This window comes from Hippocampus zosterae, chromosome 5 (genome assembly GCF_025434085.1).
Source record: "Hippocampus zosterae strain Florida chromosome 5, ASM2543408v3, whole genome shotgun sequence".
Classification (NCBI taxonomy): Eukaryota; Metazoa; Chordata; class Actinopteri; order Syngnathiformes; family Syngnathidae; genus Hippocampus; species Hippocampus zosterae.
Window position 1 is genome coordinate 20,088,410 of NC_067455.1, and position 137,559 is coordinate 20,225,968.

The 137,559-nt window shown below is 42.7% G+C and overlaps 1 protein-coding gene across 1 annotated transcript; it reads right to left on the bottom strand.

Annotated features, from left to right (window-relative positions):
* Nucleotides 1–46,741: 46,741 nt before the first annotated feature.
* me1 (malic enzyme 1, NADP(+)-dependent, cytosolic) lies at nucleotides 46,742–121,604 on the bottom strand. Its single transcript, XM_052064732.1, has 14 exons — nucleotides 121,359–121,604; nucleotides 93,564–93,697; nucleotides 90,802–90,951; nucleotides 76,701–76,776; nucleotides 72,177–72,338; nucleotides 64,459–64,562; nucleotides 53,211–53,320; nucleotides 51,935–52,032; nucleotides 51,530–51,643; nucleotides 50,834–50,939; nucleotides 49,447–49,589; nucleotides 49,174–49,347; nucleotides 47,401–47,499; nucleotides 46,742–47,321 (listed from the first exon to the last, which is right to left on the bottom strand). Exons 1-14 carry the CDS (start codon nucleotides 121,485–121,487, stop codon nucleotides 47,154–47,156), a joined length of 1,767 nt encoding a protein of 588 aa, XP_051920692.1. The 5' UTR covers nucleotides 121,488–121,604; the 3' UTR covers nucleotides 46,742–47,153.
* Between the last annotated feature and the right edge of the window lie 15,955 nt (nucleotides 121,605–137,559).

Consider the following 137,559-nt stretch of genomic DNA (forward strand, 5'->3'; position numbering starts at 1 on the left):
AGGGTGTCCCCCGCCTACTGCCCGAAGACGGCTGGGATAGGCTCCAGCAACCCCCGCGACCCTAGTGAGGATTAAGCGGTTCAGAAAATGGATGGATGGATTTAAAAGGCCAATACCCCAGAAGATTTTGACTGCTTGTTGTAAGGTGTCCTTGAGTTTCTAGAAAGGCGCCCACAAATAAAATGTATTATTATTATTATTATTAAGAGAAAGACACATTGCTTGAAACTAAATAATGCAGTCACCATCCTCAAAGTAGAACTTCCTATATATTGCAGATGTGCTGGAAAACCGACTTTGCGTGAAAGTTAAAATGACCCCTGGCCTGGTTGCAAATCAATTAAAGGAAACATATAGAGAAAAATAATTGTTCATCATCACATTCACATTGTCATTGAGTATTAGAATTTATCCTATGGTGTCTGAAAGCAAGTCAAGCCAGTGAACCACTACAACATCAGCAACTACTACATGTATTCAGTAAAAAGAGAGAAAATACTATTACTAACTACAGATTGTTGAGATTCAACAAGAGCTTCAACACTAACCTGGCTTTATACAACAGGTCAAACAGACTCTCTCTCTCTCTCTCTGTGTATATATATATATATGTATTGAGATGCGATATATATATATATATATCGCATCTCAATACATGGATCAATACATGAGCGAAGCACAGAAGGGCATTGGTAGAGATACCAGAGGAGCCAAACATCAGCTCCTGGTTGAAAGAACAGTCGAACAAGACTGCAGGTCCCGACGTACCAACCTGTGCACAGCCTGGATTGATTACAAGAAAGCCTATGACTCGATGCCGCATACATGGATCACTGAATGCTTGGAGTTGCATAAGGTGAAGAGGACCCTAAAAGCCTTCGTTGCAAACTCGATGAGGATGTGGAAAACCACACTTGGAGGCAATGGCAAGCCACTTACCCAAGTGTCCATCAAATGTGGCATATACCAAGGTGATGCACTCTCCCCACTGCTGTTCTGCATAGGACTGAACCCCCTAAGCCAAGTAATCACCAAGACAGGCTATGGATACCGCCTCAGAAATGGAGCTACAATCAGTCACCTCATCTACATGGATGACATAAAGCTGTATGCTAAGAGCGAAAGGGACATAGACTCCCTGATCCACACAACCAGGATCTACAGCAGCGACATCGGGATGTCATTCGGGCTTGAGAAATGTAGTCGGATGGTGACTAAGAGAGGAAAGGTAGTCCGCACTGAAGGGGTCTCACTCCCTCCCTGAAGGAACAATAGCAGACATTGAGGACAGTACTACAAGTACCTTGGTATACCACAAGCCAATGGCAACCTCAAACTGGCAACAAGGAAAGCGGCTACGGCCAAATACCTCCAGCGAGTGAGGCAAGTCCTAAGAAGCCAGCTCAATGGCAAGAATAAGATAAATAAATAGCTATGCCCCGCCAGTAATCAGATACCCTGCAGGAATAATAAGGTGGCCAAAGGAAGAGATTCAGACCACAGACATTAAAACCCGAAGGCTCCTAACCATGCATGGAGGGTTCCATCCCAAATCCAGCACCTTGAGACTGTACGCAAGCCGAAAGGAAGGAGGCCGGGGACTAGTGAGTGTGAGAGCCACTGTCCAGGATGAAACGTCCAAGCTCCATGAATACATCAAGGGAAAGGTTCCAACGGATGACATACTCAGAGAATGTCTCAGACAATGGGGAACAGAAGATGAGGCGCTGGAAGAGGGACCATCATGGGAGGACAAGCCCCTAAATGGGATGTACCACCGGACCATAACTGAAGTGGCCGATCTCAAGAAGTCCTATAAGTGGCTAGAGAGGGCTGGCCTGAAGGACAGCACAGAGGCACTCATCCTGGGTGCTCAGGAGCAGGCGCTGAGCACCAGAGCCATTGAGGCCCAGATATACCACACCAGACAAGACCCAAGGTGTAGGTTGTGCAAAGAGGCACCTGAGACGATCCAACACATAACTGCAGGGTGTAAGATGCCGGCAGGGAAAGCCTACATGGAACGCCATAACCAGGTGGCTGGCATAGTCTACCGAAACATCTGTGCGGAGTATGGACTGGAAACCCCAAGGTCAAAATGGGAAACACCTCCGAAGGTGGTGGAGAATGACAGAGCGAAGATCCTGTGGGACTTCCAGATCCAGACTGACAAGATGGTAATGGCGAACCAACCAGATATCGTGATCATAGATAAAGGGCAGAGGAAAGCCGTTGTAGTGGATGTAGCGGTCCCTAGTGATGGAAACATCAGGAAGAAGGAACATGAGAAACTCGAGAAATACCAAGGGCTCAGAGAGGAGCTGGAGAGAGCCTGGAAGGTAAAGGTGACAGTCGTGCCTGTGGTGGTCGGAGCACTCGGGGCAGTGACCCCCAAACTAGATGACTGGTTGCAACAGATCCCGGGAACAACATCGGACCAGAAATGTGCAGTTCTGGGAACAGCAAGAATACTGCGCAGAACTCTCAAGCTTCCTGGCCTCTGGTAGAGGACCCGAGCTGAATGAGGGACGGACACCACCCAAGGGAGGGTGAGTCGAGGAATTTTATATACAGTATATATATATATATATATATATATTAACTTGCCTTTTTTCCTAATAAACACCACAACTTCAAATTCTTATCACCAACACCTAAGAACAAATTCATACCCTTTAATGTAGCAAAGGAAAGTCTTAACTTAAACACTGTCATCGGTTCAAATAGGCCAGTCACTTTTCAAATAAGACTCGCAAATCTGAAATATTATTGCGGGATTCCGTTTATATATATATATATATATTTTTTTTTACAGCAAAAAATATATATACTGTATATCCTGGACAATATTCCAAATAGATTAACTCACGATCATTACTATGGTCGGCCAATGTTGTTTTGGCTGTGACATACCTGTACATGGCGGTGCGGGCACCCGCAGCGGCTCCTCTTGTTGTGAGAGGGAAGAAATTTAATCTGTGCTGTATGTTGTACAGCACATTTGACAATAAAGTTGTACTTGATACTTGATGCCTACACAAACATATAACATGCATGCGTATGTTTTCATTGAAAAGTGTTTCCATCTAGGTGGAAATAAAAATGTTTAGTGTGCTAAGTATTTTCCAATAGTTTGCATTTTTAAACTTAAAAGGAACATCCATCCATTTATTTTCTGAATCATTATAAGGGTTGCGGGTGTGCTGGAGCCGTACAATTTAGAAATTGGTCAAAACAAATGACTTTAATTGTCAATTTTAATGCATTTCTGGCCCCTCGGAGTAGTACTGTCATATGAAAAGAGTAAAGTAAATTAGAAAAGTTTCTTTCGAGTGCATTTCAAGGTTGAACACATCTGGCTATTCCACTGTGTGATGAAGTATCTCTGACAGCGAGACAGTGGCTGCCTCTCTCTTTACCGGGCCATTGATGCTGAGTGACTGCTCTGCTGCAGGTATTTCTGGACATAAACACAGGTAGAGTCATCACGCACAACTGGTCAGACAATTTTTGAGAGATATGGAACAAACGACATGACAACCACACAACATAAGAGCCGCCTGACAGATTAACGAGGATTGATGTTGCCACCGCTGGCATCCTGTTCTCCTGGAGCAGGTAAACCAGGTAGAGTAAACACAATGCTGGTTTTCCAAAGCTGAACAGGGCGAATGAAATACTCGCATATGTGGAGAGAAAAACACAGGAGGCACCATGAGGACAAAGTGATTAAAGTTGACATGCATGCACAACGAACTGGAGGGAGGCAAAGATAAGGACACAAGTAGACAGGAAAATAGACAGCTGTGCATTTGAATCAAAGCATCATTTAACATTTACTGCCTTTGGAATTGTCCATGCTCCGCTTCAAAGGTTTGGGAATTCATGTTGCTCTTGAGTTGACCTGAATGTTCTTTTTATTTTGATTTTTTTTCTGAAGGAGGAGCGCAGGAGTTAGGCAGCAGCAGGAGGAAACACGTTGACAAGTTAGGCTCGGATTGATAAGCGAGCGAGCAGAAGCAGTTGATAGACGCACCACAACTTCAACAGGATGAGTCCCCGATTTGGCCTCAGTGTGTCAGTTGTGATAGCGGCAGGTAGAAGGTTGGGACTGTGACACACCAGCTGTGGCCCACTGGTACCCACTCCTCCTCCATCCCTCCACCACCTCTGCAACACATACACATGCTAAACAGGCCACTGTCTCTGCAGCCTCCCCACATTCAGCTGCAAATGAGCCCGCTCGAGGCCTCAGCCCTGTCTGTTTGATGTCATGAATAATGAGGAATGAATTTTCATCTGCCCAGGTTTGTGTAAACCATAATACCCATTGTTCAGGTCCCTCACACAAAGCAGTCAGGTCTGAGTGCTCAGCGGTCCATTCATGTACAACTTACAAAACATCTACAATTCAAATCGAAACATTAGCAGACAGATCGGCGATGAAATAGACAATTTTAACATTGGGGCTATTAGAATGCACACACGCACGCACACATCTACAAAATAAACAGCAGCCATTTGAGCCACATTGTCTCATGTGTTCGACATGGAACCTAAAATCAACCATTTCCTTGTGATTCGAGCATTGTGTGTTCTGTTTCCTGTGATCATCGGGGTCATTGTCCACAATGAAAGCGTAACAATTAATTTATAGTTCGATACCAAGAGGATCACAAGAAGCATGGGTTTCAATATTTAAGAGTGGAACACAAAAATTGTCTTCAGCTATTGTGCATTAAAAAAAGGTAATCAATCAACATTATCATGATTACGGTTCTCTAGTTATAAGTGTATCTTCCTCTGTTTTTATTGAAATGTACTGCACTGTTTTGGACTGTGTTAATTGAAGTTCTGCAGTCATTGCTCATAACAAATAGGTACAAAATGCAACGTGAATCGAGGGCAGAGAACCATGTCAACATTCCACTTGAAACTGGGTGAGCTCTTAATTTAAGAAGAGGTGTTAATGTGTGAGTTCTTTAGGGGCTGGGGCCTAAATATATGATAGTAAGACAGCAACAACCGCAACGACTTCCACTACTACTACTACTGCTACTACTACTACTAAAAATAATAATGATTTGGTGACCTCGTTTAGCTACAAGTGAGTGGCGCAACATTTGTAATACCTGTCAGTGTGATCCACTTCTAAAGCACTCAAAACTGCAACCACAATTAAGAATAATAGCTTGATGCAGCAGTAGGTGAGTGTCTTTGGAAAATGCTAGTACTAATGTGGCTGGCGCGTGTGTTTGTGTGCACAATGTCAAACAGTTGTTTTTTAAATAGAGAAGTAAGAAAATGATCCTACGGTATTTCTTCAGCATTTAAATGAAGACGGCGTGGTCTTTATGTTACAGAATTGTGAAAGAGGAAGGTCTAGTAGCTGCCATTGACTAACTGGCATGCTCCTAGTTCGATGTAATTGAGGCCAACAGGCAGCTACAAGCTATTATTGAACCCTAAATGGAGAAACATTGAGCTGGTCAATTTGACATCTTGGTGACCTCGCTAAAGAATGTATTTTCTTAGATATTTAGATTCATTCTCTTGCATATGTTAGGCGACTGGAAAGATTATAATCACGCTCAAGTTAAACAAAGCTGTACTCATGGAAAATATTTTTATGGGCTGCGGCAGTTGCAAAAGTTGTGTATGCTGTGGTCCATTGATTTCCCTTTTCCATTCAGCCTACTAAACAACAAGGCGAATGACTACTAATGCACTTGTCATTATCATTCAGCTTGCTGAATAAGGTCTCTGATGGCCATCCTCACTCAACTATTCCCCAAGGACAAGCACTTCTGCATGATTGTATTCAATTTACCTTGTTTAAATAGAAGCATTAAGGTATAAATGAATTAAAACACGCGCGTGCGCGCACACACACACACACACACACACACACACATGCACACACACACACACTTGATCATTTCAATTAATCTGCTACTTCTCTATACAAATTAAACAGTTGTATATATGACATGCTTCATTCCACTTATACTACAGAAGTGAATAAACCACTTGTTATGAGATAATGCACGTTTATTGCAAGTTCAAGAATCTTTTAGAATTATAAAAGTTTTATTGTATGGGCAGGCTTTTTCAGTATTTTCTCAATGTATAAAACAAAAAATCTCTATCTATCTATCTATCTATCTATCTATCTATCTATCTATCTATCTATCTATCTATCTATCTATCTATCTATCTATCTATCTATCTATCTATCTATCTATCTATCTATCTATCTATCTATCTATCTATCTATCTATCTATCTATCTATCTATCTATCTATCTATCTATCTATCTATCTATCTATCTATCTATCTATCTATCTATCTATCTATCTGTTACTCACAAAATGTTAGAGATATTTGGCATTTCAGGACAAGCCTAAATTATATTCAAACCTTTACAGCTGAACTTCATGTGACCTTTTCTAAGCTTTTGAATGCACATGTTCAACTGTTAAATGTTTCAGTGCTTTTTGCACAAGTTGCTGTTCTCTAACGAGGAGTTTACCGGCAAAATTCACAACAGGTGTTTGATGCTTGAATCGAGCAATAAATGTCCCGATTCGATTAGAGCTTATCTTTAAACAGTCATCCTCATCATGCTGTTCACATTTTGACATCATGTGACCAGGTCGATACCTAACAATGGATAAACAGTACTTTGCTGTTGTGCACTTTAAAATATGGCAGGTCCGTACTTGCTACTATTTATGAGTCTGAATATGATTGGTCAGTTCTGTATACAGCCACACCACCATTGATCAGGAAGTACATTATTTTTGTGTCATCCCTAAACATTTCTGATTTGTTTTTCTATTAGATGCTTTTTATCAGCACTGTATATAAATGAATATAAGATCACACATCTATTTATCCTCCGTCGTAGCCATTTGGATGTTGGGAAGAGTGAATGTGCTTGCAGACACAACATATATTATATATATATATATATATATATATATATATATATATTTTTTAATCCTCAGGAGACAATCATTACTAAAGACTACAAAGGCTGACTATTTAAACCCTTGCTCATATTGAAGGCTGATTGATATTGACCAAAGATGAGAAGTCAAAAAAGAAAGAAAGATAGGCAGGAGAATAAAAGGAAACAAACCCCACGATAGACGCTGGGAGAAAAACGTGGAGAAGAATAAGAGGATGGATAGACAGAAAGAACAAGACATGTATTGAGAAAGATGGAGAAGAGGAGGTTCTTTTGGGGTGCACTGGGCTGTGAGACAGGCCCATTCACTCTGATCTAAACACCGCGTCCCACTGCGCATCGGCGCTCTCACCCAGGCAGCCAACACTGGTCACAGACTCAAAAGTTAACCAGTCAGCTCCATTACAGTGCAGGGGGCGTGTACAGACCTGCCACACCAAAGTGAGCATGCCAGCCAGCCAAGAATATTAATTGCTTTTAAATGAAGTGGAAGTCTCTTTATTGGGTGTCTGGTGTTGGTTTGTTATCTGTGGGGCTGCAAAGGTCCCATTGCGCTTTGGTCCTGCCGCCTTTGAAAGTGAGTCTGTCGCTTGATGAGGTCATTGATCAGCAGGGGCTGTATACTCCCAGTGGGTTTTTGTGTGTCCTACCCCTTTAACTACCCCTTTTGTATTCTGTCCATTGAATCTTCAATGCGTTCTGGTCAATAAACATATTTGTTAATGATGTTTCCTCCCAAGAGTCGATCTACTTCAAAGCATGCTTTTGCATGGTGCAAGACGATATGTAAGTGATCACGCAACTTAGAAGAGTTTGTGCACAAATTTAGTGCTCCAGAGGAATTTTGAGTAAAATCCAAATTGCACAACAGCCCGTCATCGATTCTAACCTGTTAGGACAGATACAAATGTTGCTTTTCTGATGCTCAAGGCGACTCGGACTTATAAGTTCAGCTCGCCTTTGACTGGAACGTTTCTCTTGACCAGTGCACTCTTGTGCAAAGTTTGCAACTTTGTCGGTTTCAGACACAGTTCAGCATGTTCATGGTATCTGCATACAACGAAGCGCCCAAAAGTCCGTGTTGTAACATTTGATCAGAAATGGGAAAAAAAAGAAAACGTTGACGTGTGCTATATGTCTGATTTACTCCTCATGACGATGTGTTGGTGTTGCAACTGAAAATCAAAAATGGTGTCCACCTTTGGGGCCTCCACTGAGCTCTGCACGTGTCTGGGCCCTTGCAGAGTGCCAGAAGGACATTTATAATCATTCTCCGAGGTGTCTCGTTGTAAGAAAGGGGTCTGGGTACCAAACAAAGCCAAAGCCTGCAGCATCTTTGGAGATGAAGCCTGAGATTTCACATCCGTGTGAATAAGGTTAGATATTAATCCAGCAAAAAGAAGAAAAAACATTCTACAGGTTGCTTTCTAAGCTTCTTTTGTGAGAGTATTTCTTTGTGTTGCGGTCTCTCTTGCTAGTGAATAGAGTCGTCTACCCCTTTTCCACTATGGCCATTGAAAAAAAATGGCTTCTAAATACAAGCTATTAGAATATTTGTGCAGATGAGTAATAAGTTATTAGTTGCAATTACTGGTCATCTATTAGCCTGGTATAATAGACTGATTAGGCAGTGGGCCTTTTAACTTCTAAAGAAGTAATTTGAAAGACGGCCTACCTTTGACAAGGCAAAGAAAGGCTGCCTTTATTCAGAACATATCTGGCTATTGTACTAAGAGACGTGTTGTAATGGGATTACTGCCGACTGCAGTGGACTGATAAAATAAATGGCGAACGCATCATTTTGTGTAATTCACAGGTACTGGAGATGAGAAGAATTCATAGCTAGTGAGAGGACACTTCAAACTGAATGAACAAGGAGCCATATATGCATTACACAACCTACATTTATTGTAATTTATCGTATGTGGAACATGGTGGGGAGCCACCCCTGGGTTATTGTGCAGTCATTCTTCATTATTTGACATATTGGAAATGTACAGTGTATGAAATGTGACATATTGTCCAATGTGCTGCTAAAAGAATCCTTGAATAATCTGTCAGGTGTGTTCCAGGGAACCCCTATTGTCAGTGAATGAATCTTGCCTCAAAGTTTCCGATATACAGTACCACGTTTCCATCCTCATAGTACTCAAAGCCTTCTATGATAATCTCCTCATTTCCCCTCCTGTTGACGCAGTATCAGGCTCCTATCTTAATGAAGGCTCCTGTTTCAACCGTCAACCCTTGGGTTGGAGTCAACCACTTGACCACCTGAGCCGTGTCCACAAAGTGCTTGTGTTCATGATGCTTAGTGTGCTATATTCGGTCCAGTTGGGCATCTGAACTTAGACTCAATCTAAGTATGAGTCGTAGGCCTACAACTTGTTTCCACCCAAAGGAAGTTATGCGTGTGTATAACGGGCAGTTTTTACCAACAGCCATGAGCTCGGACTTAATGTAATATAGTTTATAAACTGTGATTTTCTTGAATGGGTCCAAGTACTCCCACTCCACCAGGAGTTCATCATAACGGCTACATACAACAAAGAGGATGCAGAAAACTGGTTAAGATTGAATGACTGTCTGTGTCTTATGTGTTGTGTTGTATTATTTTGTTATTTTGACTTCAAGTGGCTGCCTTTACAGCAGCTCCTATATTTTGTTCTTCTACTTCTTCCTTTCATAACTTTGCTGCTGTGAATTGGGAATGTCTCCATTGTGAGACTAATGAAGGTTTTCTTATTTTATCTTATCTTATCTTATCTTATCTTATCTTATCTTATCTTATCTTATCTTATCTTATCTTATCTTATCTTATCTTATCTTATCTTATAAGCTTTCCACCCTACTTATTGGCTCAAGTTGTCCTGTTTCGCTTTGGCAGCAGACATGAGAGGTGTATCGCTTTCTTCTCGAGCCACTTATCTCCCCTCTTAATATCCCTGATCCTACCTAGCATGTTGTTTATTTTAATGTGGTTCTGATGGAGCAGCTGGTAGTGACATGGGGTTGATTATGCTGTCCCCACTGTGACATATTGAAAAGGGGCCAAGGAAGGCGCCTTTGTCCTTTCAGTCTGTGGATGTCAGCCCTGCCTGTTGCACCAGCTCCACACTGGCGAGCTCCTGTTGAGAAGAGAGAAGGGCAAGCGTGCACAGACGCATATTCTCGATAAGCGTGGACAAAATTGTTGGTGCTCCTCTTTGAAATGTAAATTAAATGTAAGTGATTCAAATTCACCAATCAAAATCAGACATGGCTTTTGAATTGCGGTTCAACAGAATTATTTGAAAAAACAAACTCCTGAAACAGGAGTGAACATGAACAAAAATGATCGTACCCATTACTTCATGTTTTATTGAACACCCTTGTGAGGCAATCACTGCAATCAAATGATCCTTGTAACTTTCAGAAAGCCGGAGTGGACCACCATCTCTCAGGGGTCGCTCCTTAAGACTTTCTATAACTCGGTGGTGGCCTCGGCCATCCATTATGGCATTGTCTGCTGGTCAGGCAGCATCTCAGCCCGGGACAGAAAGAGATTGGAGCGACTGGTCAGGAAGGCCAGTTCTGTCCTGGGTTGCTCCCTTGACACTCTGGAGGAGGCGGGCAACAGAAGGACGCTAACTAAGCTAAAAGCTATGATGGCCAGTCCCTCCCACCCCCTCCAGCCTGCCTTGACAGCACTAGGTAGCTCCTTCAGCCAGAGACTGTTACACCCGCGCTGCAAGAAGGAGAGATACCGACGCTCGTTCCTACCGACTGCTGTCAGCCTGCTGAATAAAAATAACAATAATAATAATAGTAATAATAATAATTAAATGATGTGAAAGACAATTATAAATAGCACTGCGATTTAACCATTTTGTATTTATATTGCACTTAATTGAACAGTGTTTGTTTTTTTTCCTTCTTTCTTCTTTCTACCTACATTCTTGCTGCTGCAGGCTGTAAATTTCCCCAGAGTGGAACAAATAAAGGATATCTTATCTTATCTGATCTATCTTATCTTATCTTTCAGTGAGACTTTGGTGTCTCTCAGCAGGTACAGTTTTCCACCTACTCTTCATGAGCAAAGTGCTCCAGTTGTCCCACATTTGAAGGGTGGAAAGGGATTTAGACGAGGGCTCAGAGAAGACCAGAAAAGACCCAGATTTTGCACTTTGCCATTCTTGGGGGGGGGTTTAGCTTCTGTGTTTCAGGTTATTATCCTTGTTGCAATGATGACTTATGCCTCCTGTGATGATAAGCGGATCGGAAAATGGATGGAAGGATTTGTTTGTAACGGCATGTTGAGCGACTGGTTAGCACATCCGCCTCACAATGCAGGTCGCCATGGGTTCGAACCCATACATGACATTTTAATGGAACACTCAATATTACCCCTGGCTTTGGCTGGAACTGTATATGACAGTACTATATCATCTTAATTGTGCATTTCTAGGCATAAACAAGACCGTGTATGTTTAATTACAAGGAGAAACATGATCAGAAATGAAGTGGATGCTTTCAAAAGATCTTCAATAGGTATCGAGCAAATAAATAATTTGATTTTATGGAAGAACATGTTATTAAATATATTAATGGCATTTCTTAATTTGCATTACAATGAAAAAGATTAATTTGTAATTTAGGTCCTTATTTCACACACCTTGATACTCAAATATATACAGTATTAGGAGCTAGCAGCCTTTCTGTTAATAGAATACTGGGTACACAATGAAAGATGAATAGAGGAGCTATAGTCACTCAGTCAGTCCAGCTCCCTCATCATAAGGCTCAGTTTGGATCATTTGGTCTGTAATTGCTTCCCACAAGTGAGCCACTCCACATGAATGGAAGTGGAGTAAAGTGTCAGCGGCCATGTTCAGTGTCAGTCCTCAGGTAATAGCCCCCTCCTCCTCCCCATTCCCAATTTTATCCCTGCTTCCCTCCTGTTGAATGAAGGGATAAAAGTAGACGGCGAGATGGGAGGGTGGGCTCAGGTCGGTAGTCCATAATTACATGTAATGAGACTTTTGTCTTGGAGCATTGTGAGGATGTTCTTGAAGTCACGCTGGAGGTGGTTTTCAGATGGACGAAGAGCCACGCGCACCCCAAGTCCTCTCATAGGCAATCTCATCCATATGTGCAGTAATAAGTAATTACTGAAGTCTCATTGAAGTCCATGTAGAGTATTCTGCTTTGCTCTCTCAGGCCAGATGAATACCCGCCACTCACCTATTACACAAAGTGACACTCCTAGAGAGCCAACGTGTCATCTCAATCTTCCTCTTCAGTCCACCTCCCTTACAAGCCCCTTATTTCCTCCGATTGAGAAAACAGCTGGCACACTTTGATGTGTGACTGGCCTGCATTGGGTCACCTCCATTGCATCTAAGAGAGTATCTATTCATGTTATTCTCTGAGCGTTGAATTCTTCTATATGGCACCATGCTCCAAAATACAACAACAACAAAAAGGTCTTCTGGCACATAAAAATGAGAGAGCCATCCTTCAGTTGGGTGACATGCAGAATATACTTATGATGTCTTGTAAATAAGAGTATTGTTAACAAGTCTCCTAAAATAAAAATTAAAAAAGTTAAACAAGGCTCCAAAATCATGAACTCTGGAGTCCACCTTCCAGCAGAATGGACTGAATACACGCCCTGCTCAACCTTCAACTCACTGTTTGTTTATAGAGTATGTCCTCAAGGATCTGTAGTCCTCAAGTATAATCTGTATCTTCACAACAAATCTGCTTTGGAGGTATTTATTCCTATTGAATAGAAAGCCCTGAACCTTCTGTCATGAAAACTTAAAGGCCTTCAAAATCCGTGGAGCCCTACTATGATTATTTTGTTTCAGGGAAAGGTGAACCAGTGTTGTCTCCCAAATACACAGCCTTGATCGTGCTCAAAGCCGAGGTCAGACCTAGCCAAGCAGAGTCACAGCGTGATTTGCTCCTGCCGTGGGTGCCAAAGAGAACGGTCAAAGCATCCCTGCATAGCCGACTGGAATCAGTCTTCGTTGATCTGTTTCCTTATTCTTTCTTTTTTCTTTTTGGAAATGTAATGACTACTGTACAGTGACAGTTTTCCCGTTCTGTCAGTATTTCAATGGCATCTAGTCTTTGGTGAAAAACTGAATATCATAGCTTACACATTTTTTCTTCCTTCAAATCCAGTCTGGGGAAAAAAGTAGAAACAGTTTGGATCGCGGTTTGGGACATCTGAATGAGACAGCGAAAACAATTTGACTCAGTTGATTTTATACTCCGCAAACTGCGCACATTAATTTTATACATAGTCATTAGGACTTAACAGGAACAAAGACAGCCTCCCAAACCCTGCCAGCATCAGCAGGAATTCAGGCTTTCTTTGGAGCCTCCCGGTTTCTACCCCCGATCGCTCACAGCCATTTATTTTCAGTGGGGAATATGACAAAACTTACTTTATCAGGACCGTAAACGCGTCATACAATCAAGCGCACAGCAATCGTGAATCATCTGCCTTGCTAAATCTTCCTCCAAACGTGAAAAACGTTCAAACTACACGGAAAATATGCAGTTTCTTGCCACATGCTTTGTCAATGCAACGTGCAAAACATAAACGATGATGTCGCAAAAGACCCTGCTTTCGGCAAGCAAAATCCTGCTCAGTGTGTTTGCCTCAGTTAACTTTTAAAAACACTGAAAAGTAAAGAAATAAGTGTAGGTTTCTAAAATAACTTAACAAAACGTAGATTTCTAAATGTTATGAAGACATTGGTCAAAGGTACGGGAAAAAAAGCAACGTTTTTAGCATGGATTTAAAAGCATATCCACTCCTAGCTGACTTCACTTCTGTGGGCAGCGTTTTCCACCTGTGTGCAGCGTAACAGTTAAATATAGCTTCACCATGTTTACTTTTAACCCTGGGCTCAATTAACTGAGCCAAATCTGCAGATCTCAGCGTCCCAATGAAATGTAAGCATTGAAGTTTCTCCTGGTCTACTTGGAGCATACAATCCTTCCGTCTGGACATGTTCTTGTATTTATCCATTATGAATACGAAAGAGAATTGACACAAGAGTGCCATGGTATGGATGTATATAATCCTGATACAAACCAAACGTTGTAAAAATATCATTGTTAAGGGTAAAGTATGAGCCTTAATGGAGACGTCTTTCTTCTTACTTTTTTTCTTTTCTGATTGATATAAAAATGATTTATTAGATATTAGCACATAACTACCCCGTTATGTGTATGTTTTTAGATTAGACTTGATACGTTTTTTACGTCTTCCTACTCCCTTGAACATAATAACTGTGTTGAATGAAGACTGATTTCTTTCTTTTTACTATTTTATCTACCTTATTTTCTGTCAAATTATTACTGTATATGTTTTATGTTCAATAAACAAACCAATAAACGGGTAGAAGGCTTTTTTAGTGATTGATTTGGTATGATTGCTGAAAGTCACGTTTTGGCCTCTCAGTACCCCAAAGATTTGTTTCTAAAGACAGTGACTGCAGGTGTTTTCTCAGATCAATCCTCTTTTCTTTCTTGCCAAAAAAAAATATTTTTTTGGTGTAGCCGAAGGAAATTGCTATACAGTAGTACTCAGGGAATAAGTGGTCCAATATAATGAATACCCTCTTAGTTACATTCATTTGTTACATATTTTTGTATGGATAGAATGCACTATTGCAGACTGGGGAATTCAACGAATGATTTCATCGTTTTCCTCCTAATAATCTTAAAATGCAGAGACACATACTGTATTCTCACAAGACCTCCTTTCCTCTCATTTGCAGAGCCAATGTTTGCATTCTATTGACCCGCCCAATCCATTCCATTCAAGAAAGTAATTTAAACAAACTATAATTTCACAGCATACAATTCAAAATAGGAATATAGCAACCTGTTTTATGCTGTACTAAACACCACGATTAACCTGCTATAAGATATGCTCTCTTAAAGAGTTGAATCTTCTGAGTGTCTTGTTTCTGTTTTTGGCACATGATCCTTGTGACTTTGTTTTGCGTTGCCAATCGGGAAATTGGCCTTGGTGAAAGTGCATGCTGAGACTCACACAACTAAGGACAAGTGCACGCGCACACACACACACACACACACACACGCACACACACACACACACACACGCACACACACACACACAGACACACACACACTCTTGTACACACAATAAACAGCTGTGCGGGTGGGTCACATCATTAGTGGGTATTGTTTTTCTTTTGATTGAAGGAAGTTGCATTGCGGTGCAACTCTCAATGTACGTTTCAGGGTGAATGTGTGCCATGTGGATCTGTTCTCAGTGTCCACTTGGCCTAGGGACTAATTTGCATTCCTTTGTGCATGAATAATGGACACCTATTCGGAGGACAGCTTTTACCAGCTGCCATCCAGGACTAGTCCTTATTAGAGCCCTGCTGTTCCTCTGAGAACGCCAGCACATGTTCAACACGTGCTGCGGCTCACACACAGACACACACACACAGACACTCAAGGACACGTGCTGCCCCATAGTCATGTCACAGTCATCTTTTCATACACAAATGAAAACACACTAACCCCACGCACAAAAAGAACTTTACATGGAAACACTTCCAGCGGGTCCAAACAGTGATTACCAGCTCTCGTGGTGGTAAACTACAAGTATCAATACAAGGGACAAAGTGCCTCCGCAAAACAACCAGCCCATGCATTAAACATGCACTCATGTTGGTTTTCATAATTGAGGAGAATAGTATAGACCTGTGGTTCTTAACCTGGGTTTGATCAAACCCCAGGGGTTCGGTGAATCTGTCTCAGGGGTTCGACAGAACCTCGGTCATGGAGAGTAAGACACACCTGACTCAACGTGTCAATTATTATGACTCGCCAGCTTGGCTATCACTGGATGGTTCATTTTGTGCACAATTAAAAAATGGATTCTTTGTACTTATATATACTAATTCTGTTGAATTTTTTTCAGTTTTTAATAAATGCGATTTCATATGTCATGACTGTAAAAAAAAATCAAGTTTTCTATTTTTCAGTAATGAAGGGTTCGGTGAGTGTGCATATGAACTGAGTGGGTTCGGTACCTCTAACAAGGTTAAGAACCACTGTAAAAGACTAACACACGTGAATTCCTGTTCTTTTAAAGTAGAATGAAGTCTGTATTCTGCTCATATTTGGTCATGCTGTGTGGCTTTCCCATGCCCGCAGTGTAGCTTGTTGTCCTTGTAACAATCATCACCTAGAATTGGAAACTCCCTGCTGAAGACACACAAACTTTGGAATGCGCCAAGCTGAGAATTGGTTTAAGAGAAACGAAAGTTATGATGTCACAATTTGTGCCTCGGTACCACCCTTCTGATAATATAAAAGTGATGTCAATCTCTCCTGCTTTGCACTCGTGATGCGCACCTATTGTCGGTAATCCGCGGGTGCCCGGAATATTCTGTCAATGGACTCTAGCCTTGATTTGAAGAACCAACATTCTTCTTTTCCGAAATTCAACGTACACGCGGAGGAAAGAAGGCCACTTTCCCCCAACAAGAAACAACCAGTTTCCATGGTCAAATGACAATCTCAAGAAGTTTCATATCTGAAAATAGTTGGTCCTGCACTGTGGAAGTTTGGAAATGCACTGGCCTGTCGTATTGTGGAGATATGCTCAATGATGAGATGAGGAGACAAAGGCGAGTCATGTGTCATTTACTCTCTGCACAAAAATGACTTTTTACACAGCAAGCTACTGTACTGTCTTTCAACCCTTTCATGTATTTCGTCCCTTTGAACCCAACAACGTGTCAAGTCCGTCCATGACCTGAAAGGTAGATGCTCCTGGTGAATGGGTCCCTTGTGGGTCACAACAATATCAGTGACTATGTTTACATGCAGTCAATATTCGGGTTAATGTCAAAATGATGGTTGGACGATTTTTAACATTCGTGTTAGAAAAACACAATTCTATTGTTCGTTATAAATGCCATCAGAGTGGTACAAAGTGCAAAATTACTTTCACATAGCTAAGAACAATTGAAAAGTAATTTGAGTAATTTCTCCAAGACTGTTAAAAAGTGGCATTTTTAATAAATAGGAATTTTGACATGTTGAAAAATTGTTGCTCATCTGAATCCGTGAAATTGAATGTGCCTTTGAGAATTAACCCTTTCATCCAGCAATAATGATAACCTGTAACCTGATAAGTTGGTAAACTGTCCGCTGTAGTGCCCGCTGTCCCTGAAACGGTTAATAGTGAACTTTGGATGGAAAGTTTTTGACTTTTGTGGAAAATGTGAATATTTGGAATGGGAAACATAGTAGCCTTGACTAACATGAATATTTATCATGTGTAGCAGATGTGTGACGTCATGCATGCTCTGACCATGACGTCTCTGAACCACCCACTGGTGAACGGAGACTTTGATTCTCTCCTTTTTCGTTGATCACTACGTCAAATGAGGCTTACGTAGGAATAGTTGTTACAATTGTATTATTGTTGATATTTTATTTTATGTCTTCAGTTGTATTATTGTTATTTTATGTGAAATGTTCTGTAAAATGCTTTGTTACAGCTGGAAGTGTTGTGAAAGCGCTACAAAGTTGTATTGTATTATTTTTTTAAAAATTCAGCCGAGGCCCTGTCACGTAGCAAGGTGGTGGTGGACCCCAAAAAGCAGGCAGGAGGGAAGAGCGGGGTGTATTTAAAGAATTGTATTTAAAACGAAGAAAACTAAATCCAAAACACACAAAGTCCAAAGTATCAAACAAAAACCATGACTAAATCTAAAACACATCAATGAACTAAACATGACAGAAAATAAGAGCAAACAGCAACACACATGACAGTAGTGAGAAGCAACAATGACCCGACCGAGTATTCGGGCAGGAGTCCTTTTATACAACTAATTACCAAATGACCAACAGGTGTGCAGCTGCGGGGAGGAGGGGGGGAGCCCTACAGTGCCACCTGTTGGTCCCTAAACCGAATCATGACAGGGCCAGGTACCAAGGCTCGGCACCCATTCCAAACACCACAGTGCAAAAGGTTTTTTAATATGTCTCAAAAGCAAGCATCTGTCCCATGTCCTTTCCACAAACTAATTCTTAAAGGTCTGGGGCCGTGAGTGATCCGAAAAAATAAAACAGTCAGGTAGCCCTGTGAATTAAATGGATATTAGCATAAAATTGCGGCTTAAGGCTCACAGCGATTGATTTAACAAAACAAACAAACAAAAAAAGCCAACATGAATCTAAAGTTGCTATTTACTCTCATTGTTGTCTAAAAACATCAAGACGTTGAATACAGGTGACTATGACATAACACGCCTTTTGAAGAAAGACGAGACTTCTTAGACATGAATTGTATTCAAGAGAGCCAAACTGCCAATATATTTGTTGTCAAGCTATTTTTAAAGCTTTAAATTGGTTTGTATTGTGTAAAAATATCAGATGAAGTGTGGAATATATACCATATTTGGACATAAGCAGTTTCCACCAATGGAGTGGATGATGGGGTTGCTGTTTAAATTTGCAATTTCATTTAAATGTGCTTGTATTATTCAGCAAATTGAAATATCTTCGCACTTACTGTCACTGGATGTAAATGATTGTTAGATTATGGGGATGGGGTTTTTTTTTTGCTTCAAAGTAAAAACTAAATGTTTCTTTGATGTTACAGTATTTACAAAGAAGACACAGACATTGACCATCTTGGCCTTGGCATGAATGCCTAATTAAAACATGGTGAAGTGATCAAGCTCCGCCCACAATTACAGAGAGCTTAAGACAGAACTCCCAACCTCATTTGCTATAGACAGAATATGCATTTGCATATTTTATGTTGATGATTTCAACCATTTTAATCCTGTGACCATGCTTCTGAAGAGGATATTCAGGGCTATCTAATGTGTTTTTCTTCCAATAACACTTCACTATTGTTCCCGTTTTCTTTACCTTGCTTTTCACCAGTTCTCTTTTTTTCATGAATTGCACAGCTCTTAATTGTTCATCTGTGAAATAGAGAGTTATCATGGTGCTCAACAAGTGGGCTGCGACAAAGGGACTTCAAAACTGTTGTGCATTATAGCAAACGCTCAAGTCCACTCCAGATGGGCGATAGAATTCAGATTTTAGAGCTTAATTAAAACTTTGTATGAAAAGGGATCCTATGCTTATTCTGCTTGCAACCCACTCAACTGATGGTACACTGTAATAGGGAACAGACTGAGCCACCGTTAGCGAAACCCGCAAAGAAGGTAGGAAAACGAATCAGTGGAAGACAGACAGTATTGACGGACAAATTGACATGTGTGTCATGATCTGCGTTTTTTTTTGTTTTTTTTTTTGCTTGGCTTTTTCATCATACCTTGAACAAATCATGTCTTTGTACTTATCTGGAGTTTAGTGGTCCCGTCTGCTCGGTATCTGTTCCGATTTAGCTGATCAGCCCTTCACCCCCTTAATGTCTGGACCGTCAGTTCAACTCAAAACCCGATTAGAAGTCACCGGAAGTGAGTTTTTCATGCATTTTAAGATGGCATCTATTCCATCCATCCATTTTCTGATCCGATTATCCCCACAAGGGTCACGGAGGGTCCTGGAGCCTATCCCAGCTGTCTTCGGACAGTAGGCGGGGGACACCCTTAACTGTCGCAGGGCACACGCAGACATACAACCACACTCACAGCGAGGTACAATGTATCCTCTTTGGACCCCAAACTCTTGCATGACTCTACTGTCCACGTACATTCAGCGAATGAGTTAAAATTGTTAAATGCTTTGCATAGCAATATCTCGAATAGCAACAGTAGAAGTCACTTCACCGTGCTTCCCTCAATTAAATTGTCATATTATTTGACAAAGAAAACAAAGAATTATTTTTTTACTTGATGAAACGTCCTCGTAAGTGGACGCCAGGCCCTTATAGTCCCAAATTTAACATTATAGTCTTGAAAGCCAAAGACGTCATGTCCACACACGTGGACGCACAGGTCCCAGGAGGTCCCTGCCATGGATGTTTTTGGAATGTGGGAGGAAAACGGAGTACCTTGAGAAAACCCACGCAGGCCCGGACATGCAAACTCCACACAGGAAGGCCGCAGCCAAAATTTAACCCTGCACCTTTGCACTGTGAGGCGGATGTGCTAACCAGTTGGGGCTCCCGCATATATTTATTACACATGACTCAAAATATTTTCTTTTGTCCTTTGAGAACAGGTGGCCCTTCAACATGAGCATTAATCTTTTATTGATTGGCAATATACGTGCACCTAATTACATTTACGTCAACGTGTGTGTGTGTGTGTGTGTGTGGATTCCTCCTCCCAACATAATGCCCCCCCTCCTCCACAGGTTGATGTCCTTGGCCCCACCCTATGCTCACCCCTGTCAGATTTTGAAATCGTAACTGATTGCATGTCAACCTAGTTGTTGTGGATAGAGGGCAGTGGCGTGTAAAGCACATGAGATGCCTGTGGCAAACGGGCCGATTTTCGATGTTTCGATGTTTCGACATTGAAACAGTTTCGATGTCCCCACCCACAAATTCTTTGGTTGCTCTGGATATTTCCGAACGTTTATGCCCCTTCAATCGCATACAGCCTTTTTCTACATGAGGTTTCGTCAATGCAGACAACGTAGACATGCTCCGAATTTTCATGAAAGAGGCGGGGTGGCTTCTGGGGCACATAATAGTAAAATGCAAGGGCATCCAAGCCGGACATGAATAGCATTCAAAACTACTCCTTGGGAAGACTTTGTGCCGTGTCTAAGAACATGCAAGACGCAATGAGTTTGTTTCTCTGTCGGGAAGATATGGAGGGGTTTGGAACAATGATTTGCACAGATGTTTCCCCTCATATATCCACAAGCGTGTGACCACAGTCGCTGGTTTGTCCTTCCCTGGCGCCCGCTTATGCAGCTTGCCCGATGGTCCCTGCGCATTACGCACAGCTCGGTTTGACTGTGATAGCTCCTGAAAGCCAGGAGACATACACGGCAGTAACAACATCAACGCGCTTCACCAGGTTTTCAAGTTAGGGATATGTCTTATGGAAAATTATTACCTATGTGTTACTTATTTGTTCCAAACAGACGCGTCCTTGTGGTGATTTATGGAGTTTTGCGCTTTCCTCTTTGCTTCCCCCACCGCCATCCTTTTTGTCCTCTTTTCCCATGTTTGGAGAAAAGACCGCAGTTCGGGAAAAAGGGACATGCTGAGGGTGGGGGAAATGGTGGGGGTAGCAGTGATCTTCAAATCATTTATTTACATTTGGCATCTGCATAATGAGACAGGGAGCCAATGGCAGCCCCGGCTGGCTGGAGACAGGGTGGCATGCCTTCAGTTTTAATGGGCACACGGAAGAAACTTCCAATCCTTCTTGACATTTCTCATAGCGAAATAAACGTGCTCTGGGTCAGAGTGTCTATTAGGAAGATAAGAGACGAACAAGTCAATTATACTTCAATGACTATATAGCCAGGGGACCTCATTAACATGATAAGGGAGGTCCTTGATGCAGCAGTCCTTTCTTGTGTGTAACTCCTGATTAAGTTACGGAGGAATGACATTTTTTTTCATGATTTATGTAGAAAAAGATGACAAAACCAGCAAGACAAATGTATTCAACGATAAAAAGCCAAAGCCGCACGTACATGCAAACACAGGAGTATAGCCAGAATGAAGTGTCGGCCCAACGAGCCAGAAATTGTTGACACATTCAAAAAAGTGAGAGGAGCCCTCCATCAGGGGTTGTGGGGAGCTTCTATCTACTGATAGGGTCACGGAAGTGGATGCTCGGGGAAAACATTTGTGGCAGGGGATGTTGCGAGCTGTCATGCACAGGCAGGGTGCATGGCCTTGGGTTGCAAGGGTGGCGGCGGCGGCGTGTATGCGTGTGTGTGTGTGTGTGTGTGTGTGTGTGGAGGGGGAAGTGAGCAGACGGGGCACAGGCAGAGGCGGAGGCGTGGGTTAAAAAAAGCAGAGCCTGGGGTTTGGTGGGCTTAGTGGTGCATGTTTTTCCCTCGTTTCCTCTCTGCTAACTCGTTTTCTCAGTGAGGATGCCGCGATCCGTTGACGTTGATGGGATGAGTGCAGACAGCGCGCAGGGACAACGGCTTGTCTTTTCTAGTGCTTGCATAGTGTGCATCATATCCAGCCACTGCTTGGATAAGGCTCTAATTAAATTGTTTGCACGCCTATCTGGATCAATGCGAATTGATCATCGTTCATTTTATCAGTGACAAAACTGCGAGCCACTCACTGAAGGGAAAATATTCTTTGAGTAGCCCTGAATGCTCACATGTACCTTTTGCATTGATTCTAGAACAAGAATAAAACACTTCAAGTGATCCATAGTGAAGCCAATGCACTACTTTCATCATCACATTCCTAAAATTATGGATTCAATCATGTTTTCATTTTTTAAAATCAAAAACTGAAGCAATGACTGAACCTTTTGTATTATAATCATTCATAATTGATAACAAGAGTAATTGATCGGTTCACTGAAGGATGTAGGCAAGTTTAGCAGTGATAGAAAAAGACACGGGCCGTTATTTTAGCACGTAATGGTATTTCGCATGTGTGCATGAGCTGCACATGTGAAAACCAAGGCAGCCTCATATGCCAAAACGCTGGCAACACACCCAAGAATCTACAACAAGGACATCCAGGCTTTTGCTGAGGATCAACCTCGATATGTTCAGGTACTCCTCACAGGGCATTGAAACACATGCATTTGGAGAGAACGATATGTTACTTTTCTCCTAAAATCCTGTTTCTTCGCAAAATTATCTGCAGGTTTTAGTCACTGTTATGAGACAGGCTTTTTCTGAATACATCCTACAGTTATTCCCCAAAGCCTTGTTGGCGAAGAATAGATATGTATGTTACATGACGTATAGACACTCAACTGAATTGAACGGGTCTGATATTTGTGATTATTATGGTGTTTGTTTTTAGATGCCTTGTGATGACTGATGATGAGCAGAGGAGCAGAGGCAGTCAAAAGCCTTTGTCTGCAGGCACACCCAGCCCGCACAAAGACATTCCACTCACAAGGGTTCCGGCCGCGTACCTCTGCTCACATTCCTCCATTATTGCTCCCTGAAACATGAATAATTTGATTATTTGATGACAGCTTATTTCTTATATCTGTTTCGGCACCATATGTGTCTAATATGCGCTTGGCCCGTTCCATGAATGTCTTGCCCCGGGGTCTAAGAGAGGCCCGAGCCATTTTCAAACCTGGAGGGAACATTTCGTTGGAAAGGCGTACCACTCGGCCAAAGTGCATCGGACTGGATTCAAGTGCATATTCAAAGAGTAATTCTGCTCCGTGCGTCTCTCATTGCGAATTTGTCACTCTTCTTCAGGATGTGTGCCGATTGGTTGTGAACATAAAAATAAAACTTTGAATTGACTCTTTTTATTTTCCATGGACGTGTACGCATTCTCATGAATGGTACTCCAGCAAATGGTTAAATGGTACTTTTACATTTACTCAGTGCACACTTTGGGACACAAAGGATACTTCAGACTTGAAGTGAAGTTCAGTGGTGTGACCTGTCTTTCTCATTAATTGCCACTTTAGTGGTCGTGATTGACAGTTGATGGCCAGTTGGTAAATCAGGGCAGAATGTCCATAACATGTTGACAAATTAAATTAGCTCATTCCTTACCCTTACAATGAGTAATAATTATCTTCAATCACTGTCATTTTCTTTTCACCTCCCATCGAGAGAGTAAATTTCGTGTCAGTGATTATTAGGTATTCATTTTTATAATGGTTTCATTATTTTATTATCTCTTACAGAGAATGGAGAAAAGAAAAAAAGTGACACATCAGTGGAATTTTTTTTTAACTACAGTATAGGGAAAAATCCACCATTTTTTTAAAGGGGCTGCTACATGTTTCGACACCACACGAGGTTCAGCATGTTTCCGTCTTTACAATTTCAATGAAAACTTCTCTGATTGTAACCGACACCCATTCGGCCACAGAATAACATTAAATGTAATTGAATTTCCCTCTGAATAAATGTGTTTTATTGAGCAATCCTGCACTGTACTAATACACTAGATGGTAAGATGCGTATTTGCGTTGTTTGTTTATTGCCTGGGGCTTCAGGAGACGTGCTTATGATTGCATGTGCGGGTCACAAAGATCACAGCATTGAGGCCCGTCTCCCATTCTAATGAGTACTGTACAGGAAGCACCCATCATGTGTCCCTCTCTCCTTCACACCTCATTTAAAAAAAAACAAACAAACAAAAACATGTCTTTCCATTGGAAATGAAGCAATTGTGAGGATAACAATGGTCCTGTCAAAAAAAAGCTACTTGTGAACTGCATGTTGAAAGGTTTGCCTTCATTGAATGTCCAGTGTGCGTCTTCAGGAGCAGCAAGGCTGCGTCATGACCATGAACACTTCGCTTGTTTATTTGGTTTCCTTTTTCCTGCCGTTGACGTGGATGCGACTGAAAACTGTCCATGCTGAGGTGAGTAACAGGTTAAAATGAAGAGAGTAAACATCCAGGCACGTGAAATAATTCTTCCCGTGGATGTTCTTGGTGCCCTGCAATGCGTAAATTTACTAAATGAAGAGGTTGTAAGACACATTTCACTTTGGAAATTCTTCCCTGACACCAACTGACAGATTGTAGCCTTTGTAATTAAACCCTTGCCCCCTGTTTTTATTTATTTCTGTATTAATGAAAACCACCTAAAAATGTTTCAAGGTCATAAATATGCTCGGGAAGAAATATTAGTTAATCGAAAACTAAAGTGCCTTGCTGTTTGGAGGTTTCTTCCAAAATACAAATCTTCACAGCAAATCATCAAGAAGCGTATGTACAATTTTTTTGAGCTCAACCAAAACATTTTCTATGAACCCGAACGTGTTTGTGTAATTGATCGAAATGTAATAAATAAAATACATTGTAATGTGTGAAATATGCAGCAACTGCCCAGGATGTCTTATTTCAGATCTTATCTTTTTCGTCAACATTTACCTCCTATCTGTAGATTTTTCTGATCATTTAACCAATCTGAATGGAATTTCAAATGATTCACTCCTCCAAATATTCAGATTCCCCTAGTCCCACGAGGGGAAAAAAAACATCTTCCTGATACAATGAAAAGCGTGTAGCTTTTGACAAATTCTGTAGACAGTAACTGAAAGTAGAACAGAACCTGCAGCAAAAAAAAAAAAAAAAGGATTGATCGTCTCTTACGTTGCTTAGCAGAAGTCCCGACTCTGGTCTTATTAAGAGGTAGTGCTGGTTGTGCTCTCGCAAGTCTTGCCCTACTGCTTGCATCCTTGTTCCATTTCTTCATCTATTGGCTTTTAAGAGTTCAATAGATAAATCAATGTTCAATGACTAAAATCATCAGCAAAAATTCTGCCTTTTTAGTCACAGGATTTAGTTGAGTTATTGACTTGTGTACGATAACATTGTATTGCTTATTACTGTGAGGAAGTGAGGCGTAAACATTCCTCCCTTCCATAACCTCTGAGCCATACGAAAGCTGTTATGTCTGGAACAGAGCGCAGCACGAGTGCCACAATGCGTTCTCACGGCAGGTTGTTTTGCTCTGCTGCTCAGGCGTAAACTTTCAAACTGCGGCAGATTTTGAAGCACGGAAATGTGTTGTTGAGCACATTGACAATGGTTTTGATGTTCGATAGCTCTCTTTGTCATAGAAAAAATTATGATCAACATAGCCGAGTTAGAATTAATACTGTGACTGCCTTTTGATTTTACAAGCAATATCCAATCATAAAATAAGGACGATATTTCGAACACTCCATGTTCAAGATCGTTTGTAATCCTTTGAGTTGTCATTGAGCTGGAGGCTTTTCCCATCTGACTTTGGGTCAAGGTGTGGTCCACCCTGGATTGGGCGTCAGTCATTTGCAGGGCAGCAATAGAATTTTAACCCATTCATGCACCCTGCAACTTGATAACTTGCCAAGCTGTCCACAGTAGTAACTGCTGTCCCTGAAAGGGTTAAATGAACCTAATATGCATGTTTTTGGAACGTGGGAGGTAGCTTGGGGACCTCGGGAAAACCGACGAAAGGGCCTGCAAATTCCACAACAAGGCTTGAGTCTGACAAGTGAGACACGGTAACCATTTTAGTGTAACACAAGCCATTATATTCCATCATAAAATTAAGTCCATTTGTTCATCTCTGTTCTTTGAAATGAATGAACATGCCATTGATCCGTTCCAGCCACCACCTGAAAAAAAAACCAACAAAAAATTTGTTTTTGAATAAGAAAAATAGTGCTCTGTAATATTATAGTTTCTAAAAACATGCTGTAATGACATACTTAAATACAATGTAAAATAATTGTATGGTTTTTGTCACAAATCTTGGCCACTTGGGGGTAGTATAAGACACACATAAAGCTATACTGTGCTAGAGACTCAGTCCCTCCCTCGGGCTTCTCATTACAGCAGTAATATTTGATGTTCTTCACAGAGGATAAAGTGAAGGATTGTTGTTATATTATCTGCATCTGTTGCTGCACCATTTTTGTTCAGATAACCATTGGTTATTGGGTAACAGCACTGCTAGACAGATGCTAATTGTTAGCCCATGTGCCTATGGTGTTTACCATTTTAAGATCGTAAGGATTATGTTGTTATTTTGAAAACGCATTTAATTTTCTAGATTTTCATTTTCACTTGACAGTAAACTGAGAGTGGTGGTAAACAGCTTGGAGCATTTTTTATTCAATAATAAAACCAGATCTGTTAAATTCCTGCTCGGAGGTAAGATATTGTTTGCGTTTGTGTTTGCCTTTAGACATTAACCCCTCTACAACCCTGGAAATGTGAAGAATAAAACTGCATTGTCTCTGTGTCTGTCGTACTAGCAAATGCATTGTGTTTGATGGAAATATGACCAAAAAAGTAATGCACACCTGAGCAATGCACTGCTACATAAATACATACACATAGAGTACTCGATCACTTACTGTATTTTCTTGACTGTTGTAACTGGGTTTGGGCATACAGATGCGATCCATTATTTTTGGGTTCTGTGAACATTATTATCTGCTATGTCAACTAGCATGACCGAAATTATTTTTAATACATAACAATGTTGTATAATAAGATAATTATGACTTCATAATTATGGTTCTTATACTTTGTATGAGAGGAGGTGCAAGATGGACAGTACAATAAGATGTTGAGTTGCGCCACCTTAATATTATTTTACCCCCTGAAGGCAAAAGCAGGTCACAGAGTCAAAATGCTCATTTTGAGGCTAAAGGCCTGCTACAATTATCACATTTTCTCCAGTCCGGGTTAATTGACCATAATTGCCACATTAACCGGTCAATAATTAATTTTTAATTATTCGTATTCTTTCTAATACCATGCTGTCACTCTCCTCCATATTGTCTGACATAAAGAGCAGGCCTGTTAGGTGTGTCATGTTTAATAAAGCGAACAGGGGTTGGATCCAATTAATATGATGAGCTGAACTCTCCAAGAAAAACTGGAGAAAAAAAAAGAAAAAGAATCTAACAAGGGCATTCCCTCTGGACATAATTGAATCTGATTGCATCGGCTTTAATTTGAGAAATGCTGCCTGCAGCCTCGATGTTTGTGTTGCATGTCCTAAATAAGTGATCACACTCTGATACGCTCTCTCGCACACCTGTGAATGTTTGCCATTCAGTCGTGGGATTCTTTATTGGCAGCTCCACAAGAATAATTTCGTGATCTTTTCCCACTCAGGATCCACATGCATGCCATAAAGTCACAAAAATGTTTTTCTTCTTTTTCTACTCTTTCATCATAAATTCTTGCCAAGTGGGCTACCTATCTCGCAGTGGACATTTAAAAAGGTAGAATGAATCAAGATGTACTGTGTAATTAATGCCAGAGAAATGTTAAAATATCAAGCGGTGTTGCTCAAAAAGCATAGTATCAAATTTTACAGTGTTTGCATGCGGCACCTCTGGTTAAAGACAATGTTAAAAAAAAAGGTTTGCTCACTAGTTCGGGGAGATCACATCTTTCCACTTTCTCTCTCGGCTTGATCCTCTGTCAGCCGAAAACACTTTTTCTGGTACGGTGGCCTACAAGGATGCCTGCATTGTGGACCTTCAGATTATATCGGCCATTACTTTTACAGACTCTTGAAATTGTAACCTTATGATCCTTGAGGCCAAACTCTAAGGGACACCAGAGTCACAACCCGCCCCAACCAGTTCTGTAGATTAGCGCCCTTCTGATTCGATTATATTCGGAGCCATTGCGGTGGCTCTTCAGACCAACTAACTGCAAATCTGATGCGGCACCTCAGGCCCAAGACCTGCCCGAGTTTATGCATAGCCCGGAGCCGCGCGACTTGACTGACCAGCCTTGATGCCCTCAAACCTCAAAAACTACACGAGCAGCAAGGAGAAGCGAGACTGACCGACCTAGAAAGACCAGCGTGGTCAGACACATGAGGGTCACATGATGATGCTTCCCTCCTTCCTGCTGATGGAGATCCCACATAATGAACATCTGTATGCCAGCTCAATACTCAGCAAGGGATGTGTCTTTGGCTGTGTTGGGCTGGCTCACGAAAGCCGAACACAAAATTGTTGGTGTGCCCCCTGTTAATGAAAGAAAATCCCACAGTGGTCACAGGAATAAACAGAAGCTGACAAAACAAAAACAAAAAAAGTTTTTAAAAAATCTGTTAATCTTTTGAACTTTTGAATTGTGGTTCGGCATAAGTATTAAAAACAAAGAAACAAATTCATGAAACAGGTCTTGACAAATATTACTGTACACTTCACTTAATATGTTGTTGCTCAACAGGACTTGCCTCATAAAAGGCCACTTCAGAATAGTCCAATTTGCTCTTGGACATTCTTTGGTGTTTTCAGCTGTGCATCCGGTGTCATTCTCCTGTTACAAGAACTTACTGACACAAAGCAGCCTCGGAATATAACAGCCTCATCCATGTTTCACAATAAGAACTTATTATTTATATACTTATATAATTAACTCCTTATCTTGGTATGCTTCATTTCTGCATCTGTCCTAACACCAAAAAGTTGCAGTTTTGTCTTGTTTGTCCATAGGAGATAATTCCAGGAGCTTGTTGGCTTCACAACAATTCCTCATCGCACCTTTTTTCAATGATTTCTTTTCAACATCGGTGTCCTGCTTGGTCGTCTCCCGTGACGTTTACTTCACTTTAGCTCAAGCAATCGCGGATGAAGCATGTTGGCACTGACAGGCTTGGGGAGTACACATACCAGCGTTACATAGTCAGAATACAAAATATGTTACAGGTAAAAAAAGTAATTGTAATCACATTACAGGTACATTTGTTACAAATGGGGATTATTTCGCAGAATTACATTTTCCATCTGTACAAAATGACAGCGTTGTTTGTTTGAGCACTACAAGTGGATAAAGTGTCTATGGTGGTCTATGATTCAGTGTTTTTATCTTAACCTGCATATAATGATGTTGTTGTTATTATGTACAATATTTTCCTTTGTTTTTGGTGTTTACCGTGAAGTGGGAAGTAGTGGGGTGGATATGAGATTAAAAGTTTAGCTGGGCCCTACGTCTGCTTTCAGGCAAATAAGACGGTGTCATTCCTATTTTAAAAAACGTGACCAACTTTATTAATGTGTAGCTACTGATACAGCTGAGAGCTTTTGAAGGTGTGCATCATCTAACCATCCAAGGTGACATCCATCCATCCATCCATCCATTCATCCATCCATCCATCATCTACCGCTTATCCGGGGCCGGGTCGCGGGGGCAACAGCTTTAGCAGGGAAGCCCAGACTTCCCTCTCCCTAGCTACTTCTTCCAGCTCTCCCCAGGGGATCCCGAGTCGTTCCCAGGCAAGCTGGGTGACATAGTCTCTCCAGCGTGTCCTGGGTCTTCCTCGGGGTCTCCTCCCGGTGGGACATGACCGGAACACCTCACCGGGGAGGCGCTCAGGAGGCATCCGAATCAGATGCCCAAGCCACCTCATCTGGCTCCTCTCGATGTGGAGGAGAAGCGGCTCGACTCTGAGCCCCTCCCGGATGACTGAGCTTCTCACCTTATCTCTAAGGGAGAGCCCGGACACCCTGCGGAGAAAACTCATTTTAGCCGCTTGCATCCGGGATCTCGTTCTTTCGGTCAGGACCCATAGCTCGTGACCATAGATGAGGGTTGGGACGGAGATCGACCGGTAAATTGAGAGCTTCGCCCTTTGGCTCAGCTCCTTCTTCACCACGACAGACCGATACAACGTCCGCATCACAGCAGACGCTGCACCGATCCGCCTGTCGATCTCCCGCTCCCTCCTACCCCCACTCGTGAACAAAACCCCAAGATACTTGAACTCCTCCACTTGGGGTAAGATCTCCTCCCCGACCCGGAGGGGGCACTCCACCCTTTTCCGACTGAGGACCATGGTTTCAAATTTGGAGATGCTGATCTTCATCCCAACCGCTTCACACTCGGCCGCGAAACGCTCCAGTGAGAGTTGGAGAGTCCCGCTTGAAGGAGCCAACAGCACCACATCATCTGCAAAAAGCAGGGATGCAATACTGAGGCCCCCAAAACGGACCCCCTCAACGCTTCGGCTGCGCCTAGAAATTCTGTCCATAAAGGTTATGAACAGAATCGGCGACAAAGGGCAGCCTTGGCGGAGTCCTACCTCCACTGGAAACGATTCCGACTTACTGCCGGCAATGCGAACCAAACTCTGACATCGGTGGTATAGTGACCGAACAGCCCGTATCAGGGGGTTCGGTACCCCATACCCACGAAGCACCCCCCACAGAACTCCCCGAGGGACACGGTCAAACGCCTTCTCCAAGTCCACAAAACACATGTAGACTGGTTGGGCGAATTCCCACATACCCTCAAGGACCCTGCTAAGGGTGTAGAGCTGGTCCACTGTTCCACGGCCGGGACAAAAGCCACACTGCTCCTACCCAATCTGAGGCTCGACTTCCTGACGGACCCTCCTCTCCAGCACCCCTGAATAGACCTTACCAGGGAGGCTGAGGAGTGTGATCCCTCTGTAGTTGGAACACACCCTCCGGTCCCCCTTTTTAAAAAGAGGGACTACCACCCCGGTCTGCCGATCCAGAGGCACTCTCCCTGTTGTCCATGCGATGTTGCAGAGGCGTGTCAACCAGGACAGCCCCACAACATCCAGAGCCTTGAGGAACTCCGGGCGGATATCATCCACCCCTGGGGTCTTGCCACCGAGGAGCTTTTTAACCACATCGGTGACTTCAACCACAGAGATAGGAGAGCCCACCTCAGAGTCCCCAGGCTCTGCTTCCTCCAAGGAAGGCGTGTTGGTGGAGTTGAGGAGGTCTTCGAAGTACTCTGCCCACCGGTTCACAACGTCCCGAGTCAAAGTCAGCAGCGCCCCATCCCCACTGTATACAGTGTTAGTGGTGCACTGCTTCCCCCTCCTGAGACGTCGGATGGTGGACCAGAATTTCCTCGAAGCCGTCCGGAAGTCGGCTTCCATGGCCTCACCGAACTCTTCCCACGCTCGGGTTTTTGCCTCGGCGACCACCGAAGCCGCGGCCCGCTTGGCCAATCGATACCCGTCAGCTGCCTCTGGGGTCCCACAGGCCATAAAGGCTCGATAGGACTCCTTCTTCAGCTTGATGGCATCCCTTACTGCTGGTGTCCACCAGCGAGTACGGGGGTTGCCGCCACGACAGGCACCAACCACCTTACGGCCACAACTCAGATTGGCCGCCTCAACAATAGAGGCACGGAACATGGTCCACTCTGGCTCAATGTCCCCCGCCTCTCCCGGAACATGGGAAAAGCTCTGTCGGAGGTGGGAGTTGAAACTCCTTCTGACAGGGGATTCCGCCAGACGCTCCCAACAAACCCTCACTATACGTTTGGGTCTGCCAGGACGGACCGGCATCTTCCCCCACCATCGGAGCCTACTCACCACCAGGTGGTGATCAGTTGACAGCTCCGCCCCTCTCTTACCCGAGTGTCCAGAACACGCGGCCGCAAATCCGATGATACAACTACAAAGTCGATCATCGAACTGCGGCCTAGGGTGTCCTGGTGCCAAGTGCACATATGGACACCCTTATGTTTGAACAAGGTGTTCGTTATGGACAATCCGTGACGAGCACAGAAGTCCAGTAACAAAACACCACTCGGGTTCTGATCGGGGGGGCCGTTCCTCCCAATCACGCCCCTCCAGGTCTCACTGTCATTGCCCACGTGAGCATTGAAGTCCCCCAGCAGAACAAGGGAGTCCCCAGCAGGAGTACTCTCCAGCACACCCTCCAGGGACTCCAAAAAGGGTGGGTATGCTGAGCTGCTGTTTGGTGCATATGCACAAACAACAGTCAGGACCCGTCCACCCACCCGAAGGCGGAGGGAGGCAACCCTCTCGTCTACCGGTGTGAACCCCAATGTACAGGCACTGAGCCGGGGGGCAATGAGTATGCCCACACCTGCTTTGCGCCTCTCACTGTGAGCAACTCCAGAGTGGAAGAGAGTCCAACCCCTCTCGAGAGAACTGGTACCAGAACCCAGGCTGTGTGTGGAGGCAAGTCCGACTATATCCAGTCGGAAATTCTCTGCCTCACACACCAGCTCGGGCTCCTTCCCTGCCAGAGAGGTGACATTCCATGTCCCAAGAGCTAGCTTCTGCAGCCGAGGATCGGACCGCCAGGGTCCCCGCCTTTGGCTGCCGCCCAGCTCACATTGCACCCGACCCCTTTGGCCCCTCTCATGGGTGGTGAGCCCATGGGAAGGGGGACCCACGTTGCCTCTTCGGGCTGTGCCCGGCCGGGCCCCATGGGTGTAGGCCCAGCCACCAGGCGCTTGCCAACGAGCCCCACCTCCAGGCCTGGCTCCAGAGTGGGGCCCCGGTGACCCGCGTCCGGGCAAGGGAAACCTAGATCCATTTATTGTAATCATCATTGGGTTCTTTGAGCCGTGCTTTGTCTGGCCTCTCACCTAGAACCTGTTTGCCATGGGTGACCCTGCCAGGGGCATAAAGCCCCAGGCAACTTAGCTTCTAGGATCATTGGGACACACAAACCCCTCCACCACGGTAAGGTGACGACTCACGGAGGTGACAGAAAGTAGCAGGTACAATTATATGTCATCGATGGCCACTTTTTGGTGTCATCCTAATTTGCTATGTTCGTATGGGAGGAGGTAGGATTGAAATGTTTTCTATTATAAGATGTGACAATGAGCATTTACACATTGTTTACAATTATCACTGTCATAGATAGTAGACTCACGCAACCAGGTACCATGTAAACAAAACGCCTGTTCCGGTTCATACCAGAAATTGTGCCCATAATTCATAAAGAGGGTCATGGGGCCTAGAAATCGGGTAGATAGCCTTTGTGAACCTTTGCTTCCTCTAGTCCATTTTTAAACTAGTATACACCATGTCATAAAAATGCGCAGTCACTACTTGTCTAAACCATCCAACTGACTGATTACAAGTTTGAAGTCTCCTGTGATGCAATTTGAGGATGAACGTTGCTTGAGCATTTCCCTTTGATGGCATTATTTTCAATCTTTTCTCGACGTACCATCATTTTTGTCCAAGCCTGTTTCATGAGTTTTTAAGATTATTTACCCTTTCGGCTCTCATTAGATTGTGGAATATTTTGGTTGGTCAGTGTATCCAGGCCTTATCACAAAACACACTTAAGGATAAGGATCCAAAGATTTCATTGAATACATCAAGCGCAGTATAATATGAACCAGCAAGTTGACAGCAGACTAGTCTACCTGTGGTCGCAACATTGCTTCTGCGATAGCATGCAAGACACGCATGTTGACTAGTCTTTTATCTACCGGTAATTGGATTACTGCAAACCCATACACATTTTCACTAAAGCATGACGAATACAAGAATGATTCTTCTTTTTTTCTCCCTTTGCTCTCTCCATGTCATTGTCATTTTGTTGGAGCTCCTGGTGGGTGGAAGTGATGCATCGATGTTGACTGAATGACCTATATGAAGAAAATGACCACAATTGTCATTCTGGTGCATATAGGCCTCATTTGGAATGTTCAAGCCAACTCGTATATTTGCAATTTCATTGCTTCCGGGCATACATATTGTACTGTATATGTGCCACATTACAATCATAATCAGGGACTAGTGGGATAAAACAATCACATTTTAAACACTATCAAAGTAATTGAGCTCATTCGGTGTGATGCATCCAAACATCTACTGAGAAGAACTCATGTTGCGAAGTCTACCGGTTTAAACACCAACAGAATGGAAAGAATAAATAGTTTTTGACATGATACGCTCAACACTGGAAACTTCCATTAGAACACACGCTCACCCTCTGCAGATGAAGCCTTTCTCCAAATGCAGTTTTCTCTTCATTATCATTGTCATTTTGAGACAGTATGAGATGTGAAGACAGACTGTGTTTTCAATTAGGTTGCTCACTGTTTACAGGTATTGTGCAGGGGGTTGTCAGGCCAGCGTGGGCTGGCCTCCAGGCCATTGTGCCTGCTCAAAATAATGAGCAATATGCAGACAGCAAAAACTGGGGACACTTACACAAGCACAAAATCACACGCAGTATAATTTTCCTATGACAGAGTGTCACGACTTCCATTTGTCGTTTTTTCTGTCATCTATGCGCCTGTCTATCAATGCTTTTCTGTCATTCATGATCCTGAATCTCACCCCTGCCTTTCAAGCAGCGTTGAACAAGTTATTAAAAAAAAGAAAAAGTGATTAGTTGGTCTGCAGATAACGTCGATAACTCGATAACATTTTATGCCCAGTAAGTATAAAATGTGAACATTGATAAATAATAAATACCACTTTTTAAAAACCTCCGTTAGGGTGCCTGCTGCTGTTACGATATATAAAGGTTGGAAATGTGGAAATCAGCAGTGTCTTACCCCTCCGTGAGCAGTCACCTTACCGTGGTGGAGGGGTTTGTGTGTCCCAATGATCCTAGGAGCTAAGTTGTCTGGGGCTTTATGCCTCTGGCAGGGTCACCCATGCCAAACAGGTTCTAGGTGAGGGACCAGACGAAGCACGGCTCAAAGACCCCTTATGACGAGTAAAATTAATGGATCTCAGTTTCCCTTGCCCGGACGCGGGTCACCGGGGCCCCCCTCTGGAGCCAGGCCTGGAGGTGGGGCTGGTTGGCGAGTACCTGGTGGCCGGGCCTACACACATGGGGCCCTGCCGGGTTTAGCCCGAAGAGGCAACGTGGGTCCCCCTTCTCATGGGCTCACCACCCATGGAAGGGGCAAAAGGGGTCGGGTGCAAAGTGAGCTGGGCAGCAGCCAAAGGCGGGGACCCTGGCGGTCTGATCCTCGGCTGCAGAAGCCAGCTCTACGGACGTGGAATGTCACCTCTCTGGCAGGGAAGGAGCCCGAGCTGTTGTGCGAGGTAGAGAAGTTCCGACTGGATATAGTCGGACTTGCCTCCACACATAACCTGGGTTCTGGCACCAGTTCTCTCGAGAGGGGTTGGACTCTCTTCCACTCTGGAGTTGCTCACAGTGAGAGGCGCAGAGCAGGTGTGGGCATACTCATTGCCCCCCGGCTCAGTGCCTGTACATTGGGGTTCACACCGGTAGACGAGAGGGTTGCCTCACTCCGCTTTTGGGTGGGGGGGATGGGTCCTGACCATTGTTTGTGCATATGCATCAAACAGCAGCTCAGCGTACCCACCCTTTTTGGAGTCCTTGGAGGGTGTGCTGGAGAGTACTCCTGCTGGGGACTCCCTTGTTCTGCTGGGGGACTTCAATGCTCACGTGGGCAATGACAGCGAGACCTGGAAGGGCATGATTGGGAGGAACGGCCCCCCCCTATCTGAACTCGAGTGGTGTTTTGTTATTTGACTTCTGTGCTCGTCACGTTTTGTCCATAACGAACACCTTGTTCAAAACATAAGGGTGTCCATATGTGCACTTGGCACCAGGACACCCTCGGCTGCAGTTCAATGATTGACTTTGTGGTTGTATCATCGCATTTGCAGACGCATGTTTTGGACACTCGGGTGAAGAGAGGGGCAGAGTTGTCAACTGATCACCACCTGGTGGTGAGTAGGCTCCGATGGTGGGGGCTGGTCCTGGCAGACCCAAACGTATCGTGAGGGTTTGTTGGGAGCGTCTGGCAGAATCCCCTGTCAGAAAGAGTTTCAACTCCCACCTCCGGCAGAGCTTTTCCCATGTCCCGGAGGAGGGGAGGGACATTGAGTCTGAATGGGCCATGTTCCGTGCCTCTATTGTTGAGGCGGCCAATCTGAGTTGTGTAAAGTGGTTGGTGCCTGTCGTGGTGGCAACCCCCGTACTCGCTGGTGGACACCAGCATGAAGGGATGCCGTCAAACTGAAGAAGGAGTCCTATCGAGCCGTTATGGCCTGTGGGACCCCAGAGGCAGCTGACGGGTATCGACTGGCCAAGTGGAACGCAGCTTCGGTGGTCGCCGAGGCAAAAACCCGAGCTTGGGAAGAGTTCGGTGAGGCCATGGAAGCCGACTTCTGGACGGCTTCGAGGAAATTCTGGTCCACCATCCGACGTCTCAGGAGGCTGAAGCAGTGCACCATTAACACTGTATACAGTGGGGATGGGGCACTGCTGACTTCGACTCGGGACGTTGTGAACCGGTGGGCAGAGTACTTCGAAGACCTCCTCAACTCCACCAACACGTCTTCCTTGGAGGAAGCAGAGTCTGAGGATCCTGAGGTGGGCTCCCCTATCTCTGTGGTTGAAGTCACTGATGTGGTTAAAAAGCTCCTCGGTGGCAAGGCCCCAGAGGTGGATGAGATCTGCCTGGAGTTCCTCAAGGCTCTGGATGCTGTGGGGCTGTCCTGGTTGACACGCCTCTGCAGCATCGCATGGTCATCGGGGAGAGTGCCTCTGGATTGGCAGACTGGGGTGGTGGTCCCTCTTTTTAAAAAGGGGGACCGGAGGGTGTGTTCCAACTACAGAGGGATCACACTCCTCAGCCTCCCTGGTAAGGTCTATTCAGGGGTGCTGGAGAGGAGGGTCCGTCAGGAAGTCAAGCCTCAGATTGAGGAGGAGCAGTGTGGTTTTCGTCCTGGCCGTGGAACTGTGGACCAGCTCTACACCCTTAGCAGGGTCCTCGAGGGGACGTGAGAACTTGCGCAACCGGTCTACATGTGTTTTGTGGACTTGGAGAAGGCATTTGACCATTTCCCTCGGGGGGGGTGGTGGGTGGTGGGGGGGGGGGGTGGGGGGGGGTTCTGAGGGGGGTGCTTCGGGAGTATGGGGTACCGAGCCCCCTGATACGGGCTGTTCGGTCCCTATACTGCCAATGTCAGAGTTTGGTTCGCATTGCCGGCAATAAGTCGGAATTGTTTCCACTGAGGATTGGACTCCGCCAAGGCTGCCCTTTGTCACCGATTCTGTTCATAACCTTCATGGACAGAATCTCTATGCGCAGCCGAAGCGTTGAGGGGGTCCGTTTTGGTGGCCTCAGTATTGCATCCCTGCTTTTTGCAGATGATGTGGTGCTGTTGGCTCCTTCAAACAGGGCTCTCCAACTCTCACTGGAGCGTTTCGCAGCCGAGTGTGAAGCGGTTGGGATGAAAATCAGCACCTCCAAATCTGAAACCATGGTCCTCAGTCGGAAAAGGGCGGAGTGCCCCCTCCGGTTCGGGGGGGAGATCTTGCCCCAAGTGGAGGAGTTTAAGTATCTTGGGGTCTTGTTCACGAGTGAGGGCTAGAGGGAGCGAGAGATCGACAGGCGGATCGGTGCAGCATCTGCTGTGATTCGGACGTTGTATCGGTCTGTCATGATAAAGAAGGAGCTGAGCAAAAGGGCGAAGCTCTCAATTTACCGGTCGATCTACGTCCCAACCCTCATCTAGGGTCACGAGCTATGGGTTGTGACCGAAAGAACGAGATCCCGGATACAAGCGGCCAAATTTGTTTTCTCCGCAGGGTGTCCGGGCTCTCCCTTAGATATAAAGTGAGAAGCTCGGTCATCCGGGAGGGGCTCAGAGTAGAGCCGCTTCTCTTCCACATCGAAAGGAGCCAGATGAGGTGGCTCGGGCATCTAATTAGGATGCCTCCTGGACGCCTCCCTGGTGAGGTGTTCCAGGCATGTCCCACTAGCAGGAGACCCAGAGGACCACCCAGGACACGCTGGAGAGACTATGTCACCCAGCTGGCATGGGAACGCCTCGGGATCCGCCAGGAAGAGCTCGAAGAAGTGGCTGGGGAGAGGGAAGTCTGGGCTTCCCTCCTAAAGCTGCTGCCCCCGCGACCTGACCCCGGATAAGCGGTGGAAAATGGATGGATGGATGGCAGTGTCTTAATTGTTTGACAGGAAGTCACAAATGCTTCTCTTTTAACTCTCAAGAAAAGCTTTCCTGTATTAACCTCATGCCTCAAAAAGAATGAACACATTCTGTAGATGGATTTCCTCTATTGTAGTCTCTTTATTCTTCTTTGTTGAATTCCTTAAAAGATACTGTGGGTGACTTGGTGGAACATGTAGTGTATGAGTCCGCATGGGTCCCCACTTACAATTCCTGTGTCAGGTTGCGGTGGGGAATGGTAAGAATGGGATCCCACAAACATACACAAGGGTGAGTGAAAAACAAGTGATATATAACAGAAAGGACAATCCCGACAAGGGACAATAAAAACTGTTGGCAATAAAGAGCCAGGATGAAACAAATTATACAGAAATCGTTGGCAAATGGCAAGGAGAATAGAGCATGCAAAATCTCTTGCAACAAAGTGGCAAGGAAGCCCAATTACGCGAAACAAAACGAGAATGAATCACAAAACAATGCAATCAATACTTAGAAGCGAGGTAGAGCACATAGACTGGAGAGCATTGAAAGATGGACGTCGAGAAAATCGAAGACTTGGGAGTAGGATAGTAAGCAAGGTTGACTAATCCAACAAAGGACTGCCATTGCCGGCATCCCCTGATTGCAATGCACCAAAAGGTGCGGCGCTCGAGGGAACACCCTCCACTCTCTGCAGGAACAGAAACAAGAAAAAAAATAATAATGACAACAGGATAGAGATCAAAACCATGACAAAGTGCATCAAACCAGTTCTTGGGGAGGGCAAATGCATACTCTATTGCCTTCAGGTCCAGTGGTTGACTTGGCCAGTCAAAGACCTTCCACTTTTCCCCCTTGATGAAGTCTTTTGTTGTATTGACAATGTGTTTTTGGGTCACCGTCTTATTGCATGATGAAGCTTCTCCTATAAATTGCAAGAGAAAATGGTTTTGTTCTGGGCCTCACATTTCATTCTGCTGCTTCCACCCTGAGTTACATCATCAATAAAGACTATTGGGCCCGTTCCAGAATCAGTTGTGACATTACCTCCACCATGCCTCACTGATGAGCTTCTGTTTTTTTGGATCATCAGCACAGCTTTTCTTTCTCCATGTTTTCGCCTTTCCATCACTTTGGTAGAAGTTCATTTTGGTCTCATTGTTCCATAAAACTTGGCTCAAAACCATTTGGGGCTCATCTTTACTTCTTTGCAAAATCTGACCTTCTGATTCTTTTTGCGGATGAGTGCTTTGCATCTTGTGCCATGGCCTGTATATTTTTTTCTCTGTTTAAAATTCTGCCTTTCCATCCATCCAATTTCCATCGCGCTTGTCCGCATTCGGTGCGATAGGCCTATCCGGCTGAATTTGGGAAAAAGGGAGGATAGCTACACTCTGGACAGGTCGCCAGGCAATTTTAGTGAAACTACAATGAATAATGTTTTTCTCTTTTTTTCTGAAGAAAAGCTTTTGTGTAAATCTTCCATTTTGGAGTCAAAGAATGTTTTTGGATTGACTTGTTTTCATGGAGGAGCAGAAGTGAAGGATTTAGGTCAGATGCAAATCTCTTCCTTGTAATAATTTCAGCATGTGTTGATCCATCTGGAGCCCACAGCAGAATAATAAGCACAAGCCTGGCTAGCATGTGCCGACATTCAAAAGGCGGCAAAGACATGCTCGGCAGCTGAAGGCGACGTAGTGTGCAGCTTAGCTTAACTAAAATAAAACATGTTAAAATTAAGCTCATGTGAATGATTTCAATGACAGGACCAGCAGAAGTTCTGCACGAAATATACATTTTAACCGGGATACATAAAACGTGATCAAATTGGACCTTTAATTGGAACGGGGAGCTGCAGGGAATCACGCCCAGCTCCCCGTGTTGGTGTAAAAATTAATTAAACGTGATTTTGGGTTGTATTCACACTTGTCATTTCAAATCTCAAGAAAACAACCCTCGATGGAGCGTAAGGCCTCATCTAATTATGGAAAAGTCGCTGAGGCGTCGGCTCTTTTTGCTTGCTCTCTGTGTGCGATACCCGCACCAGAAACAACAGGCTGTGTGAAACCTGCACTCATCCCTACCTCGGAGGTTAAAACCTGTGCAGTCGGTCCTGGAAAACTGTGAAGCAGGGCCGAATTACTCCAAATATCACTTACAGGGCAGCAGAATGGGAAGCAAGTCCATGCGAGGGGCTGTTCACGTCATATTCTTCTACTCTGATTTCCTAAATTGGATGATATCATAAAAGTTGTTGTGCACTTATTTTAGACACATTCATTCTGTGCGGAAAGGAGACTAGTAATATTTTGTCTTTGAACCCTAAACCTCAAAACTGTGAAGCAGATGTGCTGACCACTTGTTCTCCATCCTGCTGTGTACAGTTCCATTTTCTCAAATTAGATAAAGCTGTGATCCCAAAAGACACCTCACACCCTCCACCCTTTGGATTTAATGCCATTCAGAAGACAATTGACGGTTTTTGATTGACTATTATTGCAAGTTAACAGTTTACTCTACTTCTACCCTGCAGTATGAATTGCATGTTACTTGGTGGCAGTCGAAGGGCAATCACTCTACTTTGAGAGTGAATGAGTTTGACGATGTCTGTAGTTGTGTGATGTAAATTAATGGCCTGCTTTGGAGGAGAACATGGGAACAAAGCTTGCAAGTTCAGCACATCACCATAGAAAGACACCTTCTTCTTTCCTGTTGTTTTGTCAACACAAACTTCATGCTTTTCTAAGTAACGGTTGATAGGAAACCTTCAATGACTTCAACTCTGGGTCAAGTCAGCTTCAGCATCACATGAAGGCATGGGTTCATTTCCACCCCATTCAGGTATACACTATTGCCTAGGTCTAAAGAGTACATTATATGCATGGCTTATGTTCCATCGAGATTACCTTATGATAAATAAATGACAAAATAACCTGGAATTTTTAATTAAACCATTTCTGGACATGCCAGGAATTCATGTAACAAACCAATGAAGTGTGCTTTAGAGCGCCTTCTGCTGTTTCCTACCGGAAGCTGTGACATGTAAATTTAGCTCAAAGTCCATTTTATCGTTGTCTTCCTTGTTTTGTTTTGCTCTAATTCTCACCCCTCATGTCACCTAAACATAAATGGTCTCAATAGTACGATGTTTAAATCGTGTATGATTTATCAAGAGTCCACTATATTTTCACATCTCAAGGGTGGTTCACTTTTTAAAGTACTTGGCTGCTTCTCTTCAAGTATTAGTCGCGACTACAATGAGCGAAGTATTTTCCATATACAAACGTGCACGAAGACCTGAATGAGAAAGTAACTGCACCATGACAACAAACACTGTGGTGTGCGTGAGCAGCCAATGAGACGACAAACAAGGCTTGCTTGCTCCTGCAGGACAAGCCGTGCCAGAGTTGGTGGTAAAGCCAATATGAGCTGAGGGTCAGACAGACGACAGGGAGGATGGGCAGACAGACACAGGCGGCAATCCCTCAGGGTCTTTGCTGATTGGCACTGATCACAAGGTCCTTGCAAGGTGCAATTTAATGTGAGAGTGTAAACAAGGTCAAAAAGATGACGCTGCCGCCCAGGCTGTCTGTGACGGGAAAGGTGGCAGCAAGCGCTTCAAGGTGATACAGAGAGACATTGGGTCAACAGTCTGGCGTTTTTCTTATTGGCTATTACAGAAGCCTTTGCTGGAACTTGAAAACCAAACTAAAAGACTTTGCAATGCATTCTTTTAACTCATTCTGTAAAAAAAACGAGTTTACCGGTAGTTTGAATGTTGATTCATTTTGTGGAAAATAATGTGAAATGGAATTTGGTATTTTGTATGTGTAGTCCACTTGTAGTAAAGTCAAGGAGTAAACTATCCTCTTTTGACACGTCATAAAGGTATAAAGCAGACAACAGGAAACTTATTTCATCTTACATACTCACCATTACACACCAAATAAAAGTAGTGGTAGTTTGGGTAAATTTTACAATCCTTCTGAAGCATACCATCGTGTATCTATGAAATAGCTTCAATGTTATCTGTTTGTTTTTAATCATGATGCTGTCTATCAAGAACAGAGCTGATAACCTCATCGTAGATATATACAGTTTAAGTTTTTACCTAAAAAGGTCAAATGTGAGTGGAGTAGGACAGGAAGTTTTAATTTTGTGTATCTTCAATGTACCGTCATTTCAATCTCCCATCTAACGGAAGTTCCATGAGACAGGTGTAAACTTTTTGTATACAGTTCGTCAAATTTAAGATTAGTACCTTATTTTAGCATGCTCACTACATAAAGTTAACTGTCAAAGCAACTTTCAATTACTGGTAATTATATTGTCCCTGATAGGAAACCTGCACGTACAAATTTCCCGGGTATAAGCAATTCCAACTTTTTTTTTTTTAAGGGATGGTCAAATATGCCATTTACGACTGATGGTTCCAGACAGTTAATGTACAACGGATGGTGTTGACATCGAGACATATTGATCCACATGTGAGAGCAGTCGGTGCCCTGGGCCATTTCGGGCTATTTAAAAGGAGGGACAAGCAGGGAAAGTGAGAACGCAAAAGTTGATCTCACAATTTTGCCTGAGGTGGGACGCTGAACGCTGAATACTGACTGGTCCAGTTGCCTCCATATTGATTCCATACTGGAATGGCCAGGGGGCCAGCCAGTGCCTCTGGTACTGACTGTCTGACTGGCGATTGATTCATTAAAAAGTCAAATCATATTTAGTTGAATTCAAACCTGACAAACTAGAATTCCTTGGTGGCTGGCTGTCAACACAGATCATGTGAGCACCACTTTTGCACAGCATACTTGTTGACAAAACAGGATGTAACTAATACAACGCATCACCATAAATTACTGACTGAACTGGACCCCGTTTGGCATTTTTATTTTGTATCATTTTCAAACCTGGTGATTGTTTAAAAATGTGCTTCTTTTTGAGTCAACAGGTCGAGCGTTGATTTAGACGGAAAAAAAACCATACAAATATATCTCTATTAATATGTAATGTCTATTTCCGTGACCTTCAATGGTCGTGCACAGTCGGGGAGCATTTTGAATTTCATTGCAACTTCAAGCTTTGACCCCTAGAGGGGAGTAGATTACCATGAACAGAACTAAAAAGGCTTGCATGTTCAATGTAACTTCTGACTTCCCTGTTTATGTGCTTAAGTGAATAAGCAACAGTGTTGTGTCCAAGGACCGGCAACCCGAGGCCAAGGCCAAGGCCAAGGACTTGACTCCGAGGCCAAGGCCTAGGCCAAGGACTTGGAAATTTTTCCGAGGCCAAGGCCAAGGACCAAGGACTTGCATCCAAGGCCAGGGACCAAGGACTGATTTTGAAGGTGAGGCCTAGCCGAGGACATGTATAAAACAGTTCATGATTTGCAACACCCCTCCATCATAACCCCTTGCACTCCCTAACACTTGAATGAAGTGTTTTTATTAAAAGAGGAGAACAGTCAGGGTATGTGTTATTTATACTGAGAAAAACAAAAAAAGCATGTGATATACATTTATGAATTAATGTTTTAGTGCAGTAGTTTCTTAATGTGAAGTAAATCAACACTCAATAGGCATGACATGGCATGGATGACAAGTTGAGAAATGACTTTGCATAGAAGTCAATCACAGACTGCAGAAAAAGCTGTAATCTCTCAGTGATAATTTTACAGTTTACCGGCAGCGAGTCCCAGGGACTCGCTGATCAGAAAAGTAGGAGTGCCATTATGGATTTCGAATTCTGAAAGGGTCTACTTATTCAATTGCATATGATAATAACACAAACAACAACATATACTTACAATGATAAACAAATGGTGCAAAAAATGTAAATAATTCACGAGCAGGCCTGAGGATTTCGGAAATTCATGGTAACCGTTTTTCGGTTCCGTCGGATTACCCAGTGGGAAACCACGAAAACAAATGTTTGGTTCCGTAAACGTTCATCATGGAACCCATTTTTCTATTTTGACTGATATTGATAATCAAGAATTCCGAAACTCAAAAGTATAATGTTTCAAGGGTCAATGTTTGAAAACTATGCATTAACAATGAACATTACATCAGCAGCTGTGTACTCCAGGTTTATTACAAAAAATAAATGAATCAAAAACTGGTGTACTCAGGTGTCATCATCAGAGTATTTTTTCCAATCTCACACTGCAAAGATTAATTGACTGGTAATCATAATTACAGGTAAGTATTGATGTGGCTTGACATCCTCTTCCCAAGACGATGCATGTGTAATCTACGATCAATTTGATGAAAGAATTTAACACACGTCATCATGAGTTCGACCAACAGTTAACATTAGCATTACTACACTTTGTGACAAATGTTTTATTCATACAGTTACCATGCTACAACCAGTAAATTATACAATACCCAATACTGTTTCATAATATTTTTCACAGCGATTAGCCTACAAATCTAATGACCAATTTGCCTCGTAATCGTGCCTCGCGTCGTATTTCGCTCTCGCATTCTGTGCATACGTCACAGGTGAGTTTAGTGATACACCCTTTGTACGATTCATACAAAAAAATAATAGACAAGCATTCCCATTTCTTAAATATCGCAATTAGTAGACCTTGGCGAGTTTTTTTCGCCGCCATCTCAAACTTTCATCCGCGCGATTCCTCAGTTTGCGGACTAAAATAACAACCAGCATGCGTACATAACGTCATCTGTTGTGTCCCCCCAACACTGAAAACAAAACGAAAGTAAATTAGAAGAAACACACTCACACACCACACCACATCAAAAACACACATACAGGCGCAGTGAACTCGCGTGGATCACACAGTCATTCAAGTGCGGTCACTTTTATAATTAAACAATTTTCGGTACCGTGAAAAACACGGAAACGACACGCTACCGGTAACGATTGTTACTGTGAAATCCTCAGGCTTGCCGTAGTTTTTTGTTTGTTTATTTGTTTTGACTGAGAGATTTCCTTGCGTCCCAAAAACGCACATTGTTTGGAACTGTGCGTCCTGTGGGAAAATTATGCGTCTAGGACGCGGGACGCAGAGGTAACGAGATGGCTGATCTCTAAACATTCTATGAGTACTACTATTATTACCACTCCCGCTAATACTACATTAATTAATTTAATACCTTCAAATTAACAATAATCATACAAAATTAATTAAATCAACCACGATTTTAAACTATGTATTATCAATAGTCATTATTCCAAACATGAGAAAGCATTCAGCAAACATTACTGGAATCGAGCAAAAGGACTCCAAATCACAACGGCCAAACCCGGAAGTGAACTGCATACATTATTGACTCCAGCTGTAACGCAAAAAGACTTGGTTTAAACAAACATTCTAGTGCGACCGCTCAAACGTGACAATTGCGCAAAAATAACTAAATAAAAGACGCCACTGTTACAGAAAGGCTTTACACGCTATTTAAACTGCCGATCGCGAACGCAACAAACTGTGATTGAAACTAACTGTGATGCCGCTCTTTAAACGTTGCGCTAACTGTTACCTGTCAGTGGCAGACCCGCCCCTCTTAAAGCGGCAGAGTGAAACCATCAATATGGGTTTCTTTGGATGGAATTTATTCGATTCGTTCGTGATTTTTGCGGTCCTTATACAAGTGTTTCGAGGCTCTAATCCCTCATTGTGTCCGATGACCGGAAATCCGAGGCCAAGGCCAAGGACTTGACTCCCGAGGCCAAGGCCAAGGACCAAGGACTTGACTCCGAGGCCAAGGCCGAGGACCAAGGACCACCCCTCGGTCCTCGAGGCCAAGGACCGGCTCGAGGAACACATCTCTGATAAGCAATCAATTATACAGATACAAAAACAGCTCCACTGGCTCCCTGTTCAACATCGAATCGACTACAAACTGCTTCTACAGTATATACATATATGGCCATCCACAACCTGGCCCCTCCTTACCTATCTGACCTTCTCCAGGTGCATATCCCCTCTCGCTCCCTCAGATCCTCGTCCTCCCTCCGCCTGTCAGTGCCTCCTGCCCGACTGATCACCATGGGAGCCAGAGCCTTCAGTCACGCTGCTCCAAAGCTCTGGAACAACCTTCCTCCGGACCTCCAAAACTGCACACCTCTTTCCACTTTCAAGTCCCGACTAAAAACACACCTGTTCAGGATTGCCTACAACACATAGCTCTTCCATTTCCTATGTTTTTATGATTTTATGTCCTGTTTTTATATAACATCTCGTTTACAAATTTTTACATTGTATTTACATTTTGTATTGTTTGTACAGTGTCCTTGGGTGGCATGAAAGGCGCTTTTAAATAAAATGCATTATTATTATTATTAAAAAGTGTAACTCAACAGGTTATTTCAAGCAGGATTAAAATGCTTTTGAATCGCCATTTTTTGGATGTGTTTTTATTCATTTTCATTTGAAATCCACAGTTCGATACTCAGTTTTTTTTGTGTACTGTACTAATTGTACAAAAGTAAAGTCTGGACAAAGACAGCAAGATTCAATTTGATTTTTTATTCAAAACATTTTCACATACGACAGTACATGGTATCATCCAAATACAGTACTATCACAGTACAATTTCACAAAAGTGGTGGTTGCACACTGCAATGTGACAAGTCTATGATTCAGAATTAAGACATTCTTACGAAACAAAATCTGGTCCTACTACATGAGATTTTTAAAAAACTAAAATAATCTCAAATTACCAGAGTCTTAGTGGGGGGCAATGCCCAAACAATTGTGGAAACTTCGTACAGCAGCATCAAAAATTTCAACGGTGTTTTTATGCCAGTGCCGTTACCATAAGATTCACACTAGTACAGTATAGTAAAAATAAATTGGATACAGGTCCTCTGTCCTTATGTTTGGATGACGGTGGATTACTTGAACTCCTCTGTAGTTTGTTTTGTCAAAGTTTGCACGACTGGACTGTCATGCTGTCCTCTGGCCAGCGGTACGAGTCCGCAGTAAAATCATCATAGTCAGTGGTGAAAATTAGCGAGCGTATGTATGCTTCCTTGTCAGTGGGCTCTGGGTGAAGTGCGGCCATGTTGTGCTTGTAGGCATATTCTAGTATCTGCAAGACATTTGTTTCATATGGGAAGAATACATAAACATCCGGCACGAAAGAAAATGTCAATGTGCTCAACTCTCACCTTAACTGCCAGCACAAGGGAGACCTCCCTGATGGAGCTGAGCGGTGGATACAGTCTTCCCTCAAAAAGGTCCTTCTCTGTCACGAGGTCAGCAAGAGCCTTTTTTTAACAGGAAATGCAGAAATGATCACCAGACTCATAAATACATGTTTGGACTCAAACCAATGACAATCCTGCCAAGCGACATCCTGTATTATATATTATATATACATCCATCCATTTGACGTACCACTTATCCAATAGAGCTCTATCGCAGCTGCCCAACAGTTTGGTCCACCAAGTCACAACTCTACTGATGACAATAATTGGTATAGAAGACGGATGAATTCATAGAAACATTTGAATATTGATGTTGAAGTTAAATTTGCTTTTCAATGTGAATCTAAAGCTGTTGTTCATCAAACGGTGTTGAATATTGTAGTTTCTGAGTTCAATATAGTCCCACAAGAATTGTTCACAAATTGCTCTTATTTTATTCGCAGGTTCCCTGTCCACGAAATGTAAGGGAGAGTTAAAATACTGCAAAACTGTCTCATGCCGTTATTGTCTGTATTTATTTGATTACCATTCTTAGTGTAGATGGTATTTGTGTTTACAGAGGTCTATTTTTTTATTACTTTATTGTTCTTTTATCACCATTATTAAAACTCATTTTCCCTACCGCCTGTCCTTGTCTGGTAGCCATTCCCAGCTGACTTTGGGTGACAGTCATTTACAGAAAGTGTTTCGACAACTATTTATGCTCACATTTACAGCTATGTCCAAAATCTGGATCTCCAGTTAATCTGTCCGTGCAACTGCACGCCAGACTCAAGGGACATCTTGAGTCTGCGCAGACGTGCTAAACAGTACACTCATACTTGTATTCTCTTACTCATCATTATTTTGATTATTTTGAAGACCTTGTGAAGTCATATAATTGTTATTAAAATGCTGGCTATTATTTGAAAAGATTTAAAGAAAAGAAGTTGTACACAAAGAAAGCACAGCCATTATGAAAACACTGGCAATAGTGACAGGATCGAGTGGCCATGTCAAAGAACACGCACTGAATACAATAAGGTGAATAAATAGGAATGAAGGTCAACTGAAAATGACACTAGGGCAATTAGACTGTTGAATAAATATGATTACCATATTTTCTGCAAAAAGTCTTCCATTTTCTTAAAGGCTCACAGCGCTCCTTAAAATCTGATGCGCCTTGTGTATGGTCATTACGGTAATATTTCGACTCCAAAATGGTCCCCTGCTCGAGAAATGCTGACAATGCAGGGTTCAAATTTAAGGCGATCGGTTACGCAGTTGAACACGGAAATAGAGCAGCAACAAGAGAGTTCAACATGAACGAGTCAAAGTTATAACTCGCTGTTGGTTAAGTGAACTGTGTCGCTGCTTTATTAAATAACTTTTACTGACATCTGATTGTACTGTTGTCATTTCCTTTGCATTGCAGATTGCATCTTATAATGCGGTGAGCCCAATGTATGAGAAAAATTACAAAATAGGCCATTCATTGAAGGTGCGCCTCATAATCCAGTGCACCTTTTAGTGTGGAAAATACGGTAATCAATAAAAATATATGATTTAGGTTACCATAAATTGCTGCAAATGGAAATAATTTCCATATGAAAGGGTCCTATCAATTTTATCTGGGTGGATTTTTCTTTTTTAGACAGGTAGTGTATAAGAGGAGGCGCCATCTGTGTGCTTAGTATATACCTGAATGAAGCATCTATTTAATATATGTGTGCTAGGGCCAAATGTCAATGCTACCTCCGCGGCAGTAAGAAAAACATCTTCAGTGATGTGACGAATGGCACCGGCGGTGACACCAAGGCCCACACCAGGAAAGATGTACGCGTTGTTTCCTTGACCAGGGTACAATGTCCTCCCGTCATCGAAGGTGACAGGGTCAAATGGACTGCCGCTGGCAAAGATGCCCCGCCCCTACAGCACAAGGTCAATATTGTTATCTATTGAAGTGCAGTATATGCATTTTCAATGTAAAATGAATGCAAGCGTACTGTGGATACATTTCCACAGTACCTCTGTGAATGCGTAACATTGCTCCGCAGTGCATTCGGCTTTGCTAGTCGGGTTGCTGAGAGCAAAGATGATGGGGTGTTTGTTGAAAGACGCCATATCCCTGATAATCTGCTCGGAGAAAGCGCCAGCCACAGCTGCCACACCTGAAACAGAAAGGCAATGATGAACAACACAGTACCGACAAATTGTGAGGCTCCCCACGGCAGACTATAAACAAGTTTGCACAGTAGGGTACAAATGTGTTTTCAGCTGGCACATTCAGTTACTGCCATACCTACTATTCTTTGTTTGATTCTTTTATATTTACATTCTTGAAGTGTTTTTCCTGCCAATATCGACTGCAATCAGGACTAAACTACTGTGTTTGTGGCAGTGAAAGTCACTACTGGAGGCGCCGGCCTCCATTTACAAGTTATATTCTAACATTGCATGCATGAAATTTTATTATTTCATTCCCCACAAACTGATCTTGTTCATTTCATAGCATTTCTCTTGGCTGCACAGCTTCCAGCATGAGGAAAGGGATGATAGATTTTTTGTGTGTGTGTGTGTGTGGGGGGGGGGGGGCGGGGGGGGGGGCTAATCAGATTTCAGGCTGAGTTTGTTGCCACATCAATCTCATCTGCCCAATGCCCCCAGAAAAGTTTCTACAATTGCAAACTTAGAGTGACATCATGAAGCAGTGGATTAAGTTGGGCAAGTCAAATAGATGATGGCATGTTCCAACTTTTAAGTACAAATAACGAGGACCCCCATACATAAGCTTTTCAAAAATTCCACTCACTGAAAGAAGACACCATAGTCTACTTCCTTGGCAGCGATTGTGCCACATGTTTCCGGTGTTATCTGCGTAAATACGTACACAACTAAGACTCGACAGGAGGTGAGCCCAAAATCAAACTTTGGGTCTGCCATTAGGTTTGCAATGTCACTGGTTCAGCAATGTCACTGGCTGTAGCTTGTCATTTGTGGCCTAAGGTAAACACAACCACCTGTAAATTTAAGAAATAAAAACGGCGTATTCAATTAAAAAATGAAACCAATTGATTGCTTGTTACTTATGAAGTGAAATGTATTAATTAAAAATGTTCAATCAGCCTGTCATGCATGTTTTTGGAATGTGGGAGGAAACCAGAGTACCCGGAGAAAACCCACTCAGACACGGGGAGATCATGCTAACTCCACACATCGAACCACTCGACCACCGGGCCACCAATGCTCCTCCAAATTACTAAATTGTTGCTCTAATGATGTAAATGATTAGCAAAATTGCTTCTCATACAAACAATAAACAAAAACAAAAAAATGAAATAAAGAAACAAACAAACAAGTTATTTTAAGCCTTGCACAACTGTTAAAAAAAAAGAAAAAAGTAAGTGTGTTTTACCAATGAGGGCAGTGGGTTTCAGTTCCCGAACCACATCCTCCAGGGTCCTCATCTGTGGGTGCTCGTGAGCAAACCTCTGCTTCTCATGCGTCAGGTGATCTCGGCCCTTAGGAATGTGGACAATATAAAAGTACAGGACAAAGTGAAGTTGGGTCATCAACGCATGGATGTTATAAGCGCTATATAAATCAGCATGTATTGTATTGTATTGTATTGTATTGTATTGTATTGTATTGTATTGTATTGTATTGTATTGTATTGTATGGTTGTCTCAGTGCTTCAAACCAATCTAACTATAATGAATTTGAATGTTTTTGCCACCTATTTGTGAATTAACTTCAATTGAAGGAACACGCCACAAGTCAATCACGCATGAGGGATATCAAACTGTCAAATCCAGCCCTCCTATTTCTGTACTGCTTGTCCACATGAGTGACAACCGCCTATCCCATCCAACTGCGCGAGTATGCCCACTCGACTGGCTGCGAGTCCAACGCAGAGCAATTGGCAAATGAATGCTCCCACACTCACATTCAACTCTAGGAGAAATTATGGATGTTTATTTCATCTAACGTACATGTGTTAGGGATTTTGGAGGAAGCAGGTCGAAGAAAAAACGCCTGAGGGAGAAAATGCAAACTGTATTGAGGTTAATTAGGTGTACCTATGAAGGGAGAATTTGAAAGCAAAAGCCACCTTGACAATGAGGCCCTTGGAATCAACCATCCAGATCTTCTTCAAACCGTCTTCCTTTGCAAGCCCGTCTTTTTCCATGGCCATTGTTATCAGCTCAGCAATCCCCATCGCTGCCTGGTATAAACATGAGAGGGAGGAAAGACTTTTGCAGTGAAAGGATAAAGTTTTATATTATCATAAAGGTGTGGATGAACAAAAATGCTAACACTTATTTGGCCCAATTTTAACAGTCAATGAAATGGACATACTTAATTGCAAGACAAAATGTCTTTTTTTCCCACACTTTGCAAATCCTGCAAAATCCCAGTCCTTCGTTTCTGCCGTTATCATTTTAAGTGGCATGTGTGGGAGTTGAAAAAAATCGTAAAAGTAATGGTCTGGTCTCACTGTGCATGACCAACCCACCTCCCCTGCACCTTGGAACACAACAGTGTGGTCACTCATTTTGCTCCTGGTGATGCGGAGGGCGGCCAGAAGTCCAGCTACCGCTACTGCAGCAGTACCTGAGGGAAATTACACAGCAACAATTTGAACCAGCATTACCTACAAACCATCCAAACAAATACTGTACATGTGTCATATATATATTATCTGCATTTACACTGTATGTTACTGGTTACTAAACTAGTTATCTGCATCATTGAAAGAACTTTTCCTTCAAATGTTGGTCAAATGAACGTTTAACAGAAGGATTGCCTTGGACAAATGGGGGAGAAGCAATACTTCAGAGCCCAATCGATTACATTGGCTGATTATGGCCCTTCAAATATTGGCCAAAATAATTGGCAAATTGGCTGATGAACAATTTATTATTATTATTTTTGGCTTTATGTACTCGAACCGTTTACAGCAGTTGTACAAAACTCGATCCCAAAACCTTTTATCATCAATGACATCTGTTCCTAATGTATAGACCTGCCATTCAACACAAATCAAATCTTAATTTTTACAAGCTGAGGCAAGCAATGTAAGTTGCGCAAGGAATTGACCCGTGTGTCACCATTTTACATGCAACTTAAAGTCACAGTTTGTTGAAAAAAAAAATAAAACAAAAACATAGTGCAGCATAAATCGCACAGAAATGTGTCATATTTGACACATTCAACTACTGGAAACAAAAATGCAGGTATATATTATTAATGTCCTTGTAACTTCAATAATTAAATGTACTACACCACGCAATGCATTCTGGAAACCGAAAAGAAAATGGTGATCAAGTCGGCCTGCAAATAGCGAAACTCTACGTATACTCGCTGCCTATTGAAATGCATTGTGGGGATGGGAGGGATGGTATGTATTTTTTTCAATAGATCAGTTATCTGTATTTTTATTTCCTGCCAAAAATGTACATCTATAACCGTATCAGTCGGTTCCTCGTAATACCCCTCGACAGCAACCAAAAGAGCATCACAATTGATTGAAGGGGACATTTTATAAAGCTCTTATATTGAATAATTTAGTTGTAAATTTCCCCAGTGTGGGACAAATAAAGGATATCTTACAAGTGTATCTGAAATGTCCAGTGACTTTAGTTTCATGAGTGGATGACATTTGAGGAAATGTCAGAACATGAACCTAACACCATACTGTACAACTTAATAAGCGTACTAAGAGAAGTTCTATACACTTAAAAACAAAGATTCAGAGGCAAAAGGTAAGCAGTTTTTGTGTGTCCACCTACCTTGGATGTCATCGTTGAACGTGCAATACATGTTTCTGTACTTGCTGAGCAACCGGAAAGCGTTAACGTTTGCAAAATCTTCAAACTGAATCAGGCAGTCCATTCCATACCTGCAAACAGGAGGGATGCATTTAAGAACTTTGTGGAGATAATATTATTTTGGTTGACAAAACAAAGTGGGTAAAAAATCCACACGCCGCAAGTGCTGATTGAATGCAGTCCTGCGGAGGGCAGTCTGTACCACAGTTTTGAGTTCTAAATACAGGAGTTGACATGCATTAGGAGCTCAATTTTGTGCACGTCCAGAGCAAATGTAAAACATACCATCCTTGAAATGAGAGCAAATTAAGTCAAAACAAAATTCTTTAATGCATTACAAGGAATGAAGCCGCAAAACTAATGGACACCGTTTTGAATTACAAGCTGACACTGTTACCCTGATGATGAGTTTCAACAGAGAGCTCAAAGATGCACAAGAAAAAGAAGGCAAAAAAATCAATTAAAAAAAGGCACCCAGCTGTGCTCAACAGGTTGCTCCTCAGACAACCAATCAAGCGTCAAGAATAGCTCGTAAAAACGTTATCCAACAAAAACACGCTCAGAATTACGAGTCTTGAAATTAGCTGTTGAAGCGATATTTTGTTTGAGGAAGTTGGCATGCCTTTCACCGTTCACCAGATGGCCCTTCTTTTAAGGAATTTACAGAATGTTTGCACTCTTCAAGATTCAACGCCTGGTGGAAGAGGGGGAAAGCAGAGAATGACCGACATAACGGTGTCATTCTGATAACCTGCTGCAGGCAACTAAACTTAATTGAACGGTGTTTGTTTCTTTTTTCTTTCTACCCACATTCTTGCTGCTGGAAGCTGTAAATTTCCTCAGTGTGGGACAAAAAAGGATATCTTATGTTATCTTAAAGAGTTGCGGCCACTGGGTATTGTATGGCTTAAAAATGAAATGTTTGGGAGGGTTCTTTTGTAGTCTTTAGCATTCAAATCCAACCTGATGCTCAACTCCAGCATCAAAACGTTCTTCTTGTCAGTGGCTTAGAAAAGGGGACATTTGAAGGTCCAGCAAACATACCAGGTGGGCACCCCCCTCCACTCCCCACCAACGCGCCCCGATCAATGAGTAACTTTAAAGGGCCATTTAAACATCTTTGCCCAGGCAAGAATACACAAACGCATGCACGTACGTGTATGTGTGTGAGTGTGTGTGTGTAACACACACACACACACACACACACACGCACACATGCACGGGTGTTCATCAAAATATCATGCAAAAGTTGATTTCTAATTTGTAATATTTTTCAAAAAGTGAAATGTTTGTAATGCACACATTCATTCTGAACAGACACATACATTTGAAGTGTTAATTCATTTGAATTTAGATGATTATATCTGAAAAGTAATACAAATCCCAAATTCTCTATCTCAGAAAATTTTAATCTTGTGAAAACCGTATGTGAGATATGGGTTTCACCTGTCGCATTCCTTGTGTCAAGCTGTTGTGAAAGCGTTATATAAATCAGCATGTATTGTATTGTATTGTAACACACTCTTGAACAACAGCACGTCAGAAGCCTGGACGAAAGACAAAAAAAAAAAGACTAAACTGTTGCTGAGTGGTGCAAAATCATGTTCTCTGATGAAAGCAGATTTTTCATTTCCTTTGGAAAGCAGGCTCCCAGAGTTCGCAGGAAGCGAGGAGTGTCACACAATCTACAGTGCTTGAGGTTCAGTGTCAAATGTCCACAGTCAGTCATAGTTTTGGGTGCCATTTCATCTGCTGGTGTTGATCCTTTGTGTTTCCTCAAGTCCAAGGTTAACGCAGCCGTCTACCATGAAATTTTAGAGCGCTTCATGCTTCCTGATGCAGACCATTTTAATGGAGATGCAGATTTAATTTTCCAACATGACTTGGCACCTGCTCACAGTACCAAAGCGATCAGTCCCTGGTGTAAGGACCTTGGTATTCCTGTTCTTGACTGGCCAGCAAATCGTCTGACTGTAACCCCATAGAAAATCTGTGGAGTATTATGAAGATTAAGATGTGATACGCCAGACCGAGCAATGCAAAAGAGCTGAAGGCCACTCTCAGAGGAAGCTGGGATCTCATAACACCTGACCAGTGCCACACACTGATCGACTCCATACCACGTGGCATTGCTGCAATAAATTAGGCAAAAGGAGCCCCAAGTATTGCATGCTGTACATGCACATACCTATATTTTTCATTTTTATACTTTTCGGTTGGCGAACATCCTTAAAACTCCTTTGTTTGTATAGTCTAATGTATTTTTCTTATTTTCAGAGTTAGTGGATTTGTTTTAAAAAAAATAATTTTCAGATGTAATGATCTCAATAAAAATTAATAAACACTTGAAATGCATCAGTCTGTGTGGAATGAATGTATGCATTGCACAAGTTTCAATTTTTCTCATTTCTATTCTAATTTTTGTACATCTCTCCATTCATCCATCCATCCATTTTCTGATTGTCACAAGGTAGCCTATGCCATCTGTCTTTGAGCAGTCGGCAGAATAAACCCACTGAATTGGTTGCCAGCCAAACATAGACGGAAAACCTTTCACGTTCACACTGACACAATTTAGAGTGTTCCATTACCCTGCGATTCATGTTTTTGAAATGTGGGAGGAAATCGGAGTACCCGGAAAAAACCCACGCAGGCACGGGTAGAACATGCAAACTCCACACAAGAAGGCCGTAGCCGGAATCGAACCCTGCACCCCTGCACTGTGAGACCGACGCGCTAATCAGTCAACCACCAGCCCCCCCATAAATATCTATAAATGTGAACTTTGCAGCAACAATTATTTTCTTTTTTCACTGAAACCTGTGATGGCAAGATCAGACAAGACATCCCAGGCAGCAAAATACAGACAGAGTGAGTGATTCCTGCATTTGTTCTTTGTGTATTTTACACCAGGCACTTTATTGGGCAACAAGCGGTCTTTAGAAATATGTTTTCTCAGAAGCAGAATCAGAATCATCTTTATTGGCCAAGTATGTAGAACACACAAGGAATTTGTCTCCGGTATAACACGGTGCATTAGTATCATCGTAAACAACAAAATCATTGAACCATTTTAGAGTAACCAGTAGTTTTGTAGTCCCATTTTGTAGTACAAGAAGAGTGACTACGTCAGTGACTGTTTAAGGAGTTAATGGCTAGAGGGAAGAAGCTGTTTTAAGTGTCTACTGGATTTGGTGCGTATGGATCTGTAGCGTCTGTCTGAGGGGAGTAGCTGGAAAAGGTGGTGGGCAGGGTGCAGGGGATCCAGGAGGATATTCTGTGCCCTTGTCTTGATTCTTGCAGTGTGCAAGTCCTCAAGAGTGGGTATGGCGGTGCCAACGATTTTTTCCGCCGTCCACAACTGTCCGTTGAAGTCGGATTTTGTCCTTTTTTGTGGCGGCCCCAAACCAAACCGTGATGGAAGAACACAGGATTGATTCGATGACTGCTGTGGAGAACTGTCGTAGCACCTCCTGTGGCAGGCCCTGCTTTCTCAGCAGCTTCAGGAAGTACATTCGCTGCCGGGCCCTTTTCAGGATGGAGCTGGTGTTGACTTCCCACTTCATGTCATGGGAGACTGTGATTCCCAGGAACTTGAAGGTCTCGACGCTTGACACAGGGCAGTTGGATAGTGTGAGGGGCTTTCTTTTATTTATTTATTTATTTTTGTTTTGTATGACGGATAGATCCTTCTTTTGTACTTGTAAGATGTGCAGGCTTCGTTTGTGGCAGTTCCCGTTTCAGTTTTTGCCTGTCTGCATCTGTTATGATATCAGACAGGACTATCCCAGGCAGTCAAATATAGACGGAGTGAGTCATTCCTATTATCGCTGCGTTTGTGCTTCATGTATTTTACCTCACACAACCTATTGCACAGCTGAGGCGCGTGTGTGTAAAAGGTTTTGAAGGTATTTATGTTGGTGTCATTTTTTTATTTATCACAAATTCTTGGCATTTGAACAGGGATCTCCGCTGTACAGTACATGTTTCGGAAAAATAGATTAACCTCCACAATAACCGAATTTGGGAGTCGTTTTGATTCCTCTGAAATTCAGCGGAAAAAGACAAGAGCCCAAAAGGACAGAGGTGTTTGGAAACTATTAAAAAACAGCAGAGCTCATGTTTCTGTGAGTGAACAACAGAGGAAATTGGTAGAGGTCATGCAAACAGTGGCAAACTGCTCCCACAGCTCACTTACTACACGCTTGCTCTTGTCTTTTTTTTAATGCTATTTTGTTTTAGCTTTTTATTAAAGGCAAATGTCCGGAAGAAAGTCAGTGTTTCTCCTTCTGCGGCACTTGCAAGAATTTGCTTCTTAATTCTAAGACTATGAGCCTGGCTGCCAACACAGCAGTCGTGTCGTGGAGAAAATGTGTTTTCGATCAAGCAGAGAGCAGCTCTCAAAGCACAGCGTGTCTGCAAAAAGACAAAGAAGAATGGGACAAAGAAGGGTGCTATCAACCTTTTACTATGTTGGGCCTTTTTGTAAATGGAGAAAAGCAACGACAGGGCACTGACCTTTTGCAGGTGGAGCTTCCTACTGGTAAGGTCACTAAAGTTCACATGAACCAAGACTAAAGGGTCCTCTACAGAGGAAGAGGATTTTGCCTCACTTCTCCTGATTCAGTTAAGACAAACCATTTCTACTTTCCATTTGTCAAACGTAAGGGTAATCTTTTTTGGGGATAAATGACAGGGTAGGGAAGCTTAGTCACTTCAACAAAAATATCAGAATGATAGACATAGAAATGTGAAATAAAAATCTCGACCAAAATCCTCTAACCATCTAACTACTGGTGAGGTTGCGGGTTTGAAGAGAAAGCAGAATATCTTCCCAGTTTAGAACTTTCTCGGTGTCGGTGTTTAGCCAGTGAAAATGAAGGGAGTGTTTGTGTCTTGAAAGCTGTGTGTGTGTGTGTGTGTGTGCACGTGAGTGTGTGGAGGACATCTGTGTTGTTCAGTTTATCCCATTGTCATTTTAACGACTTTCAGTAAAACATCTGATTTCCATTTATCAAACGCATGTTGAATACCGGTATCTTCAAATGGTGGTCTGCGGCCTGGAGCCTGACAGAATCTAGGTCTCATTCAGACTCATCATCAATTTCCGTGGAATAGAGTATGTGCACATTCAGGCTGTGTCCTCCGAAGGTCCCATTTTAGACACAGCCACAAACTGTGTACGAGCTACAGGCAGTGTTGCCTCTTTTGTGATCATGTGACCAAAATGAGCCAATTAAACAAATCAAAAGATTTGCCCAATTTTGTGGGGGAAACTGCGAAATGACATGTTACACAATTCAGAAGTTCCATCAGAAACTTCAGTCTTTTAGGAATTGACGAGTTTTGTCGACTAAATCGGCCACAATTAATTTCATATTCAATGTAGTCATTTATTTATTTACTTTGACGCCTAGTTTTTCCTCTCAAAACTTTCTACTGGCCTATCTACTGCTGCTCCCACGGGCCATCTGCCGGGCTGTGACGCACATGCTCAGTATTGGTAATTGGGGTCATCAGACATGAAAACCAGTGATTCCCAACCCGTGTGCTGTGTGTGGCACACTACTGTGCCTCGAAAGAGATCATGATGTGTGCCATGGTAAATTATCCAATTGCAATTATTTGGACCAACAACGGTTTCCTCTCTCGCTTAAAAAACAATGTTGCGTTAATTGATCGATGCTTCCAACGTATATTACATAATGACCCCATTTATTTATTTAATTTTTGTCAGTCGTTTTGCTAAGTGTTGCGCAGTGAATTTTTTTTCTGATCTGAAATATGTGTCCTGGCTGAAAAAAGGTTGGGAAACACCGATGTAAACCAAAGCACGATGGCTTATGCGGTGTCATGCCGAATTGTTGTTAGCAACAGAATTAGGGCACATGTCACCCAAAATAATTACAGTATTGGGATGCAAAGATGCCTTTCATGGTAGCACGGCAGGGATGCACAAGCATTTAAAAAGGACATAGTGGACAGTCAGGTCTGGAAGCTAGCATTCGTACACACAAAGGTTGGGTTTTTTCGTGTAACGCTGGGTTTTGGGTACGATAACACTTTTGTATATTACAGTGTCTACAATGGATTACGGTGGTATGAGTCATTGACTCACATTTATTACCAACACATTCCATACCAGCACATTCGCTAGTATGTATGAGCAGCACAGTTATTGCTTACACAGACCACAAGGGAACAAAGAAACGAGCTCTACTACATTTGAACCAACACTCACCTGCGGTGAGTGCAATCTACTTTAGTTCAAGTTTTTTATATTGATAAACATTGGAGGTGAGCTTAGATAAATGCAACTGTGGTTTTTTTTTTTGCTTTAGTAGTCACGCCATTCATCCTCAGATACATGAAATGCGTCTTGGATGTGAGACCTGACCTGATGAATATTTCGACTAATGGTGATGGCTTGATCAGTCCCTGATAAGAGGGAAGAGTGATGACATAATGGGAAACAAATGCAGAATGGGAATCATGACATCCTGATTGTCAAGATGGTTGACTCGAGCCCAAAACCTCAAACACTATATCCTCATGTTTGTGAGCATCACTGATGGTGCAATTTGACATTGTCCAGCCGGATTTTTTGGCTGCTATGAAAGAAGAAAAAAATCCCATAACTCAAATCGATTTGGCAGCCAGGCTGTTTTGTCTGTGTGTTCAGGTCTTTGTCAAGATTATGAGCATCTGTCAGCGCGCCTGGTGGGAAAGCCCTCACACTATTACAAGGGGAATTGATTTCGGCAAGAACCTCCTTAAAGATGTGACATACAGCCACACCTCCTTTAATTGTGACAGTACCTGAGCAGAATATAAAAATTAATATCCAGGATGAGGGCATATTGCATTATTTCTGCTTTCACATTATATTCATGTAACATTGACTCACAAACTAAAAAAAAAAAAAAGCTAAAAACTATGATGGACAGACCCACCCAACCACTCCAGGCCAGCCTGACAGCACTGGGCAGCTTCTTCAGCCACAGACTGACACACCCGCGCTACAAGAAAGAGAGGTACCGCCACTCGTTCTTGCCGACTGCTGTCAGGCTATTGAATAGACGGGCCTGAAAACCTTACCCCACTCATCAATTGTTAGTATGCTTATATCTAAATTTGATCATTTATATTTATTTATATACTTTTTGTTCTTCTACTTCTCCCTTTCATAACTTTGCTGGCAACAGAAAGTAGTCTGGATTGATGAAAACGGACGCATCGTCATTTTCGTGCCGGGGCAATGGTGAATTTCCGCACCCCATGGCACCTCTTCCAATTTGGTGACAAAAGTAGACTAAATTTTATACGGCCTAAAAGGAGGTCGATTGTGCTGCACAGATGATGTAATGTGATTTTGGTGTATTTGATCGAGGTGCAAGCAGACAAATTTGTATATATATAAAAAAAAATCCTCAACTCACCCCTCGGGTGGTGTCCGTCCCTCATTCAGCTCGGGTCCTCTACCAGAGGCCAGGAAGCTTGAGGGTTCTGCGCAGTATCCTTGCTGTTCCCAGCACTGCACATTTCTGGACTGAGATGTCCGATGTTGTTCCCGGGATCTGTTGCAACCACTCATCTAGTTTGGGGGTCACTCCCCCGAGTGCTCCGACCACCACAGGCACGACTGTCACCTTTACCTTCCAGGCTCTCTCCAGCTCCTCTCTGAGCCCTTGGTATTTCTCGAGTTTCTCATGTTCCTTCTTCCTGATGTTTCCATCACTTGGGAGCGCTACATCCACTACAACGGCTTTCCTCTGCCCTTTATCTATGATCACGATATCTGGTTGGTTCGCCATTACCATCTTGTCAGTCTGGATCTGGAAGTCCCAGAGGATCTTCGCTTTGTCATTCTCCACCACCTTCGGAGGTGTTTCCCATTTTGACCTTGGGGTTTCCAGTCCATACTCCGCACAGATGTTTCGGTAGACTATGCCAGCCACCTGGTTATGGCGTTCCATGTAGGCTTTCCCTGCCAGCATCTTACACCCTGCAGTTATTTGTCGTCTCAGGTGCCTCTTTGCACAACCTACACCTTGGGTCTTGTCTGGTGTGGTATATCTGGGCCTCGATGGCTCTGGTGCTCAAGGCCTGCTCCTGAGCAGCCAGGATGAGTGCCTCTGTGCTGTCCTTCAGGCCAGCCCTCTCTAGCCACTGATAGGACTTCTTGAGATCGGCCACTTCAGTTATGGTCCGGTTGTACATCCCGTGTAGGGCCTTGTCTGCAATTGTTCCTTCAGGGAGTGAGACCCCTTCAGTGCGGACTACCTTTCCTCTCTTAGTCACCATCCGACTACATTTCTCAAGCCCGAATGACATCCCGATGTCGCTGCTGTGATGTCGATCCTGGTTGTGTGGATCAGGGAATCTATGTCCCTTTCGCTCTTAGCATACAGCTTTATGTCATCCATGTAGAGGAGGTGACTGATTGTAGCTCCATTTCTGAGGCGGTATCCATAGCCTGTCTTGGTGATTACTTGGCTTAGGGGGTTCAGTCCTATGCAGAACAGCAGTGGGGAGAGTGCATCACCTTGGTATATGCCACATTTGATGGACACTTGGTTAAGTGGCTTGCCATTGGCTTCAAGTGTGGTTTTCCACATCCTCATCGAGTTCGCAACAAAGGCTCTTAGGGTCCTGTTCACCTTACACAACTCCAAGCATTCAGTGATCCATGTATGTGGCATCGAGTCATAGGCTTTCTTGTAATCAATCCAAGCTGTGCACAGGTTGGTACGTCGGGACCTGCAGTCTTGTGCGACTGTTCTGTCAACCAGGAGCTGATGTTTGGCTCCTCTGGTATCTCTACCAATGCCCTTCTGTGCTTCGCTCATGTATTGATCCATGTGCCCACTTATCTTTGCCGCAATGATGCCTGACATGAGCTTCCATGTTGTGGAGAGACAGGTTATTGGCCGATAGTTGGATGGGACTGCGCCCTTCAAGGGATCCTTCATTTTCAGGCTCGTTCGCCCTTCGGTTAGCCATTCTGGGTGAGTCCCATCCCTCAGCAGCTGGTTCATTTGTACTGCTAGGCGCTCATGGAGTGCTGTGAGTTTCTTTAGCCAGTAGGTGTGGACCATGTCCGGGCCTGGTGCTGTCCAGTTCTTCATATCTGAGACTCTTTCCTGTATGTCTGCCACTGTTATGGTAACTGGGTTCTGTTCAGGGAGGTTGCTGTGCTCCTCTCTCAGGGTCACCAGCCATTGTGCACTGCTGTTATGTGCAACCTCCTTCTCCCATATGCCTTTCCAGTACCTTTCAGTTTCCAGTCTTGGTGGGTCAGCTCTGTTGTTAGGACCCTGCCACTGAGCATACACTTTCGCAGGTTGTGTTGCAAACAGCCTGTTTATTCGTCTGGCCTCATTCTCTTTCGTGTACCGCTTTAGGCGACTGGACAAGGCTTGGAGCCTTTGTTTGGCAGTTTCGAGTGCTTCAGGTATGGTCATCTGGATGTACCTCTCGGGTATCGGCCTTTTCATCACACCTCTCTGGGCCTCCGTCAATTGACTCACATCTTTCCGGGCCGCCTTGATCTTAGCCTTCAACCGTCTTTTCCATGGTGGGTAACGTATCTCATGGCTTCCATGGTTGCTCTTATAGCCCAGAGTCTCCAGGATCACTGATGCTGAAGTGTATATCAGCTCATTGGTGTCTGTGATCGTTACGGTCGGGATCGCCCTCAGTGCTGCATTCACACTTTCTATGAGACTTTCAGATGGTATTTCACATAGCCGTTGTAATCGGTTTCTAGGTTGCCCAGCTTTCATTCTCGCCATGATCTTAGCTTTCAGGTCAGTTGCTGCCTCGCTCAGCATTTCATTCACTGGCCACCCAATCTCATCATCTGCATTCATTGGGGCTTGCCTCCCAATCTCTTGTATGACCTCCTCCTCTGATCTGGCAGCCTGGGGCCCTTCACCATGGAACCTGCGTTGTACCTCATCCATCTCAAGTTGTGACAACAGTTGCCGTTTGTGGATGTTGGAACACTGAGCTACTAGTTGTTTCGTGGTCAACCGTGACTGTGGGTTTCGAAGTAACCATTTAGCCCACATTCTCTGCATGTAACCCCTCTGACTAGGGTTGCTTGAGTAGTAGCATTCCAACAGAGCCGTGTCATCGCATCTCGCCCATCTCCGCTTTGTTCCAGTAGCCCATTTTTCATCAAGGTGCTCTGGTTCCCCAGCACCTGACGCAGACCTTGTTTGGCCGGGCGACGTCTGAGCCGGCATTTCATTCGTTATATTGTCTCTCATCATTGTATGAGGTAGGCATTAGCGTGAAGGATCTTGCTCAAGGACCCACACTGGATGGTGTTATGTGCTCATTTTTGCCCCAAGCGGGATTCGAACCACCGTCTCCCGTATGCAAAACCGATGCCTTATTTCAACTGAAAGTTATCTTTACTTTCAAAATGCATCCTATCTGAAGTTGTCTGTATCTATATTTGCTGTGGCTATAATATGGCGTAATTGGGTTCATGCTTGTTGTCTTTGTCAGAAAAATAAACATGTATATTACTTACAAGTCCACAGAGCTATAATCATTCACTCAATCCCAGAGCCTGTAATTATTCATTTTTCCACCCATGTGGCTCCTTTTTGGGGAAAGCACTTCTGCTCCCTGTAGTTGAAAAGCTACCCAGTTATTAGAGCTGTGGCTTCTTATTGCCAAACCTATTTCTGTTCTTTCTTAAGTTCGGACAAGGAGTAGCCAAGCAAAAGCACATCAGTGGCCACGGCGATGCTTCTGGCGTAGCCTATTGCGATATACGTATACAGTAAATCTGTAACGGCACCCAAATACATCAAATGTACACAAAACTGTCATCAAGGACAACTCAGAGCTTTGGCCCATTTTCATAGCTGTGAATGAAATCTATAGCTCTGGTGGTTTTAGTGGCTCTCTGATCATTTTTCAATAAGGTCTGCTCATCATGAACAAAGTCGGTTATTACGCACGGTTTTGAATAGCATTGGACGCAAAATTCCACTCATAAAAGTCCAATCATGCACTGGTAAATAGTTTTCCAGACAGCTGAATCCCGCAAAATGGGTCTGACGGCATCACATACTGCATACATATACTGTATAGTTGGCTCCACATGGCTTAAGAGAGCTGCATGTCTGAAAGTCACAGCGGCACACTGTAAAGAGGAAGTGGGCAAATGACGAATTGAAACCGCACAGACCTGTCTGTCACAGCCTTCATAAATTCATCCAGCAGGTCATCATATGCCTGGCCTCGCACCCTCTTGTGCCTGAGCCCAATGTACAGTGGATCTTGCAATAGTGCCTGAAAAACACACAATGAAGAGGATAAAAAAGACATGAAACTACCAGGAGGTGTATTTTTAATGATGCATTCATTCTTTAATTCATTATTTAATTGATTACTAAATACTAAAATAAATAAAATGTTTTGGAGTCCAGCCATTCCACAAAACATGCCCAATTTTTCTTTGAGTTTGTGGTGAGGGCTGGTGCTGCTGTGAAGCATGATGTGAACAAGCACAGCCTCACCCTCATCATTTGTTCAATTTAATGCTTTCTATACATGTTTTATGTTCGTACATAATTCACCAGGCAGCAATCTAACATCTCTCAAAGTGATATATTTCTGCTTAGACTGACTATGATCAATTTTGTCTTTGGAGTCTAATCCCAAAGTCTTTGCAGCTGCTTTCAAGCCTCATTTGAGAAGGCATCCTTTTACTTCCCATGCACTTTGAATATGTAATTGCACAGTGGCTCTAAAATAAGCAAATCATGGAGTGAGGAGCAGCCACCTTTCCATTGCGAGGTCAAGAACCAACCCAGAACATTATTTATATGAGGCTGACAAATCATTTCCTGGCAGGCATTTGTTGGACAGTAATAGGCAGGAGTTGGCCAAGGTAAACTGTAATCTAAACAGGCAAAACGTGATCATTTGATGTCACGGAGTGGACTAATACCAAGGCGACTTTGGTGGTCATTTCAATAGTGATGCAATCGCATGCAATGAGAAAGGTCATGGGAAAAGCTTGCAGAGCTTGCAACTGATGTATTCATATACAGCATTGCAAACTGCAAATGATCTGCACAACAGTTTGCCCCAGATTGCATGATTTTGGGAATAGCACATACAGTACATTGTTGCTGTGCTATTCATGACAACAAATGTCCGGTCAAAACACTGCAACATCAACATCTCAGGCCCTTGCGACTCAAACTCATCATTCTGTTGATTTCTTGAATTGTTTACGTGTATTCTACTTCAATCCCAGGACATGCAACACCATTTAAGGAGGTGCTTTACAAATATTAAAACCTGAATACGTAATTTGACATAAGATTAATACTTCCATCCATTTTCCGAACCGCTTGATCCTCACTAGGGTTGCGAGGGGTGCTGGAGCCTATCCTAGCTGTCTTCAGGCAGTAGGTGGGGTACACTGTGAACTGTTTGCCAGCCAATCGCAGGGCACACACAGACAAACAACCATCCATGGTCACATTCACACCTTGGGACAATTTGAAGTGTTCCATTAACCTATGGTTGTTGTTTTAGGAATGTAGGAGGAAACTGCAGTACCCGGAGAAAACCCACGCAGGCCCAGGGAGAACATGCAAACACACACAGGGATGCTGGAGCCCGGACCGAACTCTGCACAGCTGCACTGTGAGGCCGACGCGCTAACCAGTCGACCACCGGGCTGACGACGATTAATTAAATTGTTCATTTGTGCAAAAAATGGATTGCAAAGTGGTAGATTAAGACCAAGAGTGAGCAATCTGAAGGACTGCCAACATTCCATTCATAGGCTGCTAGATGCCGCTATTCCTGTCCGCAAAGCCAATTCTTATGAGTGCCTTCAGTAGTCCGAGCTGCGATAGCGCTTATCTCTCTCTCTCTCTTTCGAGGGAGGTTGAATTGAAGTAGAGGGAGAAATAAATTGTTACCACTCTCCCAATACACACTCAAGGACAGATATAATCCCATAATAACAGTCATTTCAAACATCGGCATGCGATACTAGCCTGCAGCCTAAAAAGTGTCAGGGCCCAAATGAAACCAGCCTCCTTAGGAACTCTGCCACTCTTAAGACATATAGCTGGCCCATTGAGCCAATTAAATCTCATTTGGGCTGTCATCTCTTGAGAAAAAAATCTAAATTGAAAATTCAACCACAGCCCAGCAGTGTATTTTAATCTCTTTGAGAAGTTTTGTAAAAGAGTAGCAAATTATTATGAGTACACGTGACAGTTCAGCCCCATTCAGACATATTTCCAACCTATTCTGGTCTAATGTCATTAAAGTATACACATCTAAGAACAAAATGTACAGGTATGAAATATTTAAATTGCTTATTGGTACAGTATGGATGGTAACGTTAAGTGAAGGAAAAAAAATTATCACCATGAGGGAAGGATGGTGGATTCGTAGCAAGCACATCTACATCACAGTCGAGAGTTTAGGTTCTAGTTTAGAATCTCAGCTCAGGCCTTCCTAGGTTAGCACGAGCTCTCCCTGACCTTGTGCTGGTTTCCGTCCTCCAACGTTCCAATGTGTGCAAGTCATTTGATTAGCATGGAATGTGAGTAAAAATGGTTGTTCGTCTATATTTGATTTGCGTTTGACTGGTGATCTGTCCAGGATGTACCATGCCAAGGTCGTCTGGGATTGGAGGAATGAATCACCATGACTATTTGTGTGTTGACAAAGAAAAAGTCTGGTAAACTGGCAGTTGAGGGGAAAAAACAAACTTAGCTTTCCTTTCTGCTGCTGCTTTACAAATACAACACAAGTGATCAAAACATAACATGACACGTACAATTCCAGCCAAAAGTAATGGAAGTAAGGGTAATGTCCTATATTATTTAGGATTGCAGCACATTTAAAGAAGCTGTAACTGAAGTATAAAACGAAAGTACAAAGTTGTAGTAAAGTGAGGGAGAGGGATAAAGTGAAACATTTTGGACTGGCCAAGACAACCACCAGATTTAAAACCATCTGATTATACATATTATTTGCAAAAGAGTGCGGCATTGCTTGAGTACAAAAAAGGAAATGGTGGTTTTTACATATCTAAACTTGAAAACGGGTCAATTTGGACCCAAACACAATACCAGGGTTAAGCCGAGAAATTACAGTTTCCACTAGTACAGTTGTGGCAACAAACATTTCTGTTATAAACATTATTTGCATGTGCAACATTTTCCTGTATATATTGGAAATGTTAGTTCCTGAAACACATCAGAAATTTGTGACATTGGAGCTGACCTGCAGCAGCAAAGTCATCTGAAGTCTGTCTTTTGGTAGAATGCACAACAATTTCTGACAGGCCTGGTGTATCTGGAATCAGGCGCAGAACCCTACCTAAGGTTGCCACGCCTTTGGCCGACACGACATGGATAGAGTACATAGAGAGATGTGTAAATATAGACATGCTAACTATTTTCGTCTGAATCTGTTCAAAGCTACAGACACAAGCTAGACTGCCCACAGTTTGGGTAAGGGACCGTTGGTGGGCGCTTTGTTTGCTGGCTGGCCGGTACTTGCATGTACCAGCAAAAGAGAGATGTGCTTTACCAGCTGGCAATCATCAGCGGCGATACAAAGTCTCTAAAGGGGGTTTCCTGGGAGTAGGTGGTTGACGTTTTTTGTGAAGCAAGGCGTGCCTTATCCAATTTTGAACAACACACTGTCGGGATCCTTCTCATGCTTGTAAACTTACTAATCAGCTCAACAGTTGATTAGCTTTGCCTTGAAATTATTTGTAAAAGATAGAAAACAGTAAGTGTTTACTAACGACGATTGGTGCTTGATCGTAACATTTTTATTGCATACTAAATGCTTCTGCTTCACAAAATCACCAGTTCCAATAAAGTGTTTAAAACAGAATAAAAACAGAATACAATAAAGTGCAAATACTTTTCCAAATTATATTCAATTAAATACACCATAAAGACAAAATATTTTTTGTTCAAATTGAGAAACCTTATTTTCTTTTGTTTTTCAAATATTCACTCATTTTGAATTTGATGCCTGCAACATGTTCCAAAAAGCCGGAACATGAATCACCTTTCCTTTTAACAATATTCGGTCAGTGTTTTGGAATTGAGAACACTAATTGTTGAAGCTTTTTGGGTGGAATTTGTTCTTTTTCTTGTTTGATGTACAACTTATGTTTGACTCCGCATGACTTTGATTTGTTATTGGTTTTGCTTTTCAGTGTTTCAGTGTTCAGTAAATTGCTTTACTGTTTGTTGTATATGTTAATGGATCCATGTACAGCACTTTGTATGCAGCGATGGCTGTTTGAAAGTGCTCTATAAATACAGGTGAGTTGAGTTGAGTTACGTGCTAAACAGTCCAGGGTCTCTGTTGTCGTATTTTAGGCTTCATAATGCGGCACACATGTTCGATGGGAGATGGGTCTGGGCTGTAGGGAGGCCGGTCTAGTACCTGCACTCTTTTACTACGAAGCTACACTGTTGAAACAAATGCGGAATGTGGCTTGGCATTTTCTTGCCGAAATAAGTACGGACAATCCTGAAAATTACATTGTTTGAATGGAGGTCTATGCTGCTCCAAAACCTGAATGTATCTTTCAGAAATAATGGTACCCTCACAGATGTTACCTATGCCATGTGCACTATAGATGCCCGCATACCATCTCAAATGCTGGTTTTAGAACTTTGCGCTTATAACACTCCAGATGATCCTTTTTCTCTTTGGGCCGGAGGACACGATGTTCATAACGTTCAAAAAACTGCTTGAAAGGCGGGCGGGCATGTCGGATCACAGCACACTTTTCCACTTAACGTCAGATGAGCTCAGGCCTAGAGAAGCCAGCAGCGTTTTTGGGTGTTGTTGATATAAGGCTTTTACGTTGCATGGTAGGAGTTTTAACTTGCATCTCGAGATGTAGCAACAAACTCTGTAAATTGACAATGGTTTTAGGAAGTGTTTCTGAGCCCACGTGGCAATATCATTTTGACCCACCTTTTGGTTGATGGGGATGCTGGGATATGCGCCACATATACATATTCATTCAGTGGTGACAGATATCTGTAACATTTCTCCGGTTTGGCAGTGCAGAGCGCTGACCAGCGAACTAAAATTCAGGCTGCTGACTAGGCTCAACAGTAATCCCTACAAATTCTTTGAATTTTTTGATGATATTAAGGACCATCATTGATGAAATCCCTAAATTCATTGCACGTTGAGAAATGTTATTGCTCACGCAGTTGTTCACGAGATGGTAAACCTCACCCCACCCTTGCATGTGAACAACTGAGCCTTTCGTAGATGCTCCTTTTATAGCAGGGATGTACAAACTCGGTCCTCAAGCGCCACTGTCCTACATGTTTTAGTTTTGCCCCTCCTGCCATACATGTGATTCAAATAATCAGGATCGTTTTCAGGCTTCTTCACAGCTTGCTGATGAGCTGATCATTTGAATCGTGTGCTCGGTTTCAAGACGGAAAACAGCCAGCGGCCCTGTAAGACCGCAGGTGGACATGCCTGTTTTTAAGTGAATCATGACACTCACCTGTTTCCAATTAACCCCCTCACTGAGTAAAATGTTCCAAACTAGTTTTAAATTGTTTATTTTTATTTTTTTATGTCCCTCAACTTTCCCAGTCTCTCGTTGCCCCGTCGCAGCTTTATTTTGGAATTTGTTGCAGGCATCAAACTCAACATGATAGTGTATTTGCAAAAAAACAAAAACAAACAATGTTCATCAATTTGAAAATGAAATACCTTATCTCTGTAGTGTATTCACTTGAACTTACAGTAGCATTACACTCCCAACCAAACTTCACACAGCATATTTTGTGGAGTATATTTTACTCTAAAAAGACTAGATTTGTTCCCAGTCTCAGAGTAAAAAAAATCAGTGAAAGAGGATCAAATTTGGAATGATATATATATATATATTTTTTAAAAGCTAGTAGTTTTTTCACTCTAAAATTTTAAGTAACTTTTACAATGAGATTTTTTGCGTAAAATGTACTCACATAAGTATTAGTTAACCAAAAAAATTTTGAGGAACAAACCCACAACCTTGGCGTTGGGAGATGGCCACACAACCACCTGAGCCATGCCGCTCCTACCGAGAGTTAGTAAATCGCTGATCTCTTCAAGACCAAAAATTCTTTAGGTCTTGGAGATACAAGTATTCCATCTGTCATCAGCAATTTATTAGCTCGCTGTAGAAGTGGCATGACCCAGGTGGTTTTGTGGCTGTCTCTTAACCTGAAGGTTGTGTGTTTGTTCCTCACCCCTTTAGTAACTTTTTTTTACTATGCAAGTAAAATTTATTCAAAATGTATTACTCCTTGTGAAATTTACTTTGAATTTCTGAGTGATAAAACCTTTTTTTTTTATTTTTAGTAAACACCACCGCAATCTTTTTTTAGTGTAAAATTGATTTTTACTTTCAAATTTCATTCTGTTTAGAATGGGACCAAATATAGTGTTGTAAGGGTAAAACGCACGCTACGAAATTTACTGTGTATTATGATGCCATACTGTAGCAATTGTTTCACTCTTCTATAGAACCAATTTGACTAGAGCGGGGGTTGGCAACCCGCGGCTCCGGAGCCTCAAGCGACTCTTTAGCGCCGCCCTAGTGGCTCCCTGAAGCTTTTTCAAAAATGTTTGAAAATATAAAAAGATGGGGGAGGGAATTCTATTTTTTGTTTTAATATGGTTTATGGAGGAGGTAAAACTTGACACAAGCATTCTTAACGTTATCTAATACTGTAAAAATGTGTCGAATAAAATCTAAATTTCAACATTTTTGTCAACAAAGATTTGCGTCATTGCCTGCGACACACGTTTCTATGAGTAGGGCGGAATGCCAGGCAGGTGGCTGGTGCAAAAAAAAAAAAAATCCCGGCCTTTCATGTACAATTCACCGAGGGTACTGGCAAAGAATGGAAATCTGGAGGGCCGATAGAGGCATTTTAAAATGGTACTCATGAGCTACGTAATTAACATGCTGCAAAAGTGTGTCGAATGCCTTCGCGTCTGGTCTCGACGAAGGTAGGTCGCCATGCATGTCTAAGAGCGTGCGTATGCATGCGTGTGCAGTAATGGGTTGATCGCGGGAGGTTGGTTGATCGAAAAGTAGATCTTCGGTCAAAAAAGGTTGGGCACCCTGGCTCTACAGATGCAGTGCAGGGAAAAATATAGTATTTATAGCCAATTTAGTCATTTTGATAGTAGGCTAGTATAGATACATACAGCATGTGTTGCCTTCATTGTGTCACGTTCCGTGCCTGCCTGCAGGGAGCGGGCTTTCTCTCCGCCGACTGCACACCTGTTGTTCATTTCGGGATGATTATGCTTCCTTTATTAGGAGACTCCGGCAGTTTACTCACTGCCGGAGAATTCCACGCCGTGCCATATTGCTCTCGCGCTCGATCTCGCTATTTTGTCATTTGACCAGTTGCCTTTTTGCCTTACGGCCGTTACTCTTGTTATTCGCGTTTAGCTCCTAGATTTTGTATTACTCGTATTTCCGCCAATTCAGGCCCTCCTCGCGTCGTTTTGTTTTCCGCGAGCGTTTTCAGTTGAAGTATCCTTCTTTGTTATTCCTGGTCCTTATTTGACCAGCGTTTTGTGTTACCGTTTTTCCCTGTCGGGCTCTTTCTGTTTTTTGTCATTAAAGACACTCTTTTTCTTTGACAAGATTTTTTCGTTGTCTGTTCTCCGGGGATCCAACCCTTTATTTCATTGTTCTGCACGGAGCGATAGTTATCGCTTCGGGCAGAACGTGACACGTTGCAAGGCTTGAGAAGGCTTTTCTTTTTTTGCGGCTCCAGGCATTTGGTTTTTTTTGTCGAATATGGCTCCATCATTATGGATTGCCGACCCCCTGGCCTAGAGGTATATTCAGTCTTTTGTCCTTACCTCATTGTCTGTACCCACGTCAAGCAGGACGGGCAGGCACTGCTCTGGGGGAACGCCCCCACAGGCTGTGTAGAGGGCCAGCTTGCCCACTGGAATTCCCATCCCATTGCAGCCAAGGTCTCCCAGGCCCAAGATCCTCTCACCGTCAGTCACACATACAGCCTGTCAACAATCAACATAATGCTAGTGACACTGACATTATATTGAGATATGGATATCCACAGTTTCTATCCAGGTTCTTATCTAAACAATCACAATTTTATTGCAACAATAGATTAATTTAATAACCACTTTTGATAAATGTGTAGTGTTCAGGAAGTATCTTTTATGTGTCCAGCCAAGTTATTTCACTTGTTTGTGTGAGATGCCTTTGTATGATTTAAATTCGAGTGGAACTTCTTGCTTTGGTATTTCAAAATAAAATATCTCATCTGTCCAACAGCCATGAAGTAGCCTAATCAAAGCAGCAGCATTAATTGGTAATAATACCATATAGTATATACATATAATAATCATTCGTATGTTGTATGTCATGTTGATTATTGTTTTACAAAACTGAATTCTGTCAATGAGTTAATGTACATGGTTTTCATTTTACTTATTTATCTACAGGATATCACTATTTGGTTGCCCAATATGCAACAATTTGGTATTCAGAGGCTTGGCGTGTGATGTATGGTGCTGGCCGCCGAAGAAAGTACAATGAAGCCCAAAGTGAAAGTGTAATTTTTCTTGCTCCAAGTTGCTCAAAAAATATGGTCTGGAGCTTCCAAATGGCCATGTGCTTACCCCCAGATGCATGGCAGAGGCTCTTAATTTCGTACCAAGGGCATGTCTCGCGCAAAGTGAAGTCTAACTGTGTGCATGGGTGGTGTTTTCTTTTAGAAAAAGGCATTTGTGGGCACTGTGGGCGTGAACACAGCCAACTTGCTTGCACGCCAGTGGAAGTGGCTCCATTCATTTTGATGAGCAAAATTTGATAAAAGTACAGTAGGGCTTAAAACGTTTGGATAAAAGTTGTGTTTATAAGTGTGTTTTATTACAGGTGCCATGTGTATTAAAAAAATCATGTTTTTTGTATGGATATTTTTAAAAAACTCTTGATGATCATGAAGAGACTTGAAATAAATAAGACATCGACAATAATACAATACCCACTGCCTTGTTTTTAGAAGTGGTTATAAAGAGGAAACAAAGATAAGATAAGATAAGATATCCTTTATTCGTCCCATAATGGGGAAATTTACAGCCTCCAGCAGCAAGAATGCATGGAGAAAGAAGAAAGGAGAAAGAGAAAAAAAAACATCAAACATCTTTCAATTAAATACAATATGAATGGATAAAAATTATTATTATTATTATGATTGTTATTTTTTATTCATCAGCCTGACAGCAGTCGGTAGGAACGAGCGTCGGTATCTCTCCTTCTTGCAGCGCGGGTGTAACAGTCTCTGGCTGAAGGAGCTACCAAGTGCTGTCAGGGCGGGCTGGAGGGGGTGGGAGGGACTGGCCATCATAGCTTTTAGCTTAGTTAGCATCCTTCTGTTGCCCACCTCCTCCAGAGTGTCAAGGGAGCAACCCAGGACAGAACTGGCCTTCCTGACCAGTCGCTCCAGTCTCTTTCTGTCCCGGGCCGAGATGCTGCCTGACCAGCAGACAATGCCATAATGGATGGCCGAGGACACCACGAGTTATAGAACGTCTTAAGGAGTGACCCCTGAACCCCAAAAGACCTCAGTTTCCTGAGTAGGAAGAGTCGGCTCTGTCCTTTCCTAATCAGGGTGTCCGTGTTTGTAGACCAGTCCAGTTTGTCGTTGAGAAGAACACCAAGGTACTTGTAGGAGGTCACCCTCTCTATGTCCATACCCTGGATGTTCATTGGTGCTGGTGAGGACTTTTTCCTGCAGAAATCCACAACCAACTCCTTAGTTTTCCTAGGGTTGATCTGGAGGAGATTCTGCTGGCACCAGTCCACAAAGTCCTTTGTCAGTCCCCTGTACTCCCGATCGTCCCCTTCTGTAATGAGGCCAACAATCGCAGAGTCATCGGAGAACTTCTGAAGGTGGCAGTTTGGAGTGTCATGTCTGAAGTCCGAGGTGTAGAGGATGAACAGGAATGGAGCCAGAACAGTCCCCTGCGGCGCTCCAGTGCTGCACAGAAGCCGGTCCGACTCACAGCTCTGCAATCTCACGTACTGCGGCCGATTTGTGAGGTAGTCTGTGATCCATGCTGCGAGATGGAGGTCCACTCCGGCGTTCTGCAGTTTGCCTCCCAGCAAATTGGGCTGGATGGTGTTGAAGGCACTGGAGAAATCAAAGAACATGATTCTCACAGTGCTCCCAGCCTTCTCCAAGTGTGACAGCACTGAGTGGAGGAGGTAGATAATGGCGTCTTCCACGCCGATGCCAGGCTGATAGGCAAACTGCAGCGGGTCCAGTGACGGGCTCACCAGCGGTCGAAGATGGGCGAGGATGACTCTCTCCAGCGTCTTCATCAGGTGAGACGTCAGCGCCACCGGTCTGGAGCTGTTCAGCTCCTTAGGGTGGTGGGTCTTGGGCACTGGGACCAGGCACGAAGTTTTCCACAGCTGTGGAGCTCTGCCCAGCTTCAGGCTCAGGTTGAAGATGTGCTGGACAATGTTACACAGCTGGTCAGAGCAGGTCCTGAGGAGCCGGGAACTGATCTTGTCCGGACCTGCTGCCTTCCTCACATTCATCTTCCTCAGTTGGTTCCTTACCTGCTCTGTTGTGACGGACAGGCAGGAACCAGGTGACATACTGGGTTGATGAGAGCTGGTCGAAAGAGGAGGGGGAGGGGAAGAAGTCCTCAGTGAGAGAGGTTGCAGTTTGTGGTTGGGGGAAGGGACAGACGACTGGTCGAAACGGTTGAAAAAATGGTTCAGTCCATCTGCCCAGTCCTTGTCCTTCTCGATCACTGTCTTTGGGCTGTCATGGCCTGAGATGGTTTTCAGGCCCCTCCAGACACCAGTGACATTGCTGGCCTGTAACTGGTCCTCCAATTTCATCCTGTATATCTTCTTCCCCTCCCTGATCTTTCTTCTCAGCCGAATCTGCACGGCCTTCAGCTCCTCTCCGTTTCTCGACCGAAAAGCTCTCTTCTTCTCCTTCAGCAGGGTCTTTATGTCAGGATTAATCCATGGTTTGTTGTTGTAAAAACACCGCAGAGTTCTGGTGGGTATGGTGTTCTCCTCACAGAAGTTTATATAATCCGTGATGGTGTCAGTGAGTGCATCAATGTCCTCCCCATGAACCTCGCTGAAGAGTTCCCACCTGGTTGTCGCGAAGCAGTCCCGCAAAATCAGTCTCCTTTCAACAGTAGGGTTGTACGTATAATCTTTATTATTTTAGAAACTGTGTGTGTAAATATCAAGTTATCTGGATGATTAATTATTGTATTATTGATGAATCATTTGTACTAATTGGGAAGACTTCAAATAGAATACTGACGCTTGAGCTGCTGGAGCAGAAGCATTGGTATCTGAGTGGTTATTTATACATTTTTCATTCAGGCCACAATCCATACGTAATTCATAACTGCCGTGAGGCCCGATGACGGAAAAAAAAAGCATATGACAATCATTCCTACTCGGGTTTTTGATGGGCAAACTAGAGGACAATAGCGTTCTGTGTTTAGAAAGACATGGAGGGACGACAAAGTCAGACATACACAAAGTAAGACAACACTCATTTTACTGGTTCTCTGCACTTCACATGAATGTGACAAGTGAATCAATGTTCTGAAGAAAAAAAACTCAATTTAATGGTCTAACATGGCTCATTCTTGTCCCCCCTCGACTGAAATCTTACAGGTGGGTTCCGTATGAGTGATGGAACGTATGTGGTGAAGCAAATGCCCTTTTGTTGACAGCTGTGAACAGGTGGCTCAGGTTATTGCTATATTTTACATACCAGGAATAGCCGCTGATTTCATCATTATGCCTCAAACAAGATTATGAGTGACGTGCAAATGTGTCACAAAAAAACCCAGATTGATGCACACAGGTAAAAAGTCAAACGTTTGCAGTACCGTATATTAGCCAGCAACGTATCGACTATGCTGATGTTGGAATATTGCATGTTGCTGTTAACAATGCACTAGACAAGAATTGCGTGGCGTTTTAATTGAATGACAAGTAAATATGGCCTACGTAATTTTGGCCTTCTCTGGTTGACTGTTCATAAAAGTAAAAGCCTAATTATTTAGATTTTGTGGGGGAAAAAAGAGACCAAGAATTAAATTACCGTAATTCATCTTTCAATTATCTTTTTTTAGGGTTCTTCAATAAGTACATTTATTGGTGTACTGTAGACATTCAATGTACATCTTGTTTATGCCGTTTCATTTTTTTAATCATCGTGCTATTCAATCAGAGAGAACAAAGAAAGCTTAGGTGAACACTCAAAATATATTTGTTCATGAGCTCAGTTTGGTGTACGGAACAATTGAAATCAAAGATGAGCAAATCACCTCACAGTAAATGGTAGAGTTTTAATGATACATTACCCGAATGTCTTTCTCCGGCCAGTTCCGTAGTAGTGATGCAATGTGGCCACGGTCATGGACAGTGATGAATAGACCTCTGGAATGTAGAACGAATAAGGTATCAAAACAATTGTTTGAGATATTTGATTGGGTTTTTCACGAGCATAACAAAATCCTGCTGCCCCCTTTAGTTACAACCATCCCAACAAGCTAGTGTCCATGAAAATGATTTTGGGATCAACAATAAAACAACTACAGGGTACTTTGAACGTGCTTATAAATGATTTGAAAGAAAAACAGTGGTAAAACTTAGTTCATAGGTTAATATGTTATTGTTATTGCCTTTGCGCCTTGACCTCCCTAAACAGGATTATATGAAATACTGAAGGCATTTTAGTGATGGACTTTATTGTTGAGCCTAGTCCCATTTGAAGGAGTTTACTTTGGACCCCTCCGGCAACCACAGTATTCATTCATTCATTCATATCACCCCCGTCCGTCCGTACACCCCATCCTATCCTACCAGCTGGCATCAATGTCCTCTGCTGCGAGACAATCCCAGGAAAAAGAGATCATCTTTGTGTGTGGGGTCCAGCTATATTGTGTTTTCTTCCCAAGAAACCCATCTGTTCATGGTATAGGACATCTCAGCCATATGGCAGCAATTGTAAAAATGTCACTATTTGTAATATTCTTTTATGGTCATTGCCAGACAAAGTGCACAGTAGGAAATGTCAAATCCAACAAGTGAAAAAAATTGTCATTGGACTTTACGAGGAAAATAACGTGACTATATGTGTCCTATAATAGTGAATTGACAGCTTCAGGGTGAGGAAATATAAACTGACAATATATCTTCCCACCTACTGTGGCGACTATTCAATCAGTCAAAAGGCAAATCTCAGCACACCACTCTAGTTTCGTTGAGTTTAAATTGCCTTGGTATATACTGTATACCGCATATATATATATTGCACATTGGTACCTTTGATTATAGAACGTTCGGTATGGCATCAGTTCAATAAGCATATCCAATATCCCAACATTCATTTCACCTGGAGGTGTATCAATTTGTCACAACCACTACATTTAATCAGTAATGGTACATCTGAAAACCTGGACAGACTCTTTATTCTTTATACACAAAACAATATCATTGGGTTTAAATTCTGGACTATAGACAGGTGAAAATTACACTTCCTGCTGCCTAAATAACTTGTGCACAGTTCAAAATCCAATCCAATGATTCTTGGAATCATCATCCTGGAAACTGCCATCAGGGAAGAAATTAAGTGCTTGCTGTTTTGTTAGGTTTTTTTTGTAAATTCATACAGGCTTGCAGTTTGCAGTTAAAAAAGAAATCACATATTTAGTAACAATTGTATGTTTGGCTTTTTGTGATTTAAATGATAGATGGTAATACTTCATAAATCCCGCATCATATCCATCTATCCATCTATCCATCCATCCATTTTCCCATCCGCTTTATCCTCACAAGGGTCGCGGGGGGTGCTGGAGCCTATCCGAGCTGTCTTCAGGCAGTCGGTGGCGGACACAAATGATGTATATTGCATTTTACACAATTATCATAAATTGCACATATATTGTAATACAATTATAGATACACAAGTTCAGAGAGAAAACGTTTGTGGCAAACAGGAGGACATGATTCTCTGCCAGAGTAGAGCGAGGATTTTGAGGAGCTCAAGCAGCAATGAGACGGAAAGGTCAGCTCCGCAATATGATGCCTGCAAAACAACTGCATGAGATGATTAAAGCGTACCAGCAGTGGCAGGACTGCCCTAATCTCTGTCAAACAACGTCACCAAAAAAGATTTCAGGTGACATATACCTCATCCATTTCTCATTTTCTGTCCCTCTGCACTTTGATATACTGTTGAACTCAAGGACATTTGACCCTGACAAAGCAGAGCAACAGGGGAAGCTGTTTTAATAGCTTTTAAAAACCCACAGAGAATGTAACTCTTGGCAGAAATTTCAAGAACAGCAAAGAGGTAAAGTTGAATAGATGACGGCAGGAGTCACTAGCTTTTAAATCCATCATCACTTTGTTAAATACATGTACTGCTATTCTCTTCAGGATGATTTTTTTTTTTGCTCTAAGAAAGTCTGATCGATTGAACGGGAATGCGTGTGTGCCATAAAAACCTTTGGTCCTACACCCCCATCAAGAAAAGTGTGAGAAAGAGTTTGAGATTACACTCAAGCTGTATGCGTTGCTGTGAAATGAAGTCATTCTTGCCTATCTGCACTTCATAAAGCGATCATCGCAAAGAATTAGAAAGAACTTTGAGGGTTTAGGGTGAAAGGCAAATTCTGTTTATTGCTAATAAATCACTTAAAAGCCTCACATAGTGCAGAACATCATTTCTCTATCTTTGAAGATAGAAAGTATGGAGAAAACAACACAAAGGAATTGCTTCACTTCAAACAGTCACTTTGCACGAGGCTGTTTCTTTGCTTTGTTTGTATTTCACAGTCGGGGTGGAAATTTTACCATCAGCAAACCGTTTTAAGCAACAGTTTGTCATGAAAGTGCACAATTAACTACAATTGTGTTAATAATAAAACTTAAAAGGCATTCCTTAGTTCTGAGTGTGACTTTCAGTAAGAAATTCAACCACTGAAACGGGAATGAAGTTCAAGTGCTGCTCTTGTATTTATAGTGTAGACTAGTCTGGTCCTTGAGAACCCCCATGCGGCCTGATTCAAATGAGCAGGCTTTCTGCAACGCTTGCTGATGACTTGATCATTTGAATCCTGTTTGTTGGAGGAGGAAGGCGTCTTAAAGCAGGCGGGATAGTGGTCCTCAAGGACCGGACTTGGGCACCCCTGATGTCGACTGGAGAAGTATCACATTTTATAAAGGCTTTTGTGCTATATTATTGCACACCACAGGATTCTAAGTTCATCTACCACATCTGTGTAAACCAGTCTGGAAAAAAAATATGCGTGAGCTTGGGGATACATTGCAATCAATGTAGTGTTTGATGGACAAAATGTATGCGTCGGGACTGCTGCTGCTGGTGAAATAGCCGTGCTGCATAGCTGTCGCCTCGTTTTCTAGATGAAAGGAGGACCACATAACTATGAGCTACCATGTGTGGTCTTCCTGTAAGAGTGTGGCGAGAACATTGGGCCTAAAAAAACAACAACCTGATGACATGAAACAGCACTGCCGCTGACCTGCAGCCCAACACAAAACCCACGGCACAGACTGTGGAAAAGCTGGGTACACACTGTGACCCGAAAAACTTTGAGCCCCATCCAGAAGATAGCCTCCAGGCTTGACCCCTGTCCAGACTAAACACAACCAGTCGCCATTCTTTAGCTTCAACGCCTTTCCTTCATCTTAGTGAGCCGCACAAGGTTGAGCTGATATCATGAAGAGCTTGTTTGGGACAACAGTGTGAGAGGTCAAGATCACACACTTGAAAATTTTGGTCTTCTTTGAACCACGACAAAGGTTCGATCTTTGTAAACATGTTTCATATGCTTCATATTTTCAAATAATGATGTTGGGTGGCAATTTGGCAACCCGAACTTCTAATTCCAAATCTCCAAAATTAAATAAATCCATCAAATATCCCATAAGTGAAATGGGATTTCTAAAGCATGGTCTGTTCGTTACAAAAACAACACAGTAAAGCATAATAGAGGCAAGAGCACACTGCTTTTCTTCTGTTGGAACGAACAGCTGTTTAGTTAAGGTGGAGGGAATTATGAACAGATCCAAATACCGCCAAAAAAATTGGCTTCAAAACCTAGGGATCTGTTCCAAAAGTAAGAGGAATTTCACCTTTCAGCACAACAGTGACCCAACGCATATATCCAAATAACACATTCAGAGCACTGAAGGAGAAAGCCCTGCCAGAGCCTAGCTCTGAATCCACTTAAAACTCTGTGGGGATGACCTGAAGAGTGCTGTGCACAAGGGATGCCCTCACAATTTGACACTTTTGTAATGGGCATATGGCTGATTTGCGGTTTGACTACAAACCAAATAATAAATATACAATGTAATGTCTGCGATTGGCTGGCAACTGATTCAGGGTGTACCCTGTCTCCTGCCCGAAGACAATTGGGATAGGCCCCAGCACCTTGTGAGGATAAGCGGATTCGAAAATGGATGATGGATGGACAAAATAATGCAATGTCAATCGTTAAGGATGAGGCATCTTAGAAATAAATCTTTTTTTTTATTGTCTTAAGATTAAAAACCACCACCAAGCCAAATAATTGGATGCAGTCTTCTTTTTACAGTGCAGAATAAGAATTTTAAAATGAACTGTATGGTCCTCAAACACCACAGTGTGTCAAACTGGATATGATTCGGTATTTGTGTATGTGCCACTAGCGTTGCTTATCCTAGAGAAACCACGGGGTCTCATTTGGCCCCTATAAATTTTGCTACTCAAATGCTACCTTTAAATCCCAAAGGGTCAAATTTGGCACTAATCCTAAATAAGATTAAAACATTAAATATTGGAAAATACATACAGGTATATTTTGGTGTTCAGTGAACATATAGCAGTCATTTGATGTATAATTCATCATTTTCCAAAGAAGAAAAGGGTTCTTGGGTTCTCCAGGGTTAATATGATCTTAGTTCATCAATTATCTCAGCGAGATCGAGGTTTTCTTTGAATGACAACATGTCCATTGCAAAAGCCTTATACCTCAATCCCCCTGTGGAAGACCCATTCAAATACATTGTTCAGACAACTTCAAGATATATTGTTGATGAAGCTCATTGTTGCAGCTCGGGATTGGTGAGTTCTGATACCAGGTACTGGTATCGAGCCGATAATGGCCTACATTTATGGTATTGGATACTTTTGGTGACTGCCAATAACAGCCACCATTACTTAAGGCAAATTTGAGATAAAGTAAGTCCTCCTCTGCCATAGTTGCCACTATACTGCGGCGGTTTAACACATTGGCAAATCATCATCTGCATCAGAAACGAAGGTCTTTGTTCAAAATAGTTTCTATATACAGTATATTGTGTAGAGTGGTCAAAACTGTTTACAAATTAAGAAAATTGTGTCCTGTTACCCTTGAAAATACTTTTTCATTTTTTTACTGCCGGTCCTAAAATAACAGTGATGAATTGTAATTTAGCCAAGACTGAAACATAATTGTTATCTTTCAATCGTTAAAATAACGATGGCGGACCAGACCGGCCTAAAATCATTGACAAACTGATGATGACAGACTGGCGGGCTGGCCGATGACAAATGATGGACGGACTGCCAACATTTTGTGATGAGACCAGCACTGTATATTAACATAAAAGGTATTAACATTTATGCAAGCCTGTGATCCTTTCTTGTGATGCCTGACCGGCAATGAGGCAGGCCTCATATTCAAAATATTTTTGGAGTACCACTCCAAAATGAACACATGAGACATGTCTGCCAGACCAGCTGCTGGGATGCTGGAATTAGTATTACATTTGGAAGGTTAAAACGGTGGCCACAGACAAAACAGCATTTCATTTCCAGTAACACGTTGCACAGGTATTTTTACTTTATTTTCATCTAAACACATACAAGTGACCACAAATAACATTGTTGGAATGCAATAAGAAACCACATTTTATTTTGTGCCATAACCTGTAACTAATTGTTTTGACTGCGTCTTTGGACTGAATTTTTATTTGATTCCTGCTGTTGGGTTCCGAATATATAGACTCATCAACTTTGGCCACACAAACCACCACACTGAGAGAGTCCTGCCCTAGAGTCATCAAAACTGGTCAGAACTCAGACTTCACCTCACATTTTATTTCACAAGTTATGAAACAGTGAACCACAATTTATTGTGTGTCAAGTGTAAATCCCTCAAAGAGTCAAGGGTCATTTTAATGAAGGCTTGGACCTCTTGGCTTCTCATTTGAATCCATGTTTCATCTACAGTACCTGTTTGTACCAATGACTCGGTGTTATCCCATTAAAGGAGTTCAGAGTCCTCTTTGTAAAGGTTAGCCACAATGAGGAATAGCAGGAAAACCACCACATTTTTTTCTCTGTAAAATGTTCTCGTGAGTAGCTTTGAGTCCTTGAAAAGTGCACAAGAAAAATTAAAGTATGTGAAGGTTTCCTTGAGAATGTTGCACAATTTGTCAAAATCTGTATCATTTTATCTCAGGGTCAAACATTTTCAACCAACAAAACTTTTATGGATATGTCTCAGGCAATACCTTGAAGGCCCTCAGCACAGCAATTAAACTTCTCCATAATCCATGCTTACATCAAGTGGCACAGAAAACACACAAATGAAATCGAGATGCTTTGGACTTGTACAGAGGCTAGTTTAACACAGTGATATTGGTAAAAGGATGCTGGATATAAAGGTGCCAGATAAGAGCGATAGAGGCAGACTAAAAATGAAATTTAGAGATGTGGTAAGAGAATATTTGCAGGTAGCTGGAGTTGAGGCATACAATGCAGATGACAGGGAGGGGTGAAAGAGGATGATTCACTGTGGCAACGCCTGAATAGTTTTAAGCCGAAAGAAAGCCACCACTCAGCATGACCATGCATTTGAACAAGATGGGTTATGGAAAATTAAAAAAAAATGCTCCAGGACTGTGGGAGGGAGAACAAAACTCAATTTAATGAATATGCAAATCAAAGTGTAATTACGTCTTTTGTAATAACGTCTGCCTGAATTCCATGACAACATGAAGTCTAGAACAGACGAAGCACACAATTAAACAGATTTTATTATCGGATGTGTGCCCTGCGATTGGCTGGCAACCGATTCAGGGTGTCCCCCGCCTACTGCCCGAAGACAGCTGGGATAGGCTCCAGCACCGCCCGCAACTAGTGAGGATCAAGCGGCTTGGAAGATGAATGAATGAATGAATGAATGAATGTGGTATATGACCACGAGCTGCAAAGACGAGACGCAGCAAAGTACTTGAGCAATGATCCTTTTTTTTTTTTTTTTTTAAACAAGTAGCATTCTCCAATGGTTTTCCATGGAAAACATTTCTGCGGGATATGCTGAAGAAAGTTAACTGTTATGTAAAACAAAATGTTTCCATGTAATGTGAGAGGAAGTCATTTTGCCCTGACCCACCATTTACCTTGGAAATACATCAGGGAAACCAGACTGTCGTCTGCATGCGAGACTCGACAAAGTAAGTTTTGTGATGTTCAGGTCTAAAAACCTTTGGAATAAATGACTGAGACTCCTTGCAGACAACACTTCGGCACGTTTAGGATACAGTGTGCCACTAAGTACCTAAACAAATGACCAAACAATGAAGAGCTCCAGTCGTTTTCCTGTCAGTGCCAGTTCATAATGCCACAACAATTATGTGGTTCCTAAGCCCATGACATTTCCTCAACACGATCATTTCTTCACACAAAAGCAGCATTTTTGCAGAATTCCAAATAGAAGAAGCAACTTGACCGAGTACTTTTTAACTTCTGCCCAACACTGTCCTTTCATCACTTTGACATGAAATGTGACCGTGAGGAATTTTCTTTCCGGACAGCTTTCCTTTCCTTTCACATCCTCCTCCCAGTGTTCAATCCTCCAAAGACAATGCAACTCTTTTCTTCCACCTCCTACCCTTCCCACACTTTTGAGGTTTTTGAACACCAGCACACAACACACTGCTTGAATCAGTCTCCTCTTGAGAACCAGTTAAAGCCTCAAACTAATTCCACCGCAGTCTTTTACCCGGCTGTATATCGTCCTGGTTACGGAGAGGAGAAACTCAAGGGGGGTTTGGGTCGTAATGAACAGTTTACTCAGGCTTATCAGTCTTTCATCACATCTACAAGAACACTTTGGCAAAAATGTAAAAAAAAAAAAAGCCACCCTCCATCCTCAAGATGGAGGGTGGGGGGGATTGAAACCTGAGTGTGAGGTTATGGAATTTCAAAGATGGACATCAACCATAAATGGCCGCGTGAAATTGAACACTTCAGGAGTCCAGACGAGGGGTGTGAATTTCCAGTTCATATTCCCAGCCAGCCTTACACAACTCCTCAGCAGGCAAGAAACAGCAGGAAAAGGATCAATCCAGGACAGAAAGGCACTGCTAAAGAAATCACAGCCACTGATGAATCCAGATGGTTGTTAGATGAGTTTCAGCTTGATGAAGCCAGGTTTTGCCTTCATTTATGATTTTTTTTTTTTTGTAACCACCAATAAAAATGTCTTCGCCCTGCCAATGACTTTTAGAATAGGGTTCAAAACTGTCAGCTAAATCAAAGGCCACTGAAATATTCACATCTACACTGTTTGTATTTACAAAGGATACATTGTGTTGACAGCTATGCTGGAGTGAACCACATCATACGGGAATAATGAGGTGATGGGAAGGGGGCATGAAAAGCAAGGACCAAACACTCTGCGGATACCTAGAATTATTTTTACAGATAACTTGAATTTCAGTTGGTCATGGCCAGCAAGATATGTTTAAACAGATGGAAAAATGCTTGAGAGGCTATTTCATTATTTTTAGGTGTGATGGAGATATGTTCTTTAAAGGTATGACAAGTATCAACATGGGCAAGACAGAAACTCCAATTCCAATGAAGTTGGGACATTGTGTGAAACTATATAAAAACAGAAATCAATGATTTGCAAACTAAATCCAGAGGCCAATGCATGATTGTGGAGTGGAGTGGATATCTGATAAACAACAACAAATACAAGTTTTATCTGTTTGAACATCTTGACCTTGTAGTGTATTCTCGTGAATATACTGTGGCTCGAAAAGGAATTGCTAATCATTTTGTTTTTATTGCCGTTTTACCCAACATCACAACTTCATTAGAATTATTTTTGTACATTGCAAGGGACAGAAAATTCAAGTTCTGTAAAAATGCATAATTTACTTTCACCCTCTAGATTGCAACGCCTGATTTTTTTTCAAAGTCTCATGGTTGCCACAAATCTCAGAGGAAAAGCAAGAGAATGGATGGAACACCACTGAAACATCCAAAACCAAGACTGCGAGGATAAGCGGTTCTGATAATGGATGGATGGATGGTATGAGATTTCATGTGCCATTTAATGGACTCATAAATTCAGTATGTAAGCATTGAGAACTCCCAACGGATTTAAAATAGATCACATTATTACATCAAATGAAGTCAGTCTTACTTCCTCAACTTCATCCACTACCAGACTTCCAACAATGATCCAACCTATGATCATCCATCTCCATTTCAGAAGACGAACTGGCACATGTCATTGACTCATGGAGCACCTTGAGCATACTAACTTACTTTCGAGGGGTTTCGCAGTGTATTGAGTATTCCTTAGAATGGCTTCACAAGACACATGCTGGCATGGGCTTCACTCCAATTTTCTGACAGGAAAACACTCATTAATAACCGCCAAAGATGGTCAGCTGTGAACCTACCTATACAGTACACAACATGCCTTTTTAGAAAGAAAAAAAAGTGATGAAGAAAGATTAGCGTGCCCCACTAGACACCGTGTAAAGTCCACTAATCTTGTGATATGTGAATGTGTGTCTTTGTCCCTCCGCCCTCTGCTCCATCAAACGATGAGCGAAACCACCGTGTTTTCACACTTAATAGCCCTTGACCTTTGGCCTCTGTACAGAGCTGATGTTGGAGGGTTTCGACTCCATGAAGCAGATTAACTGGTAAAGTCAAGCATGACAAGAAAAGGCTGCAGTTTCCACACAGAAAGCCTCTTTACTCGAGTTCCAGTGATTGGAGACCTAATCTGACCTGTGATTAAGATTAAGATATCCTTTATTTGACCCGCAATGGGGAAATTTACAGTCAGAGTTCAGAAAGGAAACCACTAGGTAGGGAGAGGGAAAAAATGATAATGGTCCAACTAGAACAGTGTTGTCAAAGATACGGCCAGCTGGCCGGAACCGTCCCCCAAGGAGGTTCGATCAGGCCTGCAGGATCATTTAAAAGTGAAAAACAATGCATAAAAGACACAGAATGAATATTTTAATAAGGTGCAATTCATGGAGTATCCGCTAGGGGACACACCGTTTTGATCAGAGTCAAAGACAACAGCGGTCTCAGTCTGTCACTGAGACAGACCCAACACAGCAGACACTATCAAGGACATGTGAATAGTTTATTCTTTACACATTTAATAGCACTCTCCTGTAGTTTGCAAGGTGTAGGCAGGGATTAAATTTAGATATTATATGCACATGTGTAAATGGTTTAAAAATTCCTTTCTTTATAAATCTTGTTTAATATTAAATTACTATATTTTTCAATACCTTAGTACTTGTTAAAGTTGTGTGCCTTTGTACAATCAGTGGGATGATTTGCAATGCATTTACTGTATGTGATTGATAAAAGTAAATTGCATATTTGTTTAAGGAAATCTAAGGTGCTTCATGAAATGTTTTGTAAAAGATATGTTTATTACATTTCAACATTTTCCGAATGTTCTTGTGCTTCCGAAGACCAAAACAAAGGAAATACATATTATTTTCATTTTTTATAGCAGAGTATGGTATCATTTTAATGGTCCGGCCCACTTGACATCTACTGACGACGTATGTGCTCCACAATGTGAAATGAGTTTGACACCCCTGAACTAGAAAACATGCATGCAAATACACCTATATAACTTAACACTGCAAAGGAAACCGTCAAAGGCGGACATTTGTTTTCCTGACGAATGATGGCAAACTTTGAAGAACTGACAGACTAAGCACTGACGGAAGTGGGTTTTGGTCCGACACTGGACTCGTCACTAACCGGATCAGTACCGACGGACTTTCTCATTCCATCACTGACATGAGAGCCTTTTTGCTGCTAACAGAAATACGCCCCCGGTGTCCCGCATATGTTTGTTCACTGGGGTGAATATACACAAGATTTGCTGCGAGCGGACTGCATTGCCAGAAACCTTTGGAGCTCCGTACATCACCACCTTACCTCTCTGAGCTCATCCGGCCCTACATACCTGCCCGGCGCCTCAGGTCTGTGGACCAGACATTATTAGAAGTACCAAGAACTAAACTGAGGCTCAAAGGGGATCAAGCCTTTTCTGTTGCTCGTCCCTCTCTCTGGAAAGCCCTCCTCAAAACTCACTTGTATTCTTTGGCATTCGACTCGGCATGATTTAGATTTGTTCTTGGTTTTACTGTTTGGTGCTTTCCTGGATGGCACACTTGTATTCTTTGGCATTCGACTCAGCATGATTTTACTGCTTGGTGCTTTCTACCGCCTTTATTACCATTTCGTCTTACTGTTTATTGTGTATGTTAAATCGCTCCATGTACAGCACTTTGTATGCAGCGATGGCTGTTTGAAAGTGCTCTATAATTACTGTTGACTTGACTTGACTTTCTACCGTCTTTATTACCGATTTGTCTTACTGTTTATTGTGCATGTTAAATTGCTCCATGTACAGCACTTTGTATGCAGCGATGGCTGTTTGAAAGTGCTCTATAAATACTGTTGACTTGACTTGACTTGACCTGACTTATCCCTGCGTACATTTGTTTACAGTGGCAGGATAGTCGTCTCAGCATCCTATAAAATTACAATGGAGAGTTCATCTGTCAACATTCCGTCCGAGTGAATTCACATCTCAATAAAGCAGGATGGTTATTCTACTGTACTATCAGTATTTAGAGAATAAAATCACAAAGTTCAACTTAAACTAAATGAATACCATTCAGAGATGGGGTCAAGAAAGACAGTCCAGTGTCAGACACAACCTTGAGGAAGGAAGCTAGACCAGCACCGTTGCTAGAAGTTGAAATGAGTTTTCTCTTACACAGTGACACTTGATAACCCCTATGAACCCACCTAACAGAAAGCAATAACTGAGAAAGAGATGAGATCTGTGCTGTCGTTCTCTTAAAGGTGAACTCTGAACTGATTTCAGCAGTTTGCTGCAGTTTGCTTTAATCTGCCCCTTCCAACAAAATGTTTGCTAAAAAGGCTGACCGCAACTTCCAAATATGGGTCCTATCATGACTAACTGTAGTCTTAGTAGATATGCGTGCATTCTCCCATGTTGGCTTTTAGGCATACTAATTAAATGGCCACAGGGGAATATTTTTAACAGAATGACATTTTACATTGAACAAAGAATGGATGGATGGAAGTCGCAAATGTCTCTTCCGGGTGACTTTTCACAGGGTGTAGGGACAGAAGTTGACTACGAATAGCAAATCTCTGCAAATTATTGACACCATCCTAAAGCTGTTTATTTTTACATTAAGAGTGCATTGTCATTCCAAATGCTTATAAACATACTTGTTACGCTGAAGCACTCTCTTTAGAGTTGTGACACGGCACCACGAGTAGGGATTACCTGCTGCTATTTTGCCTATCTACTGTAAAGTGACCTGAATGAAGTGAACTGAATGGACACAGCAAGTGGCAAACGTGAAAATTCTCATTGCAAGCTTGACGACTTCATCCATTGGTACATATCAAGTTGTGAATATGAATATGGGTAAGTACTGTTGAAAAACACAATATGTGTACTGTATATACTGCATTTATATGTCTTGGTGGGCGCCTGTCTCCATCTCTCCTGAACACGGAAATTGATTTTTTGTCTGTGTAAAAGTGTCTGTGCATTTGATGGGTCCGATGCGCGACCCTTCCACATCATGCAATGGGCTGAGACTCACTAATTGTCTAAATATTATGGCAGAATCTAAAATGTGTGTGCGCACTGTGCAGTGGAGTCTTGCACAGTACAGTTGATCCCGCCCAGCGCATGTCGTAACGGAAAAGCAACACAAGCCGGTGCGGTTTGGTGTCTGGCCGTTACCTCGAACGTGAAAGTGAAGCACTTTTGGAAATCGTAAAAGCTCACCATGAGCTTTCTGCCAACCTGTTGGAGTGTAGCTTTCTTCTACGTCTGAGGCTCACAAACCCCAGCTGGTAACAATTGGAACTTTCCGTATCCTTACACAAAATTGTTATCCTCACACAAGCAGTTCTGGCACTTCTGATGATTATCCGGCACACCTCTTAAGCACTGAGCCTGAGTGGATGAGGTAGTTATCTGCCAATCTAACCAACCCTGTGTAGACACAGTAATCAAGGAGGGCTACATGCAAAGCAAAAGGCTATAGGAGCAATAGTGCTTGATAGACATCAAAGTGCTACTGCCAAAGTTCCAATATGAAATGAGCTATGCTATATTTTTAAGATTTTCCATTCATTCATCAAATTTCTAACGCGCTTATCCTCACGAGGGTCGCCAGTGTGCTGCTGTCTTCGAGCAGTAGACAGGGGACACTCTGAACTGGTTGCCAGCCAATCGCGCACACGTACAGTAGACAAACACCTTTCACCCTCATCATCACACCTAAGGACATTTTTGAGTGTTCCATTAACCTACTGTACCAATAAATCATTCAGCCACACAGCAAATATGACCGGCTGTAGTGGGTGCAGTTAAAGGGGTCAAGAGAGGGACATCAGCAGGGGCATTGCTAGCACACATACATGCAAACGCATGCTTAGGACCTACTTTGCGGCAAGATAAACTGTTGCAGATTAGATTCACGTCAACCATATACAGTACAGGTGTAAATAATCCCACCATTGATTCTTTATATTTTTAATGTATGAGTGATACACAACTCAACAGTAGAATTTCTTAACACAACATACCTACTGTGATAAAGGAAATATTCAATTACAAAATAAAGACTTGTACTTTTTAGATATTGTTCCTCAAGTAAGGTGCCACAAACAACTTCATGGGTGGGCACAGCCCCCTATGGCCCACCCGTGGAGACGGGTCTGGTTGGCCCACCCGTGGATATGGGTCTGGTCTATGGTCTATATCTTTTTTTTTTCTTTTCTTGTCACTCGTATTAGAGACGTGGGTTGACATTGGTGTGAATATCAATGAAAATATGTTCACAATTGCCTTGTTGAAATAGAGATTGCATTTAAAATAAATGAAAGATTACAAACACCCAGTTTAGTTTCTTGACACAGCAGTTTGAGAAAAAAAAAGCAACTACCGAACACCTTCTCACCAAGTTTCGATGCCCCTTGAGTAATTTGGTTGCATTGCGGTTTTAAGTCATTTTCCACATTCAATGGGATAAGTCGTTGCTGTGCGTGTATGTGTGTGTCACCTTGGTCTTCTAAATATCAGGCCGTATTGCTGGCAAGCGAGGCCAACGGTGGGTGTGTAAATGATGGGCATGAATCTCTCAATGTCTGACAAAATCACACGGTAGAAGAGCTTCTCGCTGCGGTCTTGGAGTCCCATCAAGAACACGTATCTGGGAATGACAAGGATGAACACAGTGGAAAACATCACATGTTAATACTGAACCTCCAGAGGACCAATACCTGATGGACAAAAGCTATTGAAGTGTTGACATAACCGGCATAATCAGCATAGCAGTGAGGACTTGTTTGGGAGAGAATATTTAAAAGAAGAAATCGAGTGGGAAAGTAAGAAAAACTAAATTGTGAGGGGGGAAAGCAAACCGAGTGAAATGAATCTGTGCTGTACAATAGCGACTTGTACCTTGGGAAAAAGCTGCACAAGCCCTTTATTGTTCTAGTTCTTTGACTGGGAAGTAAAAGTTGCAAATGACCCAAATGAGGTCAAACATGCCAAAAACTGTTATTTCTAATCAGAACCATTTCCATAAGTTCTCAAGCACAAGGTGGCTCTTGTGTGGATGAAAGGATCCCACACCCTCTCTGCTTTATGTTCTGCTGCAGCAACAGCTGCACAATTGCCTCATGATGATGGTTGATCTTGGGAAACTTTTTCATTTGGGAAAGCCATATTAGTTTTTGCCATACATATTACATAAATCATGTGGGTTGTTTTTTTTCCATGTTCAACCATATGTTGTTTATTTTTATTTATCAATTACTGAATGTTGTCCATGAATTAGAACAAACAACCAAAAAATCATTCTTACACAGTTGTAAAGGAAATCGGCTGAAATGCTCAGTGTGAATCCTGTATTACTCTATGCGGAAGGAGCATGGGCTCCCAAACACAAGGTCCAAGAAACTTAACTTAACTTCACTGTCATTCATACAGGAACATCCGTCCACTAGGAAATGAAAGAAATGAAAAAAAAATAAATAAATAAAGGCCACACTAGCCGCATACACAAGAACCCCCCTCGCTTATCCTGATCTGTCAAGGTTGAGCTGAAGCCTCTCCCAGGTGACTTTGGCGCGAGGTGGGGCACACTGTAGACAGACCAACTCTTCTATACTGCTCCACACTCCTACTGTGAAGCAGCAATTGAATTCTCACTGTAAAGCTACAAAATAAAACAAGAAATAACCAAACATATTTGAGTTTGTTTGTTTTTTTATGGTACATTTTCAAGTGTGACTGACTGAGAGCACAACTCAATTGATTTTTTTTCAGTATTGGCCTCTGTATGTTTATGGAAAAGTAGAAGAAAGCAGTGTTTGCATCATGTGTGGATTTGTAACAAATATTGAAGATGAAAAGTTTGCATGAATTCCACTCTGACAGATCAAGCTGAGGTCTCATTGTGAAATATTGAAACATATTAGCTTAAAGGCCACATGTTAAAATGGACCAAATCCAATCTTGAAAATGCAGAATACATTTGGCTTTAATTGCTCCTACAGCCAAAAAAAGTCACATTTGAGTAAAAATCGAACTTTGAAGTCTTGCACTGTGGCATAATAAAACACAATGAATTTTAACTACCTTAAGCAGTATCCTTTCTCCTTTTATCCTTTTATCCTGGAACCTCACAGACAGAAAAAAAGTCTATTACTTTATTTTTTAGCATGAGTGACCAAGTCTCTGGCCCGCACATTTATTTTTAGTTTGTTATTGTTTTCTCAGTCCGATGAGAAGCAGAATGACCTTTTTGTTCTGCAGGATCTCAATTGGCAGAGTCTTCGATTATGACTCCCGCTTGATGACTGTCGCCATTTGAGTCCCATGCAAACATTTTGGATGGAGAGACATGAATTTATGGCTGCAGTGCTGCTGTGATGACATGGCATCAAAACTCAAGATGTTGCTCGGCGATTTAATGTTACTCAGTGAGTATTGATGGAATTGATGAAATAGATGGAAGCGTTGCCAAGCAGACTGAAACAGGATTAACCCTTTCAGGGATAGCGGCTACTACAGTGGACAGTTTATCATGTTATCAGGTTACAGGGTGCAGGGAAGGATTAAGGAATGTCAGCAATATCACATCCATTAATCCGTGGGAGCAAATTTTAAGGATGGAACGCTGGAATGATGGAGTCCACGGACAGATTGCAAGTGACACTGATAGAGCATGGGAATCAAAATAAAAATCGAATAAGCCATTCGAAATGTTGATGCTATGATGTTGTTATGGTGCGAATGGAAGAGCACAGTAAAAATCTATTTAAGTGGTCTCACAAGAAAATCACTCATCCCTGTTGAAAATGACTGATGATGGAATGGTTGACGAAGGGCCTGACAAAGAAGGCAAATTCGCAAGTAGATAATATCAAGCGCTTGGCTCTCAATTCAAAAACAGCAAACTAGGCAGGAGTTCAACTCTGTGCCTGGCATGGGAACAACCAACTCCTACTAATGTATGTACACACTGCCTAGGAATGAAGCATCAAAATAGAACTGACATTGAATGTTATGGTTGAAGGGTTTAGAAAAACACTTGTGGGAGGAAAAGGGAGTGTAAAGATATTTTTTTTTCTTTAGGAGTGGGGACTGAGTGCTTTTAATGAAATATGTGATGTTAAATAGGAAACTACCCAGATATAAATTACATGCAGAATCTGTACAATTCTCTGGGAAAAAAAATTGCAGAAACAAGATAAGGAAGCAGAACACGTGTGAGGCTACACACTTGGGAGTATTCAGGCTGTGTTTGTGTCTCACCTATCCAGGTCATCTTTCTTCATTTCATAGTTCTTAAGGACTCTTAGCAGCTGGACATCCTGAGTAATGAAGCAAGGAGGGAGAAGGCCGTGGATTCCCAGCTGCAGACGTTCCTCCAGGGAGAATGCCATGCCCTTTAAATACGAAGATAAAAGATCATTAAAATAACCACCGTCTTAACATGGGAAGGGTCACGTCGATTGACAACGGCTTATGTTCATTCAGTGCAGTATCAAAGGATTGCATATTGTGCTACTGTGAATGAGACTATACAGGGCTCCATATTCGTGTTCAGTGGAAGTCTAGCACAAATGTGGACATGCAAAAAAAAAAAAACGAACTGTTTTCAGCATTTTTGGCCACGGCATTCGTCAAAGAAGAAGAATTTGTGCTTGGTGGTTGTGCCTTCTCGGCAGCACATGCGTACCAGCACTGATTTCTTGATTGGGAGGAATGTCGGCACCATTTGACTGTCATTGCTGGACATCCCCGGGGCACTTGTGTCTTGCGCCTGAAATAGGCAGCATCTGAATCTGAATTTTCACAGCCCCGCTTGTTCAGCGAAAAGGTCGGTGCTGATGGACAGTCTGCGGCTGGATGGATGCATGAATTGAGGAGCGGACGATGAGAAGAAAGGAGTGTCAGATGCGTATGTGGATCTGGGAGTCGCGGATTGGAATTGAAGCAGATTTACATGGGACAGAAGAAGAGAGCCAATCTCTCTTTACGTTAATGGATGCTACAGCTTCTTGTTGCTTTCAAGCTTAGCTTGTAGCAGACGTGTGCACATTGCGGCATGATGTCTTTGATCCACTGGTGAAAAGGACACTTTGATTCGCTCCTCTTTCATCCATAACTGCTTCAGACAACAAAGTGTATGCAGGAAAATGGTTACGATTGCACGATTGTCTGTGTATCATGTGTTGTCTTGTATTATTTTGTCATTTTTTGTTAACTTTTCTTTTGATGGCGGCGCGGACACCCGCAGCGGCTCCTCTTATTTTATGTTGTCATTGAGAGGGAAGACATTTCATCTGTGCTGGCACATTTGACAATAAAGTTGTATTCAATTCAATTCAATTCATATTCAATGTCACAACATTGTACACAGTAATCACAGTTGCTCTGCTTGGTAGCTCACGTTGAATTCAACTGAAGTGAAATGCATTGAAATGCAGCATGCATGTACAAATCAAGTATCAAGTATGAAGTACAACTTTATTGTCAAATGTCCTTTATGTGTAACATAGAGCACAGATTTCCTCCTTCTTCAAATGTTGTTATACCAAACAGCAAGCAAGTTTTACATAATCTTATTCAAGCTCAAACATGTGTACTTAAATGAGGAAACAAAAAGATTAAGATGATTCCTAAACAAATGGAGATTTTGTGATGTCTTGAGGCCCTTGAAATTTAAACAGAATTTTAAAATTTAAATTTGCTGTAAAAGGTTGAAGATATCATCGTTTGCGATTCCTGCCTGTCATACATGAATTATCCTCATCTATTCAGAATTCCTCTTGAATGCACAGCACCTTGATTAATTGAGAAGGCTAATGGTTATTTTCTTTTACGTGTCACTTCTCTAATTGACTGATGAGCTATCAAAAATATATCCACTCTAGACCCCCTCATTTGATTCCATTTTAAATCTTGAAACAGAAACAGCAGTGTCATTTCTTTATTGGTGTGTGGGCAGCCCAACATGTTTTCTTTTAAAACACGGATAAACCAAGTGACATACACACAGAGAAGACAACCAAGGACTGAGAATACGGGTATCAAAAAGGCACATGCATGTGTACGTGAGTACTGTGCCACCCAGAACCTAAGGACACACAGGAAATAAACACTGAGTGGCTATGTTGGCCACAACTTCTGACTCAGCACTCCCTGATGGGCACAAATGAGGACGAGACTCGAGTCATGGTGGTTGGGATTGAATTGGGTGATGAGTTCACATCATACCTCCCAAGAACACAAAGGTCTTCCCTCAGAAATCACAAGATGCAAAAAAGCCCAGTCAGCCGACTAAACCACAGAATGCCAAGACCACCAAAACCTATCCACGTAATCCTTCAACCAACAATACCAATGCACCCCGAGGCCAAACAAATGGTGGGGTCCCAAAGTGCACACCCTTCACCACTGAATCCATCTGGATTCTGCTATTGGTTAGTTTATAGCACCATTACAATGTTCTTGGTCACGCTTCGTAACTACCCTCACTCAGTGTTGCCTAACCTTTATCACCACATTTCCTGAACTTTTGTGGAAAACGTCATCGGGTCAAGGTATCATGAAAATGTGCTTTCTTTCGAACATAGGAATAATAGACAGCACTGTTTGAAATGATTTTGAATCCGCTCATCCAAACTGATGTGATTGTGGGACGGCGGCTATTGCCGACGTCTTTAGTGTAAATGTGACTATTTTCTCATAATGATGAACTGTAAAAAGTGCTCCTTCCATCCATATACGGTATGCTTGCTCCCAGTAGTATTCCTGAAATATTGGGTTGTCATTTTATTGTCTAATTGTGGAAATTATGAGCTTAATATATAGCTCAGTTGGTAAGGCATCAGTTTGGCATACGGGAGACGGTGGTTCGAATCCCGCTTGGGGCAAAAAAATGAGCACATATGGTGTCATCCAGTGTGGGTCCTTGGGCAAGATCCTTCACGCTAATGCCTACCTCATACAATGATGAGAGACAATAAAGCGAATCACATGCCGGCTCAGACGTCGCCCGGCCAAACAAGGTCTGCGTCAGGTGCTGGGGAACCAGAGCACCTTGATGAAAAATGGGCTACTGGAACGAAGCGGAGATGGGCGAGATGCGATAACATGGCTCTGTTGGAATGCTACTACTCAAGCAACCCTAGTCAGAGGGGTTACATGCAGAGAATGTGGGCTAAATGGTTACTTCGAAACCCACAGTCACGGTTGACCACGAAACAACTAGTAGCTCAGTGTTCCAACATCCACAAACGGCAACTGCTGTCACAACTTGAGATGGATGAGGTACAACGCAGGTTCCATGGTGAAGGGCCCCAGGCTGCCAGATCAGAGGAGGAGGTCATACAAGAGATTGGGAGGCAAGCCCCAATGAATGCAGATGATGAGATTGGGTGGCCAGCCCCAATGAATGAAATGCTGAGCGAGGCAGCGACTGACCTGAAAGCTAAGATCATGGCGAGAATGAAAGCTGGGCAACCTAGAAACCGATTACAACGGCTATGTGAAGTACCATCTGAAAGTCTCATAGAAAGTGTGAATGCAGCACTGAGGGCGATCCCGACCGTAACGATCACAGAAACCAATGAGCTGATATACGCTTCAGCATCAGTGATCCTGGAGACTCTGGGCTATAAGAGCAACCATGGAAGCCATGAGATACGTTACCCACCATGGAAAAGACGGTTGGAGGCTAAGATCAAGGCGGCCTGGAAAGATGTGAGTCAATTGACGGAGGCCCAGAGAGGTGTGATGAAAAGGCAGATACCCGAGAGGTACATCCAGATGACCATACCTGAAGCACTCGAAACTGCCAAACAAAGGCTCCAAGCCTTGTCCAGTCGCCTAAAGCGGTACACGAAAGAGAATGAGGCCAGACGAATAAACAGGCTGTTCGCAACACAACCTGCGAAAGTGTACGCTCAGTGGCAGGGTCCTAACAACAGAGCTGACCCACCAAGACTGAAAACTGAAAGGTACTGGAAAGGCATATGGGAGAAGGAGGTTGCACATAACAGCAGTGCACAATGGCTGGTGACCCTGAGAGAGGAGCACAGCAACCTCCCTGAACAGAACCCAGTTACCATAACAGTGGCAGACATACAGGAAAGAGTCTCAGATATGAAGAACTGGACAGCACCAGGCCCGGACATGGTCCACACCTACTGGCTAAAGAAACTCACAGCACTCCATGAGCGCCTAGCAGTACAAATGAACCAGCTGCTGAGGGATGGGACTCACCCAGAATGGCTAACCGAAGGGCGAACTATCCTGATCATGAAGGATCCCTCGAAGGGTGCAGCCCCATCCAACTATCGGCCAATAATCTGTCTCTCCACAACATGGAAGCTCATGTCAGGCATCATTGCGGCTAAGATAAGTGGACACATGGATCAATACATGAACAAAGCGCAGAAGGGCATTGGTAGAGATACCAGATGAGCCAAACATCAGCTCCTGGTTGACAGAACAGTCGCACAAGACTGCAGGTCCCGACGTACCAACCTGTGCACAGCTTGGATTGATTACAAGAAAGCCTATGACTCGATGCCACATACATGGATCACTGAATGCTTGGAGTTGTATAAGGTGAACAAGACCCTAAGAGCCTTCGTTGCGAACTCGATGAGGATGTGGAAAACCACACTTGAAGCCAATGGCAAGCCACTTACCCAAGTGTCCATCAAATGTGGCATATACCAAGGTGATGCACTCTCCCCACTGCTGTTCTGCATGAATACATCAAGGAGAAGGCTCCAACGGATGACGTACTCAGAGAATGTCTCAGACAATGGGGAACAGAAGATAAGGCGCTGGAAGTGGGACCATCATGGGAGGGCAAGCCCCTACACGGGATGTACCACCGGACCATAACTGAAGTGGCTGATCTCAAGAAGTCCTATCAGTGGCTAGAGAGGGCTGGCCTGAAGGACAGCACAGAGGCACTCATCCTGGCTGCTCAGGAGCAGGCCTTGAGCACCAGAGCCATCGAGGCCCAGATATACCACATCAGACAAGACCCAAGGTGTAGGTGTGCAAAGAGGCACCTGAGACGATCCAACACATAACTGCAGGGTGTAAGATGCTGGCAGGGAAAGCCTACATGGAACGCCATAACCAGGTGGCTGGCATAGTCTACCAAAACATCTGTGCGGAGTATGGACTGGAAACGCCAAGGTCAAAATGGGAAACACCTCCGAAGGTGGTGGAGAATGACAGAGCGAAGATCCTGTGGGACTTCCAGATCCAGACTGACAAGATGGTAATGGCGAACCAACCAGATATCGTGATCATAGATAAAGGGCAGAGGAAAGCCGTTGTAGTGGATGTAGCGGTCCCAAGTGATGGAAACATCAGGAAGAAGGAACAAGAGAAACTCGAGAAATACCAAGGGCTCAGAGAGGAGCTGGAGAGAGCCTGGAAGGTAAAGGTGACAGTCGTGCCTGTGGTGGTCGGAGCACTCGGGGCAGTGACCCCCAAACTAGATGAGTGGTTGCAAAAGATCCCGGGAACAACATCGGACATCTCAGTCCAGAAATGTGCAGTGCTGGGAACAGCAAGGATACTGCGCAGAACCCTCAAGCTTCCTGGCCTCTGGTAGAGGACCCGAGCTGAATGAGGGACGGACACCACCTGAGGGGTGAGATGAGGATTTTTTTTAAATATATATATATATATATATGGCTGATCTCAAGAGGTCCTATCAGTGGCTAGAGAGGGCTGGCCTGAAGGACAGCACAGAGGCACTCATCATGGCTGCTCAGGAGCAGGCCTTGAGCACCAGAGCCATCGAGGCCCAGATATACCACACCAGACACGACCCAAGGTGTAGGTTGTGCAAAGAGGCACCTGAGACGATCCAACACATAACTGCAGGGTGTAAGATGCTGGCAGGGAAAGCCTACATGGAACGCCATAACCAGGTGGCTGGCATAGTCTACCGAAACATCTGTGCGGAGTATGGACTGGAAACCCCAAGGTCAAAATGGGAAACTCCTCCGAAAGTGGTGGAGAATGACAGAGCAAAGATCCTGTGGGACTTCCAGATCCAGACTGACAAGATGGTAATGGCGAACCAACCAGATATCGTGATCATAGATAAAGGGCAGAGGAAAGCCGTTGTAGTGGATGTAGCGGTCCCAAGTGATGGAAACATCAGGAAGAAGGAACATGAGAAACTCGAGAAATACCAAGGGCTCAGAGCGGAGCTGGAGAGAGCCGGGAAGGTAAAGGTAACAGTCGTGCCTGTGATGGTCAGAGCACTCGGGGCAGTGACCCCCAAACTAGATGAGTGGTTGCAACAGATCCCGGGAACAACATCGGACATCTCAGTCCAGAAATGTGCAGTGCTGGGAACAGCAAGGATACTGCGCAGAACCCTCAAGCTTCCTGGCCTCTGGTAGAGGACCCGAGCTGAATGAGGGACGGACACCACCCAAGGGGTGAGACGAGGATTTTTTTTTAAATATAAAATGATGTTACTGTTTTGTAGTATAACAGTAACCAGGGGCGTTACTAAGTTTTATGGAAAGGGGGGGGAGGGGGGTTCCAGTATGTTCAAGATTTTAATCTATGGTCAATCCATAAATGACCAGCGACCCAGTGAAACGTCAGCATGTTAGAACCTATTGCAAATTAGAGGGCACACTGCAAACAACTCTTGTCTTTGGATCAAATCCTGCCATCGTAATTACAGTGATCCAAGCCACTGGAAATTTATGTGAATAGGGTTGTGTCATTGATAGTTTGTCCATCAGTGTTGACCATGGATCCCAGCCTTGAGCGCAGACTTTAATTTGGGTTGTTTATGTTGATTGAATTCAAGCAAGGCACCTCTTTGTAGTACTTTGTAATTAGCTCTCTAAAACGACTAAAATTAAAAGAAGTACATGGAAAACAGGTGAATCCCATCGTGGACTAGACACCCTTTGAACTGCTGAAATCATTTTGTTTATGGTCTGAAAAATAGTTGGTGGCACATGTCGGTCATTGTATAGTTAATTACCAGGTGTTTTTTAGCATGATTTAGGACATGAGTGTGACTCCTTCATCACGAATTTCACTGAAGCTCTCTGTAGTCCAGTCTGTACTTAAGAGACCACAGACAGACAGATGCAATGCTGAGTTACAACTTTCCTCAATTTTCATAAAAAGGTTTGGGTTTTTCACAGAGCCAGATGTTCAAATGAGACTTCATCCATTCATCCAGGAACTGGCCCAAAAATGCTGAGCTCCATGCTGCATAAAGGGCAAGGAATACGTGAGAATATTTTCCAGGCAAATAATGAAATAAAAACTGCATTGACAAAAATAAAACAGACCTTCCAAAATTCTGTTTGAATTCTTCGATTTTGTATTTCACAGCTTGTTTCGCTTAGCTTGCAACATAAGAAGTTGTAACCTCTTATTAAGAGCAGTTTTTACTGGATTGAGGCAGATTTACAAAAATATGTATTAATCATGTCACTCCTGCCAAATGTCACCCAGGGGGGAAAAACGTTATTTAGAAAGGAATAAAAACAGATGATCACATCCACTCATTGTGCATGAAAACTCACATGAATTCAAAGCATCTTATGCTTCATTTGGAAGAGTTTTCCATCACAACCGTAACATTATCACAAATCTACAGTGTGTGTGTGTGTGTGTGTGTGTGTGTGTGTGGTGGTGGGGGGGGATATGTGTATTGTCAGTAGGAAAGGATTTATGGCAAGCTCAGAGACTAGTTTGGAGGAGGCGTGGGAACCACAGAAAACTTTGCAATGGCCTTTTCCGCAGTAAATAAAAAGGTCTGGAAGGATATTGTCAAAGTAGGCCACACTCTGTTAGGGGAGTGTTGGGGGAGTGTTAAATATAACGGGTGATAACATCTCAACTGATCCATAAGGGTTGCGGGTGTGCTGGAGCCTATTGCAGCTGTTTTCGGGCAGTAGGCAAGAGACACCCTGAACGGGTGGTCACCCAAGTGCAGGCCACACAGAGACATACAACCACCCGCGCTCACACCTCGGGACAATTTAAAGTGTTTCATTAAGCTGTTATCCATGTTTTTGCAGAAAACCCACACAGGCACGGAGAGAACATGCAAACGCTACACAGGAAGGCCGGAGCCGGAATCGAACCCTGCACCTCTGCACTGTGAGGCCGACGCGCTAACCAGTCGTTCACTGGGGCGCCCACCAGATTCTTTCATCCTCATTTAATAATGTCTTCAGAATCTTGATTTTTTTTTCACACACACACACAGGTACAATAGAAAAACGACCTTCGTGATTATTCGAACACAGGTTGTAATGTTTTTACTTGCTATAATGTTCACTTGCTCTTTGTGTACTGGGTTGGGCCGGATAAATCTAGAAGCTTCCACATGTCCCAGACCACATCTGAAGTGGCCGCACCGTGTGCCGACACATGTGTTGCCCACAGTATCATGTTCCAGAAGTCAAAAGCAAAAATCATTTATCTCATGGGCCACCCCTCAACTTTAGAGTACTTCCATGCCCAGTCCTAAGTTGTATTCATTTGAGAGGAAACAGCTATTTCGTTGCCCAGATGGCCAAACAAGACAGATCAAAGTTTAAGTCCTTTGAAAGTGATAAAATTCCTTCTGGGAGTCTCGGTGGTTTGAAATAGTGGGTTTGTTGCACATTTTAAGGGTAAATGTTCAAAAACCTAAACATTACGCTCCTTCAACCTTTTCATTCCCATCTGTCACAACCACACAGAGTGCAAACAGCAGGACACTCCCTTCCTTACAACTACAGTCTGGAAACTGTTACTGTAAATTCCTCAATGCCACTGTTTGTTTAACTTCATCCAAAGGAGTAAGTTCCTTATCACAATATTCACACAGTAAGGAAACTATTCTCACACGCTATTGTCACATGATATAATCTCGCATAGTTCGCCATGTGCCTGAAAATCATTCTTTTCCTGAGATGTAATTTCCCCGAGCGTGAACTTCCTTCCGGCCATGAGTGAGGCAAATGTCCTCTTGCAGTGGAACAGTGCCTTTGTAATAACAGGTTATAGAGTTTGTTCACAGGATGGTCATTGTTGGGTACGAGTGAGAGGTGTGATGTCAAATATATTAATCTGCTCATTAGTTCCAATTGAAAAACGATTTTCATGCCAAGAGCTAAGTCGAGCAAAAAGCACAGTCAAACTGTGGGCCTGGGTGGTTATTTTGCTAAACTTTGCACCAAGAGAATTGGGCGTAAAGGGACTTTTACGCCTCTGCGTGCCATTTTGGTATGGAACTTGCCTTTTCTCGGCCAATCCCCGCAGCATCCTTCATTTGCATCAAATTCAGGATGGTCAGTGCGCACACTCGAGTACGCTGTGCCTGACTGAACCGCCAAACTAGGGGATCGACTCAGGAGCGCAATGGAAGGTACAACGCTGGCATCCATTAGACCAGGGATGCCCAAACTTTTTGGACCAAAAGTCGACTTTTCGATCAACCAACTTCCCGCGATCGACCCGTTACCGCGCACGCACATAGACACGCACGCCATGATGAGCAACAGCCTGACATGGAAGCACGCGACGCACTTTTGTAGCCTGTTAACTATCGTCACACATACCGTTTTAAAGTGCTTCCCTCGGCCCTCTAGTTTCCTATTCGTTGCCCGTGCCCTCAGTGAATTGTACTTGAAACAAACTGAATGAGAATAATGATAACGATAAAAGATATTGCGCAACAGCTCTGATCACAAGTTGCAATTGCAGACTGCTGAGTGCTAACAACTTCCGGTGATGCAGGTCACGCGCCACCGTAGGTTCAATATTTACCTGACTTATTTTCGTTACTACTTTTTGTGAAAATGAGACTGATAGGATGATTAGGGTGCAGTATATAGTAACAAAAAATATATTACAAACATGCACAAAGTAACACAAATTGTTGTTTGTTTTTTTTCTCCTCTACACGCCTCGCGATCGACTTGGGACCAGTCCGCGATCGACCTGTCAATCGCGATCGACGTAATGGGCACCCCTGCAGTAGAGGAAGCATTACATTCGTTTCAAAATATGATGATAAATGAACCGGTGGCATTTAGCGACGGGAGCAATGACGCAAGTGTGGTTAAAATAACATGACAGACTGAGACTGGGAGAGTAACAGAAAGACAGAGAAGTGATCCTTTTTGGATGTTTACGTCAGTTCATGGATCAAGCACCTGTTGAGAATTTTGTCAGTCAGCTCCGTGTTAAAGAACAGCAAGTTGTGCAGAAACTACGTAAACAATGAGCAGTTGGACATGTGTATTCACAAGTTTAGAGAAAGTCAAACTAAGTTTTGAAACTGCGGCCCTCTGAGGTACACATACCGCCGCGGTAAATTCTAAAATAATGCACTGGTAGTGTAGTGGCATATGTTGCTGCCATCCGTACAGATTATGTGTGTTTGCATTTTGGTCAGCGCTCCAATACACAGCCATGGCCGGTCCCAGGCTCGGATAAAACATGGACAGGTGCCAAACAAATCATGCCAGTGACTCATCGTGGCGACCCTTGTTAGGACAAGCTGAAAATTGCAACAAGATTAAATTGAAAATGCTCTCCTTTAAAAACTGAAATTCCATTTCGTTTGGCTGGTTTTGCCTGCCAATTTTGCTAAATGTGGGCACACTGGAAACTTGAAAAAAACTATTTTCTGGGAACGATTAAAATTATGTGATTTAGAAAAAAAAAGCCTCAACCCTGCATCCAAAATAAAGTCTGTTGAGCAGTGGTAATTCACCTCATATGACGCTTTTCTGATATTTGTTCACTTCAATACAGATTCCCTCTGCACCAAAAGAATCAACTACCATTGCGATTGGCCAAATCCGAAAAGGACAGGGGGGGGTCTCCTCATTGGCGCTCTCGCAACCACATCCACCGGTCAGACACAGGTCCCAAAGTCCACAGGCCAGTCAACAGTGAGAGGGCTTAAAAGTTTGGCACCGATATACGGCCTGGCAGAGATCACTGCAAAGAACTTTTCTATTCAGTGTGGAAGAGGGATTGTTTTCTTTTCAAAAAGGTCCGAGCCAGAAAAGATGTGATGGCTTTTTTGTTTGACCCCTTTGGCTGAAAGTTATGTACAGTATAGTGATAGCCATCTTATCCCCACTTAGGTCTCACTTGCAGTGTGTTCATGTTGCAATCGTGCTGCAGCAATACTTTTCACCAATGTCACTAGCAATTTATTCAGTTCAATCACACTATTTTTTACCATTTAAGATTATTGTGGTAAAATTGGTAGGACTAAACCAAATCCATATAACTTTTGATAAAGTTTTAAAAACTACTAAGCAATGAGATCACTGGTTACAATTTAAGAATAAGTAAATTGTAGTACACAGTGGAGCAGTGTCAGGCTTAGCCTCTGAAACTGGCATTGGACTGCAGTTGAGGACAGAAAATTCTGAAGCACGCATCAATTTTGCAAAACTGTTCCAATGTGGATAGGCAAGCAATTAGCTTCAAAATAACTGCAACGCCTCAGCTGTCAATGCCCGCTTGTACAGTCGTTGTCAAAGTTTGTTGGTTACATATCTCTCAAATATGCCTTTTTTGATACAGTACAGTGTTGTTTTTGTCAAGTCCTCCTCTCATGACATCCAGTCGTAACAGAGGTGAAAAAGGGAAGCAAGTTAACATCGCCGCTCATGAAGGCAACCAACTGCGTCTTTCCCACCCAGGGTCCAGCGACTTAGTCTGGATAAAATTTAAAACTGTTGTTGTTGTTGTTATTATTATTATTATTATTTACAATAGTTTGTACTGTACACTTTCGGGAAAATACGGCTGAAGCTACAGTATTTACTCAATTTTGCCGGTCCATCAGCCATCGTTTGTCAGCGGCCTGGGCACCAGTTTGTCATCATCTGTCTGTCATTATTTCCGGCCAAACAAAACTTTAGTAGTCAGTCTGTCAGTCCGTCATCACTTCCGTCAATAAACGACACCGGTTCACCAATCCATCAATCGTCAGTCTGTCAATATATAAATAAATATATAAAGTCCAACGGATGAAAAATCCAATTTGATTAAAATCGTAAATGGAGTGCACGACTGCGATTGGCTGGCAACCGGTTCAGGATGTCCCCCGCCTCCTGCCTCAAGACAGCTGGGATAGGCTGCAGCACCCCCAGCGAACCATGTGAGGATAAAGCGGATCAGAAAATGAATGAATAAATGGAGTGCACCATATCTCAGGCTATGCACATCATACGGTGACTACCCAAAGAGATTAACACAGCCTACACTATCTACTGAACTGGTAAGTACAGCGGCAGCAGGCTGGTGGCTGATTGCTGCTGTTTTAACTTCTAAAAGTTTAACTTTAAAGTTGTGCTTGTCTAAACCAGAATCCTGTGCCACACTGTTGCCAAAGATACAATCCTGGTGAGTTAAAGTGAAGCCTAAAATCTTGTGAAAGCTGAAACCAAGTTGCCATTACTACTCACCATTGCTTCAGTATTTTATTCTTCTTCTTGTCTTTTGGTGGTTTGCAAACAGCTTTTTGTGCACACGCTTTGAAGCCAGTTTTTAAGTTGTTGTCCTTGTATTCAACTAATCAACTCACCCATCAACTACAGAACTTGAATGTGATGCATCTTAATTTTAGTTACTGTCAAAGAATGGTTTTTATCATCTAGATGTGATAATGCAAACCATGTGTCTGTTTGGCCAGGAGTGCCTCCTAAAATTACCTTGCCTTGAAAATTGATTTAAAATCCATCAGTTGTCAGGAAAAGGAAATAGTTATGGCACGTTTACGGCCATGGCATTTGATTTTTCACCTTGAGTTATTTTCAAGAACATTGCAAAGAAAATTGATCCCACACAAAACGTCGGGTGATTTCAGGACACAGACAAATACCTTTACTTCTGTTTTACCCTACGCAACTGCAAACACCCACTTGAACTACTTTAGTAAAAAGGTTTTAAAAAACTAAATGGGAGTGGTGATCTCAAAAAAATAAAAATAAAAAATCTCAAATGAGTCTTATACCCTTACACATACACTTAAAACTTTCATAGACTTTGCCAATACAAATGTTGATTTTGAACAAAGCTTCAAAGAGCATCAATGAAAGGCAAATACTGTACTGAATAAGACTCAAATGGACAATGAGAACACGCTGGCCGAGTCTGTGAATCTGGATTCACTTCAGCTGGTGATGTCAGGGCTCCTCGGATCAGAAAACCGACTGCAGCTGACCAAACAGGGCGCATGCAGCACTAAGGTTTTCCCACAAAAATCTACACAAGCACCATCTTCCCTATCCCTCTAAAAGTGCCACGTCTACTTCCAAAGAACTCTGCACAAGCCAGAATAGCATTGACTTTCAGTTGTTCCCGTTGATGGGTGAAATACCGTTAACCCAAAAATCTTTTTTTTTCCGGCTAATTCGGCCTCAACATTTGTTTCTTATATATGCCCCAGATATGCTCTGGAAGCTAATTTGGATTTCTGAGCTCATGTGGGCGACATTTACATATTGGGAGTCAGCAGAACTGGAATATCTCCCTGCTATCAAAGAAAACCTGATGATTTCATGGCCAATAGTGGAGAGGGGGGCTCCGGCCAACAGCTGCAGGAAACAATGAGTCATAATTGGCTTTTCTTTCATGAACCCACACCACTATTTACAAACACACACTTTTTGCCCATGTATGCATACTGCACACATGCACACAGTTGGCATTTCAAGCCGTGCAGCTCTCTGTGATGTATACAAACACTGTCCACAAAGTATTTCTAGGCCTCTGCTCGGGATCACATCCACCGTATCCACAGCACAAACATGTGATTCCAAGTGAAAACAGATGAGCCATGACTCCAGTCAATCAAAAGAACTTCCTCAGAACTTCCTCACTGTTGAGCCCCGCACTGTAGGGTCATCTTGTTTTATCAGCAGAGGCATGTGTGTCTAGACACTGTGAAAACAGTTGGTGGGGGTAAGAGAGTGGATCTCCGGGAGGAATGACAGACTCATCCCACAGTTATCCCGCTGTTGGAAAAAGGAGACAAACAGTCACAAAGAGAACACGGGGGCAAAAGGGTTAAATGTGGTTATGGTCCATTTTTATTTGATCAATCAATTATCAAGTCCTGGGACTGAATCGTGGCAGCTCACAAGCTGTAACAGGCCACTGACCAGGCCAGTATTTACGTTTCTTTTTGGCCCTGGTGTGCTGGTTGCCGTTTATAGAAACAAAACTGCCAGGCCCCATTTAACACCATGGAACAGAAATAGAAACAGCAAATAATGCAGCATCAACTAGAAACAGGCTATTCAAAAATGTCTGTGGCAAGAATATGTATTCCTATTCATATTCAAATCTAGAATCTAGTTATTTATATATCTTTGTATTGTTCACAACACTGAAAGCATGGTGTCGACCCCTAAAATCTCACCTACATTTTACACTGGTGAGAGTTATGAAATCTGAGTGAAGACGTTTTGATCAACTCAGAAGATTGACTCCCACTGTCGTGACCGGCAGAGGCAATTGCACTCTAAAATGCTGAGATACAATTCAATTCAAGGAAAAATAGTCAGACTCAACCAATTTTACGGTGTAGGTGGACATTTTTTTCCCCTACGGGGACCAGCCCATTGCACTGCTGCGTCTGCGGCATCGGGCACAATTCCGCTGATGGCGCGATAAATTTCAATAAAGCCAATGCAAAAAATGGAGTAGAACATCCATCCACAAATTGGAAATAACCAATATCACGTGTTCCATATCAAATTACGATGACAGAAACCTAAACGTGGAAAAGTTTATTTACATACTGAATATTTTTTTATTAATGAGAAATCACAGTTTGCCATGTTTCTGTTTGTTTTGTGATGTAGTAGACAATAGGGAAGAGGGGGTGGGGGCGTTCGTTTTTAGGACTTTGGCAGTATTAGCCATTCTTTGGCATCGAATATAGAAGTCTTGTGTGACCTCAATTAACCTTATGTGGTAATTCCCCCCATCCCATACACAGACACAGAATTCTGGTTTTGATCCCCCCTATGGCACAAGAAGAATATAAAACAATCTGAAATTTGAAAAACTCCACCCAAGGCCACGTTGGTATCAAAAGTATTCCCATCGAAGAAACTATCGATTCAATTATTTGAACCGTGGCTACATTTTCACATTTTGTCATTGTCATTCCGGTTTGGTCTTGTCTCTCAAAACCTCAAAAATGCTCATCTCAATCCCACAGTATATTCAAAGCCAGTAACCCAACGGTTTTGACAATGACCGTTCAATGTTGATTGTAGCCTGTTTATCTAAGATCCTGGGAAAATAAACAAAACTAATATCATTCTTTATGCTCATCAGTATTTGCGTTTTAAGAAATAGGCCATTGAACATGCTTTGTTGCAACTGGTCAACCACATTTCATTAGCATTAGATAGAAATCAAAATTTACCTTGTTTCCCCCTTCTCTGTCATTGTCATGAAGTCTAATTTTTACATTTGTGTATTCTTTACATTGCCCGTTTCTGTCGACATATTGTGTATAAACTTTTCTACACATACCGTTCATCCGGTAATTTACATTTGGAACTTTCGGCTTTGTATCCTCATTGAATTGTTTCTAAAGAACCAAAACAAACCAGTGCAGAATAATTCATAAAGTTTTTGAATCTTTTTTTTCTTTTTTGGGAGGGAGGGGGTTGCTTATAACAACGTATCGTCGGGCAGCAGAGTGGACAAGTGGACAAAGTCCCACTCTATGGACTTTGCATGTTCTCTCTGCCCTTGCATGGGTTTTGTCAGTACCCAGGCTTTTCCCCAAAATACACAAAACATCCATGTGAGCTCAATTGAAGACACTTGTCCACATTTGTCCGTTGCCGTCATGTCATGTGCGCCGTGTATGGCTGATGACCATTCTAGTAATCCTGCTTTAGACCCAAAGTCAGCTGTGATTGGCTCATTGGTCATGACCCCCTAATTAGGGCCAGCTGTACATAAAATGAATGGGTGGTTGCCCTGAGGCGACCGACAGTCAAGCGTGTGTGGCGTGTGTAAAGCGACTGAAACTGTTACTGAAAGCATCAAGAAGCATGGAGTTTAGCTTAACGAAATGTGTTTTCCAACATCCAACCCAGGGTGCTGTCAGATAAATGCTGGTTTTGAGTCGGATCTTCTTTGAACTTGAACACTTTCATCCCTGCTGCACTCGTTAAGTTAAATCGGCCTGGTAGTTTTTATGCAATCAGCCTGACAGCATAGCAGACAGACAGACGGTGACCGCTGGTGAACACCTTCCTTGCTGAAGATGCAGGAGTGAGGAATGAATTCTGTGCTTTCATTCATGCCCGAATGCACATTAATGTGCATTTGCTCATGCTTACTATCGTATGTGTTTGATCTGCTAAAAATGCAGCCACCAGGAAGCTAAATCCAAATGGATTGGTTCCAACACAAATAGTTACCTCTCTCGTCTCCCCAGAAATATCCTCCCTCATATTTTTCCCCTGGCAATCCATTCATCGCTTGGCTTTTTTCTATGAACCACTTCAACATAGAGAAAGGAAGGAGTGTGCTTCTGAGGGCACGCCTGCCATCGGTCGTCAACTTATTGATAACAAATATCCCTATCAGACCAAAAGTCGAGGGATCTGTGTCAGTGTCAATTATCCAAATTCTACATCCATTTGGATTCTCCTAACCATTGCTATCTTTATCGCTGGGTGGGGTTCTGGGGTTCCTCCTGAGTCCTCACAAATAAAATATGCTCGGGCCTGCAAATCAAGTTAAGTGATCGGGCTCGGGCCGGGTCGGGCTTAACTCCTTCACTCCCAAAGACGTTTTTAAATGTCTTTTCACACTTGGTCTAGAATTGGCTGGTACTGAATGAGTTAAATACCCTTGGGCCGGTTCAGGTCGGGCTCGATTTTTTAGGACCTATCTTAGCTCTAGTTCCAATATAAAATCAATTAAACAGCACCGCTTCTTTTCACATAAAGCAAGACTATAACTGCATCTGTGATTAAAGAACAAGCAGCATGGGATCCTGTAATTATCCTCTCACCGCTATGAGTCATGACATTTTGGCCACACTGGGAATATGAAAGTATGATGTTCCCCAAAACTGTCTTCAAATCCTCATCCTGAGCAAACAGTCCATAGCTGGGCTGCGTAGATCAGAAAGTGTCAACTTGTGAATGTCAAGACAAGTTGTTGGTCCAATAGCCTTGACAGGCGAGCTGTTGTTGACATAAGGGAGGGCCAACCTTGAAGGGGTGGAGGTAAGGCAAGTCTCCTTAAATACAGCTGGTGCTATTAAGGTGGCCTTTTCATCCTCCTCGGTCCAGGTCCCTTAGGAGCCCGAGTGTTCCTGGGAATGTTTCCAAGTCTCACAAGGAATGATCAACTTTCTGAAACTAAAAATGGACTTACTACAAGACCAGTGGCGCTTCGGCATTCAGCTGTCCTGTTCAGGTCAGAGCTAATCTGACAGATTTGGCCATTAAACTCCCTCCAGTGGAATAATGTCTAATAATATCTATCGGGGCATTTTCTGCCATTTATCGAATCTTGAGTCTATCCTAGCTGAATGTGGGCGGAAGGCAGATAATGCCCCGGATTGGGCACCTCTTGTTCTTTGGGCATTGAGAGAACCATTTGTATATACACTCCCACTTATGTCACTGAAAGGAACTCAATGCCAAGCTGTGATGCACGAAAGTCAGCCATGTGTAACACGACACTACCAGTGAGCCCCTTTCTCATTGTGGCTTGTTCAACGTGCAAAAATCGCTTTGCAGCAAACACTCACGGCAGTTGTTCAACATTCATGGTTTGTGTCACAATTAATTTAATATACGCTGCAGTAGTCACAACTACAAGGAGTGAGAGCATTAACATACTGTACGTAATGAATACTCAACACTGCTTTTGAAGTACCGGTAATCCTATCACATTAGTTTATTCTTATCTCAGTCTACATGCGACAAAACATCTCAATCATCACAGCGTCAGCCACTATGGTGCATTCTTTTGTGGCATTGGGACCATGTGTACAAATTCTGTTTTCCAATCGTGAAACTAAATACTCACTTAAATCTTTTCATCTGTATCTCTCCAGAGAGGCCAAGCACTCCACCACTCAACGTTCTAAACAAAAGAAGCATTGAGACGGAGGAGGAATAGATGAGGTGGGATGCTTGAGAAGAGCTTCATTGGAAGGTGGTGTGGCTAAGAGTGTCTCCTTGTGTCTGTCTGAGCAGGACTGAAGACTTCTCTGTTGTCCACACATGAATGAGCACTGACATACAAAAAAAATCATTTGAGCTAGGAAGTTTGTGCTATTTGGATAAAATCTTTGTGTGGAGAGTTGAATTGACACAAATCTGTCGTCCAGCCTGTGCCTGCTTTGGAAAGTGATATATAAACATCCATCCATCCATTATCCGAGCTGCTTATCCTCACGAGGTTCGTGGGCATGCCAGAGCCTATCCCAGCTGTCTTGTTCGGCGGGATACACCCAATCACTGGGCACAAATAGACCATTCACACTCACATTCACACCAATGGATAGGTTAGAGTGTTCAATCTACCATGCATGCTTTTTTTCAACGCGGGAGGAAACCGTTGTAACACACGGGTACAGAGAGGAAATGCAAACACCACACAGAAAGGTCGGAACCCATATTCGAACCCACGACCTCTGCACTGGGATACAGATGTGCTAAACAGTCATTCAACGTACCACAGACAGAAACATGTCACCGAGTTTATTTTTGTATTGTTTTCTTACATTGGGGATGAGTTTACAATTTGGGTGCCGGATATTGGAGGGGAACGGAGATGTGCTTTCTTTCTGGTTGACGCACCCCGCTCTATTCGAGGAATGTCTGACGACTGGCAACCACTGTTGACAACCTGAAATACCTGACTACCCCGAGGATAACCCACACACACATATTCATATGGAAACATATACCGGTACACAAAGCCATGTAGTGCATCGAGTGAGATGGGGGCTGACAAGTCCCACGGCTCTGCACCAAGCCATAATAGCGAATTGCCTTATGGAATTTGTGGTGAAAGGTGGCCTCCACCAAGGCTGCCTTTGTAATCAATAGTGTGTTTTATTGAACATATTTTATAGGCGTGGGCCAAGATGTGGTCGATGTTCACTTTTGTGGCCTGAGGATCTCATCTGTACAATTTGTCTATCATGTGGTCCTGTCGGCTTCATTCAATGGGAGATACTCAGATGCACCCCAAATCTGAAGCCATAGTGCTCGAAAAGGGGTTGAGTGAGGGCTTTGTAAATTGCTGTGAGAAGATGGATGACATCCCTTCCGCCGCTTTCACTCCCCATGGTAAGTCCAACTGAATTGGCAGATAACGCATCGCTTCTGGTGCTTTCTGATATTTCACATAAAACACATCCATCCATTTTCAGATCCACTTTCTCCTCACAAGCATCACAGGGGGTGCTGGAGCCTATCCCAGCCGTCTTCAGGCAGTAGGCGGGGGACACCCTGAACCGGTTGACAGCCAATCGCAGGGCACACAGAGGCGAACAACCATCCGCGCTCACACTCACAACTAGGGACTATTTGGAATGGGTGTTCAATCAGCCTGCCACGCATGTTTTTGAAATGTGGGAGAAAACCGGAGTACCCGGAGAAAACCCACGCAGACAGAACATGCAAGCTCCACAGAGAAGGCCGGAGGTGGAATCGTTACCAGCCAATCACAGGGCACACAGGGATGAACAACCATCCGCACTCACACTCACACCGAGGGAGAATGTTGAGTGTTCAATCCGCCTACCACGCATGTTTTTGGAATGTGGGAGGATATCCGGGGAAAACCCACTCAGGCAGAACTTGCAAACTCCACACAGGGAGGTCGGAGCTGAAATTGAACCTGGTACCTCTGCACTGTGAGGTCGACGTGCTAACCACTGGACCACCGGGCACATATAACAAATCTAAATAGATAAATTAGAATGAACCTTGGCTATATAAACTCCAAATATACATCAATGTTTCACCACAAATGTGAAACCACTGCAATGGAGACTGCAATTGTATGGGAAGCAAACAACTCTCAAGCCAAACATTCTGTTTCAGCCAAAATCATGTCTCCTTTGTAGATTTGGTAAGTTGGCAAATGTACTGTTTGCTATTTGTTCATCTATGCTTGGCCACGTGTAAAGGAAAATCCAGTTCTTTTCAAACGGATCTGAGAGGTTGATGAATGTTGCAGCCAAACCAAAGTAACAAACATGGAAGTCTAATGACTTCCAGTTGCTGCAGTGGGTTATCGGGACTTGCAGTGTTTAGCATACCATCACACATTCAGTGTCCAATCAGATATGATGTTTTTTTAGCATTTGCCAACAGGCACTTAGTACCAGTCTTTCATCTGAAGAGTTCATCATGTCAAGTCACAGCATTGCCTGTTGCAAGAAACATGTACAGTATATTTTTTCTCACGTTTATATTTTTTTTAATTATGATTTATTTGTAAATCAGTTTTGTGCTATCCTTCCACAGGTTTCGGGCAAAAACTAGTTCTTTTCTAGAATGTTCTCATTAAAAGTTAGCAAATCCCTGTCTTCTGTAATTTGCCCTACACATTGTCCATAATTAATGGAAGTACTGGCAAATCAGATAGTAATGTCAAACCAAACCATCTGGTCAGTTTCGCAGTGTCACAGTAATTAATTTAACCCTTTCATGCACCCTGTGACCTGATAAGATGATAACGGGTCCACTGTAATTACCGCTGCCCCTGAAAGGGTTAAAGTTGAATATTCCGAATTCCTTTTTATTTATTTTTTGTCACAGCCGATATGTTCAGTTTATGATTTGATACAAGTCCGCAAACGTTCTGCTTTTAAGTGACTTCTCCCATCACAGAATTAAACAGGCTCAGAAGAAGCTGTCTCAGTTCTCTGCACCCTTTACTGCTGGATGCACTGGTTCAGGTCAAGATCAAGGTCATCTTTATTGTCAAATATGCTTTATGTATAACATGCAGCATAGATGAAATTTCTTCCTCTCAATCCTCAGTGCAAACATGCTGTGCATTAAACACACACAGCTAAGATGAGATATCAACTGCAGTGTATAAAAAGACAGAATGTGTAATCTGAACAGTAGAAACAATAGAAACAATATAAACAGAAATAAACACTTGTGACTATTGTGCATTAGTGCATTGTGCAATACGCAGATATCGGAGGTTATGGTCATCTACAGCATTGGTCCCCAACGACCAGTCCGCAGACTGGTACCGGGCCTCGGCTAGTTTGGGACCGGGCTGCACAGAGACAGACCTGCGAGCTGTGAGCAAATTTACTCCATCAGATGTGAGGTGGGAAGTGTGCGCGACTCTAGCCAATTGGAGTCCTCCTTTTAATCTTGGTTTGCAATCAACAGAATCTGCCAATAAATGTTAGAAGAAGCAGTAAACAGAAAGTAATCGTAACAAATTGACCGAACGTACATCGAAACGTGCAGCTGACGGGCAGCAATGACTTCCAAAGATGAAGCTATTAGGACAAGAGACGTTCCTCCCCTCGCGGTATATCTCCAGAGCGATGTGGAGGAGGAAGCTGGTGTGCATGCTTTGTCGTCAAAAACAAGACAATACAAAGAAATCTGTTGAATCATTTGAACAAATAGCACTCAAGTGGAAAGCATGAAAATGCGAGCAAAGTTTGGACAGCCTGCCCATGTAAACATTAGCAGTTTAGTCACTAAAAACAAGCCAGCAGTCACCGGAAGAAAGTGAGCAATCAATCGTGTCATCTTTTGCAACTACCGGTAGCAATGATGCTAACGCCGTAGGTGGGATCACGACTTCCATATTATTGATAATAACATTATATGCCGTATCTCATTCATTCATATTCCGATCCACTTATCCTCAAAAGGGTCACGGGGGGTGCTGGAGCCTATCCCAGCCGTCTTCGGGCAGTAGGCGGGGGACACCCTGAACACGTTGCCAGCCAATCGCAGGGCACACAGAGACGAACCACCATCCGCGCTCACACTCACACCTAGGGACAATTTGGAGTGTTCAATCAGCCTGCCATGCATGTTTTTGGAACGTGGGAGGAAACCGGAGCACCCGGAGAAAACCCACGCAGGGACGGGGAGAACATGCACACTTCACACATGGAGGCCGGTGCTGGAATTGAACCAGGTACCTCTGCACTTTGAGGTCGACACGCTAACCACTGGACCACCAGGTTACCCTATGGCGTATTTATTGTCCAGAATTGATCCATTTCACCGTTCTATTTTATTTTATTCTACCTCAGTAGAATAACACTGTTTGAAATGAATGGATATTAATAAAATGTTAATTACGGGTAATTCTGTAATTATTGTTGTTGTCCGTACCAGTGCTTTAAAACTGGCAAATAAAATGATTTAAAAAAAAAGAAAATGGTTGCCGGTCCATGAACAGCATGCACTTGTCTCAACCGGTCTGTGACACAAAAAAAATGTTGGGACACCACTGATCTACAGTACAGAGGCAGTAAATGGGCATCTGTAGGCTTAGCGACACCCAACCTCTCAGTTCAGCTTTTGAGGGGCAACTGCATCCCTGATTGAGCCCTATAAGCATTTTTAGAGAGGATGTTGTTGTTTTTCAAAGCAGCAGCAGGCGAACCAGCATCAGGGAGACGTATTGAGGGCTAGGATTCACACAGATGCCTCATTAATGTGTGATCAAGCAGAGAGACAGAGGACGTCTGTGGAGCACGGCCAGCGCTCTCGTCCTCACCACAGAGAAGCCTTTCTACACCTCGCACCCCACTTCATCTCTTTATTGCACAGCAAGCACACACAAAACACTTCTATGATATCCGGTTCCCCCTCCAGAGAGGGAGGAGGCAAAGTTAACCAAAGAGCAATGTGATGCCAGGGACACACACACACACATACATTTCCCAGTGTGCAGGGAAGTGTGTGTGTGTAGAGATTAAAAAGATATCAAAGCCTGTCAATGTGAGGACAGGGTGCTTTCAGCGCTGCTTGCCTCAGCATCAATTAGCAGGTTGTGCTGTGACTGGCTCCTGTTAGAGGTGAAGTGGGCTTGACCTGGGTGAGGTAAACACACCTCATCCCCAGGGCTCGCTGAAATCAGATGGAGGGCAACAATGTGCCACTGCCTTAGCTACAGAAGCCCGCCTGTGACTGGCCACTAACATGCTTTAGTAGTCATTTCCGAACTTCTGCTCCAATTTCCTCAGCCCGGTTCAGGCGCAGGACTGACAGTGGAGGCTTCACCAAGGTGCAAAGGAAACATTTTTTTTTTTTTAACCCATTACTCAAATCCCTGAGCGTGTGTCACAGCAGATGAGGAGTTTTTAATTTGACAGAGCCACCTCCCAACATTAGCAAATATAACATTTATCGTAGTGTGAATAATTACAAATAATACTTAAATCAATCAATAAAATGACTATTAGAAAAAGATGATGATGATTCACAGGCAATTGAAAAAAACAGCCCAAATTATGAGCAAAGTAGAATGGCCAACTTTTAGGTGGGATTAAAAACATACAAAATGGCTGTTGAAACATTCATCACTTTCAACACTGCACCGAGGAAGAGCCAGTAAAGTAAAGGAAAGGCTTGTTTTGTTTCAACACAAAAGCCTCAACTGCCTCCCATCAAGGTCTCAGGTCAAATAAGGCTTTTATTAGAAGAGAAAAAACAGCATGTGACATCCGAAATGGTAAACCAAGCAGCCTTCTACCTGAATTAGGTCAAGCTATCGCGCCCTGTTTAAGAGCATTCTTGCACAGTGGGTTCATTCACGGCCCTGGAGTGTAAATTGAGATGTAAACAAACGGTTTACAGGACAAACATTCATACTTATAGTTTAAAGGGGAAAGCTGTTCCAAATCAAATCACTTGGTCAACACTGATTTATAAAATTCCAGCTAAACACTCAAATGTGTTTTTATTTACGAGTTTTATTGCATATTTTCTCTTTACACAAAAATAAACACCTAAATGTGGAAGAGCAATACTTTTCCCTTTTCAAGGATAAAAGTTCAAATAAGGTTCAGTTAAAAAAAAAAAAACATTGGGCAACAATGGTGTACTGTACATACACAGGACGCAACTCAGTGTATTGAGGCTGGAGGACAGACTGAGACTTGAGTGAGAGCAAGTTTTGATTCGCAAGTAGGGGTACGATACAAGGCAAGGTCTGCAAAAGCTGGATAACGATCCGATCATTTGAACCAGTTGTGCTGCAGCAAGGACAGATGGAAAACAGTTAGGACAGCGGCCCTCGAGAAACAGGATTGAAGACACCCGATCCACGTCGATCTGATATAATCTGTTGCATGCTTGACGTAAATCCCTAGCACTGACTGTAGATGACGTGCGCGTTTATATATATATATATATATATATATATATATATATATATATATATATATATATATATATATATTAAAATACACACACACAGTGGTCTGAAAAGGTGTTTGCCCCCTTCCTGATTTCTTTTTTTTTGCATGTTTGAGATCTTCAATTTTTTTTTTATGTTAGTCAACTCAAGTAAACACAAAATGCAGTTTTGAAATTAAAGTTGTTATTATTAAAGGGAAAATAAAATCCAAAACTACATGGCCCTGTGTGAAACAGTGTTTGCCCCTTACATAATAACTGGTTGGGCCACCTTTAGCAGCAACAACTGCAATCAAGTGTTTGCGATAACTTGCTATGAGTCTTTCACAGCGCTGTGGGGGAATTTTGGCCCACTCATCTTTGCAGAATTGTTGTGATTTAGTCACATTGGAGGGTTTTCGAGCATGAACTGCCTTTTTAATAAGATCATGCCACAGCATCTCAATAGGACTTAGATCTGGACTGAGTAAGTCTTCATTTTGTTTTTTTTCAGCCATTCTGAGGTGGACTTGCTGGTGTGTTTTGTATCATTGTCCTGCTGCAGAACCCAAGTTCGCTTCAGCTTGAGGTCACGAACCGTTCTCCTTCAGGATTTTTTGGTAGACTGTAGAATTCATGGTTCCATTTATCACCGCAAGTCTTCCAGGTCCTGAAGTAGCTAAACAGCCCCAGACAATCACGCTACCACCACAATATTTTACTGTTGGTGTAATGTTCTTTTTCTGAAATGCGCTGTCACTCTATGTCAGTTGTAATGGGACACACACCTTCCCAAAAGTCAAACCTTTGTCTCATCAGTCCAAACAGTATTTTCCCAAAAGTCTTGGGGATCATCAAGATGTTTTTTGGCAAAAGTGAGACGAGCCTAAATGTTCTTTTTGCTCAACAGTAGTTTTTGTCTTGGAACTCTGCCATGCAGGCCACTTTTGCCGAGTCTCTTTCTTACGGTGGAGTCATGAACACTGATCTTAACTGATGCAAGTGAGGTCTGCAGATCTTTAGATAATGTTGCGGGGTCTTTTGTCACCTCTTAAATGAGTCGTCGCTGCGCTCCTGGGCTAATTTTGGTCGGTCGGCCACTCCTGGGAAGGTTCACCACTGTTCCATGTTTTCGCCATTTGTGGATAATGGCTCTCCTTGTGGTTCGTTGGAGTCCCAAAGCTTTCAAAATGGCTTTATAACCTTTACCAGAGTGATAGATCTCAATCACTTTCTTTCTCAATTTATTTTCTTAAGTCCAGTGTTTAAAAAGCCTGTGGGTGGCGGAATTCAGTGCACAACATTGCCCAATACATGCGTATTGCATGAGAATGGACTGTGCAATTAACAACGACGATATTCTATGCACCCAAACCAGATATATCCTCATTGTTTGACACGCAAAGGTCAACAAATCAATTTTATTGATCAGTCACTGTATACTATTTATCCTGCCCAACTAAAAACATCCATTAATCAATCCATTTTCTAATTCGCTTATCCTCACGAGAGTCGTTGGGGGTGCTAGAGCCTATCCCAACTGTCTTCGGGCAGTACACACTGAACTGGTTGCCAGTCAATCGCAGAGCACACTAAGACAAACAACCATTTGCACTCACAATCACACTGACAATTCAGAGTGTTGCATTGACCTGCCATGCATATTTTTGGAATGTGGGAGGAAACCGGAGTACCTGGGGAGAACATGTAAACTCCACGCCGGTAGGCCGGAGCCGGAAGTGAACCCTGCACCTCTGCCCTGTGAGGCTGACACGCTCATTAAATTTCCTTTTCACATTTTCTTTTTTTATTCCTTTCAAGGTGACTCAGCTGGGTGGGAGGGTGTCACCCTTGCTCCCTCTAGTGGAGGCCGCCACTGCAACTGCATCACGAATTTGGCCACGAGCATGTTGTCCCTGGAGACCAAAGCTTAATATCTGCAGAGCCGATTGAACATTTGAACTGTGTCTTCATGACTACAAAATTACAAGCAAATCAGCAGTGTGAATTGGTGTTTCAAAGAGTGAACTCCATTTGGCATAAACCCAAGAAAATGACTTCCACTTGAGTAGCATCAAAATAAAATCCCTCAAACTTCCTGATATCTGTGACATTGTGACTGAGTACACCCGAATAACTAATGCAGTTCTAATATGTTCTCGTATGCTTCAACATGTGAGCACCTAACTCCGTTCACTCACTGGACTAACTAACATGTGAGCGCGCAACTCAACTCACTCACTGGACTCACTTCAGTTTTGGAAAATAAAGCAAGAAGGGTTCATTTGCACCATTTGCTTGTTTCAGGATTGGAGTCATTAATTTGAAACAAACACGGCTCTGTGCAAATAAACAGATCGGCACCACTCACACTCTGGTTTGTTTATGCTCCACTGTTAAACTCAATCAGTCTGGCCTTTAATAGACAGCACAATGGACTGACCACACAGATGCTGTGGACCATGAAGGTCATGTTTTTATCTCCATCAGCTTGTCTGTTCGTCTCAGGCTTGAATGGAGAAATCACATTAACTTGACTGTGTATGAACACCCCTAAATAAATGAGCATCAGACAACATTCATTAATTCAGAGGAAATAGACAACATGATGTCCCCAGTGAAACTTTTAGAGTGATCGTCAGCACCATGGAGAGATCACGTCACCCCAAGCTGGACCAATGACCTCTGGGGCCCTCATTACAAAATACACATTCAAGAGCGCAACCAACTCCCAGTCGCTCCACACAGGCCAACACCCTAGAGCCACCTTTCAAGTTTAAATATCGATTTGCCCTTTTATTTTATATATATATATATATATATATATATATATATATATATATATATATATATATATATATATATATATAGGGCCCTTTCATCTTAAAAACATCATAACCACACTCCTAGCAATGCAGCAGAAACAACTTTAAATAAAGAGCAACATTTAGCTTGGTTTCTTTGAACTATTGACAAAGAGCACTTGAAAGTCTGCTGGGAAGTGTGTGGCTTCACCATCTCAATAAAAACAGTACTTACAAATACTGCAGATGCTCTGGTGACTTCATCTTACACCCCACTGGAATGTATAGATTTATGTGTTCCTGTCATTGACAATGGCACGCATTAAACACTGTTATGTGTTACATGACAGGGTGACAGAGACACTGTATGCGCCAAAGTCAGGGCTCTTTAAATCTAAATATAACCGACTAACCCTGAAGCCTAACTCTCCAGCTAATGCTGCCTTCAATTGCTTCCCCAGAATCATGCACATTGGATACTGAAATCAAAATCATCCTATAATTAGCTATTTAAAGCATAGTTATTGTAACTGTGCATATCTGTTGAATAGATTGGTTTGAACTCACAGTACTAAAAGCACAGGCACAATGAAATCTAGCGTTCAGCTACTTTCAAGTTTGAGAATTAACGTTTAGGAAGGCTCTGAAACGCGTCAGTGCCTGAAATATTATGTGATCTTTCTTTTGAAATTAATTGTTATGATGTACGATTTCAATATTGTCTTAGTTATGTTAACAACTTGGTGGCCTTAGCTAATACTCAATCGCCCTGCAGCACGTGAACGCATCGGAACACCGCTACAAACTAGTCCCCGATTGAAATTCGTTCAAACGCTTTCCGGCGTCACCTCACTTACTTTGTTGAGGTGAGGGTTTCGAGTAACCTCATAGCCCCTCTTCTTTGTGTACACGAAAATTCTTCTGCTGCTGTCTAACTGATGCATCTCCGTGTCGCCGGATTCATTTCTGGCCAGCCCGTGTGCCATGTTGTTGTCTCTCTAAATAGCAACAGCTGCTGTGATCGCAACAAGTGGATGCGACGCGCAGGTCCAAGCGGAGATGTGACCTGACGTCAGCCACAGCAGGTTCACCATTGCACTTCTTATCAACAAAACAGTTAATTGTAACCACTCAAGATGTCATAAGCAAACGTGGCGTTACGTAGTCAGCGGGACGACGAGTGAAAAGTATCCTATTTGTAAAAACGGTACTACTGGCACCATTTATTTGAAGTAAAGTTCTAAATGTCAAAATGGATTCATTTATTCACAACTATTCATAGTAGACTTATCGTAAAGGTCACGTTGAATTAACGAAATGTTTAAAAATATAGCTTGTAAGTGAACTGAATTTCCATTGCAAATGACAAAACACAGCAAGAAGTAATACAGTTGGTGGCAGTAAGTTGCAAAAGTAGTTAGCACGTGTGCTTTACAACGCCAATATTTGGGGTTAGAATTTCAGCCCCACTTTACCTGTGTGTCATTACATGTCCTCTAGTGCTTAAGTTGAGTTCCCTTGGTTTTCAGCTTCACCTGCCCCATAGGTCATTGAGTCCCTCGCCGGGGACCAATTTGTGTGCTCTGTGAGATCATCAGAGGTGCCATAGAAAATTATCCAATTTGGCTTAATTAATCTGTAAATATTTGTTTTAATTTTGTATATATTTATTTTATTATTTATTTTAATATTTGTTTAGTGGTACACACGCCGGACTTGTGTGTAGGCAGTGTGGTATAATTCCCACTCAGTGATGATGTTAACGTGGGTGTGAATGGTTGTTTGTCTGTATTTGTACCATGTGACTGACTGGCGACCAGTTCAGGGTGTAGTCTGCCTTCCAATTTCACAAGTCGCGCAAGTGTACCACTGTATTTTATAATGACTAAATGAATGGATTATTTAATTTTTCCTACTTATTTATGTTAGGTGGTGTGAAGTGAGTGTTTGTAATGCGTAATGTCTGCCGAGGTTCAGCAATGGTTGGTTAACACCGCTGCATGTGTTAATTTAATTTCATCCATGAAACATCTATTTGTCTAAGTTCAAAAAAGTCAGTGATAGGCTGGCAACCTGTCCTTGGTGAGCTCTCATCCAAAGTCAGCTTGTACTTTTAGCTTTGGACGTCTTTTATTAGAGCCGCAATTAGATATTGGACATTGAGAACCAACTAGCAGTGGTCGTAACACACACACATGGTTTAATTGAGTAATAAACATGACAGAAGTGATTACAAATGCTTAATTTGCATTTTTCATGCTGATGAGTGACATGAGTTTTAATGAGCACAAGATCGGTTGCTTGGCACGGTATGTGTGACGGGAGTGACACAGGATATTTGAAGCCGAGGTCAAGCTTGGCACAGTTACAGTTGTTATGCAACATTCGCCAGCTACAAGCTCACAGGTGTGAGCGTACAACTGGGTTGAGGAGAAAGGTTATTCATTGCTAAACTGTACTTACGATATGGACAGAACCAGGTGACTGATACAAATGCACAGCCAAACAGATGATGTTTTCTTTATTTCTTTAACTCAATTCACTTTTACATCGTTCACACATTCTAATCTTGTGTGAGTCAAATGTCAGTGAAGCAGAACGTGCAAAGGTTTTGTTGGTGAGAAGAAGTTCATCCATCTTGTTTGGCAGAGATCGATGGGAGCAGGGGTTCGAAATCCACACTGGTGAAGCTTGACTCGTGCGCCGGCACACTCCCACCTCCTCCGGCGGCGTTTCCGTACTCCAGACATTGCAGCTGCCCCGCTCGCTATTAACCCCCAAAAACCCTGTGGGTTTTCCTGTGATGGTGGTCTCATGTAAGTAAGTGGGGTTGAATCGCCAAAAACGAACGAAAATGCAAAAACAAGGACAATATTAGGGAGCGCGTAACCAAGGCTGCCACACGTGCCAGCAACCGTCTTAGTTATAAATTGACATTCATGATATTAACAGTCATAACAGCCCTCTGAGGATGGATGGATAACAGTCCCCAGAGGGAAAAAAAATGTGCCCATGCAGAAAATGAATTTGATGCCCTTGCTATAGACCAGTGGTTCTTAACCTGGGTTCGATCGAACCCCAGGGGCTCGGCGAATCAGTCTCAGGGGTTTGACAGAGCCTCGGCCATGGAGTTAAAGACACACCCGACTCAACATGTCAGTTATTGGCCATCACTGGCTAGTTCATTTTGTGCACAGTTTAAAAATGTATACTTTACACTTATACTAATTGTGTTTACTTTTTTTCTGGTTTTAATACATGCATTTTTTTATGTCTTGAATTTGTAAAAAAAGAAATCATATTTTTATTTTTCACGAATGAAGGGTTCGGTGAATGTGCATATGAAGTGGTTGGATTTGGATTTGGTACCTCAAAAAAGGTTAAGAACCACTGCTAGAGATATACAACTATTCACACTCACATTCACACCTATAGATGATTGAAAGTTTTCCGTTAACATTGATGCTTTTGGAATTCTCATCCAAACATTGATAAAACATATCATCACCACATAACCTCAAACCGCAGAACTGTGATACAGACACTCAAAACACTGACACTGAACAGTACAAAAAAAAAAAAGACTAAGAATGAATCATTGTGCTTATCGAGGGAGCCCCCGATCTCATTGTGTTAAAAAATTGTGGAAGGAGCTGAAATGACAGAAGAGAGAGAAGGCACCCTTCAAACCTGAGACAGTGAGAATGGTGAAGTTGCGGGGCACAAGCATACTGACATTTGGTCCCCATTCACATACTTTTCCTGAATTTTAATCTTAAAAAAAGTTAACACGCTTCATGGATGTCTCCTCAAGATCATCCTGAGAGATTTTCCTCACATCACGAGTGGGGTTAGTCAAGTTGTGAAAAATAAGAAAGTGTAGACCTCACCGAAGGAGTGGGCCAAAACTACTTTCAATGGTTTCACAGGTCTCATTGAGATTCCCAGAAATCTTCCAATTGCAGTGATTGTGTTGTGCCTTTGTGTCCTGCCTTGATGTTTCACTTGCTGTGTCATATCGGCTTGACATCTGACAACTCGGATATACTCAGTGACTGGATATACCCAGTCAGAGTGTCAGCTCTCTTCCGTGTCTTCTGCATCCAGACTTTTACTTTTCAACGTCTGTGTCATGCATGCGTCTGGGTCCAAATTCTACTCCTCAAGTGACAGATTATCTCACAATGTTGTGTAACAAAATGTTACTGAGAGGGTATTAAAATACCTCTGTGTCATCAAAGCCCAAGTAGAATTGACTTTATGAATGCACTCGCTCTTGCGGTTTTATTAGATTTTATTAGATTGTAGAGCTGTACCTAATATTTTGACCTATAAATGTAAAATACCGGTAAATGTTCCTCAATACAGCCTGCTTCGTCTTAACTTTGATTTGTGAGTTTATCAAGATACTGTCATTTAAAAGTCTCATGTGGATGGTAAACATCTGTCGTATGTTTCTCTATCAGGAGCGGGAAGTTATTTTGGAGGTTTAGGCACGACGCCACTTGGCAGTAAAAGATCATGCGGAATGCTGGGAGAGATTTGGGAAGCACTCGGAGCCAGTGTAATCTTTGTGTTCCTATCAAGGAAGGGAATTGAGTGAACACAGGATTGCCTGGGATATTTCAACTTGGTCAATAGACTGTCTATACAGTATGTTATTTTTATATAATGCAGTGAGAAAGAGCATCTGCCAAACTATCTAGCAATATGTTAATTATCATGGTGTTTATGCCCACCACCAGCACCCGGTTTATCTTTTGCAAAAAATTGCCTCTCCTTATGGACAAGACTACAAAACAAGTATTTGACTCACACAATACTGTATATTTTAGGCTTCCAAAAAGGAGCTACTGCTTAACCAATTGGATTCCACCCAATACAATATTTTACTATATTTGATTTATTTCTACTCTTTTTCTTGACTGTATTGAAACAAATCCAACCAAGCGATCTTGCTCTACGGGGGAGAAAGGTGATGATGATTGGGCCCCTGATGGACATACTGCATTTGCAATATGTGATTGAAATGGTGGGACTCAAAGCGATATTTTTCCCCCCAGAGCCCCTAAGACCTGGCAGTGCCCCTGCCTACATGTCCAAACATTCATTCATTCATTCATTTTCCGATCCGCTTATCCTCACAAGGGTCGCGGAGGGTGCCGGAGCCTATCCCAGCCGTCTTCGGGCAGTGAACGGGGGACACCCTGAACCGGTTGCCTGCCATTCGCAGGGCACACAGAGACAAACAACCGGAGTACCCTGAGAAAACCCACACAAGCCCGGGGAGAAAATGCAAACTCCACACAGGGAAGCCAGAGCTGGTACCTCTGTACTGTGAGGTAGACGAGCTAACCACTGGATCACAGGGCCGCCCATGTCCAAACAATCAACAGTTTTATATATTGGAGCTTCCAGTGATATAGGCCATCAACCAAATCCAAATGTGAAGGAACCACAGCGATTCACGCGATACGCAACACCATCATCTTGGATGGCTCGAATGCAAAAGAGGCGTTTTCAATTTTCACCGATTGTCTTTGCACTAAAGTATATGTTGTGATGGCCGCGCAGATAGCATATTATCGTCCCATATTTATGTTTTGAAAATTTATTGAAGCATTTCTTTAAATGACTCAGATGAAGTTAGAGGGAAACCTTTGAATCAGTTTAATCGTAATTGTGATCATTTTATTTGATTGTTTTTGATATCATAGAATGTAGTGTTTTCTCATTAATCTTTCTGTTGTGGTCAGCAGTAGTCAGTTCTTGCAAAGGAGACATTTGAAAAAAGGAATCACTATTTAAAACAGTTGTTCGTGCTTTCATCATAAATAATATAGTGGAGTTAGTTTTGCATTGGCAATTAGCCTATTGGCATTTTTTAAAGGAACCTATCCTCCGTTATCTGTGGAAAAACTCCCATATTTCCTTTTTTTTTTTTTTGTAATGTCCGAATGTACCATCTGTTTGTGCATTTTGTGTTGTGCCTTGATGTCATGCAGTTGAGATAGTGATGTAGTCTTGTCAGGCCGCTTTGGGAAGCAACCCGTCATAATGAAGACAACCCTGAACTCCTTTTGGAGATAAAAAAAAGTCTGCACTTTACCATAAGCACTTCAATGTCTGTGAACTGGCAGTTCTGTATCACTGTATGTCTGCGCACACACACACACACACACACACACACACACACACACAGTGGCTTGTTGTTTGAGTCTGGCGTGTTGTTCGTTGTTCACAGCCTTCAGCTAAGCTGTTAGCCTGCCTAATGGCATGAAAAGTTGTTATTTGCTGGTTAATGCTCACTGCTGGAGCTGCTTGTGGAAGGCTAATAAGTTCAAAAAACATCTGAGAAGAGAATGCCAAGATGTTGATAACCACCGGCTGCGGTTAGTGAGGTGCCGGTGTAGCAGAAAGCTACGGTTGGAGGTCAGAAGAAAGCTCATAGTGAGCTTTTCCAATGTCCCAAAACATTCCTCTGTCATATGTTATCTTTGAATGTGTGGTGCAATACTGGCATGCTTTTCTTTTGGAGACCTGACGTTACCCACTAAACACTCGATTGTTGAAAAGTGGGCCTGAAGTTGGTCCTTGAGTTACCCTTCATACATAATACCAATCATCAGTCCAAGCATTGAAATCTAGATACTTACACGTCATGGCAATCGGGAAAAAAAGAGCATTAATTGCCGTTAGGAAGTTCACTATGCAGAGTGGATTTAGGGGGCTAAAACAGCGTGCTTCAGGGTGAGCTGTTCTTTATTTTGAAGGGAAAGAAATGTTTGAAATGTCTGTCAAGTCTTTTGGGATCAAACGTGTAGTAGTTTGTGGCATAATTAGTGTTTTTCTTCCAAGGCCAGCAGACAGAAAAAACAAACAATGTAAGAGCCACTTTGACATTTCTCCACCTTCACCTTTTCTCCACCTTTATTTAGACACCCAAAAAGATGTCAGCATCGATAAGAAAATGCACAGCAATTAGGCATGCCTCTTGTGAACGCTTTTATGGCACCAGACAGGTGAAAGCCTGAAGGGGCATTGTCTGGGCTGTGAGAGGGGGTGAAGGAGCAGTTCCCAGCCCAGCTCGTTGATGATCTGCACCGTTTGGGCTGCTGAGTGAGGCCTTGCGTTGTCATGATCCAAGATGACTCCTTCTGACTGATGATCCATGCATTCGTTCTTTTCTTCTTTCTTGACCTGCCTCAGCAGTTCACAGTAGTTGGCATGCTGTTGAAAGTCGCAAAGTCAAAAGTCTTGTGAGTGACTGGCTTACGTGGTGTCAGGAAAAAACGATCACAGCTCAGCTACGCATAGTTTTTTTTTCTTTTTCCCACTCAACTCTGCTTCTACCCAACGCGTATCGGCTCTACAACAACAAGAACAACAACAGCAGCAGAAGGATTTGAGCTTCACATTCAGAACGAAAACAAGGGCACTCTGTACTGATACGACCTTGACATGGAGCAAAAAGTTGAGTAAACTGTGGTTCACTCTTTTCGATCCTACCACTGAATTATGTTTTTCATTGGGACATTAGGGTTTTTTTGTTTTTTTAAAGGCCTGAAAACAAGAAAACAAGGAATTTCTTATTCTCTTGCCCTGTACATGCAACATGTAGAAAGTAAGTAGTAGAATGCAGACCAAGAATATGGGCTGTGTCAAATATAAATTTTAGCATGATGCAAAGAGCCACTAAAAAGTGGACGGCACGCCATAGAAGGCCAGCACGGTGGGCGGCCAGTTAGCATGTCTGCCTCACAGTGCAGAGGTGCAGGGTTTGATTCCAGGTCCGGCCTTACTGTGTATAGTTTCCATGTTCTCCCTGTGCCTGCGTGGGTTTTCACCAGGTACTCTAATTTCCTCCCACATTCCCAAAACATGTATGGTAGGTTAATGGAACACTCAAAATTATCCCTGAGTGTGATTGTGAGTGCAAATGTTTGTCTCTGTGAGCCCTGCGATTGGCTGGTGACCTGTTCAGAGTGTACCCCGCTTAGTGCTCGAAGACAGCTGGGAGAGGCTCCAGCACACTGGCGATTCTTGTGAGGATAAGTGGATTAGAAAATCGATGGATGGATGGATGGAGGCCCCTGAGCTGTGGCATGGACATCCCTGGCCCTGGTTTATTGGAAATTATAATCACTTTAAGGGGAGTGTCAATTATTCCCAGTAAATCACAATTCACAGTCAGGCTTAGTTCCGATAGCCTGTAAATAGTCTACACACCCAGGTTCCTGATTGGCTGCATGCAATTAGCACATTTTTAGTGCTGTCTGATGCAAGTGAGTCACTTCAAATCCCGCCCCATGAACCGCTGGGACAGTGACAACTCCAGCTTTCCCTACTATGACAACCGACACTTCTGATGAAAATGGCATCCACTTCCCGAAGTGGAGCATCATCCCAGAGTGTTGGAATTGTTCGCATCCTGTTCACAGATTATTTTTTTGACAGGGTGGTGGGGGGTTTATAAGAATACTTACTTGGCCTCACACGTGGAGCAAGGAGCACTCTAGTCACTTATTCCTTTTTTATGCGAATTGGCTGCCAGGAAAACAGTAAACACATTGAGCATACTTAGGCAGGTGCTGCTGTAGGCCACAGATCATGCCCACACTCTCACAAGCAGACTAACCGTCACATGCCACCCCACGATGCAACTCTGCTTTTCGTTTGGCTCTGTAGCATAATGATTGGGTATCCGAGGAACAAAAACTACATGAGTCTCAAGCACATTGTTGCCCCTCCTTTTTACAGCTGCTTCGACTTCAGACCAAAAAAACAACACCTGAGCCAACTTTGTACATAGTCATTGATGTTGATGAAGAGGATTCATTAACAAGTCATAAGAGATAATCACAGTCAGATTTTGTTTGTATGTAGCATAGCCACTGGGAAAAGATCAACAATGGCTTCTTTTGTTGGCTGATGAATGACGTTACAACTTTTTAAACAAGATTTACAACGTGTAATACAGTGGACCCTCACTATTCGGGGATGATAAGGACCAAACCGGACAGCAAATGGCAAACATCCACATGCTATATATACCCATTATAATTGCATAGGATTTTTTAAAAGAAATATTTATTTATTCATTTTAATTAGTGAATATGTGAATCCACAGATGTCAGACCGCACATTTGCAAGGGCCCACTGTACTGTACATACACTTTATATCAGTACGTCAGCGCGGGAGTGGTTTTATTCCCATACTAATGAAAAAGCAAAGGTATACTATATGGATAATCATAAGGACAAGTATAATCTTTATGACTATCTGATAAGATGGAAGGAACTTGAATGTCAGCGCAACACGATAAGGAACAGTAACCACATGGTTGTGGTTCTCATAGCTCATGAGATCTATTTAAAATTGTGTGTGTGTGTGTGTGTGTGTGTGTGTGTGTGTGTGTGTGTGTGTGTGTGTGTACTGTAATACTGTACACACACACATGAATGTTTGAGGTAGAAGGTCGTCTCCAAGTGCCTAGTTCTGAGATCAGTGACATCCTGAGCTGACTTTACTCCACCTCTGGAATTGTTTTCATTGGACAGGGGTGAACAAAATAATGATTAAAAACCTTGGTTTTGTCATGTCTGTCTGTTTTGTTTTGTTTTCACCCCCGGCTGGAGTGAAGAGTGTTTCCCTCCAGCAGGCCCACCTGCTCTGTGCTTCCCAATCAAAGCTTGCCTATTATTTTAGGACCAAGTTTCCATGTCACTGTCGGATTATTGACCTTGCTCGCTGTAATGCATCAAGTGTTGTTTTCTAGACAGTTTTGCTCTCAGTTTTCATAGATTCTAGTTGGCATTTGTTTAATCTTATTGCTCTTGATCTTTGGCTTTGTATTATTGGCTTCTTGACATTTTGTTTGTTTTTTCTTGGTGTTCCCTAGTACCTTGCCTTTTACAAGCGCATTTGTTTATGCATAGTTTTTATGATCTCCTTATGAGCAGAAATATCGGTTTGTACTTTGTTGGTGCACTTTTCTGTAAATCTTTTGTCTGAGCTTGCATTTCTGGAATCCAAAAACATTATTCGGTTCGGTCCAGAATTTTCCTTTTTTAACCGCATGGAATTATGTTACAAGGTGTCAGGTTTATAATATAAATGGACAAATATGCATTTCTAGAAAGGAAGAGAGATGTCTCTTTGTTGTTTTTGTTTGCAAGGAGAGTAGGAAGAAAGCTGCGCACATCTCTCTCAGCTGTCCTAAAGCAGCCCATCCCTAAACCTCTCTTTTTATCTGCTCACGAGGTCCCTAGGTTACATAAAGCTGAGGCCACTAAGGGCAAGTTTGGGGTATCAGCCAATTGGCCCCACCCTGACTTTCACTCCAAAGTACATGATATTTCAATATTTAATCACATCTTTAGCAAGTGCAAAAGCCTGAAAATCATTTTTTATACGTCAAAGCACTTTTGATACGTCAATTCAGCATATCTTGAGAAATGCAGAAGGGTCGACTCCGTTGGTTTCTTCGTATCTGATTGTCAACTGTCAACTGTAGGCTCCTTGGAGCCATGTAGGGTTGAGCACGTTTCGCACAGTAATATAAATGCAGAATTAAAAATAGTAAGTCATGTCGAAAACAACTGTTTCTAAATTTTCCTCCATCACAAGGTGAGCTGAATGAATTCATAATAAAAGTACAAATCAAATGCTTGTAAGACAAATCAAATGCAATGTTATACATATGCATGGACCTTTTTCGGTTGCTTTTGAGACATTCAAAAATCAAATCGTGTCATATTTATCAAATACACTGCAAAAAATGGTATGGTGCATTCAAGAGGTTGCACGAAATCATCTATTTAAAATGTATCTAAATCTTGATGATTCTTTTGTGTGCAGTCATGTGACAACATAAAATTGGGTAAATCAATCCACTTTTTTCACCTGTGGACAAGTTAGATGCGGTCTTAAGATCAAAGAGAGATGCTTGATGAATTAAAAGTTCTGCTGGGGACATTGATGACTGTACAGAAGTCAATGATTAAGAAGGAATAAAGGTTAAAGTACAAGGCAATAAGATGAGTTATATTGAAACTGTGCTCACCTCTGAGGAAACTCGTTGACCTTTTTCTTCCATGTCCGCTGTGGGCTACATTTGCTCAAAAAGGTGTTGCGCATGCTTCAGACCAACAGCTTGGCTGGGTACAATGTCAGATAGGGGATTTTGCTACTGTCACACTTTCTTTCTTGCTTTCCCCTTACAGGACCTTCCCCCAACCACTCAAATCAATGAGCTCTTTCATTGATGTCTGGTCATAATGTCCAACTGTTTGAGTCCACGGATATTTGGGAAGGTGGGGAAGTTTAAGCCGCAGCGTTGCTGTCTTGCATGATTACAGAAAGCTGAGTTGACATGTGAAGTGCGAGAAGGAGTTTGAAAACCCGAATGCGTCTCACGGACAACCTTAAACCTCTTGTGCCAAGCCTCCACACGACCTCTTTTGACCATTGCGCTAAACTAAATAAAATCCATTGTCGCATTTTACACACACACACAAAAAAAAAAAAACAATGTCAGAACAAATTGGGTGCCGCACAAGCATTTGAAATATTGTCTCAGTCAGACAACTTGCTTGTTGTTGATTTTTCAGTGACACTTAGCCATCTTAGCTAAAATGGAAACATATCTATGGAGTGAACAATTCTTCAAAGAAAAAAAAGAAGGGTCTTGAAAAGCAGAAACCACCCATGGGAACATTTTACTGTGTAATTTTTTGGCATTGCCCTGGTTCCATCAATCTGTTGGGAGGGGTGCAGATTTATTGCCCATGGTGCTGAAAAACACATGACACATGCCACCTTTTATTCAAGTCGATGTTCCTGACCAGTTACCATGGCAAGCTTGGTCATCTCATCGGTGAACGGCTGCTGGTTTGATTACGGTTCTCTTCTCAGACCTTTAGAATCATCGCTTGATGAACTGCTGTGAGACTGATGACGTCATGCCCGAAAAAGCCAATACTTCAGATACTTTTGTGCAATAACCATTTCAATTATTGTTACCATTGTTATTGTTTCTGTAATATAAAGAGAACTATTGTGAAAACAATAGAGTGTTATAAACATAGTGAAACGTTCTAGTCTACCTTTTCTCCAGGCGCATTTTGCCCTGGGGTCTGTCTGTTCCATTCATTCCGGAACATGTCAGTATGATTTGGGCACTTTGAAAAATAATTGTGCCCACAAATCAAGGTGTGTCACACAGAATGACGGCAGAATGAAATCACAGTGTAATGGGCGGGGTAGGTTTTGCAAAACCGAACTGGAACACTGTCTGAAGCTCAGTGGGCCTCATTTTGTTGAGTGAAAAAGTGAATCTTCTCAAGACAGTCACATTTAAAGGAACATTCAATGAATCAAAACCGTCACAGCCCTGCAGCAAATTGATTCTGTTTTCTCCAGGAAAGATTAAGGCATTAAGCTTGTTGCAAAGTGCGTTGACGTAATCTTTTCGACGCAAAGAAGATGTGTCTAAACTTTCCACGAGGGCCGCGTACTGCAAAATTGAAGGCTGCGTGGATTCAACCCATTAAAATGAATCAATCATTTTTTGTACTGCTGGTCCACATCAGGGTCACCGGGGAGCTGGAGCCTATAACTTTGGACATTAGGTGCATTTTGCAGCCTTCATTCCACCTAACATGCATGTTTTTGGAATGTGGGAGGTTACTCAAGCAAACTGAAAGTCCACAGAGTCTATCTATCTATCTATCTATCTATCTATCTATCTATCTATCTATCTATCTATCTATCTATCTATCTATCTATCTATCTATCTATCTATCTATCTATCTATCTATCTATCTATCTATCTATCTATCCATCCATCCATCCATCCATCCATCCATCCATCCATCCATCCATCCATCCATCCATCCATCTATCCATCTATCCATCTATCTATCTATCTATCTATCTATCTATCTATCTATCTATCTATCTATCTATCTATCTATGGCGCAGGTGTGCTGGAGCCTATCCCAGCTGTCTTTGGGCCGTCGGCGGGGGACACCTTGTACTGGTTTCCAGCCAATTGCAGGGAACACACGAACAAACATCAACCATTCACCCTCACACTTACACCTAAAAAAAACTACGGTATTTAGAATGATCAAATAACCTGCCGTGCACGTTTTTTGGAATGTGGGAGGAAAGCGGAGTACCCGGAGAAAACCCACTTGGGCATACGGAGAAAATGCAAATTCCACACAGGAAGGCCAGAGCCTGGAATGGAACACATGATCTCCCCACCGTGAGGCAGATGTGCTAAACAGTCGACCACCGAGTCATGAAAAATCATATTGAATATTTGTCACTCTTTGTTAAATGCATATGTGATGACTGATTACTTTATAAGCTAATTTAAACATATATGCAGTATTATCAATCACAAACCTAAATTTATCTGTTGTTGTTGTGTGACCCGTTACATCCATCTTCGCCTCATGAATTAAGAAGATATTGTTCATCTCCCACAAAATTATGCTACATGCAGTTAAAAACCTATGGGCGCACCTACCCACAAGCTGTGAACATATAGCACTCTTGCCTTTCTGGTTTCCCGGTTTTGTTTTTATTGTACCATTTTATTGTACCACTCTATTTGCACAGTATTTGTCTGTCCCCTCGCGACAGCTTCAGGATTGCAATGATTCCAGTGATTATGAATGACTGTTTTTAAGTGAAATCAGGACTGTGAACCAACACCAATATATCTGAGCGGGAATTCCTCTTTGATTACGTCAGTCAGTCATCTTAACAAATACCTTGATCTATCCACACCTTCCTCTTATCTCATGTCTTACGTTCTGGCCGGGTAATGTGAATATGTATAAAATCCCTCGCCTTTGCAAATCCTCAGTGTAAACATTCAGGGATAAATGTCACATTTTGCTTGTTTAAACAACTCTCGGGTTTCCGTGCAGACATGCTACAGATCTGTTAACTATGGCTTAGCAAGAGACGTGAAACCTTGAAAAAAAATGCCTTTGTTAAGCAGAATGCAGCTCTCTAGTCAATGCTTGCTCGGCAAGTGCAGGTTAATTCAACAATAAGAATTGCATGTTTGTTCCAGCTGACATCTTTAGCACAACTTGGAAGCTTCCCCATGTTTTCAGGGTGCACAACGTCATGCTTTGTGTAACATCAAACAACCGTCAAGGATGGACTCTGTGTTTTCCTTTTTAGATTTTGGGGCTTTTGTGACGCTTACAGTATTCCAATCAAAGGACAACAATGTATCACCATATGCTGACTGCACACTTTCAAAAGTAAGTTTAAGGGCTCTCTTTTCCGAGACAGGCACACATGTGCTCAGCGTATAAAATGCTGCATCTCAATTTTCGTGCCGGGGCAAGTCTAGTGTATAGTGTTTGGGAATTTGGCAGACTGCATTGGCACCTCTCTAGGTCTTATGGAGGACCAAAGCCGGTTTCTACTACACGCACCCCACAATTTGGTGACAGAAAGCAAACTAGCCCATAGACTAGATGCAGTCGGCGTAACTCGACTTTGGTGAATTTGATGCAAGTGCTCCATCAATGCGCACAGTTAGACTGCGCTTTGTGCTCGACTTGCACTCGGCATGAAAATAGGGCCCTGAGTGTAACATTGTTTTGCCTTCCTGTCATATTTATACCCAGAGGTGTGCATTGTCAGTCCTGTGAGTCCGTCAATAATCTGCCGTCACTATTTCAGGCCAACCCAGTCCGTCCGAGTCTTTGGTGACAGCCAAGTGCCATTGAAAACTTACAGACTTATCTGTACTGTGTCACACAGAGTCAAATAGATCCATCCATCTATCCATTTTCTGATCCGCTTCATCTTCACAAGGGTCGTGGGGGGTGATAGAGCCTATCCCAGCTGTCTTCGGGTAGTAGACGGGGACACCCTGAATCGGTTGCCAGCCAATCGCAGAGCACACAGAGACGAACATTTGCGCTCACAATCACACTTCGGGACAATTTTGAGTGTTCCATTAACCGACCATGCATGTTTTTCGAATGTGGGAGGAAACCGGAGTACCCGCAGAAAACACACCCAGGCACGGTGAGAACATCCTATGTCCACACAGGAAGGCTTGAGCTGGAATGGAACGCTGCTCCCCTGCACTGTGAGGCGGAGGTCCTAATGGGTCACCCACCGTGCCACCATGTTAAAAGTTAAAATGTGTCTGGGGCGGATGTACTGAGAGCCCTATGACAACATGCAAATTAGTGCTATTTTTTTTAACTTAAATCATAACCGCATGTGCACTTGTGTGCGGCCGAGTTTATGTGCGCATATGCTTAAACTGACTGCCCATATTTTCTTTTTCTGCTGCAATAAAAACATTAGAAATACTATCACACGCCTTCTGAAATATTCACCACAGTTCCCTTTTACATTGGGAATAAACCAGCAACTCAGCAGACGACCTGTTTGCTTTTTTCATGCTCCAGATATCTGTGGATGTGGGGTTTCTCCACATGACTGATGGGTTGTCATGTGCTTCTGAAAGCCTCAAAGTATATTCAGGGTGTGATGAAGCCTCTTTGAAATGGTACTTCAGGCTACATGTGGAGCTTGTTAGCTGACGTCTCCCTGACATGCAGTGGGGCATTACATACAGTATGTAAAGCTCTGTGTATCCCAAACTGAAGCTCCGTTTAAATTAAAATCCGTGGCCAGTGGCCCATCAAACATTGAACAAAACATTTCCTGAGAAGCGTGGTCTGGAAAAAGGAGAATCAACTCAAACGTCCTAAGACATATAATGGAGCCTCTAATGCAGTGGTAAGCAAAGTACTCATTCATGAATGAGGGAAAATAGTTAAAATGTGCATGTAAAATATTCAAATGTGTTTATTCTGTAAATACAATAATTCAGTCTCATGTTTAGAATTAAATACAATATTTTATTTATTATTTAATCCTTATATTTACATGCAATTCTTAAAAATAATGCACATCTGTAACTATTTGCAACAAATAAATCAAACAGTTATTTAGGTCATCGAACAAAAAGACGTGGGCATTCTGTCCCTCATCAGAGACGGCCAATCGGCATTAAGAATGCAATTTCCATGTCGCACACAGGAGCCACACAAGCCGACAAGCTGCCCAATGCAGAAAGAAATAAAAGCCAAAGAGACACACACACACACACACACACACGCGCACACACGCACACACACACACACACACACACACACACACACACACACACACACACAGCGGGGTGATCGATGAAATAAAAACAATATGGTACACAATGAGGGTCACTGAGGTCTGAGCATGAAAGGTACTGTATATACAACACTATTTTATTAGTGTTTTACTAATTAGTGTTCTACTATTTACTATTTTAGTAGAACACTATTTTCTTTTTCTGTATTTGACTGTGGGCGGCCCGGTATTCCAGTGGTTAGCGCGTCAACCTCACAGTGCAGAGGTACTGGGTTCAATTTCAGCTTCGACCTCCCTGTGTGGAGTTTGCAAGTTCTGCCTGAGTGGGTTTTCCCCGGGTATCCTCCCACATTCCAAAAACATGCGTGGTAGGCTGATTGAACACTCAACATTGTCCCTAGGTGTGAGTGTGAGCGGGGAAGGTTGTTCATCCCTGTGTGCCCTGTGTCCCGGCTGGATTACTGCAATGCCCTGTACTTTGGAGTCAGCCAGTCCTCCATTAAGCGCCTACAGCTGGTCCAGAATGCCGCTGCTCGCCTCTTGACTGGTACTCGTAAGAGGGAGCATATAACTACTACTCTGGCATCCCTTCACTGGCTCCCCATTCATTTTAGAGTTATTTTCAAGATCCTCCTCTTTGTTTTCAAATCTCTGAATAATCTCGCGCCACCTTACCTCTCTGAGCTCATCCGCCCCTACACACCTGCCGGGCGCCTCAGCATGACTTAGATTTGTTCTTGATTTTACTGCTTGGTGCTTTCTTCCGCCTTTATTACCGATTCGTCTTACTGTTTATTGTGTATGTTAAATCGCTCCATGTACAGCACTTTGTATGCAGCGATGGCTGTTTGAAAGTGCTCTATAAATAC

Coding starts and splice junctions, on each gene's coding strand:
- me1 (XM_052064732.1), bottom strand. CDS start 121,487: ATGGCACACGGGCTGGCCAGAAATGAATCCGGCGACACGGAGATGCAT. Junction 93,698..121,358: donor GAAACCCTCACCTCAACAAA/GTAAGTGAGGTG, acceptor TCGTATTTAAAG/GGCATGGCATTCTCCCTGGA. Junction 72,339..76,700: donor GGCCGGAGAAAGACATTCGG/GTAATGTATCAT, acceptor GATTGTTGACAG/GCTGTATGTGTGACTGACGG.